This window comes from Myotis nattereri, assembly GCF_964212035.1.
Source record: "Myotis nattereri genome assembly, chromosome: 2".
Lineage (NCBI taxonomy): Eukaryota > Metazoa > Chordata > Mammalia > Chiroptera > Vespertilionidae > Myotis > Myotis nattereri.
Genome location: NC_138076.1, coordinates 187684822 through 187829000, shown reverse-complemented (window position 1 = coordinate 187829000; position 144179 = coordinate 187684822). Strand labels below are relative to the sequence as shown.

Genomic DNA, 144179 nt, shown 5'->3' with positions numbered 1-144179 from the left:
AGGTATGTGTTTTCTGATCAAGTGACAATCAGCCCAATATTCCTAATTATTAGGAGGCTTTATGTGATGTCTCTGACATGGAGGATCCTTCCATCTCAGGTCCTCTCCATGCCTTAGAGCTTCGCCATCCTCTGCATGATGTAACTAAGGAAGTTATTAGACAACCTCACGAATATAGACAGGGAAGTTCTCCAAGAGAAGGTCCTTTCGATTTCCATCTGACTGCTTTCTCTGAGCCAGTGCCTCATTTTGCCCTGTGTGCATGTTTACCTGGTCAGCAGTGCTGTGTGTTACAGACACCTGGAACAACAAACTAGAAATACTGCACTGCTGCAACAGCAGAGCCTCTCAGCAGAGGTGTGTGTGTGTGTGTGTGTGTGTGTGTGTGTGTGTGTGTGTGTGACCAGCCTGTTCTCTTGTATGCTACCAGTAGATGGGAGACTGGAAGCTGTCCTTATTGACTTTAAATTTGGATGACTGCAAGGTGAAGGATGGCGGGATGATGTGTGCTTGGACAGGAAGAAAAGCTCCACCGACCAGTAGGAGATTGTTTGTAAGTGGAGTCCTTTTGAACTCAAAACAGTTATTAAAAGCAAGGAGAAGAATATAAAACTGTTTATTCAATGTATTGTGAAGCAGCTCTATCTTGTAGAAAAGCATAACTAGCTAGATTCAACTTTACCCACATCTTGTATTTTCAGGGCTGTTTCACTGGTTAACATTTAAATGAATTGGAGCTATTATCACATAAAGTATAGTGAACTTTGTTCCCAATAATTGTATATCTCCCTACCCTTCAACCTTCACCCTTTCAGCCTCTCTTTCGTATTCTTTGGTTTTATGTGGTTTCTCAGTTAATACATAACTCATAGCTCTTATTTTTCTTGTGTTTTTAACTATTTAGGTCTCCGGATATAAGGGTAAAAATTAATTTTCGTGGAAATATTTGTGTGTATTTAAAGAGTCAGTTACTTTTACATTCAAATAATTACCTGTGTAATAAACTAATTAGCCAGTGATTTCATTTTTAAAAAAGACACACAGAATTCCTGATTTCTGGCCCCATTTATTGTCAAGTAATCACGTGGCCATACTGAACCTCAAAAGAGGCTGGCCACTGTAGTGTAATTTTATAGCCTGGAACAAAAAGAATTTATGAATGGTTTAGGGAAGTGGTTGGCAAAGTCATTAGTCAACAGAGCCAAATATTAACAGTACAATGATTGAAATTTCTTTTGAGAGCTAAATTTTTTAAACTTAAACTCTATAGGTAGGTACATTATTATTAATTTAATTAGGGTACTCCTAAGGCTTAGGAAGAGCCACACTCAAGGGGCCAAAGAGCCGCATGTGGCTCGCGAGCCACAGTTTTCCGACCACGGGTCTAGGGTCTTTGCTTCAGCATCCCTCACACAGAACCCTGAATTTTTTAAACAGCTAAGTTATAAATCGCTTCTTGGCCTTTTGGCTAAGATCAAGTGTAGTAAACAGCTAAGTTATACATAATGATTCTGATGAAAAGTGAAATATTTACTGTATGTAATTGAATTTCTTTTTGCATTTTTCCAGTTTTATTGAGGTATCATTGACATAAAACACTGTATAAGTTTAAGGTGTATAGCATATGATTTGACTTGTAATTGGGCTTAGAATTGTTTTATATAGAGTGCCACTATTGAAACTTGGCCATGACAAAGAGGCTAATAGAGCTACTTTTGTCATCTAGTCTTAAATTCATAAACCTTGATTTAAGAAAGGCTTTGATACCACACTGAATAAAAAAAAATTGCTCTTTTGAGGTCATTAAATATGAACCACTTGAATGAAAGAAGAATGAATGGTCTAGGATAGCTAAAGCAGAGGATATTGTTTTTTATATTAGCCTAGGAGAGAATGAGCTTCTACAGAAAATTCCAAGAATCTCAATTAGATTTATTTTCCCTCTAGATGGAAACTGGTAGCAAATATAAAGGAGGAGTTCAATAATTAATTCTCTATTTTTCTTTCTCTTAACATAACTTCTCTTATGCGTCAGGCACTAAAAAGCATGCCCACCCTGAAATCTTGAATATTGAACATTTTTAAACTTCCTCCTTTTTTTCTAAAGATTTTACATTTCCCACAATTTTAAAGCACTGATAACTATCACCACTTTCCTGCCCCCCCCCGCCCCGCCCCCCCCCCCCCCCCCCGCCAAGAATCCCAGTTCTATGCAACTTGTAAAAGGCAGTCTGATCCTGAGACATCATGTGGGTGGGCAGATGGCCTTGATAAATGCCTATTTCTGCTATTAAAATAAAATGACAGAAAACACCACAGAGAGGGTTCTTTTATTTGAAAGAAAAAAAAAAAACTGGGGTTTGTCATATGATATGAAATACAAATCTAAGGGCTTTTGGCAGCCACCCACCACCTCATGTAGTGTGATTATCAGTAGAAGGGAAATGTAACATCCACTTTCAAGACTCTGTGAAAGACGCATTGTGTGAAAGGCAAGACAGTGCTTCCTGCCCTACTACTTACATGTGCAGCAATTTATTATACAAAAATGCAGAGAACAATTCAGACAACTTTTGAGTACTTATTGAAGTTGCTGGGCAAAAAATATTTTTCTCCATGCTACATTAGCATTTTCTGACTTAGAATAGCTGATCTTTTTGAATTGGGTTACATGAACCATCACATCCAATATGTAAGTTTAATATGTATGTTTAAATATTTTTCCCTTTGAAATGGAACTATAATTCATATTATATCCAGTACCTTCTGAATAAAATAAAAACAGTTAAGTTGCAATCTTTTGTTTTCCCCGGACATCTTAGAATTCTAAGAACCTACAAGCTTAATGTTAAGAGGGTTGGAGATGTTTTTAATAGTCAAGGGTGTCATTTATTTCACTTTTAAGAAGTTCTTAGATTTTATTAATAATTTCATATGCCATAATCATTCACCCCGAACATTTGATATTATGTTTCAAATACTGTTCTCTACTTAATTTTTTTCTATAAACACTTTTATTGAGCATTCACCAGGCAGAAAACTACCATTTTGAGAGCTCTGGAATATTCTACTTTCATTTATTAATAATTTCCAAACAGAATGTCTGCTTCAGACATTAGTTTCTGAAATAGAATTGAATCTTAATTAGTTTAAGAGAAACTCCTACGTAAGTAGTCTTAGAGAAAATGCACTCATTTTCCCCTCTAATATATCCTCTTGTTGTTTGACTGTGATGAGAATGGTCTTTTAAAAGAGGCCTCAGGTGTGAAACCAACTGTTCAAGCTCATTGTCAGCTGCTGGTTTCTAGAGTATTAATTCAAAATTAGTGAAAATATAAGACTATGTCTACATTGGCCAACTCTATTGCAAAATTGAGCAATTTTCAGTGAGGGTGCAGCATCCTCAACAATGCCCTTGAGGAAGATTCAGAAGCTCATCCTATTTCCATCTGCTTCCATCATTAAGGAATGCAGCTGATTCAGACTCACTAACAATAAGAACGAATGCTGCTGAACTAAAAGGTGAGGATAAGCATAATATTTATGTTGAAATTAATAAAAATAAGCATCTTCTTGTTCAATGTACATACATGTATGAATATGCATAGGAAGATACATAATTTTATATATGTACTTTTTAAAAGATATAAATTAATTTTTTATAGTTTGAAGGCTGAAATGACTTTATTCATATTGGGCCCTTATTTCCATGAACTGGCTGTTGCCTCTCCTCCAGTCTTCCAATCGGGAAATCAACACTGAATGTTAGTATCACCTCTTCTGCACCACTCACTTAGCACCTATGATATGTTACATTATTAGTAACATTATCATTAATATTATTATTGGTGGCATTCGGTGTATATACTATTGACCCTTGAGCAATGCATAGGTTAGTGCCATTGACTCCCAGTGCACTTGAAAATCCTCAATTAACTTTTGACTCCCCCAAAACTACTGTTGACCAGAAGCCTTACCAATAACACAAATAGTCATATTTTGCATATTATATGTATTATATAGTATATTCTTACAGTAATCTGGAGAAAAAATATTAAGAAACTCATGAGGAAGACAAAATATATGTACAGTATTTATTGAAAAAATCCATATATAGCTGGACACATGGGGTTCAAACCTGTATTCTTCAAGGGTCAAATGTAGTTTATTTCTCTAAAAATATCAAAAGTTCCTTGATAATATAAATTTGTATATATTTAAATTTTCTTGTGGGGCGCAGTATAGTGCTGTATACAAAAATAGACACTCAGGAAGTATTTGTTGAAAAATAGATTAACCAAAAGCATTACTTTCTAAACCATTTATTAAATGCTGAAGGTGCAGGCTACTAATTTCCCAGAATCTATTCACCCCTTTTTTCTTGCAGGAACAAAATCCCGATCCCCACCCTCTGGGTTTAGCAGGGCCCACAGCTATCTAGCTAGGGACTGTATTTCTCAGCCTCCTAGCAGCTAGATAATAGGTTCAATGTTTAGGTCATTTCTTTAACAATAACACTGCTTGGTTAGCTCCTTCTTTCACTTTTTTGGGAGTGGTGGTGTCCCTTCTTCACCCATGTTAGCTGAGCAATGTTTAGGGGATGGTAGAAAGATAAGGCAGAAGGAATCTAGACAAAGCAAAGCTATTTATGTATTCTGAAACTCTCACCTATCTCTGTACTGTTAAGTTGGAAGAGATACAGAGTTCATTTTTATTTCAGTAATTGTATTTTGGGGTATCTTTGTTACTGCAGCTTCACTACACTTGAACTTACATAAATGCATAATGCTCTTTTCCACAAGTACCATTATAGAATTTCATGGACCAATACATTGTCCTCTAGTAGGACTATAATAATCTGAAAAGGCAGCTGGGCCTGACTGTGAGAGCATTTTGTGGCCTATTGAAGAGCAGAGAATACTTTATTGAGTATACCTGTTCTCCAGTAAAATATGCATAAAATGCTGAAGCATTTCTTGTAAGAGGCACTATGTACTCAGGGGAAGTCAAAATTGCACAGGTTATCAGAGTAAGTTGCCCTTTGTTGATTGTGCAATCTATGACTCTGCCCCAAATACATCCTACAGGAATTTTCTAAACTATGTTTTTATTGATTTCAGAGAGGAAGGGAGAGAAAGAGAGAGATAGAAACATCAAAAATGGAAGAGAACCATGGATCAGCTACTACCTGCACACCCTCTACTGGGAATGGAGCCCGCAAGCGGGGGCGGGGGGGGGGGGGGTTGGGCATATGCCCTGCTATGACTTCCTGGTTCATAGGTCGACACTCAACCACTAAGGCACACTGGTTGGGCAACATGAATTTTTTAAAGCTTTGTAAAGAACTAAAAATAAAGCTGAAGATTAGCTTTGGATAATTAAATTATTTTTAAAGGCTTCTATGTCTTCACAAAATAGTGTAAACAAATTGAGGAAAGAGGTTTTGTTCATATTTCTGCATATACAGAAGTCATATTTCTGTACATAGTAAAATATTGAACTCATCTTTGGGGCTCAATTAAATTTTATTGAATTGATTGTTCAGAACATAAAAGTTCAAGAATATAGAGATTTTTCTAGTTTCTTTGACTAATAATTAGAATGTTTCACTATAGTTTACTAATCTAAATATTATTTTTCCAGAATTGGCCATTGTTCTATATTGTTTGTACTAGAAAAAAAATTTGTGTTAGTTTTCTAAATACAAAAAGTCAAGTGATTGCTAGAGTTATTTGGGCTTATAGCTGTCCTTCACTTGATATTTCCAAAAAAACCTGCTAAAAACTATCCTGAATCAAGAAAGACAGATTGATTTCTGATCAGTGTTAATGTATTAATGAAAAATAAAAGTCTCCACCTGGCAAATAAGTCACATTTGCTTTTTTTGAGCAAAAATTTAGATGCCACAATAATAAAATTATTCTCCACCATTCATACGAAGCTTTCAAGAGAAGGAGGGAGGGCTTTCCCATTGGAAAGTTGATGAATTTTGCTTGTGTAAACAGAAGTGCCTGTAACAATTGTTTGTTTCAGGAAGTCACTCTATTTCTATTGTGTTGATTCTCAGAATAAAACAGTCTTGGATAGATAACTTTTCTGACTTATACTGATATACATAATGATTAAGAGTATAAATGACTCATCTATTGCATAGTTTGAATAAAAAGGGGGGGGGAGGAAGAACTAACACCTATTCTTCTAAAAATAAAATAAAATAAAATACACACATTATAATATAGTCCTTGGAAGATTTTTCACAATCATTTCTAGAAAAAGTGGCTTGTGACTTTTTTTAATTATCTGAAGAATAATATCATACTTCAATAATGGAATAAAAAAAGGATGAACCACTTAAGAGTTAACTATTTTTTTCTGAATTAAAGTTATACATTAAGGTGCTTAGTTTTTGAGATCATTAAAAATAAAATCTCTTCCAAGTTCCCTTTATTTGAGAGCATTTCTAAACTAAAAACAATTAAGTTTTTGAGATCCATTTAATTTTTACTTCTTTTAAGTACCAGCATAAACATCTGCCATCTGGCATAGAAATTACCTCATATGGCAGGAGGAGAGATGAGATTTATTTAAAAGTTCTTTGTCTTTGATACTTTCCCCTGCTGCATTTTCCAAGAGTGTAATTTGAACCTGACTGTATTTAAATAACCATTTATCGCCATAATGGAAGAGCCGACTTAAAAATACATAACTGCTGTCATTCCAGGAGACTGTATTAAGGAAACATAGAATTTGCCATTCTAGATCAGACCATTTGTCTGTCCTGTCTAACACTTGCCTCTGGCAGTGGCCAATATTGAAGACAATGGAGAATAGCAGAAATATGCAACATGAGCACAAACCATTTTTTAGGAGAATAATTATTTTCTCAGTTGGTAATCTTACATTACTGGATATTAGAATTGAATCACCCCCACCTGTTTATCTTATTAATATTTTTGTCAATCAATAAGCTAACCAGTTCTGTTAAAATTATTTTACTGAATTATACTTAAATCTATGATATTTCTATATGTGAAATAATCACATGGGGATAACATGCTGTTGTTTAATGCTGTGATTTTTTTATGTATGAGAAAAATGCAGGAAAATTTAGGCTGCACAGCAAAAAGAAAATAATGCTTGTAGTTCAAAATCAAGATAAAAATGTATTCACTACAAAAGTTCAGCTTCCAGGTCTAGAAGACAATCTAAGACTATCTAATATTATACTAAATTTACTATTGATGGTAGCAGAATAATCCTATTCTGAGTGATTAATGGGTTGACCAGAAATGTAAGCCTATAAATTTTATCTTCCATGACAAGTCACCAATGTTGTTAAAACATAATATTACAGAGACAAATTTAATTCTTGATTTGTCTCTGAAGTTACAGGTAGATGCATTGAACAGAATACTTGTTCAAACACAGGCACACACACACACACACAAACATACAACACACATCTCTTCAACGTGCAAGTCTTATCACACTTCCTGGTGTTCCCCAAGCCCATCATTTGCCTTCACCTTGTTCTCTGCTAATCACTTCCTTACCTCTCCGGAAGTGAATAAATATAAACAACTTTTCTCGGAAATTACATAAATTATGCAAACTATAAAACTCATGATCCTTCAAGGAATTATGAGTGCATATAATGTGTGTACTCTGTCAGCCAACTTCTCACCTGGCCCATAAAAATTGGTTATGAAAGAGCTTTTCTCTTATCTCCATCACAATCAGCAAAAAAGATTGAGGGTCAGAATGAATCTTGGTTAATGATCAGAACTGCCAAAACTACAAGTGCCAGTAATAATATGACCACCTGTTTAGAACAAGATCTTCTCAATGTTCAGAAATCAAGAGTTTGAAATAACTTGGGTAAACCCCTGCAACCTGGTAACTGGGCTGAGCTGGAGAGTGGCTGGGTCACATGACATTTCCACCCTCCAGAGTGTGGGCATGTCAGCTGCTAATTTAATAAACTCCTGAAATGGCTACCGTCTTTGGAGATAGTATTCGTATTGGGGACTAATGAAATCACACATAGCCATGGATAACTAAAGACATCCTAAAGGAGATGCTTAGGTAGTGAATGAATTTTAAAAGTGCCCTTTAACTAGGGAAGCATTTGAAAATAGTTTATTTCAGTTGGCTTTACACTAAACTGGCAGCAAAAGGAGAGGCAAAAAAACAACAAAACAAAACAAACAAACCAAAATAAAACTCTTTCCTTCCTAAGTGATGGAATGTTTACTTTGAGCCACACTCCAGACGCATCTGGAAATCCTTGCGTGAGTTTCTTAGCTCCTTGAATTTTGTAGGTTAGTCTCATGGAGGCCAAAAGAACTTTCTTAGAGCAAATACTTCTTCCAGCTAAAATCAATCTCTTCCTTTTACAATGAGCATTTCTAATCAGAAATAAATGTTGCCAAGACTCCATCCATAATTCTATCCTCCATTGACTGTAAATGTAAACACCATGATATCCCTGTGTAAACCCAGTAAACATCCACTCATCCTCCCCACCTTGCTTGCTGCAGCTGCTCAAAATTTTCTTTCTATTTTACCATTTCATGCCCAATAACCAGAAGACAAAGTGTCATTAAGGTGACAGGACATGCAAAAGTGTCTTTGTAGCTCCAGATGAAGAACTAGAGGGAAAATTTCCAATTTTAGATTTCCTGAGAGGGGAAGGTGTATTATCAGCTGTCATCTACCCTGTTAATTCTGAACCAGTAGAATCACATATTTAAAAAGTTTGCCCTTGTTGGATTTTATTCAAAATTGCTAAGGCTCTTAGATATCAACACCAAAACAGACTTTCAAAATGACTCTTCCCCCAAAGCTGAATACATATCTCCAGATTCTCTCAAATTAAGCTTGATAATGAATATTACCTTAGGCCAGATGACTGGCCTGATTCCCCATTGTCATTGCTTGTCTTACTGAACGTGTACTCCCTCTGTCCCCTTTCTCTCTTTGTCCTTACTCTACTGCCACTGTGATTGCTTGTTCACTCCTGAAGAAAAAATAAATTGTTATCTTCACGTCATTTTTGAATCAGAGTAGTAATAGTAATAATAATATCCAAATTCAGGGAAGATGTATTTGATTCAGAAGCCTGTGTATTTGTGCATGTTGTGAAAGGTGTACTAAGAAGGTATTAATCTTATTTTCTCCTCTCATTTTACATGAAAGCTGTCATTATTGGGATAAGAGTAAAATGAACATAAGTATGATAAATGATATGCGCACATGGGAGTCAATATACCACTCGGGGAGAGCATTGCTAATCAGCCCGTGCAGTAGGCTAATGCACCATGTGAGCCGGCACCTCAGAGAGACTCTAAATTTGTAACTCAGGGAAGCTTGGCATTTAACTTGAGCTGCTTTTGGCTTAAGGTGAAACAAAGGGTACAGTCGTGTTCCATTTGTGGATTACAGTAGCAAATCATGTTTCAGAAGGTGCCTTTGCAAGACCATGTAAAACACAAAGCTAATTCTATATCCTCAGCAAGCCTAGCACATCCAGCTGTTTAATGAATGTTAAATAATGTTAATAAAAGTGGATGAGAGAGTACCACACCCATTTTCTTTCCCTAAATGAACGGTGAAAAGGAACAGTGAAAAAAATCAATTAGTTCTCAGTTTGAAGCTGTGCCTTATCTATTAAAGTTGATGCACATGATTTTAAAAATGCAAGGGCTGGGGTCCCTATGCTATTGGGGGATCTGCCATCTTTTAAAATATACTTTTTAAACTTGATACTTAATTATTCATAGATAAATGAATCCCAGTGCTTTTGATAATCTCAAGATCTTTTACATAGCTCTGGTGTTAAAAGCAATGCCATTTCCGTTTTTCTTATTCCAGTTATCCAAGAAGCTGGAAGAGTAGGAAGTTTATGGTTTTACTATTCCAACTAAAAGCATTTCTTATGCCCCTAAGAGAAGAGGGGAATAGATAGCAATTGAACTAAATAGAAATATGGCTTGCTGAATTGGGCTTATGTTCTTTAAGTGGAGTATGGGAAGTAGCCATTCTATTGCTGATTCTTGAGACTAAGAGTAATGCTTATTGACATCAGTCACCTTGGCTCTCACTTCTGGTATTTCAGAAGTGCCTCCGTTGCACTCCCTTTCCAGGTGGCTGATGAATTAATTAGTATTTACAGACCATCAACTATGTGCCTGATTCATTGTTGGGTACCTAGAGAGCCACAAGTAAAATGATACAGTAAAACAGAAAACCCATAATAATCTAGAAAACACCACTTTCTGTCTGAAAGTTCAGGAAAGAATTGGAAAGGGGGTGGTGGTGGTGGTGGTGGGAACCAACAAAAAGACAAAATAAAACAAAAACCCATGGCTAGAAAGAGGAATTAGATTCCTCAGATGCCATTTAATGTCTACCACCATGTGCCCCCACTCTCACATCCCCGCTCCAAATCCAGTGAGGCCTTGGTAGCATATGAGCAACTGGAGAAGAATAACCAAAAGAGGAAAGGGAAGCAACCATAGAGAATGCAGCCATAGAGAATGAGGTGATGTGATGAGGGCACAAATAAAAAGACTCCTCATGTCATTGCACATTGTCATCCAGTTGACAGACATCAACGATGTTAAGCATGGTTAGGAGGCCAGCCGTGGCTGGGAGGTAGTGGCCACCTTCATTTATCATCAGCTAAATCAATATATGTTCTGTTATTTAAATATATTAATATCAGTATATAAACACAGTTCTTGGTGTATATATTGACTATTCCCATGAATATTCAGAAAGGACAATACATCGGCATGGTCAGACACAACAGCCTTCTCTCAGCAATCATCTAGCCTCACTCTCAACTGTATTTCTGGCCCCATGTGAGTAGTGAGTAAACAAAGGTGACTAAGGCGTGGTTCCTGCCCTCAAAGAGGACAAAATAACCCGCACGCTCTTTTGAAATGTGCTAATATTGTTACTACACCAGTCATTGTCATGGTTGGTTAAACATATTGGTTAAATATAGTCATTTTGTTGGTTAAGCCAACAAAAGTTGAGCTTCCTTAGTCAGTGGATAATTTTTATATGGGTGGCATCTGAGGGAAGGATTTCAGTACATTGAAGAGACAAAGAGCATCCAAGATAAATGGAATTGAGAAAATGAGGGGGGAAATCTAGTTTTTGGAAGATAGAATAGTACCTGCCTGACCTGACAAGGAGTCAAGGACACTTACTGAAATTAAGTGAGAGAAAGGGGGATTTCTGCTTTGCTTATAGTGTAAAGTCTTTGGAAAGAGACTTGGCTAGGAAGTCAGGAGATCGGGTTTCATTTTGTAATCTTGAGCCAATCAGTTTTAAACTATCTATGTTTTAATTCTATTCACAGACACATTTTTCGATCATGTAACGCACATTCTAGACTGAATGAGAACACAAAGCAAATTACTTTGAACTCTTGAAAGAAACTATTCAAGTTTAAGAAATTGTTTTAAGATTTTGTATTCATTCACTTTTTAAAAAATCTTTATTGTTGAGGTTATTACAGATATCCCTCTTATTTTCCCCCATTGCCTCCCTCCATTGGTTCCCGCCCCACCCCAGGCCTTTGCCACCCTATTGTCTGTGTCCATAGGTAATGCATATATGCATATAAGATCTTGGTTTAATCTCTTCTCACCCCTCCCCCCTTCTCTCTGAGAATCCTCAGTCTGTTCCATTTCCATGCCTCTGATTCTATTTTATTCACCAGTTTATTCTGTTCATAGATTTCTTATTCATTTATTTTGATTTTTAGATTCAATTGTTGATAGGTATGTATTTGTTGCCATTTTGTTGTTCATATTTTTTATCTTTTTCTTCTTCTTCCTCTTCTTAAAAGAATACCCTTCAACATCCTATCTAATAATAGACAAACATGGTAATTGACCATACCTTTGCTACGCCTCCCATTGGCTACTCAGCATGATATGCAAATTAACCACCAACCAAGATGGCGGTTAATTTGCATACATAGGCTCCAAGCGATGGAGTGAAACCTGACAGACCAGGGCCGGCGGAGCAGCGAAACCTGACGTTTCTGGGGCCGGCTCTGGCCAGAACTTGGCCAGAGCAAAGGCCTGGGCCCCAGGTGCCAGAGGCAAACCTGTGCCAGCCACCAGGGGAAAGGAAGGCCTATTGCACAAATTTCTTCGTGCAACAGGCCTCTAGTCCTATATAATAAAAGCTTAATATGCTAAGTGTCCAGTCCTCTGGTTGTCCATTCAATCAATCAAAATGTAATATGCTAATGATATGCTAAGGCCACTCAACAGCTCGCTATGATGTGCACTGACCATCAGGGGGCAGATGCTTCGACCGGTAGGTTAGCTTGCTTTTTGGGTCCGGCTGATTGGGACTGAGAGAGGTGGCCTGTACACACCCTGGAGCCCTCCTGCGGTCCCTCCCCAGCTGGCCACCTCCAACATCCCTCCCCAGCCTTGATCGTGCACCAGTGGTATCTCTTGACCTGGCCTGCACCCTCTAGCAATCCAGGACCCCTTGGGAGATGTCGGAAAGCCCGTTTCAGCCTGATCCTGCAGGCCAGGCTGAGGGACCCCACTGGGGCACAAATTCATGCACCTGGTCTCTAGTTTCTGCTTTTGTGGTGATAATACTGTTTTTTTGGTGATGAACTCCTTTAGCTTTTTCTTGTCTGTGAAGCTCTTTATGTGACCTTCAATTCTAAATGATAGCTTTGTTGGGTAATCTTGGTTGTAGGTCCTTGCTATTCATCATTTTGAATATTCCTTGGCAGTCCATTCTGGCCTACATAGTTCTGATGCTCAAAATCCTCTACTATACTGTTGAATCCTGTATATTATTCTTTATTTCAGTCACTGTGTGCCGAATTTCTGACTGAGTTTGTTTATTCTTTCTGTGTAATACAAATTGATCTTTTCCTACCTTGAATTTTAGCATTTTCAAAAGAGGTTAACACATAGAGACAAGTTTCTTTCAAGTATATGTTTTAGGGTAATTTTATTTTTACACAAGCTTACTATCTTATTTTTCTATTACTCAATAGCATTTGAACATGCAGTATTTGTCTTTCTATGTCTGGCTTATTTCACTTATCAGAATGTCCTGCAAGTTCATCCATGTTGTTGAAAAATGGCTGGATTTCCTTTATACTTTATTTTTTAGAGCAGTTTTAAGTTCTCAGCAAAATTAAGCAGAAAGCACAGAGATTTTCCATATGTTCCTGTCTCATAACATTTTTAAGCACCTTTGGGCCTCCACAATTATATTTAAAGAAATAAGTGTCACAAAATGGATAATTAACTAAATGTAGTTAATTAGTAATTAATTAACTACAAGTTCTTCTGAAACTTGTAGAAGAGAACCTAAAAGTAAATCTTTGTTGCTTTAGGGTAAATAAATATCCCTTGGATAGGACAAGAAAAATCACAAGCTATAAAAGAAAACAAATTGATAACATATTTCATTAAAATTAAAATATTTTTTTGAAAGACACATTTTAAAAAATCAAAACATAAGCCAGAGACTGAGAAAAATATTTATAAAACACATTTGGTGAAAACCTTATACACAAAATAACAAAGAACTCTTGAGTCAGTAATAAAAGGACAAGTAAGTCACTTTAAGAAATGGGCAAAAGATATGAATAGATACTTAGACAAAAGGTCCTTGATCTATCTGCTGGCAAAAAGCGACAGAGGTGGCCCAACTTTTCATTTAAGGACTGGGTAGTAAATGTTTTAGGTTTTGCAGGCCTCATATGGTCTCTGTCATATATTTCTTGTTTATTTGTTTATGTAATCCTTTAAAAATGTTAGGACAAAAATTTTTAAAGAATTAAAACAACAATAACAATATCTCACAAGCTGTAAAAAACCAGGTTGCAGGCCAGATTTAGTCTTTGGATCTTAGTTTGCTTACCTTTAGCTTAGGCTCCAAGTGGAAGAGAAAAACAAAAACAAATAAACAAAACGAAGTAGTGAGAATTTTGAACAGCTCTTTCTTCACATGTGTTTACGGATCAAATCTGCAGTATCTGCATGGTCCAAGGAATCACAAGCTAAAATATATAATTAAAGTAGATCTGGGTAAGTAATGGCCAGAGATGCTTGGGGATGCCATTCCTGGAGAATGGGTTCTTAACCCAGATTCAGGGCAGCAAAATGTAAACTCACAAAATTGGACACGATTGACAAAATAATCAGTGATCTAGAAGGTCGATCTCAAGAACACACTGACACAAGACCAAGACAGAAAGATATTAAGGAATATAAAATATGGTTAAAAGATATGATGGCTGGTAGTGAGATGGGCTAAAATAATTCAATCATAGTTTCAGAAGGAAAAAGATGGAGGGAAGCATGGGGAGGTAATATTCAAATGATACATGCAAATAATTTTTCAGAATTAAAGAAAGTCAGCACTTTTCACATTCAAAATTATAATGAATCACTAGTAGGAAAAATTTTAAAAATTACTCAAAGTCACATGATGGTTAAATTGTGGAAGTACAAAGCAAATCAGAGTTTGAAAAGAGCTAGACAGAAAAGATATTTTACTTAGAAAAGCATTAGTAGATTGACAATACTATTTTTTACTCATCATTTCCCCACTCCTTAACTAGGCACAAAGGAGGTGAACAATAAATAGTTACTTAATGTCTGAGTGAGTCATTGATGGAATATGAAATGATGAGTTGAGGAAACAATGGCAGGCCATTCTATAGCAATGAAAATTTCCAATTCATATTCTTTGTTTTAAGAGTGTAGTAGAATTCATGACTTCTATTTTAAAATCTCCAATTCATGTTTGTTTTTGCTGAGGTTCAGCAAGTTACTTTATTTTGGAGATTCTTTTGGCACTAAATAGTTTTGCTATTGCCTATATGTTCCCAATAGGAGCCCTCATGATTGATAAACACCTAGAGACCATAATAAAATATCTGGATTGCCTGTGTTTCCTTGTTTACAATCCAGGCAGCAAGTAGTCAGTCTCCCAAAGTATTCATCATTGTTTTGGATTTCCATAACAGTAAATTCTTCAGGGGCAGAACTTTTTTTTCTCATTATTTATCTTATTTGTTACAGGGCTTTATTTGAGTTTCCTTATATCATTTAATTCTCACAACAGTCCTATAATAAATGAAGAGCTTAAAATTTAGAGGGATTAGATGACTTGTTGAGCATCATACAGTAGAGGTAGATCAGGTAGAGTCAATTCTTCTGACTCTTTGAGAGCCTATTTGGAGGTTCTATCAGGGGAGCACAGCTACTCTTGACCTAAGACTGGTCCTCTCCTCTGGGGGGAAGGTCATCCTCTTCCACCAAGCAAGCAGCTTCGGGAGGGACTCAGCACATTGATTGGTGAGGGAGGAGGGGGACACCCACCTAGCCAGCCAGATCAGCCGAATTGCTGGAAGCCGATCCACCCTGGCTGCTTGAGGCAGTCCCTGCAGGGATGTTTCAAGGGACCTGGCGTATATGGCATATTGTTCTTAATATGTTTGCTCCCCTCTTAACAGCTATGTGTTTTAAACAGGACCACCTCCCTGAGAAAGGTTGTTTCTCCAGAGGGATGGTTTGGTTGCTTTGATCTTTGCTTGGAGTGACCTCCTTCAGTTACTTCCTTGTAGCTTAGTGGAACAATAGAGTAACCTTTAAATGGAGATGGGAAGCCCCCTGGCCTTTTGTATAGAATGGATAGGATTGGGACCAAATAGTATAAATACAGATGTTAGATGACAATAGAAAAGAGAACCTGGCTATGATGATCACCTGAACACTGCCTCTGTGTCATTCATTCTTCGCTGACTCCATCCACACCTTTGGGAACCCCTAGACCCGCTGGGGCTGGACCCCAGCACCGAATCAACCTTAATGATCAATGGGGTGACAGATGTCGCAGCCAGATCGCCCTCACATCCTGACTCTTTGTAAAGTGCTCTTTCTATCTCCCCCTTTCACCTTGTGTTAGTTGAAAGAGTTACTAACTGTGATAGAATTGTTGTCCCCAATTATTTGCTGACTCCATGAAGAAGAATTACACATCCCTATCCATTGCCATATAATCCCATTAGCCCTCTTCCTACCCACCCACCCCCTTTGAGAAGAACATAGTTTCCTACTTGGCCATTTGAGTACTTTGGCCAATAGCATAAGAAGGGGGATGACATATGTCTATGTAATAGCTCTTGCGGCCATTTCTCTTTCTTCCTACAATGAGAATAGCATGGCTTATATATGGTCTACTTCTTCAGCTTAAATCCTGGATCTAAGTTAGAGCTGATTCACACCTGATGTGCAATATAAGCAAGAAATAAACACTTGTATTTGTAAGCCACTGAGATTTGTGGATTGCTTGTTACTCAGCAAATACTGACTAATATACTAGCTAATATTTATTGAGCAATTAGTGTATGCCAGACATTGTACTCAGCACCTTTCATAAAATATGTCACTTAATCTTTAGACAGACATATGAAGCTGATAATATTATCCTATTTTATGTATAAAGAAACCAAGCTTAATAAAAGTCTTGTAAAGTATAAGATTGATTTAGGATTCAAAATTAGGCTATATGATATCTGAGTCTTGGAAATTAACTCCTCTGTCAAAATCCCTCCATCCACCTCAGGACGCATGAAACCTAGTATGTTAGTGGACCAAATTTCAATTTTTAAAAAAGACCAGAAACGTTATAACATGACATGATTTATTTTAAGTACTTCCAAGATACAAATTCCTCAAATGGTAGAAGAATGTATCCATTTACTATTTCTGGACTCAAGGTACCAAGCCATACAGAGTTCTTATTTTCTCATTTATGCATTTGAGAGCATCTCCTGTAATATAAAATTTAAGCTTAATCTCTCTACACAATTATTTATGTTTTGCTTTTAATTACTGTATTAGTGTTTCAAGCCCAGTCAGGGCTGAAATATTTATTTTGAAAGGCAGCACACTGCAGCAGAAAAAAATAGCCATCTAAGATTAAGGAGATCTGACTTATGGCCTTTCTTTCAAAACCTACTGGAGGTTTAATATCTGACATATCACCCTGATCCCAATTACCTTAGGTACAAAATGGAGCTGAAAATATTTCACAGCTTATTGACTGGGAGCTGAAAATAAATGAGCTCTGCAGGAATTGTATAGCTCTAAGTACTATGATTAATTGTTCTACATTAGCCGACAACCTGATGCCTGAGACATAGGGTGGGGGGAAAAGGGGATAGTGGAACCGGAACTGGTCTGGTAGACAAGACCTGTATTCTGGTTCTAATTCGGCTGCCAGTTTGTTTTGTGATTCGCAGAAAATCACTCACCCTATCTAAGTCTGGTTTTACCATTTCATTGTCCAGTTTGGTCTCTTAAATAATGAGGAGATAGGAAAACATGCCACTTATCTCCTGATAGCTTGAAGAGGCACTGCTTCTAAACCGGGCAAATTTAAGTACTTTGCATCTCGCTTTTTAAGTAAAACTATGTTAGGCTACTTCCAACATATACTATGTCTCAAGTTCAAGGTGATATGAAAATTTACTATAGGTCATATTTACCCATATTTTTCTAATGAATGTCTCTTTTGTCCTTGCACGCCTGTATTTTGCACAGATTATTTTATGAAATAAATGATCAGCAACTTTTCTTCTTGATGATGACTTTTCTCTGGTCTTTAATATTTAGAATGCCATAGTGTTTCAGTTAGTCATATTCTATAGCCAAACACTAAAATGTGTTTGCTTATAAGGCAAAAATTTTATTTTTTAAAATATATTTTTATTGATTTCAGAGAGGAAGGGAGAGGGAGAAAGAGAGAGAAATATCAATTGCCGGAAGCCAATTCCAGCATGACAGCAGGGCTGAATCTGGGAATGGCTGATGGCATTTCCCCAAACCTGAATAGGATACATTAAATTAATTCTTGGCTGCCAGACAGCTAAAGGGCATCTTAATCTACATGTCATTGCCTCCTACTGGCCAAACACCTGAACAGCCATAGGCTAATTCCTCCATTTTGACAAGGGACTATACGAAACCCTGACCCTTTGAAATGTACATCTCTGCCTTGCCTCAGGACAAATTGTGTTAATAAAAAGCATGGGGTCCTGGGACGAGGAGAATTTAGACCTGAGAACTAAGACCTTAGAGTGCCAGCAGTTCTCAACCTGTGGGTCGCGTCCATCGGAAAACACATATAGCGTATCAGATATTTACATTATGATTCATAACAGTAGCAAAATTACAGTTATGAAGTAGCAACAAAGATAATTTTATGGTTGGGGGTCACCACAACATGAGGGACTCTATTAAAGGGTCGCGGCATTAGGAAGGCTGAGAACCACTGCGGCCTTAGCTCCTTCAGCTAGGCTCCTCTGACCCCCAATGCCTTTCAAAATTATGTTTTGTCTCTGGACTCTTTAATCTATGCACAGCCTTCTCCAGATTTCCTGAACCCTTCTAGCTGCTGGGACAAGAACCCCAGCAATCAATGATGAGAGAGAATCACTGATCAGCTGCCTCCTGCAAGCCCCACATGGGGGATAGACCCTGCAACCCAGTCATGTGCCCTGACTGGGAATCAAACCGTGACCTCCTGGTTCACAGGTCAACACTCAACCACTGAACTGTGCCTGCAGGGCTATAAGGCAAAAATTTACGTTAGTATATAAAGGCAGTACAACTCTCTACATTGATGGCCTTCTATGTTGTGTAATTGGTTCAATTCTCTCATTCTTATAGATATGCAGTTATATGGATTCCATTTGATAAAGGTATTTAAGGGTAAAAGGACGTGCTCCTGTGGTTTTAAGTCTTACCCTTTAATAGTCATATAAAAAAATTCAATGCTATGTAGGATGGTATATTCAAATTTGATTTCTCACCTAATATTTATAATATTTAGGTTCTTATTAAGCAATTCAAATAGGTGATACTTTATTAAGTTCTTGCTCCTTTAATAGTTATTCTGTGAGTGTCTGACGGCACTTAGGGTGGAAGTTTCTCGCATCTGGGAGCACGGTCAACGCGCTCAATTACTTCACCTCACAGGCTCCTGGGAAGACGGACCGATGTGGCAGGTTGTAGCTACACATTAGCACGGTTTGTATTGGAGCCAATTGCCGTCTGACCTCTCCTCCCAGTAGAGGCAGTGTAGTGCCATCTGTACATCTTTTAGTCACATTAAATCATGTCATCTAAAGGGCCTGTGAATGTGAACGAGTTTACCTTATGCTTAGGGAAGAAATTAGTCCAACTGCTGGACTAGAAGTCTGTGTTCATTTGCACTCACCAATTCTCATACTGTTTTAATCCTTTCTCCTCTGGATTGGTAATAATGCTGCCAGAAACTCTTATCTGTTTAACATTTGCTGCTGTTATAAATAGACTATTACTAAATATATAAAAACGTATTACTAAGGTAATTTAAACGCTATATTTATATGTAACATAGACCTCAGGGTTGGAGTTTAAACAATCTTCTCAATTTTGGTGTGGATATTTTCAGGCATAATTTGACCAAAGTGCTCCCGTGGCAAAACATAATAATTTGAAGGATTTAGGAATCTCATGGACACAAGTCACTCTAAAGGAAAAATAATTGAAATAGCAAAGTTTATTTATTTTCTTAATACTTACCCGAGGATATTTTTCCATTGATTTTTAGAGAGAGTGGAAGAAAGAGGGAAAGACAGAGAGAAATATTGATGTGATTGGTTGTTGCCTGAACGCCCCTGCCCAGGGCCTGGGCCAGGGAGGAATCGGCTAGGGCAGAACTAACCAAGTTTATTGAATGAACTCCTCCAGGCACATGGACTTATGCCCTAGGCCTGTACCATCCTAATACACCATTACCCTAAGCTCAGGAATTTATTCTATTTCTTCCAGAAAATGGCATGTGAATAGGCTCAAGCTAATGAGAGCCTTCCCCAGAACTCTCCTTGCAGAGAACTGGGCAAGATTATCTCTTTGAGATGAACTTGCTAATGTTATAGAACATGATATGGGTGAGCTAGTGACCATCTAACGCTTACATGGAGTGAATCTGCCTAGTAATGGAGAGATGGAGCTCTCATTACAATATTTAAGTTCCGGCCTTTGGGCCAGACAGCAACTTAACTTTTAAGTCCTGTTTCCCCAGACTTAAAAATTATATGAGCATTTTTTTTCTTGTGTTTTTGTTGCTTTTTTTTGTTTTTGTTTTTACTGTTCAATTCAGCTGTCCTCTAAGTGTGGTCCCTGGAGAAGTTAGAAATAAATGCTCATTCTCGAGCCCTCCTCCTTCTGAATTAGAATGTCTAGTCAATGTGTAGCAGGCCCTCCAGGTAATTCTGATGCACTCAATGTTAGGAAACTAGGTAAAGCTATTTGGAGTGGTTTCTGGCCATCTTCAATTGGCAAAGTCCTGATATGGCAATGACAAACAAGAAACTGCATGACAGTACTGATAGCAGATTAGAATTTGGATTTAAAAAGTATTCTCTCTTGACGGTACCAGGGACCTCATTTTTGATTAGGGTTTTTCTCACGAGATAAATGGAGTCTCTGGTCTCAGGCTAGTCCTGTAATAATTTCATCTCAAGTAGAGTCACAGGCCATTTGAAGACAAATACTGAATAATCTGTCCCATCTGGGACTTCAAATCATTAGAATTTTGAAACAAAAATAGCTGCTTGATTAGTTTCAGTATCTAAATTTAGAAGAGAACCTTTATAATTGGCTCAAGAAGGGAATTCAGTCCCCCAATCTAAATACCTCTCTCTGCCTTTGATCCAAATCATTCCAACTCACTTTAGTATGAGAAGGTGCCTTTATATAACTGACTTAATCAATATAAAAATACAGCCAGAAAGCTCTTGTGAGTTAGTGATATGCTTTCTGATTACCAATAAAGAATATACAAATGTATACTTCATGCTTATGAATGTAGAATATGCCATGTAAAGCATTGGATTTCCGTTAGTGTGACTTGCAACAATTATTTATTAATTGTAAGACCTGGACTAACAAGCACAAATAGGTTAATCTATAAAATTTTTGCAAATAAATTGACAAAATTGGCAAAAATATTTAATTAGTATTTAATCATAATTAGAGGCTATATTATATGAAATTGTCTTTTGCAGGTTATGAGTCTATCATCTCCACAGATCAAAGGCCTTGCAGAAGACGTGGCCTGTATGGCCATTATGGGAGTCTTTGATCTGGATAAAACCTGGTGGTGCAGGGATGTGGATATATAACAAGCCCCGTGAGCTGCAGACACGTGGATTGGTGCAGCCATTCTGGAGAGTGAGTGACCTGGCATACTTAGCCAAACCGAGGATATACCCACTGATAACTCAGCAATTTCACTCCTGGTTATATAGCAGTGGTTCTCAACCTTCCTAATGCTGCAACCCTTTAATACAGTTCCTCATGTTGTGGTGACCCCCAACCATAAAATTATTTTCGTTGCTACTTCATAACTTTAATTTTGCTATTGTTATGAATCATAATGTAAATATCTGATATGCAGGATGTATTTTCATTGTTACAAATTGAACATAATTAAAGCATAGTGATTAATCACAAAAACAATATGTAATTATATATGTGTTTTCTGATGGTCTTAGGCGACCCCTGTGAAAGGGTCATTTGACTCCCAAAGAGGTTGTGACCCACAGGTTGAGAACCGCTGTGCTAGAGCAGTCCTTAGGCCTGTAAGGGGATTTGTGAAATGATGCTAATGTGAGTGTTATTTATGGTGACAGAGTTGGAGGCAATCTGTGTGACAATCTCGAGGGAGTGGATTGATGCACGGTGGTGGCATATCCTATGCTATGCTAGGCAGCATCCAGAGATCATGAACCAGATGAGTGGACACCCAGCAACAAGTGTGGAACTTAAAATGTAATGCCGAGTGAAAAAAAAATAGAAATAATTCATAACACAATATCACCTATGTCATTTCAAAATCCAGGCATGAACAAGAGCAAGACATTTTCAAGTGCATGTAAAAACAAAAGGATGTTTGTCAAACCCATTCGAATGGTTGCTTTGGTAGAAGAAAGAAAATGAGAATGGGGAATGTTGGGAAAGAAGTTTTAAATAGAAAAAAATAAAACCTATAGGAGGTTAAAAATGCAAACAAAAGTCAAACAAGTCCTTTAAGAAATTTGTGTTGGTAAAAAAAATAATTAAAAAAATCCATTGATGAAACCTCAGAGCTCCCGGGCTCAGACCTAATTGCAGAGATATGACTCAATGTGCCAAGGCCAGAATCACTGTAAATATGGACCCTGTTATGGCAGCTCCATCAGAAAACACACCTGTTCTTTACATGCTTATGAACGCAGAATATGCCATGAAGTCAGCCAACAAGCCAAGTACACCTGCTTCTTCTGAAGCAAAGCTAAGATGAAGAGGTGAGCTGCAGCTATCTGGCACCATGGCCCTTGCTTCAGAATGGTAGTGGGTGGTGCCTGGACCTACAACGCTGCTGCAGCCACAGTGAAGTCCACTGTCAGAAGACTGAAAGGATCGAAAGACTAGCAGGCCTTGTCTTAATAGTTCTTTTTTAAGTAGATACTGCTAAAAGAGGAAGGAATTCTAGATTATAGAAATGGAATAATTTAGGAGCTAGTCAGTGCAATCTTTGTCTCCTTAAAGAAAAAAAAAATCATCTTATGCCAGGAGGAAGAAGGTGAGAACCATGGAATCCACATTTCTTGCAAGATTTCTGGATGATTCTGAATAAAATGCTTGGCACTTGAGGAAGTTTGTCTAAAGGGCTAGTCTTGAAATCAGAACTCCCCATTCATAGATTTTTTTTTCCCCTCTCTGCCCCAAAATAAGAAACAGAAGCTGATATCACTGAGAGAAACAAAAAACTCATGGAACAAATAATAGTTCTTTTTTTAATCACTAAAGTGAGGCAGTGTCAATCAAGCATCAAAAACAAAACAAAACAAAACACAAAAACAAAAAACTCCACAAAAACCAGAAATAAAAACCCAGGAAAGCAATAATAGCAAGTAGAAGAGAAGCAAAAAGCAAGTAATAAGGATCTTTGAAGGCATGGTCTAAAACTAAGAGAGAAGGGTGAAATCCAGCCTACAGCATTTTCCTGTGCATGGCCAAGTGAAAAAGAAAAAGTGAAGTTTGGTAATGATAGAATCTTTTCGGTTATATGTATTACTATTTTCTTATTTTTTTAAAATTTCACTTCATGTTTTATTTCTTTGTTTAATCAAGCCACTTTCTGAATGTATAGAAAATGTAGTCAAGTAGGTGGTAGGCTAAGTATTTTGGGGGAAAATTCAGCTATTTCTCACCTGCTAGTAGCTATGGGTGTAGCCATTGTTCATCTAACTTATCAGTCTCCCAGGCAGTGGATATCAATCTTTGATTTGTGTATTTTTGCAAGAATTGTGTTAGTAACTTGTTTGCTTTCTAGACATACCCCCCGAAACTCCAGAGAGGAGCTCAGGATTCTGCATTTCTACCAACACTAGTCTAGGGCCATTGTTGGCAAACTGCAGCTTGCAAGCCACATGCGGCTCTTTGACCTCTTGAGTGTGGCTCTTCCACAAAATACCACGTGCGGGTGCGCACGTACAGTGCGATTGAAACTTCGTGGCCCATGCGCAGAAGTCGGTTTTCGGCCTGGGCGAGTCTATTTTGAAGAAGTACTGTTGATATTTGGCTCTGTTGACTAATGAGTTTGCCGACCACTGGTCTAGGGGATAGTGTTTATAAATCACAATTTATAAAACCAATGGACATGGACAACAGGGTGATGAGAGCATGAGTGTGGGGGGGAGGATGGGGATTTTATGGGGGGGATGAGGACACATTTGTAATACCTTAACTAATAAAGAATTTAAAAAAATATATTTGCAAAGGACTAGTCTTCAAAATCCAGAGCTAATAAACGATTGCTGTGCCACACTTTTAAAGCATAATCATCTCATAGGCCCAGGTTAGAAACATTAGGCCGAAAGCCTGTAAAGTGGGTGACTTTCTTGGTTCCCTCCCATAAAACGTCTTCATGAAGGGTTCCAAGGTACTTAAAAATAAAAGTGACCACTACTTCCAGTGTGCTTTTTAGTTATCATTACTTTAGTAATCTTTAAGAATATTTTTAGGTCTAGAATTATATAGGATGAGCAAAGATCTCCAGCTGAGCTGAAAGAGAAGTTGCGGTCTGTGCTGAAAACTCTAAATAGAAAGCACTCTTTAATACCTCTCTGTGGGACCCCTCATTTGCCATTGAACATGAATTTACTCAGTCACTCATGAAGCTATATCTTTTTATAGCAGTGCGGACTTTGAGAAAAATTAGTACCATTATGATAATATGAAACAAAGTAGAAATCATTGACATTCCTGGCATCATCTTCTTCCCAGGCTCCCATTACCCAGTCTGGGCAGTGTTCCTATGTGGGTGTATTCAGCTAAGGCCGGTAAAGAGTAATAGTCATCTCAGGAAAAGTAAGGAGGTAGGTCTGCTCTTGGGTAAGGTTTATGAGAGTACATTGTTACCCCCCCAGGAAAGGCAGATCATGTGAGCCTCTTGAAGAGAAAGCACACTATTTTATACTCTAACAAGTCATCTGCTTTCTATGATCAAGTGACATGTAAGAATATTCTAGAAGCAAGTAAATCATTAAGTAGATCAAGCCAGCATAGTTCATACACAAACTAATGGAAAAAGAAACAAGCCAAAAGCTCAACAGTCTACAAACACAACTGCCCATTTCTATTTCAAATAGTGTGTTATACTATATACTAGGGGCCCAGTGCACGAATTTGTCCACCTTGAAAGGAACTTTGGGCCACAAGGCTGTGGTGGGTACAGGGGTGGATCTCAGCCCATCCCCTGCGCCCTTGCCCGGCTCCTCCTGCTGCAGCCCCCAATGCCCTCTCTGCCAGCAGCCCCACTCCCGCAGCACTGATGCTGCTGGCCCCACTTGCACCCACTGATGGTGTGTAGCGATTGCAGCTGGCTCCAGCAGTGGGTACAAGCAGCGGTTGCTGCCCCAATCACCCTTAGGAGCAGGGGGAGGTGGAGGAGCCCTCAGGGGTGATTGGGGCTGGCAGCTGCCACTTGCACCCGCTTATGGCGCGGAGCAATTGGGGTCGGTGCTGGGCGTTGGCAGCGGGTGCGAGCGGGGCCCGTGCCAGCAGCAGGTATGAGTGCCAGGTGGGAACATGGCACATGGGAGCAAAAAATTTTCAGTAACCACCAGAGGCGTCCCCGCTCACCTGCTCCACCATCCCGCCCCGGCCAACACTAGCCATTTCCGCACTCTGCCGCCTGCTGCTGACGCCTGCCATGTTCCGTGCACACACCCTGGTCATCAGCACACGTCATTGTGACTGGTTGTTCGGTTGTTTGGCCTATTTGCATATTAGGGTTTTATAAATATAGGTAAGTGTTAAAGTAGCAACGTTAGTATCTGGAACCAATGTTTAACTTTAAAAGGAGAGTCAGCCCTGGCTGATGTGGCTCAGTTGGTTGAGCATTGATGGTCTCATGCACCCAAAAGTCCCCAATTCCACGCCTGGTCAGGGCACATGCCCACGTTGCAGGCTCAACCCCACCAGGGAGTGTGCAGGGGGCAGCCAATCGATGTTTCTCTCTCCCTCTCCCTGCCTGTGTCTCTAAAATCAATAAAAACATTTTTGTTAAAGGAGACTCAAATAAGGAGAGAAGGACATGGTTTGTATTAAGTTACAGAGTCATCAGGGAAAAGATGCAATTAAAATTATATTTGTAAATACACCCTTAAAATTTGTATTTAAGGAGAACCTACTAGGACAGATACTTCCTAAAAAAAGTAATTGAGCTACTTTCTTGGAGGTAGCCTCCAGTTTTTGACATATAAGCTCTCCTGTTTTAAGTGTTTTCTTCAAACTGGGTACAGTCATAACAGCACTTACCTTTGCTTTTATTATGCTAATACAAAATTACTTGTTTAATTCCGTGTGTAAACACCTACAAATTATTTACTTTGAGTAGCTGGTCTCGACTTAATCAAGGAGGATGAAGTGACAGGTATTGGTTTCCTACCTTTTCCCTATAACAGAGTATTTATTTCATCTTCCAGGCGACACCTCTCTTGCTCTCAGGTAACTCTGGAGGTATCAGATCAGAAGGTTTTACAGGGACTGTGTGAGGCGCTTCCATTGCATTTGCAGGTGTTCTGTCCTCATTTGCTTCCCTGTTTTTTATAGAACTATGGCTCCTGTGAGCACCTCAATCTGATTTAGGGGAAGCAAAGTTTCCGTCTTTTCCTCCTCCTCCTTCTTCCTATTTCAATGAGTGAGTTACCAATCTCTGCACAGAGCAGAGAGACAAGCAGCTCAGGTCTAGTCAGTGTCTTGGGCCCCGTCCTGAAAGTGATGAGGGCTTTTTCCCTCCCCTTACACTCTTTGATTCACATTCTTATAAAGTGAAAGGCAGACTTACTTCAGTTTTATCTTGTTTTCGTTTGCTCAACCTCCGTTTCTCAGTTCCGGATGTTCTGAAGATTATGTGTGGAGATCTGACACCCATCTCTTCTTGGCTCTGGAATCCTGGCAGATTAGACTATGAACACAATAGCACTGCATTCTTTTTAAGGCTGCCAGAAAAACACCCCCTGCCCTCGCCCTTAGTTTAATAGTTGTCCAAGTTTTTAAAATAAATTAGTCAAGTTTAAGAAGGCTGTGCTTTTTTTTTTTAATTGTTAAAGTTATGACTCGATGTGGAAATAGATGTAGTCATTTCTGATCATTTTAAAGGGTTCCCTTAGAATTTTAAGGCAGCTAGAATTCTAGGGAACAATTTTATGTGAATTTGAACTTTATTCTTAAACAATTAATAATTTTTTTTTTTAAAAAAAGAGTATACAGTTGCCAGAGAAGTTTTTTACAGATCTAGTTCACTTCTTGTCTATCTTAAATGACACTTTCAGGGAACTTCGTAGTGGTGAAAAACAAAAATTTAAAAACAAAAATTAAAAAAAAAATTCCATGAAAATAATGTGCCAGAAATTAAGCAAAGTGTGACCACTGTAGTTGGGAAATATAAAATGTTTGGTTGAGATGGCTGAGAGCCAGCGATAAAGTGGGAGAGGTTCCGAACAACAGCTCCTCTCAACCTCACTATACAGAGATTAATTTCTTTTCCTTTTTTATTCTTTGCCTCCTTCTCTTCCCCCTCCTTCTTGCTTTTTGTTATAATGATCAGCCTCTGAACCCTCTAAAGGCAGAGATGCTATCTTTCCTTTGCTCTCCCTTGTAGTATCCTAAAATGAAACGTAGAGTCCTTACAGGAGTTTGCTTGTGGCTGTATCTCTGGCCATAGTAAGTGCACAGTAAGTATTTGTTGAAGGAATGAATGGATGGATGGATGGATGGATGGATGGATGGATGGATGGATGAATAAAATGCCGTACCACTACAGATATCAACTAGTGGTCCTCCAACCCTTATAAATTCTCTCTTGTTATGTTTTTCCCTGACATGATAATTACAAGTTTATGTCATAACTAGCTTCAAAATTTTGCATATGAATAAATGTTCTTGGATTTTTGAAAGCCACCAACTAAAACCACCCCTGTGCTTTTTGATAGGACAAGAGACATACTATGTAAATAATGATAAAACCAGAGAAAAGAGCCACTGCAGATATTTGGAATTAGACAAGGCACCTCTAATTTTTGCTTGAATGACTGTTTTATTTTTCAATTTCATGTGGCTGCTTTGGAGACACAGCCAAAAACAAAACGCAGCTCCCTCCAGACCTCCAGCAGGGGAGCTCACGCTCCTGCCTTATTTGGCAATGCTTCTTTGTGCACCACATGCCCCCTTTCCACACAACTTCCATTCCCTGAAATTATAACCTTTGCCCTGGTGCAGTGCCAGGAAAAAAACGGTTACAGCTGAATAACAGTATAATTTTTATGCTCGAATTGATTTACTCATCAAGTTTTATTTAATTTTTTTTGTGTGTGATACTTATTTACCACTTTTAAAATACACTTATAACTCTCTTCTGGTCTTTTTTCCCAAGGTTGGTGAAATATCTTAATTTAAAAAGGTTGAAGGAAATTGGGGTTAATGAGTCCTTATTTATATTGATAGCTTTTTCTTCTTCAACTTTATAGTGCTACTCTTGCCTATCTTCTTGTCGATTTAATCAATTTAGGGACACATGTCAACCAGCTTCAACCTTTTCAATTAGAATTTATTTTAAATATTGAACTTATATTATTACACTTTAAGGTTTTTTTCCTTCATTTTTTTCAAGGTGTCATTTCAAAATGGAACAGATACCCCGCTTTGTGAGCCAAACACCCCTCCCCTTTGATGGTAGTGTTTGTCTATCTAGATCTCTATGATTGTTACCGCAGAGATTTGGGGCAAAATTAATTCAAAGTAGTTTTTGCTAGAGCAGAGACCTATCTGTTCTGAAAGCCTCTACCCAACACGATGTTTGCACATAGTAGGTACTCAATAAATATATGAGACTGATGGGGAGAGCTGCTATTAACTATTCATACTGCTATTGTAAGGGCAAAGTTTATAGGGAGAAAAACCAGTGCATCTATTTTTCATTCTTTTTTTTTTTTAAATAAAAGCATAGTTACAGTAAATCACAAATATGCAGAAATCCTTTACACATTTTCTTTTAACCCAACTTTCAAAGTGACATGTAAATCGACTTGTTTATGTTAATAGCAGCCCTTTAGGAGTACATTCCAAAAGCAGCACATGATAATTAGATTGGGCTTAATCCACATACCTTGTGCTACTTTGAAAATGGGCTCCTTCAAAGAGGTGTAAGCCACAACAGCACCGGCATCTCCAAGCTGTCTCTGAAAGGATTCTCATTACAGGACACCACACACACAGTGTGGCCGAGATAATGTCAGCGCTAATGTAGAAAAATAAGGCAACTGCTTGTCCTGCGGTTCATTAACTGGCGTTTGCTATTTGAGTAATGAAAACCTACTTGTCATAGACAGATGTGGATGCAGTCTGAAAATCCTGGTCAGTAACGAAGCCTGATATTTCCTAATTCAAGGATGACTACTAAGTGTTCAATTATGAAGCGACTCCAGATGATTAAGACATTTCATTGGCTCTGTCCCCTGGAAGGACTAGAGGAGCACTTTTAGTTTTCTTTCTTCATACCCAGTTATTGTGTAATGAAAACTCTTCCAAATTTGGAAATGCCTAATAACTATGCAGTTCTGATAGTACTAAATTAATTAATATTTAAACATTTTTATCTCCACAAGAGAATGCTATTAAAGAATTACTGGTTGCCAAAATACTCATATTTATCATTGCTTTGTATGTGATCAAACAGAAGTGTGAATTAAATATTAATTTAAATTATTCTAAAATGTTTCAAAAATTCTATTAATTATCTAAATTATTTTAGGTTGTGGAAGAATCTGGAGTACAAATAATAAACTTTATCAATATTTAAACAGAAGTGAATTAAATAACTTATTTAATATTACTGAGAAGCAATGTCTACAGCTCAAATCTGAACAAATAAAAACCACGTTTTGCTGTTTATTTTATATGATTGCGGGAGACAAACTGGTTCCAAGATACAAAAATAATTAGAAACACACAGGCAAATGATAGCAAATATTTGATAAATATGGCCTTTTAACTTTCCTGGTAGATTATGAGGAGATTTTTATGCCAGGGCTAAAAAAAAAATCTGCTCAACATTTTATTTTTTATGGACTGATTCCATTAAACCAGTGAGTTTTTCAGATATTTAGGCTGACTTCAGACCAAACTATGAATCCATGACTTTTCATTCAGTTTGAAATTTTAAAATTATCGATCCAAAACCCTAGTGAATAGGCACAATTGTATGGGATTATACCCTCTGTTTAAATTAACCTCAAGGGTATTTTCTTTTCGAAAGAGAGCTTTTTAAAATATATATGTTTTTATTGATTTCAGAGATGAAGGGAGATGGAGATAGAAAACTCAATGATGAGAGAAAATCATCGATTGACTGCACAACCCAGTTTGTGCCCAGGAATCAAACTGTGACCCCCTGGTTCATAGGTTGAAGCTCAAACACTGAGCCACGGTGGCTGGGCTCAAAGGTATTTTTCCGTGGTGAAGTTTTAACATACATATTTTTATAGTTTCCACTCACTGAGATAATATCTTCCTGTTTTGTATTGTGTTTGTATAAATTAAATTATAATGACAAATAGGTATTAGATCATAGCCCCTAAAGTCTCATACAACTAAAAGCAATAGCTGATAATTTACAAAGAGAAAAATAAACGGATTCACAGTGGTAATTTGCTAATGCTGAATTGTAAGTAGGTCTCAAAAAGCAATGAAGTCTAATAAAGTGTTTCATAAAACGGATAGAAAACAAGCAGAGGCTTTCGAACTAGAAGCAGCACCATCCTTTCTTGCTTGTCCCTCTCCCCCGTAGACCATACGAGGTATTGTCAGAACATATATAAATTACTTGTTTAGAACCTGGGAAGAAGGTAGGGCAGTCACCACTTGGCTAAGGGAAAAGGAATTCTGTGCTTTCCATTCCGCGTCTCAGAAGCATGTCTTGCCTCTTGTAATCCTCATTGTAGATTACAGAACTATTCCTACTTGATGGTCAGAGGAAGCTGACGTTTCTCCAGCTCCCAGCCACTGGTGCTGGCTCTAGGATCTTGGGGGAGAGCAGTTTGACATGAGGAGCAGTCACTGGAGCAACCGACTCAAATACAATGGTGGAAGATGGAGGATCCAGGGTGAGGTGGAAGTGGATAAAGAATATGGAAGGAGGAGTTAAGATGAGAGTTTTGGGGCCATACCGTTTACCTTCCTTTTTATTTTTATTTTCTTCTCTTATTATTTCCTTAAATTGTTTGGGTTGGACAAGAGTATAAACGTGGATGGTATCCAGGGAGAGAAAAGAGGAAGGGACAGTTGGCCAAGTGGATTTTTTCTACTTTTCTCGTCATTCTTAGCTTTGCTTCACTCATGAATGTTTCCTGCACCATTCCTCAACTATAGACATTTGCAATCTTTTTTTAAAAAAAAATTCTTATTGATTTCAGAGAGGAAAGGAGAGGGAGAGAGATAGAAACATCAATGATGATAGAGAATCATTGATCGGCTGCCTCCTGCACACCTCCTACTGGGGATCGAGCCCGCAACCCAGGCATGTGCCCTTGACTGGAATGGAACCTGGGACCCTTCAGCTTGCAGGCCTACGCTCTATCCACTGAGCCAAACCAGCTAGGACAACATTTGTAATCTTTTTCGTCTTTCTGCAAGCCTAGGAGGAGGGGCCAGAGGTTGTAATCCATAAAATCTAACAAAGCACAAAGAAGACAATCATTCTGCCATCGTTTTTTGTTTTTTTTCCTATTCTCCTGACTTTTAGGATGAGGAGGATGAAGGACATGAACATTTTCTTTTCATCCCTTATATCTGCTCCCTAACATTGTCTTCCTAATGTTCTGTCCTGTGAGCCTAAAACAGGGCTGCTATTCTTCCCTGGGATTTGGGGACTACAATACACCATGTATCTTGTGAAAGAGAACTCTCTGTTCCTACTCAAAGCTTCCTCGTGTGTGTGTGCGTGTGTGTGTGTGTGTGTAACACAAATAAATACTGCAGTTCCAGGGGGGCTAGTCTAAATATTATATCATACTCAAAGAAACATGTTTAGCAAACAATGTGAGTAAAAAGAAACCCAGATCTTTACTTTCTGCTGTCAGAAATCATAAAAGGAAATCTTGTTTAAAATTCACAGTTCCACTTCTTCAAGTCCATTTACCACCCCTTGCTTTCCCACTTTCCCACTTGCTGCTTTGAAACCTCTTTTTCTTTTCCTCTAAACTTTCAATTCCTTGTCATCAATTGCCTACGGTGAGGGCCTTTTTCCTGTTTTACTTTTCTTTTCTTCAAACATATCCATGTTCTCTCTCCAGTAAATGTCTACCCTTTCTAATGCTCCTGCGACTTCCACACTGCACCGTGCTGCCAGCACAGGCTGTGTTATTACATTGAAGCCAAGTGAGCAGTTATGGTCTCTGCCGGCCCAGGAGACTTTTAGAACTCAGTGGGGAGGTCTCATTCCTTTTTGTGTCCTTAGAGCCTGGCACAGTACCTAACACCTACGACGTAGTCATTGCTTAATTAATGTTAGTGACATGAACATGCATTTATGCTTTATCAGGTAGATCTCTGATGAATCAATCATCTTCCTAAGCAATTCTGACTGACTATCCATCATTCTATTTGGTAATTCAACCTATGATTTGGTTTTCAACTTTGATATATCTTTAGGCTGACAACAGTTTAATTGTTGGACTATACAGAGCTGATCACAGTCTTACTATTTCTGTGCCTGATGCACTGAATATCTGCTTAATATAGTGAACATTTCAAGCAAATTGAATGGCATCAGGAAGGCTAAGACCCATGACAACCAAGAATGTAAGCATGGCTTGTCTGTGTTAGGATCATATAGGCACTGTGTTAGCTACCATCTGCAAGATTAGAATGATATTACGTTTTCCCCAAGTGTAAAGTATGAATGGTAGGTGGTTAGGGGGTATTTTGGATATACAGTAACCTTTGCCAACAGCAGTGTGAAGATTCTTGATGCTGATGCTATATGTGCTTTTATCCCCTCTGAGAGCACTCCATTTGCCTCATTAACCATAGGACTGGAATTAATATGAATTATTGAAGCTATTTTTTTGTTGTCTGCTTTAAAAAAAAAAGCAGATTTGGCTAAACATCATTCTTCCTTTCACAGGAAATGCTGGTTAACCCTTTAGGATGATCGTTTAAAATTAAAAATACATAATATTTCCAGTTTTTTTCAATTCTTTAAGAGAGTGTTAATAATGTAGTATAACTTAATTATCATGACCCTACTTCCCACTTCTCTGGGGAAGAGAGAAATGCTGTGAATATACAAGCAATGGAATTCCTATGGATTAGCACGTTACTTTTACCTTGCCATATTTCTTCTTCCTTTAAAAAATCTTTTACACATCCCTTCTTAATATTAAAAATAAACCAGGGAATGATCTTGGACATTCAGCCACAAGAAGAATTTGGCAAACTTTATAGTTTGCTTCATAGTGGAGCTTTAGCCATTCACAACTCGGGGGCTAATGAGCCCCTTTAGGTAGTGTTTGAGATAGACGTAGAAACTGGCTGAATCTCAGTTGACAGCCATTATCAACATCTATAAATCCAGAGTGGGTAAACCAGACAGATGGCTCTTACATAGTGACGTATAAATATATTTACCGATGTCTGAGTGTGCTCCCATTGCAGATCTGCTTACAAGAACATGTAGTTTTCTACAGTCAGTTGTGTTGGGTATGTTTGTGTCCCATGCCTGAAATAAACTGTGGGGGGGGGGACAGGAACAAAAGTCCCTTCTCTAGCCTTCATACTGTCACTCCAGAGGTCTCAACTTGGGTACACTTAGGGAGGAGTGATTCAGAGCTTTGTGCCCAGACCTGCTCACAAAGGAGGCAGGATAAAGAAGCAAATCCTGACTCAAAGTAACTATTATCTGTCTAAACTCTGGACAAGTTAATATACTTCACTTGAGCCTCAGTTTCTTCAATTATATAAAATAAAGTTTTAAGAGGGATACATAAAAATTCTACATATAAAGGGCTTAGAATGATGTGGGCACAGAGTAGTTCCTCAATAAATATTAGTTACTATTTTCTCACACAAACCTTAGGGAAACTCAGATACCCGTGGCTGTGCTTGCTGACTTTCAGAGCAGTCAGCAAGGCTCTGTCAGTTTCCAGTGGGCTTCCCTCAGTCTTCCAGAACTTTCTTCTTTAGTTGGCAGGCATGACATAGGATGTGACTTAATTTAAACAATGAGGGGAGGAAGGAGGGAAGAAAGAAAAGAGAGGAAAAGGAGTGAGGGAGAGGAAGGAGGAAGGAGATAACCTTTTTCTTACGTGATAAAGTCCATGTCCATTATAAAGACAGTTTCACTAAAGAGCAATTAGCAAACTGCTTTTTAAATTTGTATAAAAATAGTTATAGGTGGTACAAAAAGCTGTTTTAACACATTGCAATATTATATCATGGTTATCTGCATTCAGTTGATTCAATAGTTAATATTGCCACCCATCACCTTATCAATATGCAAAGCTTGGTTTTCCATTTTGAATATATATTTTTGTTTAATTCAGATTAAACATTTTTTTGTGAATTCCATTGCATTTCTGTCGTAATATTTTAATAATAATTTTGTTTAATCCTGAAACTTTAGTTTTTCTATAACATTGTAAAATAATTTTATATCGTATTATGCAAAAACAGTACAAATTATACCAATGGAAAAGATAAACTAAGCCTTAGGTATTTCTTCCTGGTTCTAAAGATAAAGTCTTCAGTCTTGAAAGTTAATAATTAAACTTAGCCATGATGTAATTTAGAAAAGAGAAACAAAATTTTAATTCCCATGATTATGTAATATGGTATTTATAAGCTTTTTTAAAAATGAAAAATGCTATAATAAGAAAAACCACACTATTAACTATGAGGCACAACGTAGACTATTTAGTCTTGGCTTTTGATAAATAAAATATAAAAATTCTATATACAAAATATATACTTAGTTGTATTTTTAAAATGTTATGTTTGCATAGCATCTCATGGATAGAAGTCTACATTTAAAATTGTTCTGATTTTTTAAATGCTTCCATTTTTTTTTTATAATTATAACAGCCAAGCTGAAAGTGTTAGGCGGTGTTAAAATAGGCACTGAGAAGACACTTTCCTATTCCTCTTGATGGTCATTGATATAATTAACTGCCAGCAGCAAAGTTAGATATATATTCTGTGGCCTTGAATTTGAGTCCAGCTAACTGGCCCCTATGGGGCTAATGCCCATGATTTTGGCCTTTTTATACAAAATTTAATAGTACAGAAACATAGATTTCATTTGGCTCCTAAAGGATTAGAGCTTTCTCTATCTAGTCTTGACTTTAATACCTATGCTGATTTTTTCTTTACTCTTAGCCTTCAAGGAGCTAAATTTGGCAATAACTGGTAAATGCTAATTTTTTAAAACTTTAATAAAAAATCATATAGGCAATCTTTTTTTTTCTTCTCTGGGAACAATATCAGAAATACTAGAGAGAGAAAATGGAAATGTCCTAGCATTCCTAGAGGACCTTGCTCTTTATGCTCCCTTTAGGCTAAGGAACGAGGTGTTATTTCTTCTTCCTTCTTCTTAAAAAGAGTGAGAAAATGCAAAGAATAGATCAGGAGAATGTTCTAGTTTTTTTTAGTCTTATTAATATGCCCTTCCCACCACTACTGGGCCCTCATGTCTCTTCTTTGTTCTCCCCTTCACTAACTAGCAACAATTTCCCGAGGACAGAGAAACTGATAGTAAAAATAGGGTCACATTTGGAGACAGTTAGGTGATATATGTTAATATCCACTCTGGACTAGCTGGGGTCACACATTTCATTTTTCTTGTTATCTATACCCTATGAACTGCAGCCTCCAGGGCAAAACATATTTAACCTGCAATGATACATTGCCCAGGAGCCATTCAGCAGTTACAGCATTCTGAATTTTTATTTAGAAACAATTAAAGCTACTTGGGTTTCAAGAATTCTCTTGGTTTCAGGTTCAAGTTTATTTTTTTTTAAAGACAATAACCAACAGCTTTATTAGTATGCAGCTAAAATAACGACTATAATTTCAGGTTGCTAATTTTCCTTTCTGCCTCTGACTATGTTTATCCTCTGACGCAGGAAGGTGTGCATGGGTATGCACACCAACTGAACCTGGTAAAGGATGTGGGTATGGATGATGGGAAGGGTTTGTAATAGATTCGTACTTGGTAGCAATAAGAAATTCCAATAAGCAGAGTCTCCCTAGGATAATTTTATCCCTGGAGAATAATAGATGTATACTTTTAAAAATAAATATATCCATAGAAGGAATTTTTAAATTTTTAGATAACCATAGTTCTGACATGTGGTTGAGTTGAAAAACATAGTGATGGTGTCATTTGATGCTGACACTATTTCTCTCCTTGAACTTTTGATTCACTGTGGTAAAAGGAGGAACAAACTTTTACCAATTCAACAATGCAAAAGCACCCTTCGAATTGTAAAATGTTGATAATTTCAAATTATTTTCCAGTCTTGTATAATGACTCATTTTCATCTTTGGAAATAAATACTAGTTTATATGATAATTTCATTGATGGCTAAAAACATGAAGTCTTTGAATGACTTTAAATCCATTTAAGTCTAGTCCCTTGATATGCACTGATAAACAGAAGCCATATTCAATGTCACTTGACTTCCTCTGAAGAAACACCTAAATAAAAGAAATTACATAATAAATTACCTAAATAAAATAACCATTTCCAGTGAGGGGAAATGCATATAGCTCTGAGAGATAGACTCTCTAAGTTTTAGTTAGGCTATATATATAGAAATAAATAGAAATTCACTGGAGTTATTTATAAAATGCCATATTAAAATGATATACTTGGGAATAGTAAGGAAATAGTAATCTCATGAGAATCTCATAAATGATGGCCATTCAGCCATATGGCCTGACAGCCAGGATTCAGAGAAAAATAGAATTTAGCAAATGGATCTATCCTCAACCATCTCCAGGGACCTCAGAGCAAGTGTTTGTGATTCATCCATTCTTCCTCTCTGTGAGCAATAAAATTCTGCATATTTGCTTCTCTCTATATCATTATCAAATAGGCAGGATGGATATATATATATATATATATATATATATATATATATATATATATATATACCTGCCTACTAATAGTTTACTTCCCCTTCTAACTCACAGTCTCTGCTCCCTCATAACTTCAGCTTTTCATGAACTCTATGGAATTCTCTAATAACATTTTCAGTTTTAGCTCTCACTGCTCACTCTGGTTCTCTCCACACTTCCCATTATAAATTCCTTAAAAGGAACATTTTAATTGCTTATTTTTTTTTAAATGCCAAGGCTTGTCATTAGTCCCTAACCAGACTTGGGGTGCATGGCCAGTGCTGACTCAGTCAGTTCAGGCTTGTGAGGTCTGCATTGGGCTGCCTCTTCAGCATGGGCAGTTGTCCAATCACTTCACCCAGAAGAGTCTGACATGTCTACTACATCATGTCCCAAACTACTGTCCCTATAACCCACCATGTCTCCTGGTTTAGTCTTTCCATTAACCAAAAGTGTTATCTAAGGGAAGTAACATAGCAAGTCATTGTCAGACATAAGCCCTAACTCAAATTAGTTGTGTTAGACAAATTGATTATGCAGGCCCCTGGCAAGGCCCCGAGAGAATAGATAATATTGGTAAGATTTTATGGAAAGGGTAGTCAACTAGTTATCAGGAAACCTGCATATTCGTTCTGTCTCTGCTATTAACTGAGTCTCAAAATTGGGCAAGTTCAGTTCTGCATCTGAAAATTTGGAGAATGGGCTACACAATTTATAGGGTGGTGCCCAGTCTGAAAATTCTGTGATCCACACCATGAGGCTTGAGGTCAGAATAAATCTATAACATGATGAAGACAATTTGCCTAGGTGGGGGCTCTGAGTGGTACCAGGTCACAGTGAACACTGTCTTTCTAAAGGAAGAATGTAGCCCTAGCCGGTTTGGCTCAGTGGATGGAGCATCGGCCTGCGGACTGAGGGGTCCCAGGTTCGATTCCAGCCAAGGGCATGTACGTTGGTTGCGGGCACATTCCCTGTGGGAGGTGTGTAGGAGGCAGCTGATCAATGTTTCTCTCTCATCGATGTTTCTAACTCTCTATCCCTCTCCTTTCCTCTCTGTGAAAAATCAATAGAATATATTTAAAAAAAAATAAAGGAAGAATGTATATCAGGAGTGGCTTCCTTGAGCTCATACATGTGCTGTGGGTCTAGAATGGGTCAGGGCCCAGCTTGTTGTCTGTAATCAACATTATAAAACAGTTGAGGCAGGGCTGAGAAAGTCAAAGTTCAAGAGAAATAGATTCCTAAGGGGGGAAATAGTCAACTGTCAACCACTTTCAAACGATGCCTTAACTTCCCATTAATGAGCATGCCTACTCTTTGAGAGTCAGGGATGTCTACAGTCATTTACTAGATTATTTGATTTACTTCTACATTCCCTTTGTTCCAGTTGACATCAGTTTCTGGTGGATACACGGGGGTGAATCCTTAGGAATGGAGACATAGGACGAAATTACACTGAAGTATCAGTATGTAACCTGAGAACAGATACTCAAAGTCACTGGAAGGAGGCAGAAGGGCTCTCTCAGGCCAGCAAACTTCATGCTCATCTGATTGACTATATGACATCTAAAGAAAGACTGTTTCCCTTGGGAGACAGGTACGCTGACCATGGAAACACGGCCATGGGAGCATGTGACAGGCAAGCGTGGCCCACTTATGCTCATCTAAGCACTATCCAAGGGAGAGAGGGTTTTAGCAGTGAAGTTGCATTATTCCAGGCTCTTTAGCAAAGTGGAGATAAATGCCAGGGGTCGTGGCAAATGGACTTTGAGATTTGGGACTCTGAATATTTCTTATTAGAGACAAGTATATGGACCTTTTGGTTTTGTATATAGATTCTTACATTATTGATTAGGCTGTATTTTACCTTGAGAGATGTATTTTCATTTGATGTGATGGAAAAAAATCAAGTTTTGTCCTATAAGTCTGAGGACCCAATACCAGGCAGTGAGTGATAGCTTGACCACAGTGATGGAAGCCACAACGAGGCCTTCAGCACAGAAGAATAAAAGTAGATGCAGACAGTCTTCCATGGTTACCATCCAGCATCTCTGTGCTCCCCTCCACTCATTTTCATACTTAATTTTTTTTTTTTTAGCATTTCCACATTTACACTTAGAGTAAAATCCAAAGCTTTTACATGGCCTATGAATTTCTACCTTTTCTACTTGGTACTTCATTCTTCAAGCCACACTGCTCTTCTTTCTGTTCTAATAACATGTTAAGGTTGCCTCTGCATGGAAGATGGCACTTACTATTCCCTTTGCCTAATTCCCCCCTCCCCCCCTAAAATGTATGTGGCTTATTCTTACTCATCATTCATATCTTAACTTAGATACAGTGAGAAGGTTTCTGTGGCAATTCTATTTAATATACCCCAAAACACATATACTCGCTCTCTCTTTACTTCACTTTGTCATTGATTTTAAAAAGTTTTATTTATTTATGATAGCTAATACTACCCAAATCATTGCATTTATTTTTCTTCCCCTTTTAAAAACAATTTTCTTCACTAAAATATATACTCTATGGGAGTAGGATCTTGTCACACTTGCTACTTTCTCCTCAGCACACAGGACAGTGCCTGAAACATACAGAACACTCATTTTAATGGCTATAAACAGATTTTTATTAGTATACTCTGGCCATTATCTAATTAGAATTAGTGTCCCATATCAAAGAGAAATCACGGGTTTTAGTCAGATGGTGACATTCCCATGGAATTTGCAAATGGTCTTGATTTTTTAGGACAAAATGAAGTGGTTTAGGTTGTGCTTCTCTCCAGAGCATTAATCCAAAGCCAATAGACATTTAGCACTGCAGAAGGTGTGTTTCCTGAGGCTGATGCAAATGTTTGATTCATTAGGGAAGTATGAGTTAGAATAGCCAAGCTGATAAATTCAGAACCAAGGCTAAATTGGGAAGTCTTTCATATGTTTCTAGTTGGGTAGATAATTGGTATAAGACTTACACTAAGATTTTCAAAGTAAATTTTTCTAATTTTAGTGTCACTATGCATTTCAGGGACTGGGGAGGGAGTGTGTCACGTGGAAAGAGCTCACACGTTTGAACCAATAAAGCTGGGTTTGAATTCAGCTCCATTGCCTACTAGGTCTATGCCCTTGGACAAGTCCTTCTGTCCTTTCTGAGTCCCACCATCCTCATCCGTAAAGTGGGTCTGGTAAGGCTTACCTCCCAGAGCTACCTTCAGGGAGGTAAATTATATGCATGAAGTTCCTGGCACATGATAGGCACTTACTGACTTGTAGTCACCATTATTATGAAGACTTCACAGCGTTGCCTGGTATTGTGTTTTAATATTTGTTTTATTTCCCTGACTTCAAGTTATAGTGACTACTTCTAGGAACTTTAAATTATTATGAGTCATGGGAAGACAGGTGTCTTGATAGAAAAAAGTACGAAGGCCACTTCACAGTTGAATATCTTTGAACTGACAGGGGTCCAAGGTGGCAGTGGTGACTATGGTAGATGGCATTATATATATATATATATATATATATATATATATATATATATATATATATATATATTAGTGAGCTCCAATATTAATATGGCCCAGTTATTCCCCAAGTGGTCTACTTTCCTTTTGCTACTTAGTCTTTGTAATATATATATATATATATATATATATATATATATATATATATTTTTTATTAGATCATGCTTTCTGCTAACAAATGGACTTTGTTTCTGCACAGTCTCAGGTTACCATGACTCTATGTCTCCATAGCTGCCACTTCCCTTTATTACCAACCTCTGCCTCATGGATTGTTCAGCTTCCACATCCTACTAACTGCCAGGTTCTTGGTATGTTCCACTATTCAGTTCTGCAAAAGAACTCAGATTGATCTCACTCAAGCTTTATTATCAAGCCATATCATCATTCTCTGAAGTCAGATATTAGTTTGATCCACCTAAAGTCAACATTTGCATATGTCAAAATGAGCAAATACTAGCAATTTCACATGGTACAACTTTATATATGATGCCTCTGGTGAGAGATCATTGCTGGAGCCAAGAGTGAGGTGATGTCCCTCAGAATACGAACAAACAGGAGCAATCATTTTTTTAAAAAGAGTCTTATTTCAGGCCTTATAGTACTGGTTATGGCTGAAGCAGGCACTGTGATTAGCTTTTTAGCAAAATATTCAATCATTTTTATTGTCTAAAAATTTAGACCCAGAAGGGACCCTAGAATCACTTTATGTAATCCAATTCTTTTGCTTTAGAAATGAGAAATCAAAACCTCATATAGATTAGTCCTATGTGACACATGGAAAATTAAAAGTTGGAAAACAAAATCAGTGAGAGAATGTTACAAATAAATTGGGATATTTGTGTCAGAAAAGAATCCTGAGTATGCAACATGAATAAAACAAACAATTCTTTCAAAAATATTGCAATCAAGTAGGAAAAAAAGTTAATTTTAATACATAAATGCCATAATAATGTATGCATAGGGTCAGCATGCCTAATTATGGGGTTGGGGAGATTCAGAGAAAACTTTCTAGGAAACCAGATTCCTGAACTAAGACTTGAGGAATTGAGTCAGTGTAAGACAGGCAGTTGTGATTGTGAAGAATGTTCCAGAAAGTGTATTTCTGAGTGATCAGAAATGTATTTTGTGTGAGGGTGGTATGTATGGAGGATAGTAGGTGGGGCCACTGGTCCTGTATGAGAAGTGTCTGTGTCTTTTCTTTCTTTCTCTCCCCTTCCTGCTGCCTTCACTTTTCCCCCTTCATCTGTATTATATGCACCTTAAGTGAATCTTAAAATAACTTTATATTCCATCTTTCTGACCAGAATAACAGTGCAAAAAGGTTAAGAGCATGTAGAAAGGTGGAAGGAAACTGATTTGAAATTTATCATAGTTGAATCAGGAGGCATGGGTTGTCTGTTTCATTTGGGGGTACAATATAAGATTATATCTTGCCCCCCTTCTTGAGGCTACTGTCACTTTCTTGGTGAAGGTCACTTGAAATGTTATGCAAGTCTACTCATGTGTTTGCAATCCAGTCCAAGGTGTTGTCATTTTCACAGTTAATAAGCACACTCTCAATTTCTTCCCCCAGTCCCCATGCCCCATAGGACACCAATATAGCCCTCCCCAAGGGTGACAGCCAGCCATTGATTGCTACTCTTTGGTACTCCCCTTTAGCTGCTTATGTACCACCCACTTTAGTGTGGTTCCTATAGTGTATTCTCAATGTGGCTGCTTTTTCCCTCTGTTTGTGTGACTCAGGTTATAACAAACGACTCATGTGAGGAAATCAGTAGTCTGTCTTGTCAGAAGAGTCCTACCACAAATAAAAACCCAGAAAAGTCAATACAGATCCCCAAAATGCAATTATAAAATACAATATTTTGAAATTTCTACATAGCAAAACCAAAAATGACCACTTACTGAAAAGGCAAGAATTTCACATAGGCATTTACATTTCCCACTTCCTCCTCTTTTCAGGGATTAAAAAGTAAATCTTCACCCAAAATAAGAACTTATTCAGAGGGAGACAAGAAGGAAAAGCTGAACATTAAGCATTGCTTAAGAAAGCAAAGAGTTTGATTTAATACATTTTGTACCCTAAATTTAACTACAGAGTTCAGCTTTTAAATGTATTGAGGGATTCTGAATCAAATCTGAAATGGAAAGTTTTCAAAAATCTCCCAAATCTTTGTGTGTGTGTGTGTTTTCATGCTGTGAAAACATTTTTTGTCCTTTCTATTTAATGATGAGAATTAATTTGCAAAGAAATTTAAATCAAAGGAAGGCGATGAGAAGAATGAATGGGTTGAGTTTAGCACTCCAAAGAAAGGAAGCCAGAATACAGCAATAAGACACCACTCTTGGTAGGCTGTAAACGCTCCTCTGCCTTTAAAATTCCCTAACAAGGTGAGCGAAACCATTCCAAGAACACTATTGTCAAGAGACACCTTTGAACTGATCTATCCTGAAGAATCACCCCCAGAAAGGTAGAAAAAAAAATAACTTTCATATGTTTGTGGCCACACAGTGCAGCTCCGACTTCTGAACATTTTTCCCCAATTATTTTTGTAAAGTATTGATCGCAATTTAATTTTGCAGTCCCAACATGAGAGGCGCTTCACGCTGAAATGTCTCACAGGAGATTGTAATCAGGGTCTAGCCTGAAGGTGAAGCGCTCGTACACAGGTTTTACTCTATTTCTCCACTCTTCATCAGCTCGGGGATTGGAGCAGAGGGCATTCTCAGGCAGATTAATTTTTGACGATGGGATCGATGGAAGATGTTTTTTCCTCCTGACATTGAGTCATCTAATTTGCTGTTTATCTTTGGCTTATTGAGTTTTGAGCATTGTTAAATCATACCTTTCAGCTGTTTAATTTCAGATGTGAATTTTGCATTCCCCTCTTGTACTTTGGCATAACTCTTTTACCCAAAATGAGCAGGATGATGGGCCTTTTCTGACACGGGGTTACTGCTTTGGAGTCTGTTAAGTACTCCAAGGTAATGTTATGGTACTTTCTAGCCTTTTTTTTCTTTGCTTGTGGCCATAGATCAGCTCACCTCTAGGGAAATCATTACTTGCCATCATTATTATCCCTAGCACCTTCATCTGTTCTCCCTTGTTTCCTGACTCCATGGCTTGATGAAGTGCCTAGATGTGCGAACACCTTATCTCAGGTCTCATAATTAACCCCTTCATAACACAGGCTGAAGAAATGACTTTCCCTGTGATATGCTCCATCCAGTTCAACATTTGGGCTTCTTTATAGTAATCACAGCAGCTTTAACAGTTTCAGCTCTATTTTTGCAGCAAGATGGGAATTTTGTAAGTGTGCTGATGGCTATAAGAAAAACACTTTCCACCTAGAGAACTGTGGCCTTCTATAACCTTTTATTTTTTTTTTAAGGTAGTCAAGCTGTATCTCAAGACCACACCTTGTCTGTAAACACTGAACATTCCCCTCAGTGGCAATGTTATATTAATTGTTAGGCATTTTATCAATGCTCATGCATGTAGTCATAATTATCTAGAAATTAATAAAATCTAAAAGAATAATATTTTTAGTTTCAAAGACATAACATATTTTTTAAAACATTTTAAACAAAATAAAAATGATAACAGTATACTTCTAGATTTAAATTTAACATTAAAACAATATGTTGGTTTTATTAATTCAGTAAATAAAAACCATCCTATTCCATACTCCAAATCACTTGTGGATTTGATTGAACAAAGAGATGTTTGTTTTTTAAAATATATATATATTTTTTAATTGAAGGGAGAGGGAGAGACAGAAACATCAATGATGCGAGAGAATCATCGATCAGCTGCCCCCTGCACACCCCCTACAGGGAATCAAGCCCCCAACCCGGGCATGTGCCCTTAACAGGAATCGAACCATGACCTTTTGGTTCATAGGTTGACTCTCAACCACTGAGCAACACTGGCTGAGAGAGATGTGTGTATTTTATTATCATAAAAAGAGCCCTAATAAACCTAATTCCTATTCTCTAATTAGTTGGATTTCCTTAAGAAAGTTATATCTCTTTAGCTATTATTTCTCATCATTACTTAGGGAAATTAGAGAATTTTAAAAAAGATTTCTTCTTGATCTAAAATGTATATTCTGGGACATATTACTCTATAATGTTACATACTTATCATGCAAGGCCAAGCTCAAATTCTACTTCTGTCATGATGCTTTCTTGCCTATTACTGCCAAAATGGACTCACTTTAAGGTAGCCAGAGCCATTTGTCAGTGTTTTCATATTAATTCTGATAATGTTTTCTGGTACTTGAAAAATATTTCATAACTGTATCTTACATGAAAAAACTAGGATTTCCTTTCACATGTTTTTCCAATATTCCTAGGAGATGACCAATACTTATTCTTGGAGGATGCATTTGATTTTTGGAAAAAGCATACATTTATTTGTAGGCATTCTGATAATGAAAGTGAGTATTCAAGACTGGAAGTTATTTTTCAGATAAACCTCTATATTAAATTTCTTATTGAAACTGACTATGAACACACATCTAGATGAGGTGCTTTCAAAATGCTTTGACTTATGTCAACTTTTGTTAGAAGAAGCATATAGTCTGATGAGATAACTACTTTTAAAAACAATTTTTATTTTGTTATATAATAATAATATATTAATATAATAATATAATGATAGCGTAAGTACCTAATTGTTTTATTAATCCATTTTATGTCCATATAAACACACGTCATATATCTTGTTCTACTAAGTTACAGATTCTTTCCAAGCCAGAAAGTGGTGGTAATATTTGAACATTTGCCTTCAAGTTTTCCTGAAGTTCAGATTTTAAGTTGCTATCAAACACTCAATCAATTGAAATTGTAAGAGCGTATTTGTACTTTATTAGCTAATACCAAAGGTGAGGATGAGTTAGCATTTTTAAAAATGAAGAAATAATTTTTCTGTTTCACAGGAAAATACTATATGTTTTGTACATGTAAACAAGAATTTACAAATTAACATCTATGTCTATAAACATTAATGTAGATCAGTGATTTTTCAACCAGTCTGCCCCATGAATTTTTAAAACATGTAATATCTATTTAGTCAAAGGCACTGACCTCCTTTCTTTTAGATTGTTAAATAAAAAATAACAACAGCCAACACAATAATAGCTGGTTGGTGTGAATGAATCAAAATGATACCTATTTTTTGTCAGATCGGCAGAAAATATATATTTTTGGTGTGATGCAGAATTTGTTATGGTGGTAGAACAACTTCATATTTATGTACAATGCTATGTTTAGTAATTAGCTTATTTGTGCCATGAGATGAAAAAGGTTGAAAATCGCTGATGTATATTAGGTCTTAATGAATTATACTGCCATATTTTTGTTTTGTTCCTAAGTATTTTGTGAAAGCATAATAAAATAGGTTGTTTCCCCAAAGTGGCACTTTCCTTGGGATTTCTGTTCAAATCCAATTCTCCGCCAATCAGATACTAACCATGTACACACAAAAAAATAAGATCAGAGGGAAGGAGCACAAAACCTGTTAAACTTGTTTGACTGTTTTCGCATATTCATCGACAGCAATGGTCATTTTGTTCAAAATCAAACCTAAACTTCTGAGATAGTTGAACTCCAAAGTTTTGGTCTTCTTTCATTTCCAGCATATTTTGTACCTGTTGTATAGATCCAATGATTTAATACATAGCTTAACTATTTATATTCAATATACAGGGTATCCCCCAAAATGGATACATACTTAGAATAATTGTAAAGGCAGTGTTTATTAAAATACATTTCATTTTCAAAAGGTAATAAAATCAACTGTTAAAGTGTGTATAGATTTTTTGGGGGATACCCTATAGTAAAAAGGCATATGTAACATGGTGAAACATAGTAGTATAAATAATAAAATAATTATTGTAGAAATATTTAATTTATTGAGTTTTTGTTAATATTCCTGCACTAAACTGTACTGAACACCATTTAATCCTCACTGCAAACCTTTTGATAGCTATTCTTGTTACCTTCATCTTATAGGTGAGGAAATTGATTAGGAAGGGATTTTAAGAACCATGGAACCCATTTTATAAATAAGAAATATAAGACCACAAAAGGCTGAGTGGCCTGCCCAAAGCTACATGGTCAAATCTCAGATTAATACAAGGTCTCCTAATTCCATCAGAATATTCTTTCTGTATCCTGTCATTTAATCTCCTACTAGGATATGTTGCTTAGGAGACATCCTAAACTTTTGTTTGTGATTATCTCATTGTCTCACTGAAAGAAATCGGACTGTGCATGAGGAGTTTCCTACAGAATATTAAGATCATCTTCCTTCAGGGAAAACAAAACTCAGACTAAACATGTTGAGGTTTGATAATGAGTATTTTTTGTTTAAAAGGTACAAACATGATTTTATTTGTACTACCAAGACCATAAAAATGTTTTGATTCATAAATATGAAGTTGTTCTACCACCATAACAAATTAGCTAAAATAGTCATAATACTGACCAGGTTAGGATGTAAGTCAGTGAGACATAAATCTTAACAAAGGTTTAGATAGCCTCGTGAAAAGTGGGCCAGAAAGCGAGAAACTCTGTTTGAATGCCAGAGACTGGAAAAAAGGTAGTCGCGAAAAGTAAGCCTGCGTCTTACATAGGGCTGCAGCAGTTGGTGTGTTAAAGTCATGTCTTACTTTTGCTCCAAAACTCCCACCTCTCTCGTGAACAGGAACTCAGGGCTCAAAACCGCTGAATCGCAATGTATGATAAACTATTGCGGTTGCATCTATCATCATCCAGTCCGACCAGAGGAGAAGAGTTTCTGGGCTGTGAGACTGCTAGCTCTAGGACAGAAATAAGCAGCAGAGGAGTGGTACTTCATTTTGAGTCCATCACACACCAGTAAAAATATTTCCCCCAGAACATTTTTAGGTTCGGTGTCATGGTGGTGTTATGTTTTTTCTGCCATTCTAGTTGTAGAATTTGCTCACTATCATCTATCTGATTCTTGTATATATTAAATAATAATGACTTTTTGAAAATACACCAAAGGAGGAAAAAGAATAAATGCTAATGTCCCGGATAATCTACAAACTCATCGTTAGCTTTTCAATAACTGAGAAGCAATTGTGTTTTGTCAGTATAAACTATATGAGCCTCACAGCCATCCTGTCTTGCATTAACATCATAGTTTTTAAATCTTTGGAAATGTGATAGGCCATGGTCAGATCTGTTGCATTAAAATTTTGAATAAGCCTTGGAAATCTAACGTGGAAATAGTAGGTTATACATAACAATGAAGCAAGAGATTATAAAACAAGATGTTAAATTTGGGTAATTTGGTCATATATAAACCTTTCCAATCACTTCCCCATCAGCTTTAAAGGATTTAAAATGGAGTGAGTCCTGAACTCTTCTGATTGGTGGATACTTTGCTCTGTTGCATTGCTAAGATAACCACACTTCAGGTGTACATTCAGGGGGAATGAGAAGTCATCATGCTGCTCATCTCATCTTCATCTGCCCTTCATCGTGCTTATACACCTTGTACAGAGGCTTTGTTGTGGCCCTTCTCACTCATCCTGGAAGTGGAACCAGCCTTTGTAGTCTGGTCCAGCACAACGTCCATCACTTTATTTGATTTTTCCAAGGAAACACCAGGTACACAGTGAAGATGCCATTATCCCCAATGTATAGAAAACATGCAAGACTTAAGGAGGCAGGAAATATGAGATAAACTCAAACCTGGGTCTTTTAAGACTTCTTCCTGTGCTCTACTACTGAGGATGTAAGGAAGGGTTGTAGGTTCTGTAGACCTAGTCAAACTGTGAATTAACAGAATAATTAATTCCAGATAATTTTGGCTTGTTTTCTCCAGGCAAAATAATGTCCACCTTTTTCCTTTTGTGGGCTAGCCCATACATTTTTACTGGCTGTATTGCCTGGTTAAATACTTACTATCCATAGTCAACCACCTAAACATCATCATGTGCTAAGCATAACTCAAGATACACTGCTGTGGGGAGGACTTTGTGAGGGGAATTTATATAGAAAGAGTTGTTTTACAGAGCTCAAAGATATTAGGAATGAAAATGAAAACAGACTTTGGTCCACATAAGCTAAAGATAAAACCTATCCTCCTAAGAGGGCTATCATAAAAGAAAGAAAAATATCTAATATTTATGAAACATTGTTTTCTTTCTCCTGATGTCATATATCTAGGCATCCAGCCATATATCTGTGCCCTTGGGAATGCTATCAATTTATGGGGGCTTAATAGCCACAGATGATGAATTTTACTTTATAATCATCTTGTCTTTGATAAGTGGCAAAGCCTAATGCAAGATGCACGAGGTAAAAGGATAGTAGAGATTATACATTTTAGTGCTAACAATATATTCTAGTCAACAATGCCTGGTAAGGGGTATTATGTGAATCTGCTCTCTTTGACTTAGGAAGACTTCTATGCTTGAATGAAAATGATAGTTTGCATGAAGAATAGAAATGCAAAATGGCTAAGAACTAAAGTGGATTAGAGAAGGGGGTTAGCCAGGGTAGGAGGGCAAATACCATTTTGGTTTCACATGTATTTGACATGGGCCAATTTGAAAAATATTAAACTACTTGGGGAGGTCTTTATGGATAATTAGACTTTATTAGAAGATGAAAGTCAATGAGACCTCTTAGCCTTGATGATTCAGGGAGAAAATAGGGGCCTAAATGGACATGATTCTAAGTTTTTCATTAATCCACTTAGCCTCATCCGTCATATATATGGCCACTAATTTCAGACAACTTTTGGCTTTTCTTTGGCTCCTTTTCCCTGTAGTGTTACTTAACATAAATTTCTTTCTTATTGTCCCATTCTCTATCTCCTGCTCACCAATCCTTGAGAAATGACTTTCATCTTTCCTAGGGCATCTGGACCATTGTGACAGTAATGATTTGTTTCACTTCAGAGAGTACTCATTATCTTTATTGTCCTTGGTATATTTATTTACAAAGCCAGCAATATTCTTCTAATTCAAGCACCCACAGAAAAATTATTGACATAGTGCCTTCTCTCTCTTTTTTATCCTAGCTGAATCATGGGGGTTTTTTTTGTTTGTTTTTGTGTTTTGTTTTGTTTTGTTTTGTGTGTGTGTGTGTGTGTTTAATAATTTATTTCATTTTTCCATCACCATTTATCCCCTCTATGACCTCTCCCAACTCCACCCTAACCATATGTTAAGGCTTAGTTAAAATGTTACATTTTCAACAAGGCTGTCTATGACCCTCTTAGCAGAATTAAGTGCTTACTCCTACATCTGGAAGTAACTGGTGCACAATTATATCAATTATTATATTGCATTTTATAAATTCTAATATACCTATTCTCACAAATAAAATGGGAACCTCTTCAGGTCAGGACCAAATCTCCCCGACTGATATAACCCCAGCACCTCTCAGTATCTCTCACTTAAGAAATGGTCAGTGAATATTAGTAAAAAGAGCTGTTCAAACTTCTTTTGTTAAAATAATGAAAAATGGAGGATTGAGAGCCGCTATTCCTCTCTAGGCAAAGTGTTTGGGCCTGTGTTATTTGTTAGAACATAAATGAGTTGGCTTTTATGCTTATGGAATAAGTTAGAAATCTATAATTGTAAATTCATGCTGGTTTTAATGAAATCAAAACTCAAAGTGTGAAACCATCCAAATAAATATAATTTTCCCCAAACTGCTTTGAGATGAAAAAGACTCTTTGGCATAGCTCCAATTGACTATCTTAGTCACCCACACAGAAGCAAAAAGACTCCCTCCATCTGATTAGAAGTTTCTGCAAATAGCTAAATCGCTCAAAGCATTCCTGGTTGTTCTCTCTGTATGTGCATTTTTACTACCTAGAGCAAATAGAATGGACTGCTTCTGTCATTTGCATAGACAGATCTGATATATGTCTCACATTTCAAGCTTTACAGGTTCTACAGAATATGGTTATAGTGTTAAAAAGAAATCATATAAAATATATTCACTCAAAGTGATATATTTTTAATATATGTTTTTATTGATTTCAGAGAGGAAGGAAGAGGGAGAGAGAGATAGAAACATCATTGATGAGAGAGTGCATGCCCTACACTGGGGATGGAGCCCGCAACCCAGGCATGTGCCCTGACAGGAATTGAACAGTGACCTTCGGGTTCACAGGTCTATGTTCAAACACGGAGCCACACCAGTCGGCCTCAAAGTGGTATTTTTATACTTAGCCTCATGTTCTACGGCTGAGACACATATTCATAGTTTAATTATAGTAGATTAAACTTTAAACATAACACTATTTGTGCATTCGTCTGCAGTTCTTACCTGTAATTTTAAGGGTCTTTTTTTCTTTTAAACATCAAGCTTTTGTTTTCTATTCTCCCACCCTTTGCCCACTCCTGGTATCCCTGCTTCTGTTAATTGTTCCAAACACCTGCTACCAACTCAGCCCCTGAACAAACAAAAACTCCAGGGAACTTGACAGCGAAACAAATATATACAGATATAGGAGTGTTTTTTATAGAACCTGCCCTCTTACTAAATGTGTAAACACTCCGACTGAAAAAACGAGATTGTCTGCAGATGTATCTCCTGGCAAATGGGAAAGAAGCTACCCACTGAGGTCAGTTTATGGAGGCGGTGCCGGCATGGTAAGCAGGCCTGCCTGCCCCTGGACGTGTTGTTCCAGATGGTCGCATAGACACGAGACAGACCCGGTGAGCTGGCTGCTTTTCTATCATGAAGCCAAAGGAAGTTACTTCACCATGGGCCGGGGCGGGATATTTCACTGTCCGCGTGTAATAGAATAGACAAGTCGTGTTAAAGGAACCCACCCCTCGTTATCCGAATGAAGGAGCTTTCCAGCACTGGGCATATATCAAATGTCTCCCAGCAAGATCAGAGCTCCACTAAAAGTAAGAGCATGGTCTTTGGCCAGGAGGTGATAAATTTCCGCTGCTAGCAAGAGTGGGGACTGGGAAGTGAATAAAGAAATGTCTCTCAGCATCTCTTAGACATGTCATAAAAGGGCACATTCAATATAACTCAAATAAAAAAGGAATGCCGATGGTGCTCGGGAAAGAGAGGGAGAGAATGGTGGGGCTTTACGTAGTAATTCTGGGAGGAAGCTGTCATAGATGTTTTCATCACTGAATACAGACAAAAGGATTGTCTCCGCCCTCCCAGCCCTGCCCCAGAATCAGAATTGAAATAGGTTGGAGGTGGGAGAGTCTCGAATTCCTTCTGACCAGAGGACCTTATTTTACAAAGGAACTTAGCACTGAAGCAAAAGAGGCACAGGGTGGGTGACCACTCCCTTTGATTTTTACAAAATTGACAAATAAGGACAAATATTCACATCAACGTTTTTATTTCCTTTCCTCTGTTTTTTTTGTTTGTTTTTAAATACATTTTTATTGATTTCAGAGAGGAATGGAGAGGGAGAGATAGAAACATCAGTGATGAGAGAGAATCACTGATCGGCTGCCTCCTGTACACCCCACACCAGGGATTGAGCCCGCAACCTGGGCATGTGCCCTGACCGGGAATCAAATCGCCACCCCCTGGTTCATAATCATTGCTCCACATTAGCTAAGCTCTCTCATCTGTTTTGTTGTTGCTAAAATGTGAGAATTGAAACAAGTGCCATTCTGAGTGTCTTTCTGTATAAAGTTAGAAAGGAAAAAATGAAGGTTGAGGGAAAAATTAAGTAGAGCTGCAAAAAGGAAATGGTGTTTCAGAAGAAAAATTTTAGAAAAGAACCATTAACCAAAAAACTTACATGTATATACAGTATATGCATAGCTCATGGACACAGACAATAGTGAGGTGAAGGCTTGGGGTAGGTGGGAGCCAGGTAGAGGGGGAAAAGGGGAGAAAATAAGGGAGGGCATCTATAATACTCTCAATGATAAAGATAAAAACAGAAGGACCTTTAGGTTTTAGGGACTCAAATGTCCAGCAAGACCTCGCACTCAGGGAGACAGGTTGGTCAAAGGAGCAGGAGCTGAGTGTGCCTAGGCACCATGCCAGCTCCACGCACAGGGGCCCTTCTTTGTGTGGTATTGTTTCTGTGAGTAAATGCCAAGACTGGCCCTGGGCTAACGGCAGTGAGCAGCTGGGCGGGTCACGTCAGTATCAGGAGCAAGTATTCACAGGTGCAAGGCGGCCACAGCATTTCCTTTGCCGAGATGGAAGGAAACAGGTACTGCTGTTTGTTTGTCTTCTTAAAATGTAACACTTCAGGCTCCAATTGAAAGCAGCCCTTGGCATCTCCTATGTGTCTGTCCACGAGTCTTGGCTGCCTCCAGCCGCCTGAATTCAAAACCAGGCGGTTGCTCATGTCCAGGAGGAAACAGAAGTTCGGGGGCTCTATCTTCAGGTGCTGATGCTCAGGGGGGATTGCAAAATCACAGGCACTTCCTGCAGCAGGTGTCCAGCGGTTTGCCCAGTGCAGATCGCCTCTGAAAGTGGTTTTAGTTCAAGAAGCTTCTAGTGGGGGCAGAAAACCTCTCTCCCATTTCTGATTCCATTCAGGGCTACTGTAACCTCGTTCTTGTTCGCTTGCTTGGGGCGGACAAAGCACCAAGGCCGGGCCTGCTAAGTGTTTCATTTCCTCTGCGACCCTGGTAGTCTCTGTCAAAGACATCGAGCTAAAATGGTTGCTGGGAGTTAAAAAATTAACATTCTCACCACAGAAATTGTAGCTGGGACCAAGGAAAGGATCTGTGAGTGGCATTTAATGATCCATCAAAGCTTTAGGGTTTAATTTTAGACCAGAAATATTTTTCATTTATGTTTATTAACGTGTGAGATTTTTCAACAGAGGAAGAAAGGGAACTGTGAGCTAGAACACAGAAGCATAAGCAGTTGATTTCATCATCGGGGGACAGTAGCCATTTTAACGACTCTGCGTTGTATTGTTCAGGGACCACAAGATACATCTCCATCACAGGTCCTCATTTGAAACCACTCGGAATCCTGCCATTTCCACAGGTTGGATTAGACAAATGGTGTTTTGCACCCCTCCATAGCATTTTGGCAAGTCTGTTGCACATAATGCATCCTTCATTCTATTTTGCATTCTGTATGCAAAACCATGTTAAAAGGACTAAACCATAGTTGGTTTGTGTTAATATTCAAAGTCACTTTTGTACCAAACATATAAAATGTTGTGTGGCTCACCTAGGACCTGTCACAGATCCCACGAGAGATTATTAACAACGTTAGTAAGAAAGGTCTTCTTGTTGAATCTCAGGTGAAACTAAAGGAAATGTGTTACCATAGCTTAGGACATTTAGCCTTCATAGAATCTCTCCTTCCTGTAACGAAGCTGGTGAGTTGAGCTGATTGTATTTTATCAACTTGTATTTAGAGAAATAAGTCTGACCTTCTGGTTTTGCTTTTTGTTTTGTTTAAATGAAGTAAGAGTTGGCATGTACAATACAGAACTCTAATTCTTGTCCATTTTACAGAATCATGGGTAATCTGGTACTCCACTGTAATATTCACTTGTCAGGGGAAAATGTGAAAGGGCAGGGTGTGTACTGTTCATAGTAACCTCTGGGTGTGCGAGTGAGGCTGCACACTCTTGATTTGTGGAATCAACGGTGCCTGTCGCCACATCATTTAGAAGGAGCAGCTGGGAGGCTCAGCCACCCATTTGTCTCTGAGGTCTGCCTTGGAAACAGGGACATCTGCCTTTCCATGAGCCAAACTATAAATGGAGCCTGGCTTTATTCTAGGTTAAATGTTCCCCCTAAAATTTCTTCTCCCGGCTCATCAGCCTCTTTGGCACATTATTGAATACCTTAGCCATGAATTATTGATCTGGAGATTCGAGGATTGTGTAAACATTTCAGAATGGTAAATCCCATTGTCCAATTGATTGATTAATCCATCAGACCTTTATCAAGCACCTATTCTGCACCAGGTATTGTTATAGATCCTAAAGAACTCTTAAGGAGTCTAATAAGACACATTGGCAACCAATTATAACACAATAATGTGAATGCTATAGTTAAGGAACAATGAAAAGGGTGTGTCGCCCAGCCTGCACGGCTCAGTGGTTGAGCTTTGACCTATGAACTAGGAGGTCACAGTTGGATTCCTGGTCAGGGCATATCCCCTGGTTGCAGGTTTGATCCCCAGTGTGGGGTGTGCAGGAGGCAGCCAATCAATGAGTCTCTCTCATCATTGATGTTTCTATTTCTCTCTCTCCCTCTTCCTTCCTCTCTGAAACCAATAAAAAAAATATATTAAAAAAAGGGTGTGTCTTACTCAGTCTTCAAGATTAGAGAAGCTTTCCCACAAGTGATCTTATTTTTTTTTTTAGAGCAGGCATGCGGCAGGTGAGTAGGCGTTTGCCAGGCAGAGAAGAAAAGTTGTGACATTCTAGACAAAAGTAGAATCATAGACAGAAGCAGGAGGCATCAGAGAACATGCCCATTTCGGGAAGAGTGACAAGTTTAGTGAGACTGGGGCTTAGGGCATATGATAACCTTTAAGATGAGCCTGGAATATGAAGTCATGGTTGTTATTTCAGGGTTTAGAAAACTATGGAATTTCAACTTTTTCCTTAAGGCCCTGGAGTGTCCACTCAAACTGAGCCAATCTTTAGCTTGTTACTCCATGTGGTGAATAAGAAATATTGATAAAATAAGCCAAAAGAATAACTATCAATGATAAACCATTACAATCTATATGGAATAAACAAAGTAATCTGGAATAAAATATTATGAAATTCATACATTTGATATGTATACTGGAGATCAATATGGTATTTGTTAGAGTATGCCATTTCCTCCCAGGAGTCTCTGGCAATGCTATCTTCCATATAAAGGGCGTTTCTCCCCTTCAATATAGCCACTGATTCAAACAAAACATCTGCAATCAACACGGGCTGGATTCCTACTGCTAGGTGCATTTCTAATGTGCTTTTCATTTGTCTTTGTATTATGTATTCTAGGGGCTGCATATAGTGAAGGCTGGCACATGAAACATGAGGCTAAATGTTCCCTTATGTATTGTGTGTAGCAGGAGTAGGGATGGCTTTTAAAGAGCCAGCAAATAACCCCCACATATCAAAGAATACCTAAGCTATAATTTTAAATCCAATAAACAGAATCACAGGGTAATTAAAAGTTTTGCACTTTTATGTTTTTATTTTTCTAAACAATAAACTTTTTTTTATTGGTTTGAGAGACAGTGCCAGACTTGGAAGAATCAGGGAAAATGGTGGCCATTCTCCACTTGAACTTTCATTTTCATCTGATCCTGTAACAGCACACTAGATGATTAATTGGGAAATTCATCTGTGCCATCTAGCTTTGGTCCATTCTCCCAGCCCTTTCAAGCCAGGCTGTCATATCCCTTAGCCCTACCAGATCTGTTCATAATGGCACGCCTCAATTATTTGTGGGAAAGATTGTTCTTGGGTATTCACCACGTGCCTGCCCCTCTCCACCCCCTCACCATCATCCGCTTTTGTTGTCCTTACTTTCTAACCTTTAACGTTGAATTCAGTGCTTACCTCTGGTCTCCTTGTTAGGTTCCCTTTCTGGTTCTTTAATTTTTCAGCATTTTTAAAACTTTGCTTTCATCTTTTGTTTTGCTCTCCCCATTGCCTTAAGTCATAACTCTTCTGTCTCTAGCCCATTTTTATCAATTGTCCCCCAAAGAGTGGCATTCGGATGCTTTCAAGTGAACACAAAATTGAAAATTATACCTGTAAGTTGGTCATCAATTAGCAAGTGGCTTCCACAAGAGTCAGCTGTGGACTTAGTGTTTAATCATGCTCACTACTGTGCTGGATCAAATTTCAACATGACAGATATGGACACACATGTTCATTTGTGACAAAGACAGAGAAAAGCCCTGGCTGGTGGCTCAGTGGTTAGAGTGCTAGCCCAAGAACTGAAGGGTCTTGGGTTTGATTCATGGTCAAGGGCATGTACTTGAGTTGCAGGTTTGATTCCTGGTCCTGGTCAGGGCATGTGGGGGAGGCAACCCATCCATCTTTCTCTCTCTCTCTCTCTCTTTCTCTCTCTCTCTCTCTCTCTCTCTCTCTCTCTCTCTCTCTCTCTCTCTCTGCCTCTCCCTTCTTTCCACTCTAAAGAGAGAGAGAACCATGCAAATTCATAATGAATTAGCAAAATTTCAATTTTCATTGGGAAAAAGAGCAGCATGATATTGATATCATACCTAAAACAGCAATGTAAGATGTGATGCTCATTACCTATGTCTCTTAGTACATTTCACACCAGGCAGACTGCTGTGCCCACTCCTGAGCTCCACAACCAAAAATACATGCGGAAGCATCAAAAAATGTTCAGAGGAAAGCCACCAAGATTATCCAAGTTTTGGAAAATAAGACCTTTGAGGAAAGGTCAAAAGATTGGGGATTTTTCTGGATGAGGAACAGGTTCAAGATGATCTGTGGGTATTTTCAGTGTCTTATTCAGAGAACGATTGATAAGCATTTTTATCTATCACCCACTAAAGACAGGCAAGGGTGGAGGAAGGCTGAAAGTGAAACAAAAGATTTAGACTTGAAAGGAGAAAAGTTGGTTGAAGAGGGCTGTTAACCAGTGGAAAGGGCCATTTAGTCTCCTCCTGAAGCCTGGGTAGAAGCTTGCTAACTTCGCATGCATGTGGGCTCTTTTCTAAAAGCTACTAGCTGTTCCTCTTGTTAAGATATAATTTATGTAATGAGCTATTTCCTTGTTTAGGGACACTTTTATTGAAGGTTAAACAATTATTTTATCCATCTGGTTTTATACTGACTTTGAAGCAAGACTATGAGTAACCTGTAACACTGATACGTTCCCACATGTCATTGTACTTCATGAGGTTCACCCTGTGTGAAAGAAGTGTAAAAATGAAATCCAAAGTATCAGAATCATCCTTTCCATCTAGTTGTAGCCCCAATAGTCTTTTTGAAGGACAAAGAGAAGAAATGATTTGGATAGAAGTAAAGACATTCATGAACAGTTCTTGGGATCATGTATGACTGATAAGAACTGGTAATTCTGGTTAGAATTCTGTTTTGGTATTAAGTGAAAAAGGCAACCCTGAATTGCCATCTTCACTCAAATTAATATGGTAGGTCAGGGTAACACAATCTGTCACTCTAATAAATTTATAATCCCTTGCATATCCCATCAACTTCAGATTAAATTTAACATTTTAAATGAGGCTTTTACACTTGAATAGGTAAGATCTGTCTTATGATTTTACTAAGTTGTCTAAGTTATATGATTTTAAGAATACAGGACATTACCTTTACTACCCAGGTGCACAAAACCCAATTTCTTCAGGTTTCTCATCAGGAATTTTTTAAAACTGTAAATACTTGTATTTCCAAGTTCTATTCCAAACTAATTTAAAACCAAGAGCCTAAAATTCATCTTCTTCCCCAACAAATCCCTTCCTATAGTGACTATTTCTTGAGTGTATCTGAAGTATACCTTCTATCTGACTCCACCCTGTTGCTTTTAAATCCTCATTCTTTTCAACTACATCAGCCCGTCTCACAGCCTACAGGCTCCATTTTAGCTTTCATAAGGTTACCAGACTGAATTTCCTAAAATGTAAATCTGATTATGCCTTCCCTGCCTTGCCATTCTTCAGGGGTTCCTCATTACTTATGACAGTGGTCTCCACACCTGATAAGTCATCAGAATTGCTATGGAGTTTTTCAAATGAATAATCTTAGAGCATGACAACCTACCTACTATGTTGAAATATATGTTATACACACAAGTATTCATTCATTTGTATAAACACACACACACACACACACACACACACACTTACATCTATACAGTTGGGGACTGTATCTGCAGTTTCACTTGCCATAGTTTCAGTCACCCATAGTCAATCACAGTTTGAAAATATTACAAGGAAAATTCCAGAAATAAGCAATTCATAAGTTTTAAATTGCCACACCATTCTGAGTAGTATGGTAAAAATCTCATGATGTCCCACTCTGTCCCACCAGGGATGTGACTCATCCCTTTGTCCAGTATATCCACTGCGAACCCATTAGTCACTTAGTAACTGACTCATTTACCAGGTCTACTACCAAGGCCTTACAGGGCTTATGCTCAAGTAATTCTTTGTTTACTTAATAATGGCCCCAAGGCACCAGATTAGTGATTCTGGTAATTTGGATATGCCAAAGAGAATCTATAAAGTGCTTCTTTTGAGTAAAAAGCTTAGTACAAAAGATCTTTTAAGAGAGACTATATTTACATAACACTTATTACAGTATTATTGTTCTATTTTATTATTATTTATTGTTGTTAATCTCTTACCATACCTAATTTGTAAATTAAACTTCATCATAGATATGTATGCATAAGAAAAAAACACAGTACATAGGGGTTTGCAAAAGTAGGTTTACAGTTGTGAGAACTTGAATCACAGAGGAGCATGTCTTTTTCCGTATGAACAATTGTAATACTACTTTGTCCACCCCTATATATAGAGTTTTATCTGTAGTTTCAGGCATCTATTGGGGAACTTGGAAAGCATCCCCCCAAGATAAGATGGGACTACTATATTTTTAAAGCTCCATAGATTTGGAGATTACTATCCTGAAGGCCCTTCACTAGATTTTAAATTATAACTCCTCTACAGGCCAATTGCAGTTCCTTTAACCCACTAGAATCTCTCATACATTGAAGTCTGCACATGCCTGGATTAATTTTCCTTCCTCTTCCTAATCCCCTGGAAGCACTCCTACTTACCTCTCACGACTCAGAATGTATGGCTCATAGGCTCCAAATTAGACACTCCTTCCTCTCTGCTCCTAGAGCCGTGATGCCGAACCTATGACACACGTGTCAGAGGTGATACGCTAACTCATTTTGGGTGACATACATCGACAGAGACAAAAAATTGCATAATTCAAATATTTGTCTCTTGCAATGGCCAGAGTTGGGCATCACTCGAGTAATATTATTACTCGTTACTCATGATCAATAATGCAATTCTAAAACCGGATGTAAACATGTACATTGGCGTTGCGTAGCAAAGATACATAGTGAAAACATCCAAGTTACGTTGTTCCAATATTGACATTAATATAAAAAGGTTAAGAATTGCACTATAAAGAGATTAATCTTTACTCATGACATTTTGATTTTACTCGAGTGACAAAATGCCCAATTCTGGAAACGGCCTCCTTATTGTCAACATGTGCCTCGGGTAAGCTTCCCATGCATTTGGGTGCATTCAAGTGCATTCGGCAAATGGACGCACTTGGTCGCCATGTTCATTAGGAGACAGGAGTGGGAGGGTTAGAAGAAAAAGATATACAGTGCAACAGTGCTCGATGAGACATTCTGCGTGTCAGATAATTGATTATAGCAGCATGTATTTGTTGGTTATACATACTATCTTTGAATTGTTTTGCACCAGGAGTCAGTGCAATAACACTGCAAAAAGTTAATAGGTAAGAAACCTATCAACCTTTTATTAAAAAAAGCCGTGATTTATATTTATTTATTTATTTATTTATTTATTTATTTATTTATTTATTTATTTTTGCAGCCTTGTGATGGAGAATCAAAAAAATAAAAAAGCAAGATTGAATGATAAAGGAAGTGGAAGTAGCAGTAGCCGACCCTTTCAAGACATATGGACTGAGATGCACGGGATTGTCAACAGAAACAACAGATCATTGTGCATACTGTGTAATGAAACGGTTGTAAGCAGAACGTGGAATGTAAAGAGACATTTTGAAACTAATCATTGTCAGCTCTTAAAAAAAAAGTATCGATGAAAGGAAGGAATACATTTCTAGGCAGCTACACCTCTATAAAAGTCAATCAAATTCCATCATTAAATTTGTAAGATGCTCTACAAATTTAACATCAGCAAGTTACTGTATTGCACCAGCTCTATTTCATGATATGAAAAATAAAGATGATATTATTAAAAGAATTTCTGAGTTACCACTCAGTAGAAATACTATCAAAGACAGAATAATAGATCTTAACAAAAACGTACAACATCAATTAAAAAAAGACTTAAATAGTTGTAAATATTGTTCGATTTCTCTTGATGAAACTACTGATGTCACATCAAATGCTCGGTTGGCCATTATTGCTAGATATTCTGATGGTCTCATAATGAGAGAAGAGTTGATAAAGTTAGAATAAGTGCCAATAAGTACATCAGGAAACGAAATATGTAAGGTTGTTATAAAAACATTCAGTGACCTAAACATTGATATCTCTAAAATTGTGTCAGTCACGACAGATGGGGCATCAAATATGGTGGTAAAAAATGTGGGATTCCTAAAATTGTTTATGGAAGCTATTAGACATCCACTTGTACCTTTTCATTGCATTATCCATCAGGAGGTGTTGTGTGCCAAATAGGGATTCTCAGAATTGAATGATTTAATGTCAGTTGTAACAAAAATTGTGAATTTTATAGCTTCTCAACCCCTTCACAAGCGAGAATTTTCTGCACTTTTACAGGAAGTTGATTCAACCTACAGTGGACTACTAATGTTCAGTAATGTGAGATGGCTGAGTCGAGGTAAAGTACTTGAGCAATTTGTGGAATGCTTTGAAGAAAATACGGTATTTATTGAGAATAAGGATCTGGCAAACTTTCCTCAGATCAATGATCATAAGTGGGTCAGCAATTTGATGTTTTTTACAGATCTCTCTGTTCATATGAATGAACTGAACTTAAAATTACAAGGTTTTGGCAAAAGTACTGACGTTATGTTTGGATACATCAAATCTTTTGAAAGTAAACTTAAAATTTTCAAGCGAGATATTGGAACTAAAACTTATAAGTATTTTCCTCGGATAAAAAAGTATTTCGAGAAGGCCACTACAATGAGTGTAATGGAGTCCATACTTATGTACCAGAATATAGTAAACTCGTTATTTGAACAGTTCAGTGAAAGATTTGACCAATTTAGAATCCTAGAACAGACCATTAAAATAATTAAGTATCCGGATGTAGTAGTTTACAGTACTTTGGAATTAAAGGATTTCCAATGGATGCAAATTGACGATTTAGAGATGCAACTTACAGATTTTCAAGGTAGCATTTGGACTGATGTGTTTGTCGACTTAAGGTCGAAACTTGAAAATCTGGAACAAAATCGTTTGAATAATGAAGAAGAGTGCAACTACGAACAAGAAATTTTGAGCCCTTGGAACAGAGTACCTGACACTTTTAGCGACATAAAAAATCTAGCAATGGCTTTGCCAACAATTTTTTCATCAACATATTTTTGTGAGACTTTGTTCTCAGCATTAAATAATATTAAAACGAACAAAAGAAACCGGCTAACAGATGAAGTTAGTGGCGCTTGCTTGGCTTGAAGTGCACCAAGTATGAACCTGCAATCGAAGAATGAGCAGACAAACTTCAGCACCAAAAAGTCACTAATTTCTAGTTTTCATACCATTTGATTATCATTGTTTTTTTTATTATCTTTTCCTAAATGTACATTGTTTTTCTGTTTTTGTTCATTTTATACATATTTTTTGGTTGATTTTTCTTTGTTAAATGGAATTTAAATATATAAAATAAATATAAAAAATATAAATCTTTTTTACAATGGTTGCAAATATAAAAAAAATATATGAATATTTATATGTGTGACACGGCACCAGAGTTAAGTTAGGGTTTTTCAAAATTTTGACACACCGAGCTCAAAGGGTTCGCCATCACTGCCCTAGAGTGTCCTCCAATGAGATGACATTTTTATGAAGCTGTTTTTCTCTTGCTACTTGAGGATAAAGAGTATGTCCCGTATATCTCGAAGCCTTTGCATCTCTTCCTTCCTCTCCGTGCTTCTGAATGTCTATCACACAGTGATTGCTGTTTAGAAAGTGCTGAATAAATGTTTCCGGAAGCAAGGGGAAGATGAAAAAAAGTGGGAGGAAATACCCTTGAGATGATGCCTTGGGAAATAGTGAACTCGTAAGTTAACTTTTCTATATGGCACTGGAATCTAGACAGAGCGATGCGTGAGATTAGGTTAAAAGGTAGCTATTAAATGCAGACTTTGTATTTGAGGGACTCATGGTTGAACCAGATTTCAGACCCACAACCGATAAAATAAAGAGATTTCATTCATTTGTATATACATATTTAAATATATATATTTTAATAGGGAAAACAAAATGAAGTGGGTGGCTGTTTATTTCTCCAATTAAGATAATAGAAAAAAAAACCATTATGTACCATCACCAGAGTTTCATAAAGAAACAGCTATTTGTATATCTCCCCTAATGTAGGAAAGGTAAACATAAGATTAAAGAAGTATTCTGAGTAAATATGGTTAGGCAAAATATATGTAAATATTGTCTTTGTTTTTTCTTTTTATCTTCAGGCAGGACAAAAAGTTCATAGATCAGAAATGATATCCAGATGGGATTTTGGGATAGGCAGAAAGACTTTCTAAACTTCCTTTACATCCAAAGCAGGGATCTGACATTATCTCCTCTAGGTGAAATAACCTTGAATGGACTGACATTTGCACAATGGCTTTCTTTTTGATCTGTCTGTAGTTCTAATTACTTGAAAATACCTTTGCTATTTCCCTGCATCCTTCTGCCTATATTATTTTATGACAGTCTAATAAGAACTCAGCCTTCCCCACGGACCATATGTAAAATTAGATAAATTGTAATATTTTAATGGAAATGCTAACTTTATGTCGTAAAGCCAGGGTAGAGTTTTGGGGTTGTGTAAGATCAGAGAGAAAATAAGACACACACACTAGAATCTCTACCTTCTTGCTTCCCTTGTTAGAGAATTATGGCTTCTCCTGTGATAGGAAGGAGCTGAGTTGGGAGGACAAGAATAAAGCCATAATGTTGATTTTCATAAACTCAGTGAAAAATTCCGAATTTTCTGAACCAGGTTAAGGCTGAAATCACATGATGTACCAATAACATTTTTCAAGTTTCTGCACGCAAGTATACCGGTTAGGAGTTGCTTTTTGACTGCATCAATAGAAACCTAACCACAGTGACAAGAGGTCGTCAAACCACTTGAGATGTTCAGAAGTAGGCTGCATAGTTCAAGTTCAAATCTGCTCAAATCTGCTCTGCTGCCGTGGCTCCACAATGTCATCAGTGCCCAGGCTCCTGTAGGTTTGCCTTTTTACCCTCCTGGTCATCTTTGCTTGACAGTTGGTCCAGCACAGACTCCCAGTTGCATTCCAAGCAGAAGAAGGAAACAGTAAAAAAGAAGTGGTGCCTATATCAGGAAAGCCAAAAGCTGCCCAGAAGTCTTCCATTGACCCCTTTTTATATCCCATCATCCAGAACTGTCCAATGGCCACCCCCATATGCAAAAGAAATGGTGAAATGAACAATTTTGCTTTGGCACATCTCTTCCCCATAGGCTGTTAGTGAGAATGAAAGGCAAAAGGGATATTGAGTGGAAACTAGCAAGGTCTGCCACTCCAACCAATAGTGTTTATTATGTTTCATTTTTTCCTTAAAAGCCCAAAGAATTTCTGAAGCAGGAATATAACTGTGCACCTTCATGTGAAACATAGTGTTCCTCACATCCAGAGAGTCATCAGAGATAATACATTTCTTCTTCCTTCTTTTTTCTAAGTCTGGTTGCCACGTTAACTCAAATAAACTACTAGTTAATAATTTAGGGAAAAATCCTCAAATTTCAGAGTCATATGTGAACCTTCTCCATTGTGCCCCTCACATTTAGTCAAATGTCATATTTGGTAAAAATCACCACTTTCCTATTATTTTCCTCTCCCTCTTTTTATTCCTCAATGCTATGAAAGTCCTTATCTCTTTCTTTTGTATTTTTTCTAAAGGCCTCTTGACTGAACTCTCAACATCCCCTCTAACCCCTCCCTGGCCCACCCTATACATTTCAGTTTGAGTCAATCTTCTTGAACATTGCCATTTTTATGCTATACATCTTTTCAAAATCTTTGGTTATTTTCTATGGCCTGTCAGCTAAGTGAGTCACCATAAAACTAACTGCTTGGTGAACTTAAATTAAGGGTGGTTCCTGTAAAAACACCACCTTTCAACATTTTCCAATGGTTCTTCAAGACTGAATGTAATTGTCTATTGGGAAGCCTATTCAGGTGTCCAGACAGAATAAATCACCTCTTCCTCCATAAGGTTAAGAGTTATTTGCAAGTTCAGGGACTATTCATTATATTCCTCAGGGGACATGGCAGAGAACCTGACATGCAGTAGGTGCCCAATAATTGTCTATATGGCTGACCATATTGATATAGCGATTATTGAGTTCCTCTGGCTAGATATCAGAAATGCAGGCCGCTCCAGTATAAATGCTAGGCACACATATGGTAACACACACACACACACACACACACACACACACACACACACGGCCTATATCCCTAACTTCATTTCTTCTCTGAATTTCAACATTTTGCTTAGAAGGAATTTTCTAGTTTGCTTATTAAATGCTCATCTGTAGTTATTATCCTTTGCCCATGTCTGCCTAATGGGACATAAATCATGCCTGATGCTCACACAAGTTGATTAACCACTTTCATGGCAAAAAGCAAGTAAGAGGCTCTTAGAGGATTTGGGATTAATATAAATAATAAAAGTAATAATATTGTGAGCACCATATATTAGGCATTGTGCTAAGTACTTGACATAGATTGCTTCATTTAATCTATATATATATAAAAGCCTAAGTGACTGTTCAACTCGTAGCTATGACACGCATTGACAACCAGGGGGCAGATGCTCAATGTACAGGCATAGAAACATCGAATAGACTGATGAATCTCTGAGGAAAGCGGGGCGGGGGAGGGTGGGAAGAAATTAACCAAAGATCTTATATGCATACTAGAGGCCTGGTGCATGGATTTGTGCGTCGGTGGGGTCCCTCAGCCTGGCCTGCAGGGATCAGGCCGAATCCATGCACCAGGCCTCCGAACATCCCCTGAGGGGTCCCAGATTGCGAGAGAGCACAGGCCAGCCAAGGGACCCCACTGGTGCACAAATCTGTGCATGAGCCTCTAGTCTTCAATAAAATCCTATGAAGTAAGTATCATTACCTCCATTTTACAGGTGAGAAAACTGATATCAATGGAGCTAAGTAATTTTCTCTGGATCATTGTATCCCTGATGGCAAAGCTGATGCTACTAACCATATCTACATGGTTTAAGTATGGAAAGGGGTTAATTGGGATCAAGAAAATTGTGTTTTGAAATAAATAATAACCATGTTTACCTAAAAAGTAATCAAGGTGTGCATAAGCCTGATGATAATAGTGTAGCAGAAATACACTTTTGTCAAATACCCTTAGTGAATGGAGTGGCATACTCTTATAGATGTGGGTGGTTAGGTCAGGGTCTCAGCTCTTCCGTTATTCTTAAGTTTCTTCATTCTCTTCTTTTTAATGTCCAACTAATGTTGTGCAATACTAACACCCTCCTTCTAAACGATTTCTGTTACTGTTGCTTTTCCTCTGCGTTGTTCGGGCTCGGCAATTTTCAGGTTGAATACCTTTTTCTGGATCAGTTCACCTTTTGCTCACCTTGTTGTACCGTGCCCTGCTTTTTTTCTCTAGCCCTTTATTATGGGCTTTCTAGGTTCTAAGATAGTGTCTTACAAAACAAACTTTTTGATTGACACTTACAGTAAGAATTATACTCACACACACAATACTTGAAACATAACCTACTACTAAATCCATCTGCAATGCATTTGAGTTTATAAAAGCCATGGGCTTATGATTGTACTTAAAAGAGAAAAAGTTAATGTAAAGTATACAGAATAGTTATAATATACAAAAGCTAAATAAGGTGCCAATATGCAAAATATATAAAAAACTAATATCACTCAGTAGCAAAAAACATCAATCTGATTTTAAAATATGCAGAAGATCTGAATAGACACTCTCCCCAAAGAAGACACACTGATGGCCAACAGGTATATGAAAAGATGCTCAACATCATTAAAAATCAGAGGTTTTGCAAATAAAAACCACAATGAGATGTCACCTCATACCTGTTAGAATGGCTGTTATCAAGAAGACAACACGTACATGTTGGCAAAGATGTGGAGAAAAGGGAATCCTTGTGCCATGCTGGTGGGAATGCAAATAGGTGTGGTCACTATGGAAAGCAGCATGGAGGTTCCTCAAAAAAATAAAACTAGAATTATCTTATGATTCAGCAATTCCAATTCTGGGTATATATCTAGAGAAAATAAAAACACTAACTTGAAAAGATATATGCACTCCATGTTCATTGCATCATTATTTATAATAGCCAAGTTATGAAAACAATCTAAGTACCCATCGATAGGTGAATGGGTATATATAAGCCTAAGCCACCTAATGACCGGAGGACTAAACAACCGTATGACCGGTCAACTGGTCGCTATGTCGTGCACTGACCACCAGGGGGCAGATGCTCAATGCAGGAGCTGCCTCCTGATGGGTAGTGTGCTCCCACAGCCAACCTCCACAGCTGGCCAACCTCCCAAGATCCCTCCCTCGAGCTGGCCAGCCCTGATCGACCCTGTTGCCTGCCAGGCCAAGGGACCCCACCTGTGCATGAATTTGTGCATCAAGCCTTTAGTCTCTCTAGAAAAAAGGAATGAAATATTGCCATTTGCATCAACCTGAACACACTTTAGGGCAATATTCTGAGTGAAATAAGTCAGACAGAGAAAGATGAATACCTTATGATCTCTCTAACATGTGGAATTAAACAAATAAAAAAATAGCTGATAGTTACAGAGAACAGATTGGTGGTAGCCAGATGCAGTGAGTTGAGTGGGAGAAATAGATGACGGGGGTTAAAAGATAAAAACAAACAAAAATAAATACATAAAACAAATATAATGGTATATGTATTCTGTTTCTTCTACTGAATGTATACTTATTTATTCAGTGTCAATTTGTATTCGTCTCTTTTTCTAAATAGAGAAGATTAAATGTGGATAATTGTCAGTCAAATTACACCAAGAACACCAAGTGCTAATCAACGCAGGTGGTATTGCATTATAATCAGTTCAAAAGAGAGTCCAATAATATGTGCCAGAAAGAGGATTAGTTGAATGTCCTAATAGGAAATCTAACTATAGATTATGATTCCTTATTTCTTGGGAGATAAAAATCTCTAAATGAGCCTATAGCTTATAATAAGATATTTAATGACATATACAAGCTTATAATAATCCTAACACATCAATTTGGGAAAAAGCACTGAGTTATGGGAAATTACAACCTATGTGGAAGACTTACACTTAAAATTACTCTTTTGACGTAACAAGAAGGCATGGTTATTAGATTATTGGCCAAATTCATGTGTGCTGACTCAAACTTTAGTCATTTTGGACCGAGTAGCTTCTTCTCCTGCCCCAACTGAGGGTCATATAATCAACAACACAAATTCTGCATCCTCTGCTAGTTCAGACAATACTTTGCAATTTTTTAAAGAACAGTTTATTGATGTTTTGGGAGAGAGGAAGGGAGAGAAACATCGATGTGAGAGTGTAGCATCAATTGGTTGCTTCCTGCATGCCTCTTACTGGGGATCAAGCCTGCAACCAGGGCATGTGCCCAAATCAGGAATTGAACCAGCAACCTCTTGATGCACAGGATGATGCCCAACCAACTGAGCCACACTGGCCAGGGCTATTTTCTGTTTTCAAAATGGAATTACTATTAACATAAACTTTGAAAAATATGAAGCAAATATTAATTTCAATTAATAATTTTTGTTACAGATTTTTTTTCCTAAATAATTTTGGACATCATAAAAAATTTCTGTCTGGCTTTAAAGTACCTGAAGCAAATTAGATGGGATTTTATTGAAATGTTTAGAAAAATTTGACTGAGATCCTAATCACTGTTTAAATGGTTGGATCTGATGTATTAAACTTATAAGTTTTGGTTTATTAGCTGTTTAAAATGGTGTACAGATGTTTAGAGAAACATCATTTATTAGAGTTATATATTTAATAAATTGAGCATTAAGCAAAGAATAAATAACAGTGCACCTTACATTTCAAGCACTAAAGTCTCTAAGGAAAAAATAAATAATAAGTGCCCACTAATGGCTACACACATGGTAGGTCCTCAATGATTTTTTTTTTTACCATAAAGTTAATTGGCCTTCCCAGGTAATATTTTATTCCCTATTTTCTCCCATATTTTATTTTTCTCCCATTTTTTCCCTCCTGTACCAATCACTGTCTCAGATGTGGTCTCTGGGTCTTCTCCTAGCTCTTGCTACTACTCACACTAAATTGAGGATATTCTAAGAAGAGTACAGGGATCATAGGTCAAAGATACCCTCGCAGCTCCACCAAACTTGGGCTGTGTGACACACTGGGTGTTGTGAGGGATGTTTCAGTGAGTCATGCTGTAATTAACCTAAGCAGCTATACAACTAAAATTTGGGGGCAGGGGTTGGGGAGGTGGTTTGCACGATGCCTCCTCTGCTCAGGACCAAATGCATTGTTTAGGCAATCCATTTGACCACCTTCTTCAGTGATCCTCACAGATCTAAACTCAAACTCCCAGAAGTCTCTGTTGTGGTGGAAGTTCCCATTCCCACTTAACATGGAATGATTTTAGGTCTAAAAGGCCCCCAATGTATGGAAGTAGCTATGGTGATGGCAGCAGTCAGTGGAAGCAAGGGAAGGAAGAATGTGGTGGAGATTTTTTTTCTGTGGTAATATCAGAATGTAATGGATCAAATTTTGCTCTGGTCTACCTTAAGGATAACTGCTTTGCCCACTATTGCTTCAGCCTGGTTTACCATGGTAATTCTGAGACCAAAATGTTCCTTAGCGATTTGGCAGCTGACCAGGACTCAGCATCTGAATATAGCTCGTGTATTTTAGACCAATGAACACGAAGCTTGACACAGATTGCTATTCTCCCCTTAAGTTCGTTTTCATATCATCTTATGGAAGTAAATTATAAAATATCAAAGACGGGTGACATACTCATTTTCTTATCTTGACTTCTGAGACTAGTCTAGCCTAACTTCACCACAGCATGCTCTTTCTAATACAGAAAATTGCAGCTTTCTGCTATGAGTTCCTCTCATCTGTTCTGACTACCTCTTGTTCTGGACACTGCTATTCATAATAGGGATCCTCTAATCTTGGAATCCTGACTTTGCAGGCTCAAATAAATCCCTTTATGGTGTGGTGAAAAAAAAGAATTTCTAAGTAGATTGTATCTAGGAAATTATGATCACTCTCATTCACAATTTTCATCATTAAAGATGACATAAATTCTAAAATATTTGGGGTTTTTCTCATGAATAGGCCATTATTTTCTAGTTCTTGGCCAGAAAATAATGACTGTAATAATATAATAATAGTAATGACAATCATTTAACAGTGACCATACCGTAGAGCCAGAAAGCCTATGTTTAAATCTCAGGTGTACTATTTACTAGCTGTATGACCTAGGGCAAGTTAAATAACTTCTCTGTGCTTTTACTTAAAATCTGTAAAATAGAGTAATAATACGTATGTTACGATGGTGTTGTGGAAATTACATGGGCATGGGAAACTGCCTGATATATGGTAAGTGTTCGGTAAATGTTAACTATTGTTAACAGCTATTGAAGATGGGACATACGATAATGTTACATGTTACAAATGGACTGCTTTATTTTCCGTGATTTAAAGTCTTTCATGGGGTTAAGGAAGATTTGGATCCTTTGTTGTCTGAATGTCTCTTGCTCCCATTTTTCTTTGTATTGTGCCCATTAAATTTGGTCCAGTTTACTGCAAACACCTTGGTAATAAAGCCAAAATATTCTGTAATCAGCTCTGCTATCCAAATTTCATGAGTATTCAGCTTTTCAGCCCAGAATACCGATTGTGTAAACAGTGCAATGAATTCTAACTCACTTTTGATTGCCATGATCTGAACCAAACACGAAACCTAGTTGATCCAAGATGATTTGGGCTTTGCAATTTTGTGCATTACGTGCTCTGCACACTCAAAACAGGAGTATCTTTGAATTTAACATATTTTCCTTTTCAGAAGACAAAAATTCTTTTAATTAAAAACATTTTTAAAAATTTCAGTATGTGTAATTGTTAACACCTGCTATGTGTTACCAGCAGATGTTTCTGACTCACCCAGGGGAACTGATATAATTATTCTATAAGCTTATTGGCATGGCATTTACCGAGATAGGAAACTTTCGCTGCTGATTTTGTATGCAGTGTTTGGTATTTCTTTTCCTCATTTCCCCAATTGCTGTTAACCCCTACTACCCTCCCCCACCAGGCCCACCAAATAGTTCCAAAAATGGTCATGCCCATTTCAGTGTTTGTGAAAAGTTACTGAAATTAACTTATGTGTATTCTGAAGCATTGCAAATTTTACTTCTGAGTGTTTTAGCAGCTAATCCTTATGATGTTCAATATGGGAGTCTTACATGGTGATGACAAATGTAGAAGTGTAATAGGCAGGTAGACAGACAGGGGCAGGGCAAGGGCGATGGGTCGGATACATAAGGTCACCGGGGCTGAAGGCCTCAGGTGCCTAGGAAGGGGCAAAAGTGGGACAACAAGGGCCTGGCACCCATGGCAACCTTTCAAACCTTCCTTGTGGGTTGGACCCCTGATCTTTCATATTGCTGGTCATACAGTTTAGCTCCCCTGACTTTTCCTCCCTAAAGATAACATCTAGGCCTCAATTGTATTTCAGCTCAAAAAAAAAAAAAAAAAAAAAAAAAAAAAAAAAAAAAAGGCAGCAAAACCAGACAAGTGACACCGTGGCTGCCTCAGAACCAGCAGCAATGACTAATGACCCCTGCCCTACTTCCGACCAATCAGTGGAGACCATGACCCTGAAAAAGCACACCTGGAAAGCTGATGAATATTTTATTGAAACCCTCCCCGAGACCTCCCTTACGATTCCTACCTGCAAGAGAGAGAGATAAATACCCTCCGCACAAAGTCCCAGTGCAAGCTCTCCCCCAGGGAGCACGCCCATGCTGTTCCTTTACCTCCTTTCTTCTCTTTAAGCCTGCAGTGGTTCTCAACCTTCCGAATGCTGCGACCCTTTAATACAGTTCCTCATGCTGTGGTGACCCCCAATTTCATTGTTACAAATTGAACATAATTAAAGCACAGTGATTAATCACAAAAACAATATGTAATTATACATGTGTTTTCCGATGGTCTGAGGCGACCCCTGTGAAAGGGTCGTTCGACCCCCAAAGGGGTCGCGACCCACAGGTTGAGAACCGCTGCTAAGGGGTCCCGGGAGACTGGCAAGCAGGGAGTCATGGGCAGCATCAGCTCGTCCAGAGGTCCAGAGTTAACCTTCCGAACCTCTCTCCAAGGCCCCCCTTTCTCTGACTTCCCAGCGAGCCTAGCAGCCCACCTGGGCTCTGCTGAGGCTTCTCCTAAGCCTAAGCCCTTCCTTGTCTCACTGTCCTGAGTGAGCATTTGCTGTGGTCAATGAACTCTTGCTTGCTTTGCTGCACGTTGTCTCTTAATTGAAACCTTTCCTTCAAGAAGGCAAGAGCCGAGGTCTCATAGTCTCGCTGGTAGCGGAAGTAGGCCATTTGGATAGATAATACCCTTTTAATAACTTGGCTTCAAATGAAGCTATTGTAAAAATGAGAGTTTTCTTTAATTTTCTGACCATTTCTAAGGTCTTACAAGCAGTCGACTTTCAGAATTCTTCATTTATGAAACTAATCACACAATTACCTACAGGCATGTGTTAAATATGACACTGGTTTCAGCCAAATAATGGGCCAATTGCAAACAATGAAGGAAGAGAGGCAGCTCCATTTATAACCGCTGTTTCAGCAGAGCTCTTTTGTAATCAGAGTGATCTGAGGGTGACTCATTAATTAATTGATGTTCTTTTTTATTATGTGCTATTGAGTTAATGAGTAATTTGTGTGAGATAATTCTCTGAACACATTGATTACCTGAGATATTTTCTGGGCCTTTCAGAGCAATGACAAGCTGAATAGGAGGAAGATCGTATTTGCTTTTGTGTGCTCATTATCAGTAGGTTTGAGATGAGTACAAATCAGTACAAAGACACCTTAAAGTCATCTGAGGTTCCAAGTACCATAAGTCTGCTCAGCAGGAGGTTGAGTGCTCTGGGCTAGACCTGTCACATAGTAGGTTCTCAATATTTATTGAGAGGTTCTTAATATTAGGTTCTTAATATTGAGTAGGTTCTTAATATTATCCTTGAATTTATAGCTCTATTAAAACTTGGCTTTCTATTACCTTAAATTGCATTAAAATCACATTTAAGAAATATCTATAACTAGAGGCCTGGTGTATGAATTCATGCAACAGTGGGGTCCCTTGGCCTGGCCCATAGGATTGGGCTGAAACCGGCTCTCTGATATTCCCCGAGGTGCCCCGGATTGTGAGAGGGCACAGGCCAGGATGAGGGACCCCACTGGTGCATAATCGGGGCCAGGAAGGGACACGGGAGGGATCCAGGGCATGTCCAGCCCATTTTGCTCAGTCCTAATCAGTTGGACCGATTGGCTGGACCCCAGCAGCAAGCTAACCTACCAGTTGGAGCGTCTGCCCCCTGGTGGTCAGTGCACATCATAGAGACTGTTCGACCAGTCAACTGTCTACCCCCTGCACTGGTGGTCAGTGCACGTCATAGCGAGTGGTTGAGCAGCCTTAGCATCTCATTAGCATATTGTGCTTTAATTGGTTGAACAGCCGACCTGAGGACGGACTTAGCATATTAGGCTTTTATTACATAGGATGGTGTTTTTAAGAAAAAGTAATCATCAAAAGGCTTTTGCTAAAACTGTATTCTGTGCTAATGGCCTATTACAGTAAACATGCAGATTGTTTCTGCAACTTACTGAAGTGAATGCTAAGCATGTTGAAACTGTATCATTTGTATGAAATTGTTTAAGTGACTATGCTGAGGGTGGTTTGCCTAAAAGGATAGTTAAAAGGAAGCCACTTGTATATTGTAGGTTTGACTGCAGATATAACCTTCAGCACCCAGTTTCAGGGAAGGCACACCATCTCATCCCTGAAAATGTAGGATTGAGTTGAGTTTTTTGCTTTAATTCATCATACAGAAAAGAGAGGTTTCGAAATTTAGTCTGCCAACACAGTTGCTTTCAGAAAGATAACTTAAAATTTGTATGTATGTGCAAAATTATACCCAGTAATTGCTACCTTCATTTTGACAGCTTTATTTTCCCCACAAAAGTAAATAGCAGTAAACTACCTAGCTCAGAGATCTTAAGTATAATATTTGGAGAAAGCATTTGAGCTACTTTGTTTATGCTTATGATTTACCTTTTAAAAGCCAATGTCCTTACATACGTTTTTTCTTTTTTCATGCACTCAATGCATGCTTTCTAGATGTCATCTAGATGTTGCCAATTAAGAGCAATCAAATAGTGTCATACCCCTTTTATTAAAAACATAAATCCAAATATTAAAAAAAAATGAATGAAAGAATCCAGCAGATATTTATTAAGCAAGATGAAAGTGAAATTACAAACACAGGTCAGCTTTTAAACTCAGCCAGCATTCTGGTGAACTGGAGGTTCCTGGTCCTTCATCAGAGGCAGCCTATGCGTGGTGCACATTAGGAAGGGAGCTCTCCCTGCTTGAGAAATCAAAGCTCCATTGGAGGTGTCCTACTGGAGGCATCGGAAAACAAGCTAAGTGACACCAGGGCTACACAACACAAAGAGGAAAGTTGACAACAATTCAGGGACTTGGAACAGTCAAGACAATTAGCTTAATACTTCAGGTCAAAAATGCTACTCTTTATGGGCAATTAGTTACAAAAGGGTCTATTTCTGTCTTGTTTCACAAATTCATAGGGATTAACAATAATCTAAGGAGATTAAGGCCTTAATCTTTAATCCAGGTGAGTAATTTCCTTTGCAGGAAAAGCATAAGAATTAATTCCCAAAGGATTATGCAAAATAAAAGGCAGTAAAAAACGTGGTTTGGTCTTTGGGTCCCAAGGATAGTTGAACAGTTTGTTCCCAGTTTACAGGTATTTTGACATATTGATCTTAACATATGCAAACATATTTAAAAGATCATTTGAAAAAGATACCGACAATTAAAACTGTACATCCACATGAATGTCAAGCAACTCTTAAAGGGGGCTATTGGGGCAGCAGTGTTATGAAAACCATTTCTCACTATTTCCCCTGCATCCTTTTGTTGTTCCGTTTTTGTTTTGATGTTTTTAGTTTTGGCTATGCAAGTCTTTTCATGAAGCAAATGTAAGGCTCAAAGGCTAAAATAATAGTTATATTATGGGCCTCAAATAACTATTTTTAAAATTTTTTTTCTAGGTGTATCTCGAATTTGGGAGACATGTGACTTGAACACTCTTAACCATGAAGCATTTGTAAAAATACATATCATTCACTTTTCACAGAATCATTTCCTTAAAAACGAGAGGCAATATCCAGATTTACATGCATGTCTATAATAAAGCTTTGTTTTTAAAACAACTCAAATCCACAGCAGCATTATTTGCAGCTTAATATTTTGGCCCCAAACCAAGAACTCAGGTATCACACTTAATTTTCATCTGCAATACATATATTGGCAGGACAAAATATGTATGTAAATAACACTGGGAAATATTGTTTCCTATACAAGTGATCAAGAAAAAAATAAAGAAAAAATAAAAACCACAGCACTAAATTTGCTCTAGTAAAAGTAGGGTTCATTGTGCCTGCAAGGGGTTAAATTGGTAACATGTAGTTTTATTATTAGGGAACAGAAGCAAAGAAGCAAAATGTGAGCAATCTGAAAGAGGGTGTTATAGACTCATTTTAATTTCTTATATTATAATCTAAATAATCAGTCTCCATAATTTCTGTTTCTAGAACATTTTCTTCTTATCAGCTATCATGTAGGTAAGGAAATAATATTTCACCTTTAAAAAATGGGATGACAGATTTCAGCTTAAGTGTGATATATACTGAGTGGGTAATTACAGAAAGCAAGAGTAAGACACATCAAACTTTAAAGTGTTCACTTTTAAACATTAAAATAAGTGGCATGTAATACAGAAAAATATATAATCACCAGTTCTCAGCTTTTTATCAATCCCTTTGTTTCTCTTCTTCTAGAAGATTCTATGAGCACGATGTTGCCCGATCAAAAGTAACCTCACTACTCAAATATCATCACAGCGTCAATGTGCATTATCATGATTTCAGTAGATTCACACTCAAATCCTTTTAGTGCCAGAAATTTATCAGGCCACAAGTTATTAAACACTCACGCTTTTATGGAGCGATCTGGGCAAAATTTGTACAAGTAATTTAGTCATTTTTAAGTTATCTTATAATTGTGTTAATACTTTTTTAAAGTAACCCTTTGGAAAAAATTTACATGATACCCAAAGGCACTAGTTCACATAAGGGGTTAATGGCTGAAAAAAACAAACAGCAAAACCATAATATAGGTAAATAACGCACACACACACACACACACACAGAGGATATTAAAAGGATAACAGTTAAGCTTTAAAGTTATTCTAAAAGTGGCACTTTTCATGTTGGTATAAAATGAAAGTGCTTTACGATGAAATTTTTATGCATTTTTTAAAGCTGATCTTAACCCCCTGAAAATAGGGGGTTATAAAGAGAACACTGATAGACTAAATCATGGTGGCAATCATAGTGAATGTTGCTTAAAATGCTTTGTGTGTGTCTTTATTTTTTAGTTTTTTTAATGTTGCTAGACTTGCTTTATCTATATGTGTATCATTCGTGAGATTTGCTCTTCAATTTTTTACTAGAAAGTTACAGCTCATTTAAAATAGCTGATAGATACAGAAAGCATAAATATACAGTAAGTTTAAACACTGATTGTACTAAATGCAACAATACAAAGAAGCAAACAGAACACAAATGGTAACACAATAAAACTGTATTACATTTGTGCTTCAAATATTACAATACATTATATACAATAGTCCAAAATAAACATCTCATGCCAAGTGACACAAAAAGGAATAGCAAGCAAAAAAACCAGCAATATGTACATTATGATTTTTCTTTAATAATAAACATTCAACTCTGAACTGGGGCAATATCACTACATACAGATGCAGTCCCCTTTTTATTTCATATATCCATCCTGCTTTCCTATATCTACGCTATTCAGTAGGTTGCCGTGTCAATTCTTATATACATGTGGAGCAAAAAAGATAAAAGAATGTAGTGCTTTGTGTTCTTAATAGGGTGATGTTGATAGATCAGCGAACCTGGGGTGCATAACCTTCTTTCATTAAACCTTCCTCGTAGTCCGTCTGGCAAAGGATCATGTTATTCTTGAGGAAAAATTTGTCTCCGACACAAAATCTGAAAATATTTAAAAAAAAAAATAAAATGTGTTAAGACCATTTCACTCAGATCTATAGATCTGAAGATTTCTTTTCCTAATAATAATTTCACATGGTAATTCCCTGAAGTAGAAAGCTTGGCTTCGAAAGTTCCCTTTATTGTCAACAACTAAAGCATTGTACACAAACTTTGAAATCCAGCTTTATATATAAAAATCATAGGAACATTGAGGAAAATATATAGGACAGCAAAGGTGATTTTTATTTTTATTTTACCACATTAGAAAGAAAATGGAACTGATCTATAACATGGAACTGATCATTAAAACAAGAAGGAATGATAATATTTCACTGTTAGTGATTATGGAAGATTTCATGATTGGCCACTTATCCACTTTACAAAAAAATAAGTAAAGGCATTAAAATGAATCAAACAATTAGAAAATAGCCCATTTTAAAGCTTTCCATTTAAAACTTCCTTTTACTCTTTGTTATAAAAATGTGATTAAATTCTAGTAATTCAGAAGTGGTCATTCTGAAGTGAAAGTTGTTTTAGCACCAGACTCTGATGTTGGGCCATATTCCTTTGTTTGTAGCAAGTTTATCAACTATAGAATAGTAAATGTAATTTCTTGGAGCATTTTCAATTAAACCAAAGGGCATAACCTAAACAAAGTTCTTAATATTGATGTGATACATAAACTAGTGCCCAGGAGCTAATTATTATTTTATTCAATAAAACAAAATAAGTGCTCTTTTTGTGTAATTTCCCCATGGTGACACTTTGGATACAATTAAGGTCAGAAATAAATGCTTGTGCAGTTTCTGGTACATTTAACAATAAAGTAACTCTGGGGAGATCTGTATATATTTTTAATTGTAACAATTTAACCTTCAAACAGCAGTGTCTGGTAGAGTTGACCCAGTAAAACTACTGGTAATTATACAAGTTGACCTCACTGACCTTTGATAGTGGTCTCTCTTTATCAGATAGTCTATTTCAAATGATGTTCAAGCAGAAATCTTAGTGGATAGATTAAACTGTGTACTGAAAGGCACCCTTTAATGTCTTGTGAAGTTGAGAGTTTAAATGAGGAGCAGTTGGACTGATTTACATTTGCAAAGATTGGAATGCTAGACAAACAGTGAACCTATTTATTTTCCAACTGGGTAGCTTTGGAAATTTATCCTTATTCTAGCTTAAGTAGATAGAGGGGAAAATGGTGTAATAAAAAGAGTAGATTGAAAAGAATTAGCTTTCCTCTTAAAGAAGATTGGTCTGTTTATTTGTGGAATTTACTTTTTTTTCCCCAGGATTACTGCCGGCTGATGATGTTGATTGAAAATACAGAGCATGTGCTGATCTTGAAATCCTGGAGTTGTGTATGGTCAAGACTATTGGATGCAATGAACATTCAAGTTTGGATTTTAAGCACATCTTCTTTTTATTGCATACTGTAAACTTTAAATATGGTGTTTAAAAGTGGTGTTGGGCCGAAACCAGTTTGGCTCAGTGGATAGAGCGTCGGCCTGCGGACTGAAAGGTACCAGGTTCGATTCCGGTCAAGGGCATGTACCTGGGTTGCGGGCACATCCCCAGTGGGAGATGTGCAGGAGGCAGCTGATCGGTGTTTCTCTCTCATCGATGTTTCTAACTCTCTCTATCTCTTTCCCTTCCTTTCTGTTAAAAAATCAATAAAAAATATATTTAAAAAAATAAAAAATAAAAGTGGTGTTGGAATAGACCAGTTTTTGCAGATTATCTTGAGTATGAAGACATGTTGAAGAAAAGGACAGGCCTAACAGCCAATTTAAATATTTAGCTTTTGCCTGGCCATAGTGGCTCAGTGGTTGAGCATCAACCTATGACCCAGGAGGTCACGGTTCAGTTTCTGGCTAGGACATATGCCTGGGTTTCAGGCTCGATCCCCAGTGTGGAACGTATGGGACACAGCCAACCATTGATTCTCTCTCATCATTGATGTCTCTATCTCTCTCTCTCCCTCTCTCTGCCTCTCCGAAATTGATAAAAATGTATTTTAAAAATACTTAACTTTAGTGAGATTATATAAAATAGCATGAATAAGATATGTGATTACTGTTCAAAATTTTTAAATTTATGTTAATATTGAAATTTATTTGAACTAAGAAGCCTATAATGAAATATCAAAAGTAAATAAATTCAGTAAAACACTAATGCTCCAGCTGATATTACTGAGGTGTTGTTTTTTTCCTAAAAAACAACTAAATTGGAAATACTTTTTCAACTCTATATTGTCTGAAACTTTGCTTTACTTTTTCAATATAATTTTTAACAATCACCTTAATTCTATTCAGTATTAAATAAAAACGTGGTGTGTTTTTTTGTTGTTGTTATGTCCTATTATGTCATTTTTTACCTTCAGAGGCCTGGAAATTTAAATAATTTTTATTTGTAGGTTCAAAAACTCAGGTTAATCAGAGTGAGAAAAAATATATAAAGTACATTTCATACTTTTCCTGAGTTAGTTCTCTGAGGGTCAGATAAAACAGCTATATCACTGGATTGTAGGGATGTTATAACAAGAAATATATGAAAGGTAGAGAAGCATATTGCAAGGAATAGGGTTCAAATCTCAACTCTCCACTTAAGATATTAAGATGAAACTTCAGTTTTTCTTATCTCTAATATTAGTCACTTTTTCAAGTTTATGATAAAGAGTAGAAATGAAATATGGCTGAAATGGCTGAAATGTCGGTCATTATACTAGCCACTTTTCATAAAGTATTTACCAGGTGCTAACACGAAGCATGTATACATGTGATTACATTATTCCTTTCATCCAACCTAGATTACAGATATTATCATTGACTTTTTAAAGATGAAAAACCGTAGGCTTCTTCCCAGAATTTAAATACCTGCCCACGGTTTCATAGGTAGGATGCATGTGATACATGAAGGAAAGGAACCACGTTTCTTCGGATTCAAGACCCATGCTCTTACCTGGAGGCAGTAAAGCATGAGGCTACAAAGTTATCTAGATATGTTTTTTGGTGCTATAATTATTCATTTTCATAATTTTTTTTAAAAAAGGCCTGCCTACCATTCGATGAGATGGTAGTATACATAGAATTCATCTGAAATATTCCTACCTGAATATTTAGTTACTAATGTATTGTCAACTGGATAAAGTACATTTTATGTGCATTTCCATTTATACTTAAAGGTCAGAATGAAACAGAGCATGGGTGAGGAATGTCACAATTATACATCTAACTCAAACAAAACAGCCTGGAAAGCTATGGTTAAAGGCAAATTATGGTTGGGATGCAATTAAAATTGGTACCCTCCTTTAAAATGTTTCAAATATAAGCATGAAGAAATGAAAGAAACAGCAATGCAGACATTAGACACTTAACAAAATGATCTAGAACTGTGATTTTGTATGGAAGGCTAATTTCCAATGCTATATAACCGGCTCCTTAAGAGGCTTAGCACTTAAAGAAAAAAAATATTTTAAAAGTAGCAATGGCCAGAGAACACTGTTAGTATATTAATAGGTAGGGCTAAAATTCCTGAAAGCAAACTGAAAGTAATCATCATTACTTGTGATATAGTCGGTTCAATTAATTTTCCCTTCATTTAGAAAAATATGTCAAGATGCCTAAAGAGATTTTTTAAACTATTTAATCGTGATGTTTTGGAATTAATAACAGATTTAATTTCCAGATATTTTGAAGTGATTCTAGTTGAAATCATGTGGCCTTATACAGTTGAAAAAGTATAGGAAATAAGTGTGATTAATCATTTGTATAAAATATGGGCTTAGAGTAGTTTTGAGCAGGTTATCAAAAGCCTCTGCTAAGAAGCCTCCATATGTAACATACTTTCTAAGAAATGAAAATGTTAACTTAGTCACCTTATTTCCCTGAGATTAGTAATGGTCAATTATAATTTATTTCCATTTCACAACACTTTAAAAAGAGGTGGGTTCAATACCTATATCCAATGTCTTTACTTTCCCGTGGAGCATCCTCAGTTATTAGATACTTACCTTGTTTGCAGTGAGAGGTGCAGGTATACTCACTGTCCCATCACTTCAGAATTGTGCACAAATTTACTGCCTTTTCCCAATGACAGCCCAGTTGTCATTACACGCTTCATTCATAACAATCTTTTCTACACCAAGCTACACTACATGCACCCTGAGTTCTGCTAGAAATTGTCCAAAGTCCGCCTTACTATAACACAACTGTATCTAATCACCTTTATATTCACGTAGCCAGAAAATAAAATACCCTTCCTGAAACAGCCCTCATACGGGCTCTGAGTCCACAGACTAAAAAAACCAGACTGCCAAAGTTCAAACCTTGAGTCTACCGTTTCCTAATTGTGTAACCTTGAATTAGTTACTTAAATTGCGTGTACTTCAGTTTCCTTGTCTGTAAAATGAGATCAATAATGATACCTACTTAGGGGTTATTTTGAGTTTTAAATGAGTTAGTACATGTAAAACAGACTCCATAGATGGAGGGCAGGTTGACAGCAGTTGGGAGGGGTGGGGCTGGGTAGGGGTGTGTGGAGGGATTGAGAAAAAAAAAAAAGAGAGAGAGAGAAAAAACTCATAGACACTGGACAACAGTGTGGTGATTGCCAGGGGGATGGGGAGAGGGAAGAGGTGGAGGAAGGTATAGGAGGGATAAATGTAGTGGAAGGTGACTTGACTTGGGGTGGTGAACACACAATATAGTACACAGATGATTATGTTGTGGAATTGTGCACCTAAAACCTGTATAATTTTGTTAACAAGTGTCACCACAATAAATTCTATAAAAGAATATAATAAAGCATCTTATTATAATGCTTGATACATTGAATCAGTCCCATTCAAAAATTATCTATTAATAGCAAAGGCAATAATAAAATGTTTGAATAATGCAATATAATGATAAAAAAAAAAACAGGCTCAGCCCGTGTAATCACAGGGATAGGCATTTGAATCTTAGTTGCACTAATTTTAAACATGTAAATACACAGAATACATTCACACCTCTGGTAAGTTACTTAACACCTCTGAAAATAAGTTCCCACATCTATAAAGTAGAAAAAAAAGTGCTTTCATTATTCTTGGCCAATGATCATCTTTTCATCTTTGCTTAGAATGTTGCCTAGCCAGGGATAGTTCTTCCTTTTTACCATGGAACTTAAATGCTAAACATTCTTCAGTTCCCACTCCTTCCATCAATGTTCCCTGATTGGGAAGCATTTTACTTTCCCAGAGCACTTATTTATTAGTGTATCATTCATTTACTTTGGCATTTCAAATTTTCTTGTAAGTGTGTAATAGGTTCCCCAACCTGGACAGTAGTGCTGAGGTAAAGTGACCATGGTTTTATTTCTTTTGATCCCTGTGAAATACCACCATAAACTGTACTATCGCTTGGGCTGGGTGGTCAATAAATATTGGATAGGATGGATTGATTCCAGGATCAAATAGTTTTCAATCACAAAGGTATTTTAGATGCAGTGATTTAAGTTTGTACTCATTTCAATTTTCAATCACTGACTTTCTACTTTCACAATTTCATCTCCTGCTCCTCACTCCATTCCTCACCACCATCCCTACCACATTCCTGGTCTCATCTCTGAGCACACTGCGCTACTTTTCATTTCCCAAACATATTTCAGGGGTGGGCAAACTTTTTGACTCGAGGGCCACAATGGGTTCTTAAACTGGACCGGAGGGCCGGAACAAAAGCATGGATGGAGTGTTTGTGTGAACTAATATAAATTCAAAGTAAACATCATTACATAAAAGGGTACAGTCTTTTTTTTTTAGTTTTATTCATTTCAAAGGGGCCGGATCCGGCCCGCGGGCCGTAGTTTGCCCACGGCTGTTTAGATGCTCTCACAGCGCCATGCCGCCTTTCATGCTGCTCCATGTGTTTGGGAATCCATTTCCTCACTACTTCCTGGCTTCCTCATCTCCCCCACCACCGACCAGACACACTTCCTATATCCCAACTAGTCTTAGGGAGGTCTTTCATGAAACCTGGCACATCAGCTTGTGATGTTTCCCTGAGACTCCCAGCATGGACCTCTCTTCCATTGGGATGGATCTGTGTCCCATCAATCACACTCTCCCGTGAGTGAGTCTCTGATGGCCCCTCTCGCCCCTAGCTCTGAATACCTTTGAGAGAGAAACTAAATTGTACTTCCCTCTGTTCTTACAGAGCCAAGCACAAAGCTTTTATCCTTTAATAAAAGAAAATGAAATGTTACACAAGTCTACATATTTGAGTCCATTCCATTACAAACAAGCAGGTCATTTCCTTTTCTTATAAAACCATCATTTAGTTTTACAGTATTTTCTAAAGGGGAGGGAGGATTATTCACCTTTAAGAGATTAACTATTACACAGAATTTTCCAGTTCTGAACAAGACTCAAGTTATTATACAAGATACCCAAAATAACCTTCCTCTGATTTCCTTTCAAAACAGAGAAGCTGTTAGATTTTTAATTCAGAACTCTATGTTTTTAGCCAGAGCCTTCTAAAAAGGGCAGAGAAGGTATATACTATACCAGGGAAACCAATTCTGAAAGGCTATTATTGCTAATAGTTTTTAAACATTCAGAAATATTATGCTATTAACATTTTGATTTAAAAGTTAAGATGGAATGACTGCTAAATAAAATTCATAAACATGTCTGATACGATGTCAGTTGTCAATAAGTTTTGCTTAAGGGAAAGTGCCTATAAATTACCTTTATGCCTTAGGTTTCACTTGAAAAGGTACAATACTATGACAAAGATTCGGCTACTGAAAGTATAGGCCCACGTGGCATATGGCTTTATTAAAGAGGATTTCCTAAGGAAATGTCAAAGTAAAAGCAGAATCTCCTGTGTTGAAAGCCTTCTGTATTGAGAGTAACAAAATTTGTCTGCTCTGCTTGGCGGATGAAGATGAGCTGACTTCCTGCATTAAAGAAGTTTGTCTTGTTGGGGCTGAAGTGACAAGACAGTAACTAAGTGCTAATTGTGCAGAACCAGAACTATGCAGTCCCCCTGTGGCACGTAATAAATGAAGCGAACACAGAAATATATTAGGTGCTTTAATAATGATATTAGAATAGTATTTTGCAGCAATAAGAATGTGAACAGTTTTAGAGTCAAAATTTAGGAGTGTTTGTCCTACTTGACTGAGTTTTACTGAGGAGACAGGCTTAATTGTGAGTGCAACTGTGTATTTCCATGGTGAAATGAAATAAAATAAAATACGATTTGTAAATAGCATTAACAACCTACAATTACTTTGCATCATAATAGAATTTAGCCTGGGTTTAGCGCTTGAATGATGTTTTAATTTTCTGTGTAGAACATGAATAAAACAGGTGAGCCTGCCCTAATAGAAAAATGGACAAAGGGCATAAACAGGCAGGTCCCTAAAAGAAGAAATAGCAAAGCAGCAGTAGGAAGCAAATGAATGCTAATTAAAATTATAATGAGATGCCATCTTTCTATAATCTGATGATTAATTATATGAAGCTATATCCATAAAACTGAACACAAGAAAATTTAAAATACCGTAAAAGAAACTTTAAAATTTTCAAAAATATGATTTTAATTGGTTTTTAGAGAGAGAGGAACAGAAAATGGCCCTACTGGCGATGGAGCCCACAACCCTGGCATGTGCCCTGACCAGGAATCAAACCTGTGACCTTTTGGTGCATGGGATTTCACTCAGCTAAGTGAGCCACACCAGCCAGGGCTTAAAAAAATTTTAAAGACAGGTATAAAGGCACACCATAATACATAAAAAGGACAAATATTAAATATTAGGATTATTTGCTGTTGCTTTTCTTTAATCTGCTCAAATGTGCCTATAATATAAAGTATATGCTATATATCACTTGTCATATATGTATAAAAATTATACAGCTGGCTACACACCAAAATATTAAAATATTTTCCCTTAAAATAGTGAGAGAATAGTGAGCTTTGAGATGATGTTATTCTTTATCCCTTTGTATTCTCTAAGTTTTCTACTATAAATATATAACCATTTATAAGTAGAAAAGCAGTAAATGTTATTATTGCATGACAATAACTGTATTATTAGTGGGTTGTAGTAGTGGATCAATGTAACAAGTGAACAGAAGTATTTTAAATTTACTACTAATACATGTATGTGTATATCTACACACACATGTACACATGCATATAAATGTGTCTACCTTTTTAATGTCTGTATTGATGTGTGGATATTTCTGTTTCTTTATTCATATCCTTACATACAATAAACAACATGTGCATTTGACAATTTATCTTTGGTTAAATGTCACTGTAGACTGAATTAAACTATGTTGATTCCAGGCATTTGTTGGGAAGACTCAAGATGTTGTGAGATGACTTCTTCAATTATTTCCTGGGCCAATTATATACGGCAAGGTATGTATACTAAGTCACATTCTGAATATCTATTTAGATATTCAAAACAAGATCAGAGAGGTTAAGTAGCATTCCCAAGGTCACAAGCTGATTCATGGTGGGGCTGGAATTCATGGTGGGGCAAGAGATATTATTGACCTATACATCTTTTTAAAATGTATTTTATTGATTTCACAGAGGAAGGGAGGGGGAGGGAGAGAAACATCAATGAGGAGAGAGAATTATTGGTTGGCTGCCTCCTGTATGCCCCACACTAGCGATGGAGCCCCTAACACAGGCCTGTGCCCTGAGCAGGAATCGAATCGTGACCTCCTAGTTCATAGGTTGACACTCAACCACTAAGCCATGCCAGCTGGGCTTGAGCTATATATCTTGTGTAAAAACCAAGTTAGTGAAATATTATTTGGTAAAAATAAGTTAGAAATATCAAGGTAAAAGAACTAGTTTTTGAGAACCTATTGTTTTCTTTCCTAATGTCTAATTTCTAATTCCAATTTCTAAGAACCTATTCCTAGTATTTATATAAATTATTTGATTTGATTTTCAAAATCTGTAAGACAAGCATTACTGTCTTTATTTTAAGGGTGTGGAAACAAAATCAGAGAGGTTAAGTAGCATTCCCAAGGTCACAAGCTGATTCATGGTGGGGCTGGAATTTGAATCCAGTTCTCTCTGTAACATCATATTCTTTCTACTGCTCTATAGGGCCTCATAAGAAGGTGCTGCATCGAACAGTAAAACAGCAAATGGCAATAACTGAAAACTGGCCACAACTAATATTTTCTGATTATATACTATGTCCAGGTGTTTTCACACTTGCACGGGATTTATTTCCATTAAAACCATCAAGTGTACTAATTTTTGAAATACATTGTTAATGATGTGTGCATTTTAATATTCTAATATCCTCTGCATTTGTCACATAAAATAGGTACCAGTAGTATATAGTTCCCAGTGGAAATAAAAGTTATAACTTTCAATAAAGAAAAACGGGATGAAGTCATAAGCCTTTCAGATGAAAGAATTCTCTGCAATTGACTAATCCAGCTCCCTGTGTTATTAATGAGAAAAACTGAGGTCCTGAGAGCTAATGTTGGTTTATGGTCAGACATATTATTAGGGGCAAAGTCCAGACCAGAATTTAGGTTTTTAGATATACTGTGCAACACTCTATTCTTCAATGCTGCCTCTCCAATGCTGATTATTGTTTAATTATTAGCTATCTCTGGCCTTGTTCACAAAGAGACTTGAAGCAACTTAAAAAGTACATATAAAACAAGGTTAAAATTCAAGATAAGAAATTAAGCCTGGCCGGTGTGCCTCAGTGGGTGGTTGAGTGTCGACCTATGAACCAGGAGGTCACAGTTCAATTCCTGATTAGGGCATATGTCTAGATTGCAGGCTAGATCCCCAGTGTGAGGTCTGCAGGAGACAGCCGATCAATGATTCTCTCTCATCATTGATGTTTCTCTCTCTCTCTCTCTCTTCTTTCCTCTCTGAAATCAATAAAAATATTAAAAAACAGAAATCAAGAGGTAAGGCAACTATAAATATGAACAACAAGAAAATACTACCTGCCACAAATCCCTATTTGCCTCAGTGCAAATGTGTTTGCTCACAGTAGTATGAAAAAGTAAAGATAGTTTAAACGTGCTTTTTATTTTTTATTGATTTCAGAGAGGAAGGTAGAGGGAGAGAAAGATAGAAACCTCAATGACAGGAGAGAATCATTGATCGGCTGCCTCCTGCACGTCCCCCACTGGGGATTGAGCCCGCAACCCGGGTATGCAACCTTGACCGGAATCGAACCTGAGGCCCTTCAGTCCATAGGCCAACGCTCTATCCCCAGAGCCAAACCGGCTAGGGCTTAAAGAAAAACAACAAGGAAGAGAATGAATAATAAGTAGACTAAAAGTTTACAGAATTGATTTCATTTTCTATCACGTCCTGTTATGTGATGGGTTTCTTTCACGTAGAAATGCAGTTTCGAGACCTTGCTCCTCAGTGGTTCGTTTCTGGCACTGAATGAACATTTGCAGAAAATAAAAATGCTGAGAGTAATTGCTTTAAATAAAGTGTACTGATATACTTCCCATCTGTTAAATAAATAGCCAGAAAAGAGAGCTTTACCGTTTTGTAGGAGACAAAATGGAATCTGAGTACCTCTGATTACAAAGCTGACATGCAAAGCAGTCCAGGTGGTACACATTGTCCTTGGCACGCATCACCATCTCAAAGGCAGGGATGAGCTTACTGCAGGCAGCGCAGTTTCCCGTCACTCCGAAGAGCCTAGAACAATAAACATTTTTTTTTTCCAAACTCTTACAGGAAAATCGGAGATGGTGACTAGAGAAGATGCTAATACACTTTGTAAAGCTGTTGATACACAATGCCATACGATGTACTCAAGTGAGTTTTATCCTAGGTATATACATAAATATTCTTTGGTGATACATACTCGGTTGACCTTTCCTGATGAAAATCACATCTTGTTTGAGAAGCAAAGGAAAAGACAAATACATCGGGAAGCTTACACACACAGAAGTCAACAGGGGCGAATTCATAGCAAAAGTCTACTTGTTAGAATATGGAGTAAATATAAAAGCAATGTAACTTTCATCTTCATGCCACACATTAAACATCTTACTTGGGGGAAAAAAAAACCCATTTGAATGACTCCCTATTTTTGTCACCCAGTTACTAAATGGTTTGCCGTTATTATTAAAGGGCCATTTATGAACAAGCCATTTAAGTAGTCAAAAATCATTACAGGCGCATGCACCTTATGGCCCTATACTATAGTTATAGCTATGATTATGTTATTCAGGTAGCACATTAAAGTAAATGAGGCTATAAACTACACAGAGCTAGATCAGAAGTGGAAACATAATATACTGTAAGAACCACTGGAATTGTCTGGGGGGGAAAAGGTATTTTTTTAAAAAATCCTATTTGCTGTAGATTCCAGTAAATAGTTATTGTAATGACCTAAAATATAGTACAACATAAAATGTCTCCATAGTTTCATAATGGGAGAAAATAAAATATTTTATCCATTTTTACTGGCAATATTTAAACGAAGTCTCTTTAACATTGTTAATGGTGGTAAAGAGTTATTACGAGTCCTATTCTGTGCATAGTAGTTAATGCACTTTTTAACTAGGAAGCAAAGTAGATGAAAAACACCACATCTGCCAGTTTCCTTTTTTTTCTCCAGCATCAGGCTGACAGGAGAAAAATATAATGGCTCTCATGGGAAAGACCAAATTAAAAGCAGTTCTAAACTAATGAATTCAAAGGTGCTAGGGAGAAAACTCACTTTAGTTATAAAAATGTTCTTTAAAGAATCTTTGCCTTTCCTTTTATTGAATTTAAGGATTACGCACAAATGTGCTGAAGTTTCTCTTATTACTTTCTATATACTCCGAAGATATGCTCCTTTGCTTAAGGCATGCATGCTCATTTTCAAGTGTATAACTATTTCCTCTTAGCAGGCTAATGATGATTGTTGGAAAGAGTTATGAGAACGGCTTCGAAGTGTCTGGCCAAACTCGTAATCAACGTTTAAGCTTATGTTTTTGTTAGACTTGTCTCTTGAAGAACTTAAGCGCCTTGAGGGTAGAAACTATAAATGCTTTTCATCATCTGTACACTCGATAAAAAGTAAGCAAGGTTCATATTCAAGAAGACGGAATTAAAGATGGTCACATGCTCCTTTTCCCGGGGAAAAAAAATCTTTAAAGTGTTTCAATAAGCTTATTTTAAGGAATATCACTCTAATAACCTTTGTGCTCTCAATCCCTATTTTGGGAAATAATTTTTTTTTTAAAGAATGTCACTGAAAATGTAATATCTTGCATCTCCTACTGGCAATCATTAAAAATGAAACCATCACAAACTAAAGCTTTCATCCTATTCTTTTGTCAGCAGATTTCTTCGTTCATCCCAACATTTCACATTCACTTTTCGTGCACTTCCTGTGATCTATTCAGGAGGCACATCACTTGCATGAGCATTTGTTTCTTCTTTTTCTTTCTTTTTTCTTTTTATTTTTTTGAGAACTAGGGAAATCTTAACAGTTCTTTATTCCACGAATATAGATGCACTTGTGGATATAAAATGCGATTAGTGTGAGAGAAGGCAGTGTTTAAGGATGACTCCGTTTGCTTATACCTAATAAACATACACACACAATGCCATTTTGAAATTCTGGACATAGTTTCCCCCAATTTCAATTGCTCTCGCTAGCTGAGCATTTATCAGCTACCTGATTAGAATTTGTTTCCACACAAACCATTGATCATCAGCCTATTACTAGGCAAATGACAGTTAATTACCCACTACATTAACCACTGGGACCTGAGACCTGCTTCTGCTGCCATCAGTCAACATGATAAATGTGGCAAGTTCAGTAATGCATGGCCAGCCCTGAGCTGCCTGCTATACTGTGAACAACCCTCAATCTCACTTCCAGGCCCAGGAAAATCTATGGCAATCTGCATAATTACAAGCTCTGGGTTAATAACAGACAAATGATTTGTTGCATCTAAACAAAGTCCTTGGACTGGTCCCGGTCTCCGGTGGCTGCCCGTACAGCGGGCTGCCACGAGTGTACTTTCCACCACAATGTGCACAAAACAGTTCTCCGATGTTACCGCCTTTCAATTTGTTGCCCTCCAATTTATGGATTCTGCATATGTGATTTTTAATCATTAAAGGACTCTTGAAGCAATATTATCTTAATTATTCTCTGCTGTAACCAGGGAATTAGGCTTCAGATAAAATTTTCTTCTTCCACGCACCCTCCCTGCCTCGCTGGAGGCTCCATCAGTTTCCATCTACACCTGGACTCTGAAATCCTAATGATGAATTATTGCCCCTTTTCCTAAGAGGGCGAACCTTACAAGGGAACATTTTACTGAACTGTCAGCTCACAGACTGAGTGCGGAGATGCGGAAATCTGATCTAATTTACTGCAAAACGATGCATTCGTTAGACTTTTTCCTCACTTTGGTCCAAGGATCAAGAGATTACCCTGTAGCCACGTTCATAGTCTCCCTTCTTCTCAGTCGGACAAGATTCTCTGAGAGGGGAAACAAAGTCCCATTTTACAAAATGGGCTTTTTCAAAATATAGAATGTGATCCCTTGGTTTTCTAACATGACATTTGGGCTCAGACAAAAAGAATTTTCACATTAATCAATTAAGCTTAAGACATTCATTCCTAAGAATTTTGCAGATACGTCTAGGAAATACTCAAGAAGAGTCTTTTAATTATCTAAGTCACTTAGACTATTCATAATCCTGGAAATTCTTGTAACCCTTTCCTCCCCACTCCTCACTCCCAGACTCATTTAGTAGGGTGTCAGTACTGATCCACTTTCCTGTTTAAGCTAGAGATCTCCGTAATCTCTCCTTTAAAAGGTTTATAGAATCTAGTCCTCACATAAAAGAAAGGGCCTAAGTACACTCAGTAAGCAGTACAATGAGACAAAGATTTACTTTGAAAAGGAGTCATTTTGAAATGTTGACCTGAATAATCACAGAATACCTGCTCATAAATTTATGGGAAAGAAAAAAATAAGGTCAATAAGGTCATTGATCCATTTTGCTCATTTTCAGATGTCTTACAGATTATTAAAGCATGGCAGGGGTTAATCTGACCATTTATGGGCTACATGGTTTCCTACCATCAATGCTCATAATAGGCTTTAAGCTATATGACCTTTGTCTTGTTCTGACACACTACCAAAAGTAGACTTACAATATAAAAGGTGACAACTACCATCTACACAATATCAATGCGTAGTGCTATTTGCAGGAATCCCAAAGGGGGTGCCTGTCTCTTTTCCATTCCATTTTTGCTGCTATTACCTGGTATTGACAATCTAAACACAGACACGAAGATAAAAACCAGACAGACAAGTTTCTTACGGACAAGAACCCAGCCTATCTGTGTGCTGTATAACACTGCCTACACTGCAGTGAACATGAATAGAGAGAAACATTAAGTAGTTTTTGTGTATGGGTGGCATAGCAAAAACTATGACCACACACATTTATATTTTTAAAGGTTCCCAGAAAATTTTGCATTTTTACTAAATGTTCAACAGCTTTTGCAACATAGTCATAAATCAGGTGAATTCTGCATGGGTTAGTATACATCCATTACTAAATTTCCTGGGGGCGGGGATAGAGAAAAACTCAAGACATATAATCATTTAACATAGCAATAATAAATATGGTTTACTACAGGCACAGGGAGTGGGGACGAGTGCTCATTGTATTTAGTGTCTTTTATTTCACAGCACCACATGTTCCTATAGATTTTTTACCAGGTCGGTGGCTCAAGTCACTAAATCAAATTCCCCCAGCCAATGAAAAGCATAGTATTTGACTCAAATTAGTTTATTATTTTGGGGGAAATGCATACATAAATATCACTGCAGTAAGCCTTAATTCTGAACAAAGATCAAATATTCTCTTCTGGTAGTTGAACAAATTCTCAGCAACTTGAAAATACATGAATTTAATAGTAAATATATATTTTTAATATTGAGGGTAAGATGGTTTAATCGTCATCTGATGTAAAAAAAAACTCTGCAGAAAAACTAGAGATGAACAGAGAAAGGAAAGTTTATTTTCTAAAGAAGTGAAATTGTAATCAACCGAAAAGATCTGTAACTTTTGACTGTTGGATGGTGAAGTTTTATTGAATGTGTTATGTGGGAAGGAATAGAACATTTTCACAGACTGAGAAGGGCAATTGCTTTCCTGTCTATTACAAGTATACTTCTCATTTCCTTTCCTATTTCACTTTTTAAACTACGGAATGTAGTGATAGAAAATAAAAACACTTTAAACAGTCAATACTTTTGTTTTAAATGTAAAAAGCTCAACTGTTAGAAGGCTGAGGAGAGATAAACCTATTGTTCCCTCTCTGTTGGGTCTTAGCATGTGCTCCACCGTCACGGAGATGAAGACATTGTGGGAGTTAAAAGAAGAAAGGAAACACTGAACATAAAAAATAGATAAAAATGTTTAGCATTTTAAAATGCTACACAGTGACTTAGCACTTATTTTGAGTATACATTTGTGCACAATGATGATTCTGAATGTTTCTAAAGTTAAGCTTAAACCAATTAAAAAAGTTGACCATGTTTTAAAGAAACTAAGTGCATCTGTTTAAAGAAAACTTAGATATTATTTCTTTCATAATTAAGTACTTTTATTCTAAAATTAACTCTAATTTAGTTCATTACATTCAGCCTTTATATATTTTATATTAACATATAAATCATACTAAACAGAAACATAAGCCATTTGCTAAAAGTAAAGTTTAGCATGCACATGTATAACATATATTTGTATTTCCTCTATATACATGGTTGTGTATTCTCTTTCTCTCTAAGATATAAGGTTATATATATAGTAGAAGATATATATTAGAAGCCTAGACAGCCTGGCTGGGTGACTGGCCAGGATGACTGAAGCTTCATGTTTGCTGCAGTATTTTAAGTGTCCTCGGAATGTGTCCCTCTTCTTCGTTCAGGCAAAACTCCACTCTTCTTGAGTCAGACAGAATAGTCCTCGGCAGCATAAGGCTATGTGGTCAAACACAAACTAGAGGGCTAATTCTTAAATATTTATCTGCCAACCACCAGTGGAACTTCTTGAGTATCAGCTCATGATCCAACCCATTTAAACCACCACCACCTGGTTGGGACAATAACATTACTGTATAGGCAACAAGTCAACAGTGAACAGGAAGGGAGACAACTTCATTTTGTTTTCTGGAATTCTTGAGATCTATACTTATTATTACTAGTGCATTTGGGGACAATAGAAAAATTAAAAGGAATGCTAAAGGTGAAGAAAGGGTTTTGTCACCTGTCTCTCTGGGTCTTGCATTTCAGGCGAAGAAAAGACTAGGGCAACATTCTAAAAAGACTCCGTTCCCCATTAAAACTATACTTGACTTACAGGACCTATCATTCCAGATGAACTAGGTCAAGTTCCATGAATGCTTGGGTAGGAGTTCCTGCCCTAAACAATCACAGTCTGCTCCAACTTGGGGACTGTGATTCAAAATAGGTTGTTTTAGACTTGAGATAGTCCAGGGAAACAAAACAGCAACGCCCTCCATATGGTGAGTTACAGACCTTACGTTTCACCACAGAGCTGGTTCCTCCCCAACCTGCACTCACCCCATAAGCCAAGTTTACTACCCCTTCACTCACTGCCTGTGGCTGTGCCGACCAATATGGTAACCACTAGCCACATGTGGCTACAGATCACTTGGCATGTGGCCAGTCGGTATCAACATATGCTCTCAGTGTGACATATACATCCAGTTTCAAAGCTTAGCACAGAAAAGTAAAATATTTCATGAATAATTTTAAAATATCAATTATATATTGAAATGATAATCTCTTGAATCTATTTGACTAAAGAAAATATGTTCTTAAAATTCCTTTAAGAAAAAACCCCTTCCTTTTAATGCTGGAAAAATTAAAATTAATATGTGAAGCACATTATATTTCTATTGGGCAATGCTGGCCTAAAGCCTCAAGTTCCCTTGTAGCCCTAGGTATACAAGGCTTATAACAGTTAAACAAATGGAGATATAGAATTTTCTAATTGACATTCATGCTAGAAATCTCTTTTCCAGCCTATAGATAGAAAAAAAAAAAAGCAAAGGCCAGAGATATTTTACTCTAACTTAAAAGTCTGTATGCTAATGATGTGAATCAACTATAGTGCATCCGTAATCTGAAATGGATGACGATGTCCAACCTATTTTCCAGTTGTAGGCTTACTTAGTGTTAACCCTTTCCTAAACTCACCATTTTCTGATCTTTGAAGGCCGTAACAGAATAATAGGATAAAGAAAAATAAGCTGACCTTTAGGCTGTCTGACCCCTGTCCTAGCTCTTTCATGAAGAGCAGGAAATACACCAGGTCTACATACAGAAGCTTAGGCCATCACTTAGTATTGGAGTGAGTATGAGGAGCTAACCCTCTTATCCAAATCTGGTCCTTTCCTCACTAGTTCAGTTCTCAGGATAGCCTGTCAAAATGGGCAAAGAGGGGCTGCCCTGGACAGAAGTCTCTGGGTTAATGACCTGACAGAGGGAGGTTTACTTAGAAGCATCATCTCTCCTCCATGCCCGACTCAGATAAAAGTTGCAAACAGTGTTAAAATATTATAGTTTCATTTGCAACAAATAACTATCAATTTTTCCTCAGACCCATTTTTCCAAAGCCTTATGAGCAGGTGTTACTGCTATTTATGATCAGCACTGCAACCTAGTGGGAGAAGCAATTTGGGAAAAAGTAAAATTGAATGTTTTTCCTTCAACATTTGATGAGGATAATACTTCTGAACAAATATGGCAATTGTACCAACATTTCATAGAATCATAAAATCTTGGAACTGAACAGAATTTTTTGTAGCTTGAATAAAAGAAATGTGTTGAGCTTGTTACAATATTTAAAAAACCAGACTTTTCAAAATTTTCCATACAGTTATGGAAAGGTCTAGAGCAGTGGTCAGCAAACGGCGGCTCACAAGCGACATGCGGCTCTTTGGCCCCGTGGCATGGGCCACGAAGTTTCAATTGTAATGATCGTGTGCACCCACACGTGGTATTTTGTGGAAGAGCCACACTCAAGGGGCCAGTTTGCCGACCACTGGTCTAGACTAATAAGAGGTAGAAAAAAAGAAAGTAAAACAAAGGAACTAAAATAGAAATAGATTTAGAAAAAATAATATAAGTGAAAATTTCATCTAGTCACTATGGCATCTCTGCTAATTTTAAGATATTAATGAAGGGAAGGACAAATCAGTCACAGCTAGGTGAGCATAAAAATCTACTTTTTAAAATATATTTTTAGCCTTAGCTGGTTTGGCTCATTGGATAGAGCATCGGCCTGCGGACTGAAGGGTCCCAGGTTCGATTCCGTTCAAGGGCATGTACCTGGGTTGTGGGCACAACCCCAGGAGGGGATGTGCAAGAGGCAGCTGATCGATGTTTCTCTCTCATCGATGTTTCAAGCTCTCTCTCTCTCTCCCTTCCTCTCTGTAAAAAAATCTATTATATATATATATATATATATATATATATATATATATACATATACATACATACATATTATTGATTTCAGAGAGGAAGGGAGAGGGTGAAAGAGATAGAAACATCAATGATCAGAAAGAATCATTGATTGACTGCCTCCTGCATGCCCCCTACTGGGGATTGAACCTGCAACCCAGGCATATGTCCTTGATAGGAATTGAACCCGGGACCCTTCAGTTCCAAAGACTGACGCTCTATCCACTGAGCAAAACCACCTAGGGCAAAATCTGACTATTATTATAGATATTGTGGCAATTTAGTTACTATATAACTCTCCCTTGATATAAGCGAGGTAGTTGTTGGTAGATCAAAATAAATTAGGCACTGGTTTTAACTAAGTACAATAAATGTTAATAGGAATATGACACATCTAATTTTATAATAAAAACTTTAAAATTGTTTTTTAAAGTGAGAATCTATTCTATCATGAATTTCAAAAAGATTTATCTACTTAAAATTGTACAGGTCTTTCAAGGTGGAAACTTTTTAAGTAAGTAATATTTTCCTAAAAATCACATTGAAGTCTTTTGATATCTTTACAGATTCTTAGAGGCCTATAATTACCTTCTCTTTTATCTTTCTTTTTCACACATTTCTTTGCATACACTAGACATAAAGTTGAACAAGAAAGTGGAGAGGTATGTATCTTATTTGACAATATTATTTTTTACCCATCTCATAACTAATGAACTTGAAGTACTGAGATGTTTCAAGAAGGAAAATAGAAAAGAAAAAAAAAAACTTTTACAGGAAGGTGATAAAGGTCATGTTGTAAACAGTTATTTGTGAATTAGTCATGGGAAATATCTTTTCTTTGATCTTTTTCTATTAAGCCACCTGTTTTCACATGTCAATTTCACTATTTCCAAGTGCCACTCATTCATTCATCAGGCACTAACCAAGACTCACTAGAGCTCCAATGGCAACACTGACTAGATGATGACAGTGTGATTGGAACTGCAATGCAAAACTTTCTCTGATATAAAATGTATCTTTCATATCCAGAAATTATGAGTTAGTGATCGTAATTATGTGATTATTTATACAAAGTAAACAAATAATTTCCCTAGAATAGATAAGGCATTTACCTTTCCTAGATACTAGCCAGTAAAAGTTCAAACAAACACTCCTCCTGGGATTAATTAGTGTGTCTTACTTCAAAGCAAAAGAACTTTGTAGGAGAATAGTGACAAACTATATAGGGATCTATTATCTACAATTTAGGTTAGAATTTTTTTAAAATCTTTTACCTTCCTTCTCCGAAGAAACAGCCTAATTACAATAAGTTATTTTTAGGATTGGGGATATCATTTCGTTTATTTTATAAGGTAAATTTATCAAAGAAAATAGAGGTATAAAAGAGTTATAAAATGTTATCCTTGCTGAAACCGGTTTGCCTCAGTGGATAGAGCGTCGGCCTGCGGACTGAAGGGTCCCAGGTTCGATTCCGGTCAAGGGCATGTACCTGGGTTGCGAGCACATCCCCAGTAGGAGATGTGCAGGAGGCAGCTGATCGATGTTTCTCTCTCATCGATGTTTCTAACTCTCTATCTCTCTCCCTTCCTCTCTGTAAAAAATCAATAAAATATATATATAAAAAAAATGTTATCCTTGTTTTTAACCAAGGATATTATGTTATGGGGTGCCCAAGTGTTCCCTGGTTCCAAATTCCATTAACATAATCATCAAAGATTCCTGGAATATGTCTTATTTGTTCTCTTTCTTAAAAGTATTTTCTACAAAGAAATTATACATTGGACATCTTTTACTTCTTTGGGATTTTAATGGACAATTATTATTAAATCCTTATAAGAAAGTATTCTCAAAACTACCATTTTAAAATATCATATGTGGGTGAACTATCTGTTATAAGGGTACTCATATATCAGTTTTCCCCAGGAAAATCCTGTACCTATTCCTGTGGCCCCATCTGATGATTAGAAGTGCTTTCTTTATTAAGTGTCCTGGGTTAGATAGAAAATTATATGGCAACTCTAGTAATAGCCAAAGATCAATTAGAATTCAGAGATTTCAAAGTTTCTGTTCTTTAATCCTTTTTTGACCCAAATAGGTAGATTGAACTAAATACCCTTTAAGGGCTTTTGCATAATTTTAAAATTCTGTGATTCTTCATTCTAGTTGAAGTGTAACTGGATGACTCAGGTAAAAGCTAATTTAGATCATCTGACTTTTAGTTGTCAGACTGAATTTATAACATTCTCTCAAAACCGAGTTAAAAGGGAAGTATAGACCTTTTATTCAACATGGGTTAGCATGTATATATATTCAATATATATACACACTGAATTTTTAATTTAAAAAATCCTTTAAAGGATTTTTGAATTGGCTTAAAGTAGGATTTAAAATAATTACCAAAAGAAAGCCAGGAAAATAATTATTTATAGGATTAGATGAGTTCATTTTTGGAATTAAGAAAAAACAAAAGAAGACTCAAAAGGACAAAACAGTTTTGTGGAAGAAAGCAGTATAATTCCTTAGTATTAATTTGTCCAAGTTTAATGCTTTCCATAATAAATTAGTATAACAATCAACAAAGTATTATGGAGGAGAAACATTAAGGTCAAATTTTTGTGTTGTAAAAATATACAAAAAGAGTTACAATCAAACCTATAGGTTATATTTTTGTATATACACATAGAATATCATCCATAAACATACATGATGTTTCTGAATAGTGTTTAAAGCACTTTCTTTAGTAAAATGCTATTTCTGTAGCACCGAGTTTAAGTAAAGACTTAGTTTTCAGAATGTGTATGGATTTTCTTTATAAAAGAGAGCTACTGAGGTATTTCCTTTGTTGTGTCACCTTAAGGACTTATTTGAAGTACTTCTTAGAAATTGCTATGCCACAGTGTCCAGAATTTTAACTATTCTTTAACACTTTGAAAACTGAATGCCAAACCCTTTTAATAAGTAGAGAATGTATTGAGGTGTGTAACATCAATATGTAGCTAACTTCCAATTTATAAATACATTGAATTCAGTTATCTCTAAAACAATATATATGTTATTAACCATATAGAGTTCTGCTCAGTGTCAATAAAATAAATATTTTTCAAAAGAAATATAGGTAAACAACTTTGGGAAAACCTGTCCTGGAATATATGCTGAAATAATTTACTCTAAAAATATTACATTAAGGCAGAATCCTCTAAATATTTGATACTATTTCATTCATCTAATTTTCTAACAGTGAGATAATGCCAAGTGGATACGAAAATAAGTTATCAAAAACAGGAAATTACAAATATAAACCTATAATTATTGCAGGTAGAGATATTTTCTAAGTAATTAGTACAATTCTCAAAATACTTTTCTATTTATTTTCCTATCCAGATACATTTTATAAAGAACTTATGCTTAGATCCCTTGACATTTTAATTCCTTTATTAAAATTGGGAATAAGCCATTTAGTCACATCATATAGCTAAGCAAAAACCCATATTAATTAAAGCTATTTCAATTTCTGTTCACAAATGCCCATCACACAAACCTCATATGAACATATATTACTCACATAAATATTAATTGGGGGTTAGAGGGAAAAAATAGAATAAAGCACAAACAATTAACGATTAGTAAACAAAGTCAGACATAGTAGAAATAAAGATTTGGAGAGCAGACATTTTGAATATAGATAAATGAGATATAGGGATCAGTTGAAATCTGGTATTTCCTGTTAACCAGAGGCCCTGGAAAGACAACTTAAAAGATATCTGAGCATCAGCGTGCACGTCTCCCTATGTGCTTGTGTGTCCACATGTATAAATACAGTACTAACCTACTAGTTATCTCTTTTTACTCTCAGCCTGTCAAAAAAAACCTGTCAGCTGCAAAGGCGATAAGGGGGGCAGTTTAAAAAAGATCCTGGAGCCTTAAGCTCCTTAATGTGCCAAGAATCAATCCCATGAAAGCAAACAACTTGAAACAGGGTTATATGTATTTCGGAAAGCTCTCCGGCTCCTTCTCTCTCTGCTGCAGCCAAGCCGGCTGTTCAAGTTTTCTCACCCTAATGACCCCTGAAGCAGCCCTGAGGGATTGCAAAACAAGGCCGTTACACAAGGCAGCTTGCTAATTGAGAAGTTGATCGGGGGTAGAGAAATCCTGCTTGCCCATGTTAAGTGTCGAAATCAAGCATGACTAGATTGACGTCGCCAAATCACCGTCTGGAGGCCCCTCCACGCCAGGAGCAGCAGGGCTTTTCACACCTGATAGGCCCTCACTCTATCTCCATCAAGTCACATTAGGAAAGGAATGTATTCCGAACCGGAGCCCCCGTCCCAGAGAGGCATTCCTCCACCGCCTGATTGCTACTGCTCGGCTTCCCGGGCACACACGTGGCCACGCGGTGGACCTGGGCTCACCTGTCCCCCCACTCTGCAAAGCACCGAACCCAACCCCAGACTCTGTTGGAGGAAGTCAGTGGGGTTAGCCCTTGTGTATTACCTATCTCCGTGACACTGATTTAAATGACAGAACCCTTGCAACAGTCTGCAAACAGTGGCTCTTTAAAGCTTTGTTCCTTGCTTTTTCTTTCTTTTTTTTTTTTTTTTAAGGAAGTTGCAGATTCAGGATCAATGAAAACGCCTGAAAACAGATAGTGATGTAGACACCCCCTGCTGTGTGGAAGCGAGGAGAGACCTGCTTTTGAACTCTGAAGCCCCCGTCATGGATTTGCTGCTCTCCAGCCTAAACTCTCCTGTGACAGATGGCGTAAGAGATATTTCCGACAGCCGGGACTGGCAGGCTGGTCTTACTGAGTGTTTTTTTTTCCCTACACTCTATTTCTGACGGGTTCAAAGCACTTCACCAACTATGTGTTTTGGGGGGGGACAGAAAGGGGAGGGAAGTAGGAAGTGCCCTTCTTATTCCTACCACTTTTTAATTCTAAATCTCAGTTTTCTTAATGAGATCATGGAATTAATTCCTATCTGTCCTCTATGAACTTCAGGGCACATAGGGAAATAAATAGCTTGCTTCCAACTGCAAAGATTTATTTATGTATTTACTGGCCATTAGGAAAAAAAAATGTACAGGAATTTATAATAGGAAAATGAGCTTTGTCGTATTACTTTGGAGGGGATAGGTGGCAGCCATTGTATTGGTGAGGAAACTGAGGCACGGAGGTAGCAGTAACTCACCTCATACCTAATAGCCAATTAGTAGCACTGATGGAAACCTAGCCATCCGTTTTTTCTGATACCCAGACTGGTACTCACTCACTCCATATAACTCCTCTCTATCATCTAACCCAAGTATGATAGATAAGATAGTATGATAAAGGGGTAACGAAGAGAAAGAAACAAAAAAACATACAAGGGAAAGAGGTATTTTCTAACCTAACAAAAGATGACAGGGCAATCCATACTACTCTAACCCAACACTGGCTTCCAGGTTATAATCTAAACCCAACATCATAATGTCTGTCACATTTTCATTAAAAGCTCAGCATTCTCTTTTGGAGCTCAACGCTGAGAAACAAACTCACAAGAGGAAAAAGAAAAACTAAAACAGAAGCTTTACTTATATTAGACAACATACGCATAAGATCAATTTCCACATACGGTGATACTGTCTACAAAGCATTTTTAATGGAAAAAAACAACTAAAAGTCTAAGTCCTCACTAATAATTATACCTGAGCAAGTTACATGGGTTAAAAGATTTTCCTGTGCTCGCATTTTAAAGAAACGTCTCAAATCAATATCAATATGAAATCTGGTCAATTATGGAAGGGCTCGGCGAATGAGGGCTGATGTTTATTTAGCCCTGCCTCTGGACTTGACACTGTTTTAAGCATTTTTCACAGGCTACCTCATTAGTCCTCACGACAAGCAAATAAGGCGGGTGATCCCCCATTTTATGGATGAGGAAAAGGAGGCATTCAGACTGATGTAACATGCTCAGATAGTTAATAAGAGAGCTGAACCCCACAGATTCCCCCTTTACCTCAACAGAACAGAGGCGATTCATTCCTCCCACGGCTTCAGGATCTCTCTTCACTTACCTCGAGGAAGTGTTTATGATTAAGGCTAACATCTGTTTCCCTAGAACTTCCACTCACTAGGCCCTTATGGGACAGTTCTAGTTCTTCTTACACATAACATCATTCTTTTCTGCAGACTACATACCCCACTCCCACCCCTCATGGTCAATGTTAAAATGGATGTCTCCACAATCTACAAGTCCCTCAAACCAAAGGTTTCAGATTCTTCTGTGACTGGTTCTCCTCTCCTGAAACCCCCAAAGCCAAACTTGCTAGTTCTCCCTCAAATGTCATATGGTCAGATCATTTTTTTCTTCTTTTTAGGTGACCTCCCTCTAGCATGCATCATTTCTTCCTTGGACTCAGGCTATGACCTCCTAGCTTTAACATCTTTTCTACCAGCTTGTTCTGCCCTGTTCTTCACTTTCCACTCTGCAGCCAGTTACCCTTCCATAACACAGATCCATCTGTTGCTTCTGCCTATAACCCTCTATAGCTCCCCACTACATCCAGGCCATGAAAGGGCCAACCTGTATGACCTGCCTTCCTCTCTGCCTTCTCTTTCACAACTATATCTCACCCCCACCATGTTCTCTCCTCCCCGAACTCACCATGCACTTTCATGTCTGCTTGCTTATCATTCCTACTAAATGTATTCTTCCTGGCTAACAAGTACTCCTTTTCTACATTCAATGTCACCGGATCTAAGAAGTCCCTCTGATTTCCCTGGCACAAAATGAATAACACCCTCCTTTGGGTATTTAAGCAATTGTTTTCATATACTACGTGAAACGGACAGCGTTTGTACCATCTGATGTCCCTCTGTTTATCTCTTTCTTGCTCAGTAGCAGGCTCCCTGATACCATGCCCTCTCCTTTACTCACTGCCTAGCGCATGTAATATTCATGTGCTTTGAAATTACTGAATTACAGAGCAGGGTCATTACTGAAAATTAGTACTCTTTCCTTGCCAACTAATTAGATTTTATATAGGAATTTTACTTATACTGACTAGATTAATACTAACTAATTTTGAAATCTGTATATAATGGATATAACATCTGTAGGTGAAAGCCAAAAATAGAGATGATCAGACCACTGCCCTCATGTCCTTTCGTGAACTATATCTTATAGAAATAATCCACTAATGGCAAGGCTACCAAGTAAAGCTACACCAGGACCGTGAGAGACATCATCAACTACCGGCCGAAACTCAAAACAAATTAGATCTGTCTTTGATGACATTCCAGATGGTGTTAGGTGGCAACACATCAGAACTGTAATTAGCAGCTGCAGAAAACTTGCTAACTGGTATCATCTCTACCCATTATATTTGGTAGTATTAGTAAGGAAAAGCACGGGTCAAAATATTATATATCTAACTTAGGCATGCAGCTCCAAAAGTGCGCCAACATTCAGGCTGAATATTGTGCCGAATCACACCTCCTTCTTATTCCCAAGATAGTCCTGGAACCTCTTTCCAGCTTCCAGGACCATCTCTTACTGCAGTTCTTCCATGATTCTTAGTTATTAAAAATCACATTTTCCTAATCCCCTGACAATTATTCTGTTCTTTTTATTACATAGGCTGTCACTTTATTACAGCCATTTCAGCTTGCAAAATATTTCATTCTACCCCATACCCTCCTCCTGCCTTCTAGTCAGTATTTACCAAGCTTCTACTCCCTGTCAGGTTTTCTGCTAGATGCTATAAAACAAATAGGACACTTCCTACCCTCAACAGGTTTGCAGTCTGGTACCGGAGAGATAGACAAGTAGGCATAACAACAACAACAAAACTAGATTGTTTCCTCCTAACAAACCTGTCTGCACACACTGGAAGAGGACTTTTCTTTAAAGCTCTAATTTCCTCATGTCATTCATTTGTTCAATGACTTACAATGACTCTGTCTTACCCACATAAGAATATACATTCTGCCCAGGATGGCTCTCTGGACCAATTCTACAGGACTGAAGTTATGTCTTGTAATTAGGGTTCCCATATTTAAGATTCCAAAATGTTGCATGGGGCATACTTCTACTTGGAAAAAAGTACCTATTACTTATATGAAATTTAAATTAAACTGTGGATCCTCCCTTCACCTGGCAACTCTATGCTTAATTTGACCAGCCCATTTGCCTCATAGCTCAATTTGAAATAGACACCAGAGCTTGTGTAGGCAGCTTCTTCCATGTCAAATGTGTTATCGCCTCATCTCTCATGCCAATCCCATCCTCTCCCAGGCAACAGAGGCTGTGCTTTCCTTTGACCTCTTATAGTTTCATCAAACTTAGAAAATATTAAGTAATAACCTAAAGTGACAGTACTGTAATTTTCTCAAATCCAATTGAATATTTGGGAGATTATAAGAGGAATCTCATTTTGTTTTCTTCTTCTAAAGGACATATAAACTACTCAAGCTTGAGATATACTATTTTGACTTAGTTCAGTTGAACAATATACATTCAAAAGAATCTCCCACCTCTTCAATGTTAAATGGGCTGGGGGAGAGGCGAGGAGTCGGGCCGAAAGGGACTGGGGGTTGGGAATAAAGTTGTGTTCTCTTTGGTGAAAAACCATCTCAACCTGGCCCAGGCTCAGATCTGACTCAAAATTCCAAAGCACTACAGTAATTCACTAAAAGACTACATTCAAAAATAAACCATTCATAGCTCTATACTTAATACAGTCTCATTTGAAATAAAAAGCAAAAAAAGAAGTCCTTTATTCCAACAAAATATATTGCATTGTTAAGGTCTAGTATATTACATTTATACGCACTCTTGACAGAATATATCAGTGCAAACAGGTGACCTTTTCCAACCCAAACACTCTCTAGAGCCCAGTTTTTTAAAAAGGCATTGATTACAAAGGTCATAAACTTCCACAGGGATTTTTTTTAAAAGAACAAAATGTCCTTTCTAATATATATATATATATATATATATATATATATATATATATATATATAATCTTTACATACACATTATTAAAGTATTTAGAGGAAGCCTTATGAAATGTTTTGGCTATTTTCCAATAGGCTTAAGAAACACCAAAGAATAAATAATGGTCTAAATCTCTCTATTCATTAAAAAAATATTAGCAGAAAAATAGTGGGTATGATTCACAGGAGCTGTTTGGTGAGCTTCAGGACAGAATTAAAATGTAAGGTGTCTGATGCCACTGATGAGAAACAAGTTTTCTGATGTATTTTTAACTGACTGGCATTTTAGCAATGGTGTGCCAGTGGCTTGGAAAGGTAACACAGGTGTATAAGCGAATAGCTCCCTTGCTTCTTCTTGGTAGCGTGATGGCACACTATGACTATGGTCATCACACACAAAAGTACAGGCAGTCTGTCAAACTACAGGGGGAAGGCAGGGGAGGGTTGGGGGAGTAAGAGATCAACCGAAGGACTTGTATGCATGCATATTAGCACAACCAACAGAAGCACGACACTGGGGGCGGGGGGGACGAGGTCAAGTGCCGGGGGTGTAGGGGAGGTCAGTGGGGGGGGGGGAGGAAGGAGACATAGGTAGTACTATTTGTAATACCTTAAACAATAAAATTAAATTAATTAAATAAAAAAAGTACAGGCAGTCAGAATAGGTTTTGGAGGCACACTCTCTGGATTTGAATCCTTCCTCAACTACTTGCATCTTGGCAACTTATTGGCTCAACAAATTAATCATGCTGTGCCTCAGGGTAGTTGTTGCTAAAATGAGTACATTTTTCCCAAAGGGTAAATTAGTTTATATCTGTAAAGCACTTAGTACAGTTCCAGGCTCATGGAAAATACCTTAAATATAGTAGTACTAAAAATATAAGATATGCAAGGGCAAAGGTTTTTATCTGTATTTTTCACTGTGACAGTCCCTATCCCTGGACCAGTATCTAGAATAGAGTAAATCCTTAAGAAGTATTTGTCATCATGTGAGTGACTTTATTTCAATATTAGAACCATCCTTCATAATTAACCAGCTCTGTCCTTGGTACAATTGAAATTGTTCTATATTTATCTAATAAAAAATAGAGGGCAATCTTTTTAGCAATTTTCCTTTAAAAAGGTTTCTTCATAGGCATGCTGGATTCTAATGCTTACTTTTTTTAAAAAAAATTATTTTTACTCTTAATGAATTTCTTTTCCTCTCAATTCTACTGAGTAATTTCTTTTTGGCATAGAGTAAAACTACAATTCTATTTACCTTGTCTTTTATCTAGCTACTCTGCTAACTGTTCTTATTAATTCTTGAGTTTTCCTAAATTATTTGCAAAGAAAATAATTTTATTTTTAATATTTATACTGATACTTAATTTTCTTATCCTGTTACATTAGGTAGAAGAACCTTTAAGACAACATTGAATAAAAGTGACAAAAGTCCTGCTTTTAATGGAAATGGCTCTGTCAGTATTTAACTGTTTTATATATTTGCTGCTCAGTTTCAGTAAATTTTCTTAATCATATTTAACTAGCTTCCTCTTATTTCTCCTTATCTGGAAGTTTTGCAATGACTGCTGAATTTTATTAACTGCCCATACATTTTTAAATGTTGTCAAAACCTTTTAAGTTTTTATATATGCATTTATAAATAAAATTAGTCTCTATATATTTTATATTATCTTTATCAGATTAAGCTACTATATTAGAGTTATGTTGATTTTATATGTGCTGAGTTATAGACATTTTGAGCTTGAGTTTCCTGTGTACCAGTTACCTAGAGATGCTAAGGAAGTTGCTAGATATATGTGGCTTAAGCTTGGAGGAGAGTATAGCACTACAGGTAGAGATTTAAGGGCCATCACAATATGAGCAGCAACTAAGACCATGAAGACAAATAATATCCCCCCTAGAGAAAAGTATTCCTCAATAAGATCAGTGTTCTTTTAAGTGTCTGATGGAGAGAAGACACCCAGAAAAGAATCTAAACTGTGTAGTATGGTTATAGCATCCAAGATAGCAGGAAGCTCTTAGAAAAGAGTAACCAACATTTAAAAGAGAAAAGAAACTATATAATTCCTGATAAAATGTCCATTGGTGTTAGCAATTAGATACCAGGGAGAGAAATTTCGATAGAATGGTTAGTGATCGAAGCCAGATCATAAGTGGACAAGAAACAAATGAGGCTGAAAAAGTATGGATGAGGATATGAGGATAGATTATTCTCTAAAAAACTGAGCAACAAAGGACTTAAATAATACCAACATATATTTGAGGGATAAAGATTTTTTTTCAGGATAGGAAAGTCTTGCATATATTCGTATGTTGAGGGTCAAGAGTTTATAAAAAAGGAGATAATAAAATACCAAAGGAAAAGAAGATACCTCATAGAAATCCACAGGATATTGAAGGGAATGGAGCTAAGTATATAGAATTAGCCTTAAAAGGAACAAAGATGAGATGAAAGAAGTTAAAGATAAATGGAAAAGAAGATGCAATGTCAATAGTGTTAAGAGGCTGATTTAATCAAATATGATGCTTTCAGTTTTGATGGAGGTAGCAAGGGCATCTTCTGAGAAAAGGAGTCAGAACAACTATCCAAAGAACAGGCCTCAAGGAGAGCTATACATGTTCGGTAGAGCTGTTGAAGGTCATGGATAAGGATGGTAGCCAAGTACAAATAACTGGCTCAGCCCTTGAGGCCCAGTGAGGGAGAAACCAATTATTTGTAGGAGCACGAATCGTTATTTTATTTGCTTGTTTCCAGCAATATTCAAGGAGTAGAACAGAGGGAGTGGTATACCAATGCCAATTGGCCAGATTGCAGCCTTGGTGAGCACTGAGACAGGAGGATAGATGTGGGTGAGAGGATGGAAGAGGGAGCTCTAATGATCAACAGGTGGCTTCATGCTCATCAGGGAAGGACAGCATCCTCATATATTTGACCAAATTAGGAGAAAAAGACATAACGGAAGGCTGAGTGTCTGAAATGAAAGAGCAATTGTCATGCAAGCTAGACAGGTTGATATGACAAAGTTTACGATTCCTGAGATGGAATATTTTTCTTTAAGGACCAGGAGTTGTATGTGATCTTGGGGATAGAGGACTGACATTCAGGACAGTTAAGGAGGTTCAACAAGGTAGGGCTAGGTTTTAGATGAGTCAGCTATAAGCCAAGAATTGTGGCAAAGAGAAATGACAGGAGTGAGAAAGGGTATAAGGTAGTGTAACTAGACTGTATGAGTTTCACTGGAAGATGCATTTTTATTAGTGAGTGAAGGTGGCCGTGTGAATCCAAGAGAAAGCCATCTTTTCCTCTTGGCTTCCTCGGATGTGGAATTTACAAGAGTGAAGTAGTACAATGCCACTGTTGACAGCTTAAAGGAAACCTCCTCCTTAAAGAAGAGACAGACTCTAAAGCAATGAATGAAACTCAGCTAAGAAAATGTTTTGATGGACAAAGCATCTTGGCAAAAGATTGTAGACACAGGAAAGATTATTGACAATGACATGAGGGGTTCCACAGGATCCAGTGGAAAAAAATACCTTTATAATTATTCAAAGTGTATGTATATATGGGGACACCCTATATTTTATATATATAACATCTAGACTAGAGAATTAATTTCATCATATCCTCCCTTTCCCAAATTCTTTTCAATCAGTTATCTGAACATGCCTCATGTACTCCCACGTCTATTTATTCTCCATTATTGTTCACTCATTCCAACTATTTAAACTGTCTCATTTCAAAAGTTTCAAAAATCATCCTCAGATGAAATAAATAGCTTCAGATAGCATCTTCTATATATATAAAAGCCTAAGTGGCCCTCCGACTGGAAGCTATGATGCACACCGACCACCAGGGGGCAGATGTTCAACACAGGAGCTGTTGAGCAGCAGTGACTTGGCAGCTGCGATTCTCGGGTCACGTACCCAGAACCAGAGAGGAGGGAGCCCGATTCCGGGGTGCATCACCCGAGAACCGCCCTCTCGTAATCCAGGACCCCTTGGGGGATGTCAGAGAGCCAGTTTCAGCTGATCCCCGCAGGTCAGGCTGAGGGACCCCACTGGTGCACAGACAGGGCCTCTAGTAATAAATAAAAATACGGGTAAAAGCCTGTAGAATACTATATGTAAATATACCATGCTGTTGTTAGAAAAGAAAGTAAAATTTGACTTGAACTCCCTAGGAGACAAAGAAGAAAAAATGTAAACAAATATATGATTCAAAGTCCTGAGAAAAACACCATTTAATTGTTTAGAGTCTCAGAAACTTTTCTCATTCTAACATCTGGAGGAAATTTCAACAGTGAGTCTGTTGTAAACAAAGTTCACAACAGCATCCCCAAGACTCTAATTTGTTTTTTGCAATTCTTCAACACAAGCTAATGGTAAAACCCTGATGTATAATTCTTTGAAAATTTCTGAGGAGCCAAAACAATAGGCCTCAAGGTCAAGTGCATAGCTCTCTGGAGCGATCCACGGATAAATTTAAAACACTCAGAAGAAATAACTTAAGATCCAGGTTTTCATAACCCTCCATAAATGCTCTTTCCTTTAGATAACTTTTTAAAAATAAGCATTGAAAAGCAGCATTTTAAGTTGTACTCTCTGGTAAGAACACAGACTGAAGAGGTACCATGGTATGATAAAGCCCACATATGGAATTGAGCAATGCAACTAAAACAGAGAGCCATCACATGGCTGTGGCAAGGAGAGCCGAGGACCTCATCTTCCTCAGCAAACATTACTGGGTCTGCTCCAACACACAGCTGAGCCACAGAGGCCCTGGACAATGAGTCTGGACCATTTCACAATATGCATTATCTTCCATGTTCATAGGGAAAAAAATCTGTTGCATAATATTGTCAGATTCAGGTCAACTGAATCCTGGAAGACATCTACAAAGACACTGCATTTCATCTTTGGACATCCTTTCTTGGCTGGACCAAATGCCTCCCAAGGCTCATCCTAGGGTATGGAAATAAGACTATACCATCTGGGTAGAAAATGTAAGATACAATCTTTTGATTCTCCATAGCAGTAGACATTGTTTTGGGGTTTTTTGTCTATTTTTTTTTGTCTATTTCTCTGATACCCGAGTTAAGCTCCTTGAAGCTCAGACTATTTATTGTATTACTTTTGTAACCTTTCTCCCAAAGGAACATGTAATCCATACACAGTTGGTATCAAATATTATTGGATGGCAGATTTGTTTTTAAAATGGCAAAATTAGATAATACATCTCATCTAAATTCATGGAATTTTCTCTCCTAATAATAGAGCCATGTGATAGCTTAAAAACACATGCTTTATCATCATTCAGTAGCAGTTTATTCATTAGAACATTCTGTACTCTTCTGAAATCCAATATATCTCATCTCATCTCCTATTTGGTTATTTTTCCTTCTCAAAAGGCCTTGTTACAAATCCAATGCATTTAACTACCAAACTATGCCCACAAGAGTACTTGGACAATAGCTTACATTTTAAATTGTAGTAATTGTGGGTGTTGCTGACCTGTCAATCTCAAATATATTTATAAGTTATACACACAAAAATGAAATGAACAAAGTGGTTCAGATTAACCAGCTCTGACTACACATTTTAAGAAAATCACTGGGTGTGCCTAGGAGCCGACGCTAACAATTTGTTACGCACGGCAGTGTTACAGCTTTCTAAATGGTAAGTAACTGTTTAAAAATTCCGGAGCATTCTTAAAATGTTTCGCTTAAACATTTCAGCAATAAAATCTTATTGAACTGTTGCTTTCATTAATTTTCTACAGACTAGAGAGCAAGGAATTCAAGTTACATTTCTTTTTCTTTTCACTTTGCCTACCACTAGCAAATAAACTGGGCCTCTTTTTTTAAATAAACCCCTGGCCTTGAGTTTTGGCCCCTTAATAGTAGCCTACATGGTTGACTGCCCTTGGTGTTAAATTTTCTTAAATTGTATTTCTGTCAGTGTATCATTTTTTTAAGCAATGGACCCTATAATAGCAAGCGCTGGTCTGTCAGGAGTGCATTTTAACAGCACGACACAAGTATTTTTCACTCCAGGAGACAAACAATGATATGTATTACATGCGGTAAACACTGCCTTTGGTACATAGGGTTCTTTTTCTCTTAGCATTTATCTGTCTAAAATCTCACAGTGTCCCGAATAGGGGGTCGTGGGGGAGGGAGGACTCCACCTCATATTAATATTGCCGGTGGCTATGGTAGAGCATTAGAAAGAGTCCACGTGCCCGGCCACATTTTTCAGAAAGAAAACCTTGATTTTATATTAAATGACTAGAGCCTGGCATACTAGACCATGTCCAGAAAGTCCTTTTATTTTAAACAACGATCACATCTCTCTTTTACAACTCTTTTCCCCAATATTGGTCTTCCCGCTTGTTTTATTCACAAGTACCCCTACCAAATAACTGTCAAGGAAGCTTACGAAGGCTATTAAGAAATAATATCACTATCCATATTGGGGGTACACAAACCCCAGACACGCTTATTCAGTTACTTGCATTTCTAGTTCTATTTATTTTGTATCTTATCCTTTTAAACATTGTTTTTCTAATTTAAAAAAAAAAAAGGACAATGAAATATTCATGATGGATAAATATGTGTTTAAATTAGAGGTACACCCTTAACTCTTAGGAATAAAGGTATATAATCAAAATGTTTAGAGAACACTGTGAAAAAGAATGATCAGTTAAAAGATACTGGCATTCAGTTGTCCTTGTCGCCTGAGGAAAAAGATACAAAAATCACAGCCATAAAGGAAACCTCGAGCAAGCTGAAATTTCACATATAATTCCACCCGATGGGATATTAAACATAATGCTTTACAAGGCCATAGAACTTACACATGCTAAAATGTGGAGAGTGTGGGCCTATATTTCAGAAAACGACCAGCTCAGTTGGAAAGAAAATGGCATGTTCAATAATTCCTCAAATGATTCAAATTAACCTTAATGTATATAAAAATACTATAACCTTCATTTAATAACCCATTCCAGATCGCAATCATCTCCACCGTTAAGTATTTTTTTTTCCTGTATGGCTTCAGGTACGCATGCTACTTAGGCATTTCTTCATCTATCTTCTTTGTAGATGAGAAGTTGGTACAGATCTTATTATAGTAGTAGCCTTTCATATTCTTGATTATTTATCATTCTTAAACCTCATCTTAATGTTTCATTTTATCCTCATGTTTAATTTTCAAACTATCTTATTTTCATTACTCAGTGATAGTCTTCATTCATAACACAGAAGCTCGCATTGCAGTGTTAGCCAGTGTGCTCAACTCTGTACCTGGGGTGTTTCACTGACGCCCCCTGACAATTCTATGAGTGGGTCTATGACTCCTATTTACAGACAAGTAAACTGAGGCTTAGAGAAGTTGTGGAACTTGCTTAGGAATAAATAGTTGAGATATAGCAGAATTGTGTAGACTTTAACTCTAGACTCTTCACCATTATGATACTTACATACCTCTAAAACCTAGGGGTTAGATCTAACCTCACCTAATTTGGGAGAACTGGTGTGACTGTTTTTCTTTTTTCCCCCTTTATTCAAAGTGATATTCAGAGAAGGTAAAAACCAGAAGATGAATGCATCATATTAGTAATCTATGGCTAATTAGCCATTAATGATAGTTGGTGGAAGTAGGGCAACACCCATGTGGTGGAATAATAGGAAACGCACAGTGAAATCATTAAAAATGCACTGTATGTGTTAAAATGAATGTAGAATAAGCTTGTGACTTAGGATCACAGCGAAAAAAAACTGAGCTGTGATGAAAATGAAAGTCTCTGTTTACTGTTTAGCAGATAAATCCTCAAAGGAAAATAAGAAAAATATTTGTAAAAATTTTTCAATCTCCTCAAAATGTAAGTCCAATTAATAGAGAAGACAAAGCATTTAGCAGTTTTAGTCAAATGAGTATGCGACCTCTGTTCCAAAGGTAATGGTTCCTTCCATAACTACCATTGACAAGATTATTTAAAAACGAAGCAAACTCTCAGCTCAAGGTCAAGCAACATTTCCTTAAAATCAAGATTCAATTGAACTACTTTGGAAGGTGAGAATCACAAAATGGGTTAGGAATATAGGTCTTCAACTCAACCAGGACAAAATGGCAGTTACAACAGATGCCCCACCTGCCAAAAAGCGTAGGGGAGCTGCTAGAAAAGGTGACAGAAAGAAGCACACAGATGTGCAGGGTGACAGCAGGAATTAAGATCTGTAAAGCCATGTAGCCACTGCCTCCTGGGTTTCTGAAAAAGGATGTTTCCCACTTCCTTGTGTATGGAGTCTAGATGGCCGCCATGTGGAATGCTCATATGAGGCTGCTTTCCAAGGCTCCAGGCACATTATCCCAGCAACTCGGCCTACACCCATGGTACATCTCAGCCCGTTTTATAAATACAGGCTCAAGTACTTTCATTTGTATTTAAAGTTCTATTTAACATTTTTCATTTTTACAAGTAAAGACAGTTTGTACATACAAATCCCACTCTTAAAAGCAGGAATGCACATTCATCTTTTAGTTTTGAAGATTAACGCTTTGCACTTCTTGATGTGAAACTAAAATTAGTGAGCTAGGGTTAGGTTAGGGGTGAGAAACAGAAGCATAAAGAGAACACTTATGTAAGTAACATTTGTCTCATCTCATCAAGGACGCGATTAAATAAATTGTTTTAAACAGCAGTATGTCTTTGACGCATTTTTTTTTCTCTCTAAATGCTGGATTTGGAAACATTTATGATAAAGCAACTATTTTAAATATTTTGTACTAGAAAATAATTTAAATAAAACTCAGCTTGACTTAAAAAATAATGGGAAATTTCACCCTTCAGACCTCAAATAACGGATGTTTCCACTTCAAGAGTAGAAAATTGTCGGCTTTATAAAAATCCACACCTTTGCAATTTTTATTACCTAAATATTCTAAAAATATAAGTTACCTTGTGATCAGGATAGAGTTTAAGGAAATCTTTGGTCTTGTTATTACTCTGATTCATGATGTGTTGGCAGCCTTAGCTCAAACTACGGGCATTCCTTTGCATTTCACCTTGAAATAATGTATGTAAAAACAGTCCTTTATCCATTTGAGCAGATGTATGTAGATGTGTCTATCTAAACTCAAACATACAATTATATGATCACCTATGAATTAGCAACAGACAGCCGAATAATTGAATCCTGAGGTTTATTTGGGATTCACACTTTATAACTATAAACCAAAGAGGGTTCATGGGGACAAATAAAAAGGCATTAAGAAAACACTACCAGTAAATAATAAATGAAAAATAATTCCATTCAATTTTGCATGAGTTCTGCAATCCCAAAGGAAATTCAGTCCATAATAGCCTAATTGAATAAACTTTACAACGTTCTCAAATGGAAGTAGGCATTCCTAGTATCCCCAAAGAACTGGTTCCAGGATGCTTGTGGATACCAAAATCCACAGATGCTCAAGTCCCTTAAAATGATGTAGAACAATGCAAACAGTAGGCCCTTCCATCCACCAATTCCCAACCATGGACTGAAAATACTGTTCTTAATCCTTAATTGGCTAAATCCACAGATGCAAAATCAGCAGATATGAAGGGCCAACTGTATTACTATTTCCTTAGAGGACATTTAGAAAAGTTTAGGGACATTCTAGCTTGTAAAAGCAACAGGAGGATATCGTAGGACCACACAGTGGCCGCTCTTACTCATTCTAACCACATTAGCATTCTTGATGTTCCTCAAACACATCAGACAAGCTCCTATCCCAGGCCGTTGTATTGGCTGTTCCCTGTGCCCAGATGGTCCTTCCTATACAACCTCAGGGCTAGCTCCTTCACGTTCTTCAGGTCTTTACTTAAGTTACCATCTCAACAAGGCTGTCCCTGTGTACCCCATTTAGTTTTCAAATCCTTCTCTTTCCATTCCTGCCTTTCCCTCTCTCCCAATCCTCCCCCCTTTCTCTCTCTCTCTCTCTCTCTCTCTCTCTCTCTCTCTCTCTCTCTCTCCCTCCCTCCCTCCCTCTGTCTCTCACACACAGGCATGTACAAACACACACACATCAGTACAAATTCTACAAACCTCTTATACTGCTCTATTTTTCCTGTAGTGTTTATCATCTCCTAATGTACTCAGTAATTATTTTGTTGATAATCTGCTTCCCTTAACTAGACTATAAGCTCTAATGGGGAGGATGTATTTCTGTGTTTTATTCAGTGTAGTATCCAGGGCTTTGCTAGCTGACTAAATGGTTCCATTTTTAAACTGTTACAGAGATAGCAAAACATGTGATCATAAATATAAACACCAAATAGTACTCACTCATCAAGGACGCGCTGTGGAAGGAAGGGATTCGTGTCGCTTAGAGTATATAGGATAATATTTTTTGAATGGGAAAATGGGGCCCAAGGATGCTAAGCATTTTGCAAGGGATGTTAATTGTACCTCTGTTGGTAGTTTAGCAATATCTGTGATAAGAGACGAAACAATGCAAACAGTGTGAAAGTTACAGAGCTAACTCTATCTTACTCTGTATCTAAAATACAACTATAAAGCTTGAAGTTCAGCCTTATAATAGGACTACCGGCTTACGAAAGGAATTTTACAGAGCTTAAATTTTCCTTATTACTTATGATCTCCACTCTTAAATTTTTTTTTTCTAATATCTCTTGATTATAACCTTTTCTCATTCTCCATATTAGTTCCATGGGACATAATCAGACTAAAGATCTTATATATTTTTCTGAGTTATTTAAAAGCAATTGTGACTACATCAGTTGTAGAAAATATGCCAAATAACGTGTCTTTAAATTCTTCCCAAATTTCCCAGACTGACTCCCTTATTCTTTACATAGTAAAATATTAATAACTTTATATGTATATATTACATAAAATCAATTAGAAATATAATATTATACATTCATTTTTTCATAGGAATAAAGCATTGGTACTCAAGTATTTGTTAATTGACTGAGTGGTTTCTTTTTTAAACTGTTAGAGAGATAGCTAAACGTGTGATCATAAATACAAACACCAAGAGTACCCGCTCATCAAGGACGTCCTGGAGAAGGAAGGGATTCTCATAGCTCAGAACATTTCTCATTTTTTCCCAAATAAATGGTCACAGAAAATACTAGCTTATAAATTTTAAGGCAATTCAATGACTTATAATTTCTTTGTATCATCCAAAGCACCAATGATCCATCCCTCAGTGAATATTTACATGCAATACTTACAGGCTTTAAAATTACGTTCACAGTATAGTGGAACTTCTCACCTGGAAAATACACATCAACCTGCCCATTGAAGCTAATACGTACTCATATTTAGTGTTAGAAGCTATGCTGGCTTTTACCATTCGTCTCTCCCATGGCTGCCCCCAACCACTCAAGCAAAGGAACAAGTACTGATCACTCATCTTATGCAGTCTAACATGAACTGTTGGTCAGAATATATTTTTATTGAGCGGTTGATAAACACAATATAATCCTCATGCTCAATGCCACCAGGTATTTCAAAGTGTAACAGTTTGGACTCTGCTGTTTTTGGGGAATTGGGAGCAATCTATCAAAGGACATTACTTAAGGGATTTCAAAATCTTTCAAAAACAAGAAAAAGAATAAAATAATTTCAAAAATCATATGCATTTCTGTTAGAATTGCTATAAGAGAAATGGTATTATTCTAAAAGTTTTAGAAAATAAGAATAAACTAGCAAAGTCGACAATTTGTTATGTTCCCTTGAAGTTGCCTGATGGGATCTGATAGCATAAATGAGATGGGAATTTATTTTTGTTCTGTGCTGATAAGATTACTACTAAATGTTAGCATTAGCGCATTTTATGAAGTTCCATGCCTCCTTACGAGTCCTTGTCATATGTGATATTTTTGTTTACTAAAATGTATTTTATGTTTTTATTAATAGGATGGGTTTAATGTAGACGATGCGTTATTGCATTAGGAATAACAATTTTACTTAAATATGGCTTTGGTGTACTCCTCTGCAAATAATCTTTGAATTCCTAAGAGTCTTTTATTTTCCCAGTAGCACAGTTGGAGAGTTTTTAATATTAAATTGAATCATAACAACACATGCTGGTTAGAGTCTAACTTAATATATTCAACTTAATGTTAATTTCCCAATTTCAAATCAGGAATCTGACTATTCCAAGATGATTATTTATTCTCAAGAGTAATTTTTCTTGAAACTGGTGAAGTCCACAGCTAGGGCTTTTTGCATTGACACAAAACTAACGCGATGGAGGAAAAGAATTCAGCAAAAGACTGAGAATCTTTACAGAACTACAAAATAATATTGTTGAGGCGAGAAAGGCCTATCAGAAAGTTTTGATAATATAGGGCAGGAAGCAAAAATGGCATAGTGAACACACAGGTGACTGATGTGTGTAGTTTGTTAATATAACAAATACGTTTGATGACTCTAATAAAGGGGTAGGCTTGGGTTTCAAATCCTTTAGAGAAAGGTTATCCATAAATATCGATGATAAGGGGCAAGAAAACCTTAATAAGCAAAAAAAAAATTTGTTTTAAAGTAAGGAATGAAAATCTAACTGCCACATTTCTTGCTTCCCATGTAAACTTCCACTTCAAAATCCATGTCTTGTAAATACCCTGAAAAGGGAAATTTATGGATAATCATGAAACAAAGTATGTAACGATGATAGAAAGAGAAATAGAACAGACAGTTTCAAACTCCATAGAAGCTGAGAAAAAACAGAAGGGGGTGATAAACATTACAGGGGAATAAATTTAGGCATTCTGTAGTACTATAAAACTTGTCTTCCTCTTGGAACGGCAAACACCCTGTAAAAACAAGTCAGTGCTACAGTTTACAGTACTAAGAAATTAGATGGCATCAAGTATCTGGATTTTACAAGTTTCAAAGCCTACAAACGACAGTGATCTGATAAAAGTCAATTATGACAAAAGTTAATATTCATTCTAAGGTTCCTCCATAGGTTCTCATATCTGTATTGCAGCCTGCACATATACACCTACAGCACTTTAAATGCGTAACAAGGGGAGATTGCAAATATCTCTTATACAAACCAATTTAGAAAATCAAAACAAAAGGGAAAAGCATTAAAAATAAGACATGGCTGCTATAAATGCTGTTTTAAAATATATCTGGTCAGTTGAATACAGCAGTGCTGTTTTACTTTTACACCCCTTGTTTTCAAGATCTTGTCCTGCATTTACAATTCATATATTTAACGTTTACTGATAAACTTGAGAAATGTTAGGTAATTTTTTCTAAAGATAGAATGAGGTTGTGGGTAATGACTTTGAATAATAGAAGAAGGCATTCTCGTAGGAGAGGGGAAATATTTTCAAGCCAAACACCAAAATAAGATTTCAATGCCTCACAGTGTACTGAAAAAAAATATGTAATGGTCATTTACTAGTAGGTTGGCTCAGTTCTTCTTCTAGGCTATATAACTTTTATGTGAGGCAGAAAACTGAACTAACATAATGCATTCCTACAAGGCATAGATTCATCAAAACCATTTCCAAAATTACTACTTTCAGCATATTTCAAAAATGAGATTCCTTAATAAATTATGTGTATGCCGTCAAAACACAGCATTAAAATTTATTATTAGTCACTTAATGGAAGTTAATGGTGGTGAATTTATAAATGAAGTGCTGGCTTACTTTGATATACTCTAAGAGCAACCAAAAATAGATATTCTTTTCCAGAGTTCTATGTATTTATAAAGTGCAAAATAAGCAATTTTAGCAATTCTCAAATGTAGGTCTTCCAGATGCATTTAATCCTAAGTATACTTGTAGAAACAGAATATTTTTCTGCTAAGTCAGGTATGTCTAACTTATCCATCTTATGTGTAAAAACTATCCTGACTGAAGTATTCCATGCTTTATAAAAAGATTAAAAAAACAGTAAAGATATAGAAATAGTGTGAAATATTTTTGTATTTTTAATAATATTGGGTGGGGAGGGGGTGGCTTTGTCAGTGAAAATATCTAAAGGCTGTCAAACAAAAAGCGACAAAACTAAAATAACTACATTAAATAATCACTCGCTGAAAATGGATGACTCATAGATTTAAAGACAGAATGATATTGGAGACAAATTTAGAAATAATAAATTCTCTGTGTAGATGAAATATTTTTAAAAGTTTATTGAAAAGCAGTTGACACTGAGGAGGTCTGGTGTGAATCCATCAATTTTTTTCTAAAGTCAGGGGCTCCCTCCAAAAGTATTTTACAAAACGAAATTATCACTCCTGATTTGTAATGGTCCATGAATGGTACAGAGTCTAAATTATTTAAAATATAATTTAATAATGCTTTATGATAACAAACAGAAAAATGGACTTAAAATTACAACCTTTTATAAAGCTACAAATAAAGATAATTTGCAAGCAATATAGTAGTGTTTTTTTAAACAGACCATAGAGTCTAATACATTCATATGTCAAAATATTTCATAATACTAAGATTAGCTTAGACATTTAAATATGGTAAAAGTTATGACTATAATAAAGTGTTAGAAAAGCTTCAGTGAAGCTTGTAGAGAAGAAAAAGGTTCTAGTCCATATAAAAGCTTAAATTTTCAGAATTTAAAATAAAAGTTATTTTTCAAATAACAATAATTCACTGCTTTCCGAGGAAGATGTTTTCAACTGCCTAGTACTAAAAAGATGACAATGAAGCAAAAAAATTGAACACTTTATTCAACATTTAAAAATTGTGAAGTAACTTGTCAGATAAAATAATATTAACAACATATTCGTGTTTTCATTTAAAGCCTTAATTATGTACTAATATTAATTGAACCTTATGTAAAAATTTAGAGGCACCAGGTTTGATCTGTGTGAAATAAAGCAATAGCTAGATTAATGTTTTATGCAGCCATTGCTTTTAATGTTCTATTTTAAAGTTACTATAGCATTATATTAAAGCATTAATTTGTAGTAAGCACAGCAACTTCAAACCGTTTTTTGTTAATTGGCAACTCTGACGGAGCACGAAGCATCACTCTTTCTCAGTAGTTTCATTTTAAAGAGATCATCCTCACATATAAAAATAGAATATTGCATTAAAATTTATATAAGACATTTTCAGCTTCTCATATAGGAAGAGCTGTAAGTAGTTTCTATGGCATATATCACAGCAAAGAGCTCTGAGTCCATTCTCTGTGTAAGACACTTTTCATAGAGGTAAAAGATACAGCCTATATGGACTTAATGCTTAAAATATACCACAAGTAAGAAATTTTAAGCTTAACAAAAAACACACCAAAAATTACCCCAAAAATTAAGTGATAGATTCTGATATCCTTTACTGCCATCGAGTTGAAAAATATTTTGCTATTTCTATTGGTTCTGATTTCTTATCACTTGCCACAAAAATCTTAATTCTAAAATTCTGGTTATGCATTAACTACTTCATTCATAGTTTCCAAACTGAAATAAAGATGATAGTGAGGTAGTGAGTAGAGTCCTATAAATACCATTACTAAAACTGTGCTAACTTTTATACAATAATTGTTCATCTACTTTAGGCAGTCTATGAATTTTAAGCTCTAGTTCAAGGTACGAAGATGCTGCCATTCTAATTGGTCATAAGTTCATCTCTTAATAATATAAAGTTCTAAATGCATTGGATACATTTTTAACAGGTACCTTTCTACATCTTGACATATAAAGGTTGATGGGCAGATTGACTTCATAGGTTAAGTCAGAAAGTGCGTTAATAGAGGAAGTTTTTGAATGGCAATCCTTCTGTTCCTTTAGGTAACGAATGAAGGCGGAGGACAGTCCTACAAACTGTCAAATTCTTTCATCAGACCCGTGCATTTTATATTCTAAAGAAGAATAAAATACATTATTCCAGCCCCTTTATGGAAAATGAACTGTTCAGATTCGAAACTTAGCATATAAGCTGTAAAATGTTTTCTTTTTCTTAAGTATATTAATTGTGCCACAAAGGAGAAAAAAAAATCTGAGGGGAATCAAATTTATCACACTCATAGTTTTGATAACTCGTAAGAAATATCTTATGATTTAAATTTGTGTATTCATTACTTAAAGAACTTGTAAAAACAGGTCATCACTATCATTGCTCCAAGCAATGCAAAATAAAACATTAGAACTTTAGGAATCATTGTTCAGAATTAAAAATGGTTTTTTTTTGTTTGTTTGTTTTGGTTGTGTGTGTTTTTTTTCAAAGAAGTTATTAGGAAGTTAAATACAATTATCAAAAATAGGTCACTCTTCTATAGACATGAAAAAAATTCTTTAGACCAGGATAATGCCTATAACAAATAATTTATTAGTACAGGTAAACAATTTTTTTTATCATTTTCTATATTCTTATTTAGATGCCCAGTAACTTAGACAGAGAAATACAGACCTGTAAGTTATGTATGGCCTGTCTGATGCTTCAAAGGAATTATGTAATATCCAAAGACCAAAAACAAAACTACGCCATTTTTAATAGGATTGAAATGGTTACGCACTGGTTATGCAAAATACAGACAGGAAATGTGCAGAACCAGGAGGAAAATAGCCACGGAATACTACTTGTTCACTGGTCATATTGCACATTTTGTATAATTGTTAAATGATTAGGTAGTAACAATTTTAGGTACATCTCCCTTTTTTAATTAGTTATTTCATCCATTACCTAAAAGTATGCCTTTCACACAGCAGGCATCCAATGAACATTTTGGATGACTGTTTGTACACATTCAAAGATACTAATTTGTAAATAACATTAGCTTGATTGTATTTGCCCATCTCACATACAGAATCAGACTATTTCAATGTGCCAGAGACATATACTATTGAACATCCACGCAATATCACTGAGCTACATGCTTCCCACAAAAAACTACCACATCGGTGGCATAATCTGTAATACATAATGCAGTGTTTTTACTCACATATCAATTTCTCATTTCACTTCTACAATTTTCAAGTGTTGATGAATTACTAGTTGCCAAAGAAGTCACGTTATATAAAACAAACCTTCAGTTTAAATAAGGGATAAGCTTGCTGTTAACAACTTAGTCTGAAATATTAACAACCTGTAGGCTGTTAACATAACAACTAGCCATTAATGTGGTAATGACCAATTTAAGAGGAAATTGTACCCTGAGAAATGAATATATTGGCAATCAGGACCAGGTTTTATATCTGAGAGAGTATGAATGTCTAAAAATAAGTTAACAAGCATTAAAAGTTTAAGCCTATCAGAAATTTACTAAACGTTATATTACAAAGGGCAACAATATGGACTCATTTGAAAATTTTCTTCAACAAAACACGTACTTGAGATATCAAAGCAATTGAACATCATATTTTATTACCATAAGGAAGAATAAGTCCAAGGTTACTTTCTCGCTTGCTATTATATTGACAACTGCAAAACTGCTTCACTCAAGACACAGGTACTTCATTGGCAAATTTATATTTTTAACTTAAAAATTTCTAGGTATTTTCAAAATTTTCTTTAAATTTAACTTAATTCTGTCTTTACTACTTACTAGGACGCCTTAACCTTGCCAGACTCTATAAAACGACTTATTTTGTAATTGTGGCGACATAAATCCACTGGAAACACTACAATTGTAAACAAAAGTAAAAGTCAAAAAGATTCAAAAACCCATGACTTATTGGTTAGTAATGATAAAGCCAAACTAGGAAGCAATGTGAAGTCATTAAAAACAAAATAAATGCTGCATGTAGAAACAAGGCTCTGATTCACAATGAGCAGAGAGGGAATTTTTATTTCAAAAAGAAAAGTTCAAAGACTGCAGTTCTAGGAGAATTCACGCAATAAGTTAATTCTGGTTAGCTGTGCCACCACAATGAAGGAAATCCTGGTATAAAGAGTCACTTGCCATTGTTGGCACCTCGCATGTATTTTGGGCAAGAGAACACAGAGAAGTAACAAGTGGCCATAGGCAGGAGGCTGTCAGACGAGGCAGTCCTACGAAGGGGAAGACTAGAATTCCAAAAACAGTACTGCATTCGCCCTCTTGTAACTATTATTAAGCAAACAGTAATTTTTTTATATATCAAAGATTAAATTGGACTGAGAAATAACTGGATTCTATAGCAAGAAGCGCTAAATTTCCTAGAAAGTACCTCTCCAAATAGCTAAGATGGTTAAGGAGTTACCACTGACTGATAAATTTTGTGTCGTAAGGGGGGACAATTAAAAATAAATCTCTTAATGTTAGACTAGGAACATGATTAATCATATCAAATATGAAAACCCAAATGATGCCATATATCACTTCTCTAATTTGATTGAGCCAACTTTATTAATATAAGTAATGTGCAGCCGAATCAAGTCACAAAGTTCCCTGGAAAGCCAAATAATCTTCCTTTAAATAGAAGTCCATGTGTCGAGTACTAAATGCTGGGAAACAAGTTTAGTCAGCTCCATGGCTTCATAAGCAAGAACATCTGTCGGGTCCTGAAACTCTCCAGATGTTTGCAGTGAGGACAGTGGCTGTCATTTCCCCACAAGGATGGCGATGGTTACTTTGCTAATTTCCATACAGCTACTGGCAAGTCTGAGGCTGTTCACGCTCAGTGATATCTTGCTATGACCACTTGGAACGGCGTGGGGGAAAGATGTATTCACACTTTGGGAAAGTTTTCAAAATTGGCTAATAAATAAATATACTAATAAATACCAGTTGAGAATCTCTAACAGATTTTCTCTGACAAATCTGAAACAGAAAGTCAGCTGCGTATTTCGTGTTCTGCTTGGCCCACCTTGTCGCTTAGGGTCTAATAAAAAAAAAAATGTATATGCTGATTTCTACCAAATACGTCCTTGACATGAACATGACAATACAGGCAGTCGAATGATCTGCCCCTAACTAGGAGCAACCAGGCAAGCCAAATGGAAACCTTTTAGATACTGTGTTTTGTTGGCCACTGCTTAAGCAATCATTTGCTTAACAGGCACCTGGCAACATTTTGAAGGCTAACGGGTCAACATCCTTCAGGACTATAGGCTGGCAGTAAGGAAATGAAACAAACCAAAACATACACTTACAAAAGTACTTTAAAAGGAATCCAGTCATCACTGGTGTGCAAGGGTAAGTCCTACCTCAGATAGTCTCTGCGACAAAGGATAAGATTAGCTTTAGTGTACAGGGTGGAGCCCACTTCTCCCAAACGGCAGTCGCAGCAGGCACACTTCAGGCAGTCCTCATGCCAGTATTTGTCCAGTGCCTTTAGAAGATACCGGTCCTTGATCTTTCGGTTGCAGCCAGCACAACCTTTCGGCTTGGTGTCTGGCTGGACTGAGAGCATTTGTATACCTAAAAGGAGACAAAAAACGAAAAGAGAGAGCTGGGACGGCAAGACAGAGCCATAGGATGTCAGAAGACCTCAAACAAGCTACATATTTCAGAGTGCCTCCTTTGAGGAGTGTGAGACTCTCTCTTTTTTAGGACTGTACTAAAATCAAACTATATTCTGGACACAGAGCGCCTCAAACTTTGTGAGGTTCTTATCAAATCATTTCCGAAGTCGTACACGTAGAGTGGTGAAAGTAGTGAATTCATGTTGGTCCCAGGAAAAGGACACTGTGTCCACGAAGTTAAATAATTGTGTAGTGTCGCCATTCTATACACAGGGCGGGTCCTTTCGGGATAAAATGTGAGCAAATGGCTACCAATCTTAAAGGAAAGCTATTTAACAAAATAGTCCATGCAGACTACAAAAGTCAAAATTGGGGGGAGGGGTTTATTGATTAAAAATTTCACTTACTAGGTGCCTGATGACAGAAGGAGAGTGTACCCTAATGGGATGACACTATCCTTAGAAGCAAAGATGCTTGTAGTTAAGTACACAGTACAGTCACCCCAAAAGTTCACCAATCCTATATTACTTGTTTGCATCCAAATACTTCCTTCTGTGCCCTTGATATTTCAAAGTATTCATTATGTTAAAATAAAAAAGTATACTCTCAAGCATCATTCAGTGCCTGTGTTAATGGCAGATTACCTAACTATATACTACTATCTACTCTTATATAAAACTGAAGTATAGGATTATGTAATTTATTACCCTTCACATGCACTTATTTATAGAAGAAAACAACAGAAGGCAAAGTCTGAATATATATTATATATATACACACATATACATATAATTATACATACAGAGGTGAATGTAATATGTACAGTACATATATTATATAATGCTATCCTAGACAGAGGGATATTTCTATATTTTTTAAGATATCTTTCCATCATAAACAAGGGTCTAGCTGGGTTTTACAACTTGACTAAAATTTGAAAGCACATTCGCCTGCGTTTCTTCTTTCCTAATACCCAGCTTTAAAAACAACCCTGGACTAACTATTCAGAGCCTCCTATTTATTAAATAACTCACTTTAAGCACTGTAAAGTATCACAGGCATCCATCAATTCCAAAGTCCCTCATTTTACAAATTAGGATACGGAGGCCTAAGAGAGGTTAAGGTACTGGCTGAAAGCTGAACCAGAGTTAAAGCACTACACTTGGTGGCCTTCCCACAGCCTAGCGATGTCATTGCTCTATCCTGCTTCCTCTCCTAGGCACAAAGTTCTAAACTTGGACACGGAAGGATACAAAACACCAAATGTGCCTGCACTTGAAACAGCGTCAAGAAAAGAAATGCCAAGCTCTAGTCTTGAACATTTTCTGCGTGCTTCCCTCCTCCAAAAGAGTTAAACCTCCTTCAGTTTCCTCTGATGCCTTGTGAGGAAGACCTCGCCTCTATTAGCTTCACTATCTTTTTCCTTTTTAAATCACACCGATAAGAAAGATCAAGGCACAGTATCCACGCAGATGGATAACTTTCCTAGCTACAAATATTACATGCACTGCACATAATACTGTGATGATGTTGGACTTCCATTAGAAACTAACTTCTCTGGTTAGGGGAGTAGAGTAGGCAATGGCACGGAAGAAAGCAGTGTGCCTGTTCTTTCTGCGTGATCTGCGTAGCTGTGGTCTCCGGAGCTGCAAACTAGCAGCTGGCTTTGAACAGAAGAGCAGGTGGTATTCCTATAGCCTGCTTTCTGCTCCTTTTCTTTGAAGGAGCTGAAGGGCTAGTGTAGATTAATCATAACCCTTGATAGCTCTGCTAAGTCTCACTCTCTAGAACTTCTAACAAATGAAGTTTCTTTGATCAGAACTAGTTACTGTCTTCTAGCAAGGTTCCACAAGGATTAAATCCCATTAATTATAGTACAGATCTCACCCTAGAGCCTCTTAATCATGCACCTAAGGGGAGGGAGAAATTTTGATTTACTAAGTGATACTCTGGATTTCATTATTGAAAACATCTAGAGATATATTATGAGTGGCCATTCTCATTATCCAGTTTCTAAGGCAATTATTTTCTATATCTCAAAGCTACATTTATTTTGTAAAAATCCTTCTGAGTTGTAGCTAAGCTATATTTCTGAGTTGCGTTACCACCATCAAGCCTGGAAGGTCAGCTATCTTTTATTCAAAATGCTTTGCAACCAAGACAGGGAATACCAACATTTGGCACACGCAACACTACCCTGCTTGTCTTCACAAAATGTTTTTGTTGTGTTGACATTTTAATTTAGCACTCAGAGGCCAATTAATATTTGAAACTCTTGCATTCTGTTTGGCCTTGGGCGGAAAAGGAGTTTGATATTTTACACTCCATCCCGGAGCCTTCTTTTAGCAAACATCCTCACATTTCTCTTGAAGGGGAAATCTTTTCAATACCATGCAACTTTACCAGCTGTAGGAAAAGAACTATTTTGCAGTCGCCACTTTGCCATGAACCTAAAAAGGCATCAAGCAGTCAGCAACCTCCCCTCACTATCCAGAGCACAGGTCTGGGGAGCTGAGAAACATGGCACAAGTTGCTCAGAGCACATCAGGACTCATAACTAGTTTAAGATTGGCATGTAAATTGTTCTGAGGGAAATTCTTATTGCCTCTGAGACCCTGCCATTCTGAGTTATTTGACAGTTTAAGGGAAATCATAATTTTAAAAAAAGACATAAATAATAGCCTGTGCAGTGTGGTGTGCAGAAATAAGTAGAACCATTTCATTTAAACTCTGGTGAGCTTTTAATTGCCCGGATTGCATTGTGAGGCGGCCTAACGGTTGATTGCCTCCATTATGTTCCCTTGTTCTGTGCCATTCATCCGAGCAGTCTCAGCTTCAGTAGTTAACACAACAAAGTAACCACAACTCCACAACACACAGGGGTTTAAAAAAATAATCATAATAAAAGATTTGCAGCACTTAGACACAGTCTTTTATATTTTTGGACTAACTACCCATACTGAATGGGAAACATTTTGTCCCCGTCGGAAGATTCACAGGGAACAATTTGGGAGAAGGAATTGTTAGAGGGAATACATAAAGGGGGTTGGCAGAGATGAGGTGCCTCAGGAAGATGCTAAAATGGGAATGCGGGTTCTGCAGCTGGGAGCAGTGACACAGATTAAAAGAATTTGGCCAACACGGCCATTCGATTGCCAAGAGGTACCAAACAAAAGATTTTCTCTCCTCCTGCCCATCTTCATCCTCTCCCAGCCCCCAGTCCCGATTGGAGAACTGGATTGGGCCTAAAAGCTTGTTTCTCTCTGTTCACTGGCCCAGAGCATCCCTACAGGCTGCAGCCCCCTAAGGGACAACAATGCAAATAGATGTCCCCAGATCTCAGGCACTGGAGCTGCTTAACTCTGTTCTGCCCCTTCAACTCCCCCCCCACCCCCATCTTTCCACCACCCCTCCCCTATTTGAGCAATGGAGCTGGGAACCAATTTGATTCCCTTTTTCTCCAATGCAGCTGCAAGGCTCAGAGATACTGACATTTTCCCACTCTTATCAGTTTAATTACAGTTACCATGGCAGCAAAGTGCTAGTGCTTGGCAAAGGCCAACAAGAGATTTGCAAGACTGAGTTCAATTTTGATGCAGCTCACATGCAAAATAAAAAAAAAAAAATAAGAAACATACATACACTCTAACAAAGAATCCCTTTGCGGAGTTATGCTCCAGCCTTTTGTGGTTGTGTCTTTGCACCCACACAGGGATGGTTTGCAAAGAATGTAGCAGTTATTTGTTGCACCCCGCCAGATTAATTGGTTTAAGCAGGCCGTCTTTCAAAGCAGTTACCACAATAATATTTGGGATCGTTCAGAAAGACACAAAAGCAGCGGAAGAGCCGGGAGGGCTTTGGAGCAGCCAAGAGCGCCGAGCGCCGGCAAAGTGCATCCATGGTAGATGGTAACCTTACCAAAACTTTTCTCCTTTTTCTGCATGAGTTGCTTTAGGCGTGCCTGAGTTGCGGAGGCTTCGCATGGAGCACCAAGCCCAAAGATCGGCGCTGAGAGGGTCTCCTTATTTAGCTCGAGGGCGGACCCGGAGCGCTGCCTACACCGCTGGAGGACCGACTATTGTGAAGCCACTTTGGGAGCGGGTCGGAGTGGCGGCAGGGGGTGGGGGAAGGGACGAGGGCGGCCAGACGAGACGCGGCGCACACAGAGAGCCCCCTCGCAGGGTGGCGGTGTGCAAAACGATGGCGAATGACAAAGCCACATGCTTCCCTAACTCTGCCCATAATCCTGAAATCCCAGCGGCCCCTTTGAGCTTCGCGGTAACAAATGGATTTGATTAAACTGTCACATGCAGCGTTAGCATAGCATATCATGTTCAATATGAAAAAGATCATAAATCTGAGTTGTATTTCATAACAGCTATCTGGGAAGTGTTCCCCCCCTCCCCACCTCCCACTCCCCACCCCGTAAAAATGTGCTGCATCGGTTGGAATCGGGACCTATTAGGACATAGGCACCTGGTTCCACGGAATCTCACTCTTCTGGCCACTTCTCCCCGACCACCCCCCTCCTTCCCAAATAGCCACTTTCCCACCTCGTCGGAGCCACACTGTGTGGTGGCAGAGCGGGGAGAGGCAGAAGTGTCAACAGGAACCCAAAGGTTGTTCTTTCAACTCTTGGGGGTAGGGGGTGGGGGTTCATGAATTCCAGCAAGTCAGGAGCAGAGGGCTCCCCCAACCCATCCGGGACCGAATTCCTTGCCTAACGGGGCCGGACCGCAGCGAACCTGTCCTCCTGCCAAACTCTCCCTGCCCCTCTGTCCCCGGGGGTGAGCGGTGTGGAAATGCTGCAATTCGGCGTGAACTTTGACTATTACCCACTCGAGTCGGACTTGAAACATTCCGCGCCGCAGCCGCGCTCCCTCCTTCCAGCCACAGCTTCCGCGGGCATTTCATGTCTCATCATAAAAATAATGAAGCCTCATATGATTTAAGCAAAACCGTCTCAGCAGAGCTGCAGCCCGAGCAAAAGTTGCAGCGCGGAGCCGGGCTGCAGCTCCAGTTTATGCCTCATTAGGAGGCTCGGGGAAGAAGGAGAAGAAGAAGAAAAAAAAATACCCACATCCGCACACGCACGCGCGCGCCCGCAGACACACACACACACCGCAAAGCAGCCGCCGCGTGTGTACACAGTCGCCGCACTTACCTTCTCAATTAAGCGATACAGGGGGAGGCGGTTCAGAAAGCACAGTGGCTGCTTTGTAGCGCTTCTCCTTGGGAAAGGTCAAAAAGAAGCATTGTTTGAAAAAAAAAAAAAGAGGGGGAGGGAATCTCTATTTTTTTTTTTTTAAGTTTACAATAATGAGGTCCTCCAGGATCCGCCAAGTAATGGTGTTGATCGCATCTGAGCCACAGGTGTCCTCCTTTTAGGCAACCGCAGTCCGAGGCGGTCTCTCTCGGTCCTGGCTCCAGACAACTTCCCCCCGCAGCACGCAAGGAGCCGCGCGGAAGGCGGCCGGGGCTCTCAGCTGCAAAACGCAATCCCTGCCCAGCCAGACCGCATCCAGCCCGAGAAAAGGTCACTCCGTTATTACTGAGCCGGCGGAGCCCGGCAGCGCTTGTCAAGACCACAGAGAAGCAGCTCCCTTCCGACTGAAGACTATTTACCTCTCGCCCCCACCCCTCCCCTCTCCTCTCCTTCCCTTCTCTCCCTCCCTCGCTCGCTGGCTCCCTCGCTCGCTCGCTCGCTCTCCTGTGCCTGTTCTGCAGCTCAGTCAAGTACAGCCGCCCTCGGAAAGTGGCAAAGCAGCCGCGAGACAGATCGGGCTTTGTTGCTAATTTCCCAGGGTGAAAATTTACAAGCCTGCGAGTGCCGTCAGCACAGCCGCATGCATATGCTGCTCACAAACGCTGGGGACGACCCCGCGCACAAAAAAAGTGACCTCTGCAGGAGGCGGCTCGGGAGGGACCCTACCTCCTGGACCCGTTCAAAAGAAGTCCTGCGAAGGAGCTCCCAGGAAAAGAGTGGGGCGCCTAAAATAACCCCGGCGTTTTGGGAGTAGGTGGACACATTTAAAGCAAACTATTCCAAAGCCTTTTCTGAAGCCGCCAATTATGGGAATTAAAAGAAAAGCCAGGGAAGCCGACTGCTACCAGAACGCCCTGGGAAAGCACACAGCCCTCCCCTTTCATAAGTGTCTGGGGGTGGCTGCAGTTGCCCGGTCTCTGACTCCCATTCATGAACTCTCGAAAGTCGCTGCTCCGCAGGCAGCTCTGCCACATGAGTGGCTCCAACAGATGACACACTCCCCTTCCTCCCCTACTCTAACGGCCCAAGCACCAGGCTGAACGTGTTCCCCATGGACCAATACTCCCATCCCCCTCCCATCCCCCATTTAAACACTTCCTGCAACTACTTGAATTTCTCCCCATTTAAAATGTACATGCCGGAATGAAAAACACCCAAGAACACCCATAAACGTGTTCTCATGACTAACTTGGCCAAAGAGCCATGGAGTGTCTTCATAGACTTATTTTAGAGGCCTGGTCAGATTTTTTTTTTTCCTTCTTGATGTAGGTCCCATTCTCCCCAACCTTTTCTCCTCTTAACTTTACATCTGTAACGGCCATTGGGAGCTTTAAAGTATCTTATTCCTTTTTCTTTTTTTTTCTTTTTCTTTTTCAAAATGGAAAGTCATCATCTCTTTTTGGCAACTATCTTAGCATCCTCCCCAGATTCTCTAAAGCCCGGTCAAAGGTCAAGCTTAAAAATAGTCCAGATTTGAATGACCCTGGCTGAAATGTTTTAAAGGCCAAGAAAGATCCATTTGTTGAACTCCAAAAAAACTTTTTTTATTCTCAGCACCATCAGTTTTAACCTAGTTCTAGTTGTAAAAATAAGTAAGTAAATAAATAAAGGCAGCCCCTCCCCCATGAATACTTAGGCTAAATTATGCTCCTCTTCATATAGAATGATACAACATTGATAACTGATTTTTATCCCTCCTCCTTTTTTATAAGCCCATCATAATATAGTATGTAGTTTGCTTTCCTCTCCCTTTAAAAGGCAACAAAACTCAGAACTAACCTGAAAAATAACGAAAGTCACAGACGGCAGATTAATGAGAACCCCTTCAGATGATTTGTTCCGTACATAGGCTGATTTCTTAAGTTTGGCTTTTCTGGCCCGTGTAAGCAGGCACACATGCACCTCACCCATCCACACAGCTCCCGCTGCTGCACCCCACCTCTCTGCTCCAGCCACTCTGAAACACCCCAGTGTGTGTGCATGTGGTGTGTGTGTGTGTGTGTCTCATGCGCTCTCTCTCAGCCAATGCTCTGAGAAGAAGAAAAGAGGGAGGGAGGGAGAAGTATGTGTGGGGAAAGGGAGAAATAAAATCAAAACAAATGGTACAGCTAATGAGGACAATTAAATTAATTATGTTCAAGGAGATGAGATTTTTTTTCCCTCCAACTGTATGATCTGTTACCCCTCGCTGGCAACTGCTGCTCTGTAATTCATGGCAACTGATTAGTGCATCTATGCAAATCTTTGTTTAAATCATTCAACTAATTAAATGATGGGATTATTCCTCTGCCTACGGTGACATCATTCGCAGTAATTAGTACTCTATTTGGACTGTGGCAGTAAGATTCTCGATATCAACACCAACCTGCAAAGACATGAACCACTTTGTCACCTTATTTTTTTTAAGGGACAAACACCCAGATCTCTAATTGTGTTTCCCACCCACCCCCAGCGTCCCCCCCCCCAATCTTTTTTTTCTCTCAGTTTTACCATTTACCCCACAATTGTATGGGCAAGCAAGGGAGAGAGAGAGAGAGAGAGAGAGAGAGAGAGAGAGAGAGAGAGAGAGAGAGAGAGAGAGAGAGGAACTTAGTGAATAATATGCCAAACCACATGTGTAAAGGAATAAAATGGAATAGTTAACATTCAGCTCCATGCCATTCATTTTCCCCTAAAATGTAATGATAATTAGATGGGTCATAAAATGCTCTTCTTTTCATTATGACTGATGAAATGCATTAAAGCTGACAGGGTATTACCTGACAGTAATTAGGTTTTGTCATGAATTAAATTATTTGAAAGCAGGCTATCTCCCCAATCACGCAATTTACAGCAAGATTTTTTTTTAATCTGTGCTACAGAAAGAGAGAGAGAGAGATAGAAAATAGCAGTTTTTCTCTTCATAATCATATGAATTATTCACAGAAAAAAAAATCATCAGAAAAAAACCCGTGCAGATGAAGAGGCTTGCCACTTAATGTACTGCACAGATGTGATCATCAGCGGTTGCCGACAATGAAATATACAAGTGCACACAAAGTGATCTGGTGAACAAGAGGTGGAATTTAATCATCTTCTGCTGACACTCTGCGAAAAACACCATTAACCCTCAGCAAACCCCCTGTTTTCCTGGCTCCCCCCCCACCCTAAAGTCTCCCCCCTCCCGCGAGAGAAAAAGTGAAAGAAGAATTTGTGCTTTTGTTTACTCAGCCAAGCTAAAGGTTGGATCCAGCCAGGCAAGCAGTTTCTTCATTTCCTGAGAGTAAACTACCCAGTTTAATTACAGACCCTTCGGAAATCTTTGCAAAAGGATTGCCATAAAGAGCTAGCTCTTCTTGGTCCGATTCCCTTTTGCCTGTGCCCTGGTCCTGCAGCTCATCATACATTTGATGAGACAATTTACTTAATCCACCCACCACCCCAACCCCTATTAAAGAGACAGAGAGGAGAGAGAGAAAGAGAAAAAAAAGCAGACTGTCTTTTCAGGGGTCTTATATTGTGATACCTTTATGAGGGGGAAAGGGAGAGGAATGACAGGATGGGGTGGAGGGGGTGTTCAGGGGATGATTAGATATATACCACTTACCTTTGCTCAAAGGAGATCTCCCACAAGAAAACAGGGTCTATACCTATATGTCTATTTCTAAATACGTCTTCAAGTGCTCAGCTGCCTCTCTCTTTAAAACACACCTCACAGAGTACTTTTGTGTGCGGGTGTTCAGTAAGGATTTCTGTGGCGTCCCAAAGATGCTTCTGTTAGGTTGCTGTCCTTTTTTTTTTTTTTTTTTTTTTTTTGGAGGGCAGCAGACAGGTTGTGGGGGGAGGCAATGAGCAGAGCAGCACAGCCTGGAAGCTGCAAGTCCTGGTTCAGGCAAAGGTCTCAGTCAAGCGAAGGGTGAGGTGGATGGTGCCCCCACCACCACCACACACACACCCACCACCACTCTCCGAAATTCAGCCACACAAATGCAAGAAACCTCTGCCTCCCTGCCTTCCGCCTCTCTCCTCTGTGCTTCTCTCTTCCCCACTTTCCTCCCGAACTGCATACAGAACCTGAGTGGGCCAGCGCCGCTCCTCCAGTATTTAAACACCTCGCCAGGTCCCTAGTTAGCAGCTTCCTTCAGCCCATCCAAGAAGCTGACAAGTACTGTTAGAGGAGGCTGTACATGTTGCTCTAATGGACCTCATTAAGTTCTACTTACAGATGTTCTCTTAACATAATTGATCTGCGGTGAGTTGAGAGGACTGCAACTTATTCCCTAGCCCCCAATTATGGTTGGGTAATTAGATCCCCAACCTCCAATTTTTCACATTCACCCTTCTAACATTCCAAAATATCAAAGTATCTCTCTCTCACCAAAGCTCCCCCTTACCGGACTCCACTCCACTCACTGTATTGACAGTTAGATCTGCTCTAACCTTTGTAGTGACGCCAGTTTTAATGGCGCATTCAGTCCATTGACAGAGCCGTGTTTTTCCCCCAGACTCTCTCCTCTCCTTTGCTCTCCACGCTACTCCCCCCGCCCCCACCGCACCCCCAACCCCTTAACCCTCAGAAACAAAAGGGTAAGAAAGAAAGAAAGAAAAAAGATCCTCTAACTTGTATAGTTTGTACTTTTGATAAAAGGTTTCGGTGATGAGCTCTGGCAGTGGCGCTCCCTGTCTAATGTCTTTTTATCTGTATTAATTCCTCAGATGAAAACTTTAAGGAACAATGAAGGAGAGAGGTAGTGCTCTGAAACGGTGAGAAGAAAAAAATTACACAGCACACCTGGGACAGATGAAGCCAAACTAGTGCTTTTATAATGCCAATCAGCAGGGCTGTTATCATCCCTCTAATTAGGAAAGCAGCCTAAAACAGAGAGCACTTGGGGAAATGGTAATGTTCTGGTTTTGCACTTAAAAGGAGAGACATTTCCTGCACTGTAAGAATCTGGGATTGGGGCTGACAAGTCCTTTAATTAATGGGCAGGATTCCCTGTGTGTGCAAGTGTGTGTGCATGTTTTAATTCATAAAAGTGGACAAAGGGTGCTCTGAGGAGGGGGGAGGCACGCTGGGGGGCGGGAGGGGGAGTCCATTAGTTTGAAGATGAACAGAGTTCATAGCTACATTCATCTTTTTTTTTTTTTTTAACCCCCAAAGGTGCAGAACTAGAGTGAGCCTGGGATTTTTTTTTTTTTGCCCCCCCTCCCCCACCCCCTAGGAATTTGAATGCTTAACGGAATAAAAGCCCAAGGCCAAAAGCAAACACAAAGTTTGAGAGAAACCCCTGTTTTAACTTGGCAGAAGCCTGTGTCCTGGTTTTCCCTTTCTGCCCTCTCTTTGGACTGGGGTTTCACACAGTTCATCCGAGCTTCAGGTGGACTGTTTACCCTCTCACAGGTGACTAGTGTTGTCTTTCATTCTGCGGTACTAAGCATGTAGCTTAAATCATTCCAAGAACAGGGTTACTTTTACTGTTTTTTTTTTTTTTTTAAAGTGGCCTAGTAGCCTAAGAAAAAGAGTTAATATTTGTCTTTTTGAGGTTTTTGAAATTGAACCTTTGAACTCGGCAGCACTGGGTTCTTAGTCCTGTTTTAAATGGCTTTTTAATGCTTAGGAAAAATTCTCCAATGACTCTAAGAGATACTTCTCAATTTCTTCTTTTCCTCGCTCTGCAGTTATTGGCAAGAATGCATATTCCTATACATCTGCACACCTAATTATATATGGGTAGATTCATTTGTGGGGGAATTGACCTGATTTGGTAAGATCTTACCTAATTTAAATTTATCCCCCAAATAAATCCGAAATGTTTCATTGCTGTCTCCTATATACCAGTGTGTTGCCCCAAAATAACTATTGCACTTACACGAACGAAACAGAGGGATTGAGGATGTTACAAAAGTTGCAGCACTTAAACAACTTTATTTTACATCAAACCAGTAAATTTTGATGATTTCTGTTTCACCATGTAAAATATTAAGATTCTTAAGAAGAACATAGCTTCATTCATTCAATATTTTTGTCACAGTATCAATATCTTTTTAAGGGAAACAACCTCTGGTTTCAAAATATCACTTAATTTAGAACCTATAAATAGAACCTGATAAGAACACAGGAGCTTCACAACAGTGTTTAGTTTATTTTCACATTGTGTAAATACACCAGAGAGGAGTATAATCCTTAAAGAGGTGGAGGGTGTTAGCAGTCCCCTTATAGAGTTGAAATGGCATAGCAGACTCCTAATTCAAAGGAAGCAGAAAGTGAAACCGGAATCTAATTTTCAATATCTCAATAAGATGAAAAAAAAAATAGCCAAGAGGAGGCCCCGATATTAATTTTATAATGTATCAGAAGTTCTTTCCAGTAGAATTTAAAACAAAATAAATATCATGTTGTTAGTACTCATGTGAAAAGAAAATTTTCATCATTTGACAGGAAAATCACTTCCCGAGCAAGATAGTACATTCTATTCTCATGTTCCTCCCAGATGCTGAGAAAAAAGTGTAATATTTTACATGTCCTATCCTAATTTATTTAACCATTAAACAACCATGCTAAGCTTCCAGCTAAGAATAATTTTTTCTCACGGATAATATTTTTTAAAGAGGACAGATGATAAATTTAGAAGGAAATGGAAACGAGTTTTTGCTTAGAGTGACCTCCGGTGTGTAATAAGCCTAAGGAGAGCAATGATATTGTAACCGGAAGGTACTTCAGTTTATAAGAAGAAAACAAAATAAAAACAAAAATAAAACACAGGCTTAATAACATTCGTTCTGAATCAGTCCATAAGAACAATTTGCTCCAATTTTAAATTATGTTGCATGATAAAATTAAACTTTTAAATATTGCCGCTAGTCTGCATGGTCTTCCAAGGTATCTGCTAATTCGTTACCTCTATAGATGTCACAACAGACTTGTCCCGATGGAACCACAGGGTGAGTGAGCAACCCTCCGCCGCGCCTATAAGATTTGTAAATTTGCTTTCCTCGATCAAATTTCTCCTTCACAGCCACATATTTGTGTTTTAATTTTTCACATATTGAACACAATTATCAGACTGTTCAGAGAAAACTTATTTGAGGTTTCAAAATGAGGTGTTTTTCAGGACTCTAAATCAACCATCATTCTGGCCATTGCTAGTTCCTCTCCAATTTGATTGAGAGATTATTTTTCAAAAAACTAATATTTAATTCTTAGGTGGAAAACATTTGTCACCTCTTCATAGTTCAGAGACAAATGTAATGTGTTTATCTTGGTCAAAATCTTTTAGAGAGAAGATGTATACAATTTAAAAGAGGGTGACACTTAGTTTACAATCCTCAAGCTATTTCTTTTTGAGACTTTGTACTGGTTGGAAAGTTTACATTTGTATGTGGCTGTGAGCCAAGTAGAGAGGCAATAGAATCTACCAAAGGAGCTAAGTTTAATGCAAGTCATGGTTTTTCCTCTTTCTGTGAGTATTAGATTGCCTAGTTGTCTCCCAAGGCCCCCCTTGTCTCCCCTAAGATATGGGTATAATGATTTTTGAAGTTTCAAATATATGTTATTCCATTTCTCTTATGCCCTCATAACTGATATAGACAATTTAAAGTTAAAAGTATTTCCATTTTCCAACAGTAGAGGAAGCATAATATGCTATAGTAACTGGCTTATAGAAACTCCTCAAAATGATACCAATTATCATCATATTCAATATGGCCAGCTCAATTTTTTACTCTTTAAGGAAGGGTCATTCTTTTTCTAATCTTCTCAGCAACTCTGCTTCTATAATAATACTTTGAACATTTTTTTTGAAACTTATATATAGTTACTCTGCATTCCCTGCTTATTATGGCCTGAATGTTTGAGTCCCACTAAAATGCTGAAATCCTAGTGCCCAATGTAATGTTATTAGGATGTGGGGCCTTTGGGAGGACTTAGGTCATGAATGACATTATATTCTAATAGAAGAGACTCCACAGACATCCTTTGCCCCATCAACCATGTTGAGGACACAGCAAGACCAGCTATGATCCAGGAAGAGGGACCTCACAAAAATATGACCATGCTTGCACGTTGATCTTGAACTTCCATGCCTCCATAACTGTGAGAAATAAATTTCTATTGTTTTTAAGCTACCCAGTGTGTGCTATTTTATTATAGCACCCTGGATAAAATAACAAAGTGCTGGCTAAAAACTTTAAGGATTCAAGTTTTGTACTAATTGGTTTTGTATTCCATATAGTGCCAAGTAGAGTGTCTTGCTCACAACAGATATTTATTAAATGCTGATTTAAATTATTTAAACTAAAAAAAAAAAAGCCACCGTCCTGAAAACAATGTTTAAAATAAAAATTTAAATCTAAGTTGTTGATAAAAATATCAACCTAAGCATATGACTATCAGATGCTACTTGGCTCTGGTATTTCAACATTTTTCACACTATGTATACTTTCAAAAAGATTTATTACAGCATAGTGAAAGATTTGTTTCATCATCTGTCTTCATGGTTACATTATAAGTTCTTGAAGGCAGGACCTACATACAGTTCAGTATCTGCAAGGTCTATACCAGGGTCTAGTGCATAGTAGCTACTCAATAAATTTTACTGCCTGAGTAGATAAATGGAAAAGTAATAAATGAATAGAAAGACTCAAAGGATAGTAGATCTAAATAAAATTATCATTATTTAAAATCTCTAGGTTTGTGAGACAAGAAGGAGACAGAAAATGGAAATCAATGGAATTTTTTACGTGAACTGGAATCATGATAGTTTCCTGTAATTTACAGAAACATTGGGACTTTTAGAAGGTTTATAATGTAGGACTGTTTAAGCACATGATATTTATTAGTTATTATAAGTAAAAGTAATTTTTAAGAGGTCATTAGTAGTGAAAGAACATCTCAGGTAACTTATTTAAAATATCCCAAGATGTAACTTTTGTTAATTATGTCTAAAGCTACTTACAAAAACATTAAAAAAACAAAACAAAACAAGGCATCAAGTCTCGAAGAACCTAAAACTAGAACCTGGGAGGAACTTCTGACAGTCAGTGATAGGTCAATTTTCTTGGCATTCTTAAGTTTCATCCAAGTCAAGGAGAACACCTAAAAGAGATAGGAAGTCAATTTGTAGTGTCCTCGTTTTATTTTTGGGGTCTATATTCAGAGTATACACCAACCGACAAAAGAGTCTATCAATGGTTGACTTGTGAAATATTTGAATATCTATTTTCAGATCTCCCTTACCTTCCCAATTGCAAGCTTTTTCACCATTCAGGAAGAGCATCTTTCCATTTTGTGGATAGTTTCTTTGTAAAAGCTTTTTAGTTTCATGTAGTTCCATTTGTTTATTTTTTCCTTTGTTTCCCTTGCCCCAGGAGATATATTGCTAAAAATATTGCTATGAGAGATGTCTGAGATTTTACTGCTTATGTTTTCTTCTGGGTTTTTTTATGGTTTTGCCACTTATATTTAAGTATTTTATCCATTTTCAGTTTATTTTTGTATATAGTGTAAGTTGGTGGTCTAGTTTCATTTTTTTTGTATGTTTCTGTCCAATTGTCACACCATTTGTTGAAGAGATGGTCTTAACTACATTCTACGTTCTTGCCTCCTTTGTCAAATATTAATTGACTATAAAGGCATGGTTTTATTTCTGGGTCCTCTATTCTGTTCCAATGGTCTATATGCCTGTTCTTATGTCAGCACCAGGCTGTTTTTATTACAATGGCCTTTTAGTATAATTTGATATCTGGTTTTGTGATTCCTCCAACTTTATTCTTCTTTCTCAAGATGGCTGAGGCTATTTGGGGTCTTTTGGTTTCATATAAATTTTTGGAATATTTGTTCTAGGTCTATGAAATATGTCATTGGTACTTTAATAGGCATTGCATTGAATCTATAGATTGCTTTGGGTACTATGGACATTTTACTGATTTTAAATCTTCCAATCCATGATGCAGTATATGCTTCCACTTATTTGTCTCTCCTTCAGTATCATGTAATTTTCCAAGGACAGGTCTTTCACTTCCTTGGTTAAATTTAATCCTAGGTACCTTATTTTATTTTTTTTTGGTTGCAATAGTAAATGGGATTGTTTTTAAATTTCTCTTTCTGATTGTTCATTATTAGTGTATAAAAAATGCCACCAATTTCTGAGTATTAATTTTATATCCTGCTACTTTGCCCAATATATTTATTATATCTAATAGTGGTTTTTTTGTAGAGTCATTATGGTTTTCTATGCATAATATCATGCCATCTGGAAAAAAAAATGACAGTTTTACTCCCTCTTTTCCAATTTGGATGCCTTTTATTTCTTCTTGTCTGATAGCCGTGGCTAAGACTTCTAGTATGTTCACCAATAGTGGCAGCCACTGTGGAAAACAGTATGGAGTTTTCTCAAAAAATTAAAAATGGAACTTCCTTTTGACTCAGCGATCCCACTTCTGGGAATATGTCCTAAGCATCCTGAAACAACAATCAGAAAGAGTATATGCACCCCTATGTTCATTGCAGCATTATTTGCAATAGCCATGATTTGGAAATAGCTCAAGTGACTACCAGTAGGTGAGTGAATAAAAAAGCTGTGGAACACTTATAAAATGGAATACTACTTGGCTGTAAAAAAGGGGGGGGGAAGGAAAATCTTGCTTTTTGCAACAGCATGGATGGACCTGGAGATTATTATGCTAAGTGAAATAATCCAGTCAGAGAAAGACAAATACCTTATGATCTCACTTATATTGTGGAATATAGTGAACAAAACAAACTAACAAACAAAATAGGAACAGAGTCATGGAAACATGGAACAGATTGACACCTGTCAGAGGGGAGGGGGTTTGGGGAACTTGATGAAAGAAGGTGCAGAGATTAGCCAAAAATCATATATATATATATATATATATATATATATATATATATATATAGTTAATATGCAAAGTGTCCCCTTGGGAGTTTGACCAGGAGACTGGGAGTTTGATTGCTCACTATGACGTGAGCTAACCACCAGGGGGCAGCTCGGAATGAAGGAAGGCCCCAGCCAGTAGCCAGCAGCCAGCAACTGGGGAAGGAAGGCCCTGATCGCCCCCCAGGCCTAGGGACCCTACCCGTGCACGAATTTTGTGCACTAAGCCTCTAGTATATACATAACACATAGACACAGACAACAGTATGGTGATAGCCAGAGGGAGGGAGCTGGAGAGGTGGGCAAAAGCGGGGAAAATGTGGATGAAAGAGACTTTGCTTGGAAAGATGGGCACAGGATGCAGCATACAGATGACTTTTTTGAGTTGTACAGTTGAAATCTGTATGGTTTTGCGAACCAATGTCACCCCAATAACAAGTCTTAGTTCAGCAAAAAAAAAAAAAAAAGAGCATTTTTCAAAAACAGTTGGGTGGGAGCTATGGAATGGGACCACTTGTAGGAGACCACCTATTGTATCAGAGAAGTGTAGAGACCCCCCAAAAGCTAGTGACCTTTGAAGCCCCTAGCAAAGGTCAGAGCTGTGCACTACCCAGTTAATCTAGATAATGGTAGCTGAAGCAACCTCCCCACCTTTAATCATGTAAATCTTTATTGATAAGATAGTCTGCCTATTACTGGAAATTGCCTGTGGGTGAGCTAATCTGTGTGTCATTGAAACCTCCTTACCCTAGGGCTACACCAGATCAAATAAAAGGTTGGAGCAGCCTGAGCATCAGTGGAAGTCCCTCTCCTTGAGTTGGACTTGCCCGCCTGGCTCCCCAACATTTCCAAATTGTCTCTTGTCTCTTTTCTCTCTCTTTTGTGTGCGGTTCCTCTTTTAGATCCCGAACCCTGATCCACGCGGGACATGGAGGGAAACACACTCAACAACCACTGATTGCTCATTGCACACTGGTTACTTCTGTCTCCAGAAGCAAAAGTCTGAAGACGATCACAGAAGTATTCTGGGTATAGTTTATAGCAGGACATTTATGCTGTTGTCTAATATATTTCCTCAGAGTTTTAGAGGAACAAGCAGGAGGTAAAAGGAATTGCCACCTCAATGGAACAAATGTCTTTTTAGAAAATCGTAGTGGAATCTTGACACATTGACTTTCTTTTTAGCTTTGAATCTGAGAAGGAGATATTGTCATTGATTCACCAGAGTGTGATTTAGGGTCATCCATCCCTCTCAAATTCTGGCAGTCACTGAGTTTAGGAAGTGTCCCATTCAAGAACTTGTAAAAAGTAGAAATAAAACAAAACATTAAGTAACAAAATACTGTAAAACTATGGAAAAGAATTACCAACTTGAAGACTTAAAGAAAGAGTATATTTCTAAAAGCAATGTCTTGTAAGACTTAAAAGACATTTTGAAATGTGTTTGCATCCTATCTAATAAAAGAGAAACATGGTAATTAGCTGTACCTCTGCTACCCTTCCCATTGGCTAATCAGGGCGATATGCAAATTAACTGCCAGCCAAGATGGCGGCCAGCAGCCAGGCAGCTTGAAGTGAACATGAGGCTTGCTTGCTTCAGTGACGGAGGACTCCAACGTTCCCCGCCTGCCGCTGCCGGCCTCTGAGCTTGCAGTTTGAAACATTGTTACAAATATAGAATCTAAACAAACTCCAGAAACCTGCTTTCAGTCAGCCGGGATCTCAGAGCTGGAGTTGAAACAGTGTTTCGATTATAGAACCCAAATAAACCAGATACCTGCTTTCAGTAGCAGAGGCCTCAAAGCTGGAGCCAAGCCTCAGAGCTAAAGCTGGCCCAGAATAAAAAAAGAAAAAGAAAAAAAAAGGAGCAGTTGGGAGCTTCAGTCACCCGCCAACCTGAAAACAGCCCTCAGCCCCTTACCCAGACTGGTCAGGCACTCCAGTGGGGACCCCCACCCTGAATGGGGTGTGACCAGCTGCAAACAGCCATCATCCCCTCACCCAGGCTGGCCAGGCACCCAAGTGGGACCCCTAACCTGATCCAGGACACCCTTCAGGGCAAACCAGCCGGCCCCCACCCATACACCAGGCATCTATCCTATATAGTAAAAGGGTAATATGCCTCCCGGCACCGGGATCGGTGTGACAGGGGGCAGCGCCCAAATCCCCTGATCAGCCCTGCTCTGTGCGTGATGGGGGGAGCTCCCCAACACCCTGATCGCCCTGCGGCTCTATGTGTGACAGGGTGCAGCGCCCCAACCCCCTGATCAGCCCTGCTCTGTGTGTGACAGGGTGCGGCACCCCAATACCCCTCCACGGGCCCTGCTCTGTGTGTGACAGGGTAGAGCCATAACCTCCCCATCGGCCCTGCCCTGAGTGTGACAGTGGCGGTGCCCCAACTCCCCTATTGGCCCTACTCTGTGAGTGACAGCGGGGAGCTCCCCAACCCCCTGATCGACCCTGCTCTGCGCATGACAGGGTATGGAGCCCCAACCCCCTGATGGGCCCTGCTCTGTGCGTGACAGGGGGTGGCGCCACAACCTCCCCATCGACCCTGCCTTGAGTGTGACAGGGGGCGGTGCTCCAACCCCCCAATCAGCCCTACCCTGAGCGTGACTGAGGGTGGCATCGCAACCTCCCGATCTGCCCTGCTCTGTGCATGACAGGGGGCGGCGCCCCAACTCCCCAATCAGCCCTGCTCTGAGCCCAACCAGGGGCTGTACCTAGGGATTGGGCCTGCCCTCTGCCACCAGGGAGCAAGCCTAAGCCAGCAGGTCGTTATCTCCCGAGGGGTCCCAGACTGCAAGAGGGCACAGGCCGGGCTGAGGGACCACCACCCCCCCATGCCGTGCACAAATTTTTGTGCACCGGGCCTCTAGTACTTAATAAAATTCAAGAATGAGCCTCCATTAGGCAGCAATAGCAGACAATTAAAAATAGTGAGATATAAAAGGATGATAGGTAAGCTAAAAAGGAATTTCAATAAAATAAAATATATTACAGGAAAAATAAATCCAATGTTTTAAAAGGCATTGAAAATATTGAATTATAGTAATGATAATACAGAGGCATGAATCAGTGATATGAAGCTCTCCTAGGATATATAAGAAGATAATATAGAGATGAAAATTATGAAATAGAGCATGATAGTTAATAAAACAAAAAAGGAGCTTTAGTGTTTTTAATTTGTATTCCTGAAAAAGGAAACAAAGCATATGAAACAGAAGCAGTAAATAAAAATATTATAGATGAAAACTTTACTGATTGACCTACATATACAGATTTGAATGATTTAATGAAATGCAAGATAAAACAATGGGATAGACATACAAATCTCATATTGACAAACTTTTGAATTAGAATTAATTTATTCAAATACTGTCAAATATCCAAATAATGGGGAAAATATATTATCCATAAAGTAAAAAATGTATCTAGCTAGCTTCAGACATTCAAGTAAATTGTCTAAAACAGTGAAAAATATATAAGATTTTTGAAAGAATAATGTTGTGACTTGAGGGTTTCACATCCAAACATTTTGTATTTTCTTGTGTAAAAGACATTTGAGTGGTTTTCAATGCACAAATGGTCAGAAAAATAACATTTATGTAGCTTTACAAACAAATTATTTGAAAGGTTGCTCCAAATCAGCTTCAAAAAATCAGATGTAAAATCCAAAAATATAGGACAGTGATGGCACAAAAATTGCTAGGGTTTGTCCTTTCTCTATTTGGATCAGGATATCTGGAGTCCTTTATGTTATGCATTGGCAGAATGATGCTTAAGCCAGAGCTTCTTTCATTTGTGTCTCTTCAACTCCCATCACTTCCCCATCACCAGGAAACAGATTTTTTATGTCTCGGTCTTCACCTCTAAATTCAGACTGAATCTTTTATTAGGCTCAAGAAACTAAGTAGCACTTGTGAAGTTTCTAAAAGGTGTGTGTGTGTGTGTGTGTGTGTGTGTGTGTGTTTATTGATGTCAGAGAGAGGAAGGGAGAGGAAGAGAGGGATAGAAACATCAAGGATGAGAGAGAATCATCTATTGGCTGCCTTTTGCATGCCCCCTACTGGGGATCAAGCTTGCAAGCCAGGCATGTGCCCTGACTGGCAATCCAAGAGTGACCTCCTGATTCATGGGTCGACACTCAACCACTGAATCACACCAGCCAGGCTAAAGGTATTTTTACACGACTGAAATATTATGCTTGACAGAGTTTTGGTTTACACCTAAAAGAATATATTAGCAATTATTTTTACTAATTTTTCCTCATTAATGAGGCCTCTATTATGAGAAAGTTGTTTGTTTGTTTTACAGATTAAGAAACTGTTAATAAAGAAGGTGTGTGGAATCTTGCAAAACCCCACACTTAGTAAGGAATAAATTTAAATTTGTATCTTCTGACCTCAAATCATACACTTTATTACTTGTCTAATTTATGATTGGCTCATGGATTTTTCAGAAAAATGGAACCTTATATTTTGTCTTGGTTTT

At 37.7% G+C, this 144179-nt stretch overlaps 1 protein-coding gene across 5 annotated transcripts; it reads right to left on the bottom strand.

Moving 5' to 3' along the window:
• Positions 1–74529: 74529 nt before the first annotated feature.
• On the bottom strand, positions 74530–132817 carry LMO3 (LIM domain only 3). 5 transcript variants are annotated; one of them, XM_081082610.1, is made up of 5 exons: positions 130588–130799; positions 128707–128773; positions 123285–123498; positions 87233–87358; positions 74530–76658 (listed from the first exon to the last, which is right to left on the bottom strand). In XM_081082610.1, the coding sequence occupies exons 3-5, from the start codon at positions 123488–123490 to the stop codon at positions 76553–76555; spliced, it is 438 nt and encodes a 145-aa protein (XP_080938736.1). In that variant the 5' UTR covers positions 123491–123498; positions 128707–128773; positions 130588–130799; the 3' UTR covers positions 74530–76552. The 5 variants fall into 5 exon arrangements, with proteins under 5 accessions (XP_080938736.1, XP_080938737.1, XP_080938735.1 ...); XM_081082611.1 differs by lacking the exons at positions 128707–128773; positions 130588–130799 and adding an exon at positions 132395–132817; XM_081082609.1 differs by lacking the exon at positions 128707–128773 and having other exon boundaries at positions 130588–130953.
• Positions 132818–144179: the final 11362 nt, after the last annotated feature.

Coding starts and splice junctions, on each gene's coding strand:
- LMO3 (XM_081082607.1), bottom strand. CDS start 128,466: ATGATGAGACATGAAATGCCCGCGGAAGCTGTGGCTGGAAGGAGGGAG. Junction 123,499..128,381: donor ATGTTTCAAGTCCGACTCGA/GTGGGTAATAGT, acceptor GTCTCCTTTTAG/GTATACAAATGCTCTCAGTC. Junction 87,359..123,284: donor TGTCGCAGAGACTATCTGAG/GTAGGACTTACC, acceptor TTATTGTTCTAG/GCTCTTCGGAGTGACGGGAA.